The sequence below is a fragment of the Tachyglossus aculeatus genome, chromosome 8, assembly GCF_015852505.1.
Source record: "Tachyglossus aculeatus isolate mTacAcu1 chromosome 8, mTacAcu1.pri, whole genome shotgun sequence".
NCBI lineage: Eukaryota > Metazoa > Chordata > Mammalia > Monotremata > Tachyglossidae > Tachyglossus > Tachyglossus aculeatus.
Window position 1 is genome coordinate 10,301,309 of NC_052073.1, and position 113,964 is coordinate 10,415,272.

Here is a 113,964-nt window from a genome sequence, read left to right on the forward strand (position 1 = left end):
GGTATCGTAATATATAATGAGCATTTGTATATTTAAGATACAGTATGTTGTTATTTTTCCCCAGTTTTTTCTCCTTTTCTCACCCTTCTGCCACTCCCTGTCTCTCTCCCCCCCCCACCCACCAAATCTGGTAGACTGTTCTAAAGCATCACTTCCCCCATCTGTATTAAAAATGCATGTAAGGTTGTCTCGTCCTGATTAAATTCCCTGTGCTTGAAAGGTGAAAGAACTCTGTAGTTCCGCTTTAATACCGTGCCCACATGTAAAAGTCAAATGATATTTGCATGATCCGATCATTTAAGTAGCTGTGGTTCAAAAGGCTGTTGCTGAAAGCGTCTTCAATCAGCAATAGACTGATAGAGGTGTTTATCAGAAAACACATCCTTGCCCCGTATTTGGCATGACTTTCTATTGGATTTCTTCTCTGTATAAACCAGTTGTTTATCCTACTACACTTCAGCTGAGTGACAACTGTAGTGCAAACATTCCAAGAGTGTGGTAAGCTGTATTCACACCTCTCCCCCTGGGTGCTGGGAGCTCAGCCCCCGAGTTCAAGGAGGGGCCCCCACAGTCCCAACTCCAGACACTGTCCCGAGCGAGCCGTGCTTCCGAATATCAGGTGGGGGAAGGGGCAAAGCAATTTTCAAGCTCGCTCTCTTTTGCCATAGAATCCTGTTTGGAAACCAGCCCGTTTTTTGAAATCTCAGGCTGCCTTTCGATCAGGGTGCAGGATCCTTCCTGTTGGGAAGTGTACCTTCAAGACAGGGGAGGCGGGAGGGCCGGGGCGGGGGGACTTACTGTTTCAGAGAGGAGCCCACGGTCATCTGAATGTACTTGCAATTTTTCCTGCCAAGGCTCAGTTTATAAAAGAACTAATCAAAAGCAGCTCTGGGTTAAGTCCTGCATTTTGCCAGCAAATTCACTCTCTGCCTTTCACCTTTTGGAAGCCGAAAAGGATTTTTACCGTAGTGGGAGCAAGGAGTGGAATGGCCCCTCCGAAGCCACCGGGAGGTGTGGATAAGGCTTATGATGCCAAATTGTAAGCATTTTCTGTTTTTGTTTTTTGAAGTCCTGTATATGTATGTAGTAGATTGGGTGTGTATATACAGTAGAGTTTCAAAGTGGGTGTATTGGTTAACTTCCTATCCTTGGAAAATGGATGAATTTTCCATCTTGTTAAACGTACGTTAGAAAGTTAGTGAGCTGCTATGCTATATGCCTTAAGCAAATATATATGCATCAGGTCTTTCTTTTTTTTTTTTTTTTTTTTTTTTTTTTTACAAATGGCCATAGAATAAACCTTTTTTTAAAAAAAATAAATAAAAATAAAAAACTCAATGTTTTGGTATAATACCTTTTCAGGTATCTTTTTGCGTGTGTGGGTGTGCGTTCACGTGTGTGCGCACACGAGCTGTTCATTGACCTCCCAGGTTTAAGATTGTACAGTTCTCCAAACTCCCAAACCGATGAGTTCTCATAATAAATTTTTTTTAACAGAACATTCCTCCAGGCTCTTTCACATTTTTGTTCCACTGACCTTGATTGCCATGAGATGAAAACAGATTCTCTTGACTGTTACCATGGGTAAAGAAACATGGCAGTTCAGAGCAGCAACCCCTCCTGACACTTAATGATGTCTTCTGTAAGTAGAAAAAAGTTTCCCCCACCTTCTCCTTGATGCTTTCCTAGGCCTCCCAGGGTCACCCTTGGTACTTGCCTGGCCCTTTTAGTGATGCTGAGGGAATCAGTGACTCCTTTAGTCAGACACATCTAGGCTAAGAACACCCGTTTATTCCTTTAAATCGAAACGGACCACCGCAGTAGTGCAGATGGAGGGCTACACCTCGGGGTTTGGGAACCGAAGTAAGGGGTGAATTGCGAATGTTTGCCCAGGAGATCCATCTTGTGTGAAACGGAGAGCTGGGCATTGTGGCTGTAAGTGTCGGATCCTGTCAGGAAATTTCACTACTCACAATGTTTCTTAAGGGGCGGGATTCTGAAATTGATACGGTAAAAGCCTTGTTATTCTGTATATGCCACCCGAGAGACTGTAGCAGCTGCTTCTTTGGAGAGCCCCCTTATGTGAGCTAATGATGGGGTTGTTTGGAGAATCAGTCTTCCCGCAGGGGACTGTGCAGCTCCCTTGAGCCTTCTGCATCGAGTAGCAGCACCAATCTCCCAGCCCCCAGGTTCACCCTCTTGCAGGTTTTCTGGAAACTCCTGGAAGAATTTGCCATAGTCCTTCAAAGGGACTAAGGAAAGGCCCGTCACTGGATATCGCCAACTCCTAAGGGAATTGACATTTCTCCCCTGCTCCTCCCATTTTTCAAAGCTGCCAGATAGTTTGGCTGGTGCGTGGCTGTTGTCTATGGGGTTCGAGAGTCAGAGAGAAATAGCGCTCTGATTTCCACCCTTGTAAAATTTTCAAAACAAAATTGACTTTAGAGGAACCATGGGTGATTTTCAATTTTTTTTAATTTTAGAAAACCAAATGTGTAAAATTCAATAAAATAAATATCACATGGAAAAACTAGAGCACAAAATATGTACAGTTAAGATTTAAATGAGGCATGTAATGTGTAAATTATGGACTTTTCCAAATGTCATCGATATACAGTAGATATAGAAAAACTAGATATAAAAATTTATTGGGGCTTCTAAAGTAAACTGATTTTTCATCCATAATTTTCCAGCAACTTTGAAATTTCCTAATGTAAACTTCAAACAGGAAGACATTTAATTAGCTCAACCAAGGTTAAGTTGGCTTCAATCGCTTTTGCGAGGTTCTCCCCACCCAATCCCGCACTAGCATTTGAGCTGCTACTGAGTGCAGAGCGCTATACTAAGCACTTGGAAGAGTATAATAGAGTTAGTATAAACATGATGCCTACCCTCTGAGTGTACAATCTACTCAGGGAGAGGCAGGTAATAGCTTAGATCTGTGCTCTGCACATAGTAAACGCTCAAATGCCATTGATTTTACAGAGCTGTAGTGCTCAGGAAGGATTTTCCAGATTGTTCGCTGTATCCTCTACTCAGAATTGTGCTACACAGAGGATTTTAATTCTACATACCTCAATTCTTCTTTGCTCATAGGAACAAAGATCACCTTAACACCAGTCTTTCTCCCTGAATTACTAAAATGAAGGAGAAAAGCCTTATTCTGTTTCTCCTTGAACTCAACTCTCCCTCCCTCTATTTGGCCTTCACAGCTTGCGTCTGATCACTATCTTGCTCACTTACCAAACTTTTTTTCCTTCTAGGGATTCTTTGAAAGATCTGTACGGTAGAGACATAACACTGAATGAACTATCCTTCGCTTTGCTTGGAAAGTTTTTGTTTTTATCATACTAAGTACTGGGATATAGGCAAGATACTCAGAGTGGCCCTAATCCCTGTCCCAGACGAGGCTCTCAATTTTAAGGTAAGGGAGAGCGGGTATCCCTGTTGTACAGATGAGGAACCTGAGGCTACAGAGAGGTTAAGTGACTGGGCCAAGGTCATACAGCAGAAGCAAGTGGCAGAGCAGGGGCTCAAACCCAGATCTCTTGACTCACTAACCTGAGCTCTTTCCCCCAAGACGTGCTTCTAATTCAGTGGCTCTGATCGGAGGCTGCTTTGCCGAGGCACGTGAGCAGTTTACCAAACCATACATTTTTGAGTGGCACCAACCTGCAGAAAGGAGTCCCTAGCCTTAGGCTAGACAGTGACCAGCAGGCATCCCTCTCTCTCATTCTTACATGCGTGCAGGCAGAACCCAGCGGGAACTGATGTAGAACCAAGCATGTAATAGCTGGTTGGCTAAAATATCGTGATTTCAATATCTGCTTCCTGGCATAGAGTCTCTCTCATTTCACAGCAAATTCGGTCCATCTTCTCGAAGGCTGAACGTCCTTTTTCACCTGTAGATACATCACAGAAAGGGTCAACGCAATGCAGGGTTGATGCTCCCAGGAGCCCTGGGTTTTCGCACTGAGCATGCCATGGCATTTGAGCGTGGAGTTGTAGAATGCCCTGAATAGGTCGGGGAGAACCTGGTTGCTAAGGGCTCTGTTGCCCTCAAATCATGGTTCTGCCTGAGAGAAGGCCAGATCTGGTCTAGGCCGCCTCCGGGCCACCCCTGGATCCACGCTCTACCTGACTGAGCAATGGGAGGGACAGCTGCAGGAAACCGAGCCAGTTAGGGGGCCCTGGGTGGACACAAATTACCGCACGTCCAGACTCCCTTGGCAGCTCCTGACTGTCAGCCACGCAGGCTCACAAAACAGAGGAAGTAGCCTGTGATCACTACCTCCACAGGACCATCAGCCCGCTATTCTGCCGCAAATGAGGAAACCCTGAGTTTGAATCCAAATTCCGGTTTAGTTAGGGATGTTATTTACGGCAAACGAGCTCCCCTTACCCGGCTCTGTTACAAAGGTAAGTGTAGTTTAAAAGCTTGATTATCCTCTCTGCTTGGGGAATGGGAAGGGCCAGTTATATATGTTTTTTGAAAGCTCCAAGAAGGTGGGGTGGAAGGAATAGTAATAATTGAGCCACCCACTTGGTGAGGTATGCTGTATTAGGCACCTGGGGAGTATAAAATAATAAAGTGACACAGTTGTTGCCCACAAGGAACTTAAACTGTGATGGGGAAGACACACAAAAATATAGTGTAAGGGGTTAAAATAAGTACATGCACACAGACATACATATATATCTGTATGTATCTATATACATATGTATATCTAGATATGTAGATGTATATCTAGATATGCATATCTATATACATATATACAGATATATATCTATTTCTATAGATGTGTATATATAGCTATCTATAGATGTATAGATATATACAGATATATATGTACATGGCTTAACACATGTGAGGGTGTGTATATAACTACACACACACATCTTCATTAGCACTCTATGTATATGCTAAGGAAGGTGTAAATACATTCTTATGGTGAAAATTGACTGAAGGGGGGCTGTGTTTCAGGGTGCTTGGAAATTAGGTAGAGCTTGTGGAAAGTTAGGGTGAGCTTGTTAGAGTAGGAGAGGTTTGTACAATGGGGAGACCTGTGGTCTAATTTACCGTGGGAAAGGAAACAACAGGAGTGAAGATGGAGGGAAAAAAAGCAAAGAAAGCCTGGAAAGCTAGCTTGGATGAAATAAAGACGAGTAGAGAGGTAAAGTGTCTATTTACCAATCAGATTTGCCCTCCTTTCCTCTTCTCCCACTCCCTTCTACGTCATCCTGACTTGCTGTCTTTATTCATCCTCCCTCCCAGCCCCACATCAACTTAGGTACAGATCTGTAATTCTACTTATTTATATTAACATCTGTCTCCCCCTCTAGACTGTAAGCTCACTGTGGGAAGGGAATTTGTATGTTATATTGCACTCTCCCAAACACTCAGTACAGCTCCCTGCACACATTAAGTGCTCTAAATATGATTTACTGACTCGGGGGAAAGTTCTGTTCTGTTAATGAGGTTCAGAATCTCAAAGCAGAGCACTGAGAGGAACCAAACAATCATGGTTAGCGATAGCTTGGTAAGTTGCTAGATCCTTTTTTTTCCCTCCTCACACACCACTACCTTTAGGCTGTATTCTATGAGTCGTTTCAATGGATTAAAGCCAATTTTTCAGAAACAAAAACTAAGGTGAGCCTGGAGGCCGCCAGGCGTCCCCTCGTGAAATCGAAGACTCCAACAAGTAAATGTGTTTTAAAAGCCAACGTTTACCAAATGACAGTGTAGTCTCTCGGGCTGCAGTCCTCACGTCCTCCAAGTCGGACTGACACAGACTAGCAATCTGATCAATGCTTTCTATTCCCTGTTTTAGGAGGAAAAAGGGAACAGTTGAGGGGAAACAGCAAACACCCCGATAATTAACCCTGTAGTGCTCCCCTACTTCCAAGAAGTGCCTTCTTGCTCCCTCTGCTTCTTAGCTTTGCTTCAGCAGGAGCGCCCAGTGGCCATCTACAAGCTGAATTTGACCTCAACCTCATAGTTTCATCATCAACTTAAACAGCGTTGTAGTCTGCCACAAGAGCGGATTCTTGGTTAAAAAAAAAAATACATAGGAAAATGGAGCACTGTTTGAGTACAACAAAACGGTATAGGAATGAAACTTTTTTATGGTATTAAGCACTTACTATGTCCCAGGCACTATGTGAAGTGCTGGGGTAGATAGAAGCTAATCAGATTGGAGGTAGTCCACGTCCCACATGGGGCTCACGGTAGGAGGGAGTAGGATTGAATCCCCATTTAAAGCTGAGGGAACTGAGGCACAGTGAAGTGACTTGCCCAAGGTCACACAAGCAGCAAGTGGCGGAGCTGGGATTAGAACCCAGGCCTGTGCTCAATCCACTAGGCCATGCTGCTTCTCTTGTTCTTCCAACAATTCTGTGGGATGCCATCAAGAGAAATGGTATGCCCATACATGCCTTTTATAGCGTAAATGTTTCATAATGCTAGGGGGCCTGGAAGGGCAGTCCTGCATTACAGGAGAATTGAGCATACTAACAATTTATTCAACCCGGCAGCCCACTTACTGAAAAGTTAGATCACCAGGACAAAAGCTTGAGTCTAAATGCTCCTAGATCCACATAGAGTTCCTTTACCTGCTTTCCTGCTGCACGACTTTGGTCAAGTCATTTAGAAACTGCCTTCCCTCCCCCTCGTGCCTCAGTTTCTTCGTCTGTAAACTGGGGATAAAATGCTTTTCTCTTTCCCTCACAAACTGAGTTGGAGAAGGTGGGGAGTATGCCTTAGTACAATGCTTGGCATAAAGGAAGCACTTAATAACTATCGTTAAGCTTGCCGTCCCCCAAGAGAGCAATTTAATAATAATAATCATGATGATGATGGCATCATCATGGAGAAGCAGTGTGGCTCAGTGGAAAGAGCCCGGGCTTTGGAGTCAGAGGTCACGGGTTCAAATCCTGGCTCTGCCAGTTGTCAGCTGTGTGAGTTTGGGCACAAGTCACTTAACTTCTCTGTGCCTCAGTTATCTGTAAAATGGGGATTAAGACTGTGAGCACACCCCCGCCCCCCCCGGGACAACTTGGTCACCTTGTAACTGCCCCAGCACTTAGAACAGTGCTTTGCACATAGTAAGCGCTTAATAAAATCAATCGTATTTATTGAGCGCTTACTGTGTGCAGAGCACTGTACTAAGCGCTTGGGAAGTACAAGTTGGCAATATATACAGTCTCTACCCAACAGTTGTGCCATCATTATTATTACTATTATTTGTTAAGTGCTTACTATGTGCAAAGCACTTTTCTAAGTGCTGGGGGGGATACAAGGTGATCAGGTTGCCCCAGGTGGGGCTCACATTCTTAATCCCCATTTTACAGATAACTTAGGCCCAGAGCAGTGAAGTGACTTGCCCAAAGTCACACAGCTGACAAGTGGCGAAGCCAGGATTGGAACCCATGACCTCTGGCTCTGTCACTCAGGTTAAAACATAGACCCATGGAGTGTCCTACATCAAATCCCCAATCAGAAAAATCTAATCGTACTTACTCTGAGATGTTTAAGGGCAATACATGCGGCTTGCTGAAGTTTTCCATCTCTGTCTGTCAAGGCATCGGTGTAAAAAAGGACAGCCTAGAAAACAAGTTGGCTATCAACACTGGAAATGATTTTTTAAATGGCTTGGTTATAAAATACCCAGTTTCAAGCATTCCTTGTGCTCAGGCGGTTCCTTCTGAAAAACTGTAAAGAGTTTCTTTGAAAAAGTCATGAGGCCGCACGAAGCCTGGCAGTGATGGATGTCAGTTTGGATTTTCTGAGATTTTCCTTGGCTGTCCTGTGGTGATGACTCCAAATCTAAACAAGCTCATTCATTCATTCAATCCTATTTATTCATTCATTCAATCATTTATTGAGCGCTTACTGCACTGTACTAAGCGCTTGGGAAGTACAAGCTGACAACATATAGAGACGGTCCCTACCCAACAGTGGGCTCACAGTCTAGAAGGGGGAGACAGAGAACAAAACAAAACATATTAACAAAATAAAATAGAATAAATGTGTATTAAGCACTGGGGGGATACAAGGCGATGAGGTTGTCCCACATGGGGCTCACAGTCATCATCCCCATTTTACAGTATTTTACTTGTAAAATAAATTGAGCGCTTACTGTGTGCAAAGCACTGTACTAAGCACTTGGGAGAGTACATTATAACATTGATCACACTTTTACATCACTTAGAACAGTGTTTGACCCACAGTAAGTGTTCACCTACCATTGTAAACAAACGAAAAGGTGAAAACTGACTAAAAATCCTTGTGCCACCGAAAACCAGATTATCGGAAAGAGAGCGTTTTAATACGGTTCCCGTATTTAAGACTTCAAACTGGAAAAGCTACAGCCGGTCTCATTGGTAGGTTCTGAGATGCGCTAAAAGGGCAATGGAGGAACAGACTCCAGCCTTAATCAATCAATCAATCAGTCATATTGAGCGCTTACTGTGTGCAGAGCACTGTACTAAGCACTTGTGAAGTACAAGTTGGCAGCATATAGAGACAGCCCCTGGTCAACAGTGGGCTCACAGTCTAGAAGGGGGAGACAGAGAACCAAACATATTAACAAAATAAAATAAATTGAATAGATATGTACAAGTAAAATAAATAAATAGATGCCATCATTATTATTATTATTAACAGTAACCGCTAATAAATGCCATCATTATGAGCCCACTGTTGGGTAGGGACTGTCTCTATATGTTGCCAACTTGTACTTCCCACGCGCTTAGTACAGTACTGAGCACACAGTAAGCACTTAATAAATATGATTGATTATTATTGTTAACATAGCGCTTAATAAATGCCATCATTATTATTGTTATTGTTATTAACATAGTAAGTGCTTAATAAATGCCATCATTATTAACATAGTAAGCGCTTAATAAATGCCATCATTATAATAATAATTATTATTATTATTAACATAGTAAGCACTTAATAAATGTCATTATTATTATTATTGTTATTATTTCGTTCATTCAGTCGTGGTCGCTTGATGAAAAGCGTCAACTGATCGTACGGGGACTCTTGAGGAAGTTGCCCGTAGGGGTGAGGGCGGCCGGAAGGGTCGGCGCAGATCCGCCCGCCCACCCCCCTGTAACGAGAAGGAAAGGAGGGGTTCCCAGGGAAGACCCTCATTGAGCACCTCCTTTAGACCAAGCATGTGGGGGCTGATCACGATCCCTGCCCTCAAGGAGCTTACAAGGGGGGAACCCAGGCTCCTTGTGCGGATCCTGAGCTGGGCTCTCTACCCTGGCAGGCTGGTGACCAAAGATGATGGTGGCCACAAGATGGAGCCAACCCTCTACGCCTCCCCTTTCTAGTCCTCAATCAATCAATCGTATTTTTTGAGCGCCTACGGTGTGCAGAGCACTGTACTAAGCGCTTGGGAGAGTCCACTATAACAGAGTTGGCAGACACATTCCCTGCCCACAGCGAGCTTACAGTCTAGAGCCCTGTCACCAGTTGCCTCCCGCGTGCCGACCGGGAGAGTAAGGCCCTACTGAGAGCTCACCTCCTCCAGGAGGCCTTCCCAGACTGAGCCCCTTCCTTCCTCTCCCCCTCGTCCCCCTCTCCATCCCCCCATCTTACCTCCTTCCCTTCCCCACAGCACCTGTATATGTTTGTACGTATTTATTACTCTATTTTACTTGTACATATCTATTCTATTAGTATGTTTGGTTTTGTTCTCCGTCTCCCCCTTTTAGACTGTGAGCCCACTGTTGGGTAGGGACTGTCTCTATATGTTGCCAACTTGTACTTCCCAAGCACTTAGTACAGTGCTCTGCACACAGTAAGCGCTCAATAAATATGATTGATTGATTGATTGAGAGGAGGAATCGCTCTCTTTCTCATTTGTAACGAGAGCGAAACAAGGCTGTGATCAGAATAAGCAGCTCGATAAGGGTGGGTAGTGTGTCTGTTACATTGTCGTTGCACTCTCCCAAGGGGTTAGGATGGTGCTCTGCACTCAGCAAGCACTCAAATACTGGGATTAACGAGTCCAATGGGGTCACCAGCTCATTGGGGGCCCAGATGGGCCCTGCGTCTTGCTAACGCGAAGCGATTAAGGACATGGAATTGAACGTTTGCACCCCCCAGCCTCTGATTAAATAAATTCCAAGGGGCAGCACTTTGTGCTGGGATCTGGACTCCGTTCAAAGTCCTGTCACAGGCCTTGTCCTGTCACAGGCCTTGGCCACTGAGCAAACAAAGGAGGGTACCGTCTATTTGCACTTTCAGGGGTCATAACGAGGGCTTGCCTCTCTCGAGGTGGTTGGTTTTTTTGATGCCGAGTTGGCTGGGCTGCGGTGGTGCTCATGCCCCCTCATTTTGGGTGGAACCCACAAAGCCCTCATACTCAATGAGGCAATCATATTTAATAATAATAATAATAATAATGGCACTTATTAAGCGCTTACTATGTGCAAAGCACTGTTTTAAGCGCTGGGGAGTTTACAAGGTGATCAGGTTGTCCCATGTGGAGCTCACAGTCTTAATTCCCATTTTACAGATGAGGCAACCGAGGCACAGAGAAGTTAAGTGACTTGCCCAAAGTCACACAGCTGACAATTGGCGGAGCCGGGATTTGAACCCATGACCTCTGACTCCAAAGCCTGTGCTCTTTCCACTGAGCCACGCTGCTTCGTTTAATGAGCGCTTGGAAGAGTTCAGCGCTTAGAACAGTGCTTGGCACATAGTAAGCGCTTAACAAATACCATGATGATACAGTACAACAATAAACCGACACAGTCCCTGCCCTTGATGAGCTTACAGTCTGGAGGGGTGAGGGTGTGGGCATCGTTGGGTCACAAGGCCCAGCAGTCCCCATCCTGACAGAAAAGCGGTGTCCAGTACAGCTTTGGGGGGCACCCTCAGCCTTCAAATGGGCAGCTTATGGGACGCCCCCAAACCCATGGGCATAGCCGGCCTCCTGCCCATTGGACTACTCTTGTTTCTACCCCAGCGCTTGGCCCAAAGGAAGACCTTAATACACACCACTTATTACTGTAGTTTTTATTCCCCATCACTCCCTCTCTTCCACCATCCCTGTGCAGGGAAGTCAGTGGGCAAGAGGCAGTAGTGGAAAGATCGTGGAACTGGGAATCGGGAGACCCGGGGCCTAATTCCAGCCCTGCCACTGGCCTGCCGTGGGACCTCGGGCAAGCTCCTTACTCTCTCTGGGCCTCAGTTTCTTCACCTATAAAATGGGGCTGAGACAGATTGTGAGCCGCGTATGGGACGGTGACTACGTCCAATCTGATAACCTTGTATCTAGCCTGGGACCGAGCTGTCAGTCAATCAATCATATTTATTGAGCATTTACTGGGTGCACAGCACTGTACTCAGTGCTTGGGGGAGTACAAAGTAACGATATAACAGACACATTCTCTGTCCACAACGAGCTCACAGTCTAGAGGAGGAAACCCACATTAATGTAAATAAATAAAATTACTGATATATACAGAAGTACAGTGGGGCTGGAAGGGAGGATGAGTAAAGAGAGGCTACAAGAGAAGCAGTGTGGCTCAGTGGAAAGAGCCCGGCTTTGGAGTCAGAGGTCGTGGGTTCAAATCCCAGCTCTGCCAATTGTCAGCTGTGTGACTTTGGACAAGTCACTTCACTTCTCTGGGCCTCAGTTACCTCATCTGTAAAGTGGGGCTTATGACTATGAGCCCCCGTGGGACAACCTGATCACCTTGTAACCTCCCCAGCGCTTAGAACAGTGCTTTGCACCTAGTAAGCGCTTAATAAATGCCAGCATTATTATTATCATTATAATTATTAAAGGGAGAAAGTCAGGATGATGCAGAAGGGAGTGGGAGAGGAGAACTTAGGGAAGGCTTCTTGGAGGAGGAGTTGTGCCTTCAATAAGTCTTGGAATAATAATAATTGTGGTATCTGTTAAGCCTTTATTGTGTGTCAGGCACCATACTAAGCACTGAGTGGATACAAGGTAATCAATCAATCAATCGTATTTATTGAGTGCTTACTGTGTGCAGAGCACTGTACTAAGCGCTTGTTGGACACAGTCTCAATTCCCATTTTACAGATGCGGCAACTGAGGCAGGGAGAAGTGAAGTGACTTCCCCAAGGTCCCACAGCAGACAAGCGGTGGAGCCGGGATTAGAAGCCATGACCCTCAGGCCCATGCCCTATTCATTACACTTTGTACTTAGAACAGAGCTTTGCACATGGTAAGCACTTAATAAATGCCATTATTATTATTATTATTACACTCTCCCCCTTCTAGACTGTGAGCCCGTCGTTGGGTAGGGACCGTCTCTATATGTCGCCAACTTGTACTTCCCAAGCGGTTAGCACAGTGCTCTGCACACGGTAAGCACTCAGTAAATACGATTGAATGAATGATGGAGAGACTCACTGTCAGGTGTGAAGAGGGAGCACACAGTAGCCACTTAAATTCCATTATTACTCCTACTGATAAGGACAGACCCCCTCGTGACCGTTGCCCAGTGGACCTCGACGTCCCTCCCGCCAATTCCGTACCTTTTCCCGGAATCTCTTGTTCTTGGCAGCGCCGGCGAGGCAGGAAGTGGCCGCTTTGCCCACTCGCTGGTTCTCCTCCAACTGTAGCAGGGCAAGGGTCCTTAGCGTGTGGGGCAGGGGCTGCAGTTGGCTCAGCCGCTTCCCCTTCAGTCTCTTGATCCTTTTCAGCCGCCCAGGACACTGCACCTCTTCGACGAGCGTCACTATGATGGGGCAAGAGGGACCCACAAATCAGCCGGCCAATCGTACTTAATTGAGCGCTTGCTGCGTGCAGAGCACCGTACTAAATGCTGGGGAGAGTACAATGTAACACGCATTCCCAGCCCACGGCGAGCTTACAGTCTAGATGGGGAGACCGACCATATAAATAAATTACAGATACGGACCAAAGTGCTGTAGGGCTGGGCCGGGGGATGAATAAAGGGAGCAATCCAGGCATAGTCAGTTTTCTCCCCGGAGATTGGGTGGGCCGACGGATAATAATTATGATGGCGTTTATTAAGTGCTTACTATGTGCAAACCACTGTTCTAAGCACTGGGGAGGTTACAAGGTGATCGGGTCGTCCCAAGGGGGGCTCACAGTCTTAATCCCCATTTTACAGATGAGGTAACTGAGGCACAGAGAAGTTAAACGACTTGCCCAAAGTCACACAGCTGACAATTGGCAGAGCTGGCATTCGAACCCATGACCCCTGACTCCAAAGCCCGGGCTCTTTCCACCGAGCCACGCTGCTTCTCTGTAAATAAATTACAGATATGGACCAAAGTGCTGTGGGATGAATGAAGGGAGCAATCCAGACATAGTCAGTTTTCTCCCCGGAGATTGGGTGGGCCGAAGGATCTACTGGGTGTTTGGGAGATGATCTTCCGAAGCTCCGAAACCGAGCAACTTTCAGCGGTTAAGATGTTTGCTTGGCGCTGCAGGGGACTGACAGCAAGAAGTTGCGTAGGGACCGTCTCTATATGTTGCCAATTTGTACTTCCCAAGCGCTTAGTACAGTGCTCTGCACACAGTAAGCACTCAATAAATACGATTGAATGAAAAGGCCCAGGCCTATCCAAAAACAGATCATGTTAGACTGGGAGTCTCATGAAGGAAAGCAACCGTATCCAGTCTGATAATCCTGTAACTTCCCCGGCGCTTAATACAGTGCTTTGCACATAGCGCACGCTTAGAAAACGCCACGATTAAATTAAAAGCACTCAAGAGAAGCAGCGTGGCTCAGTGGAAAGAGCCCGGGCTTTGGAGTCATGGGTCATGGGTTCGAATCCCAGCTCCACCACATGTCTGCTGTGTGACCTTGAGCAAGTCACTTCACTTCTCTGTGCCTCAGTTCCCTCAATCTGTAAAATGGGAATTAAGACTGTGAGCCCCCGTGGGACAACCTGATCACCTTGTAACCTCCCCAGCACTTAGAACAGTGCTTTGCACATAGTAAGCGCTTAATAAATGCCATTAAAAAAAAACCCGCCAAAATTTCATCCTGGGAGCTTCTGCAGAACGGTGGGATGAGACCAGGCTCCGCAACCGATCCCGTTCCCAGTTTTTGCATTCCTCACCCACACCTGAAGCTAACCGTGACCCCCAGGCTTGGGTTTGAAACCACACTTAACGTGGCCGCCCGAAGCAGGCCCGGCCAAAGGGAGAAGGGAAAGCGGCGTTGACATGTAACAGGAAGACGCTTTCAATAAGCGAGCGGAGACCGTCGAAATCAAAGAGGTTAAAAAACAGTTGGTCTCCATGGGAGTTAATCCGTTTCTCTAGCCGCCGAGACCACACAGACGGTGCCACGTACCTTCTTTTGTGAGTCTCGCGAAGTGTTTCTCCAGATTGTTGACATTCTGCTTTTGCAAGTAGCCGTGGAACTGGAACCACGTGACCAGGCCTTCGGAGAGGCCGGAGGAGGCGAGCAGCCCCCCGCGTGTGACCATCTGCTCCAGCATCCTGACACAGACTAGGCCGGGGGCCACCGGAAAGAGACAGTGAGGCTCGTGAAAGTTGCTAACAATAATAATAATAATAATAATAATGATACTTGGTAAGTGCTTACTATGTGCCAAGCACAGTTAATCAAGTTGGACACAGTCCCTGGTCCCACAAGGGGCTCACACTTCCAATCCCCATTTTACAAGATGAGCTCAATCAATCAATCAATCGTATTTATTGAGCGCGTACTGTGTGCAGAGCACTGTACTAAGCGCTTGGGAAGTACAAGTTGGCAACATAGAGAGACAGTCCCTACCCAACAGTGGGCTCACGGTCTAAAAGGGGGAGACAGAGAATAAAACCAAACATACTAACAAAATAAAATAGAATAGATATGTACAAGTAAAATAAATAAATAGATTAATAAATATGTACAAACATATATACATATATCCAGGTGCTGTGGGGAAGGGAAGGAGGTAAGATGGGGGGGATGGAGTGGGGGATGAGGGGGAGAGGAAGGAAGGGGCTCAGTCTGGGAAGGCCTCCTGGAGGAGGTGAGCTCTCAGTAGGACCTTGAAGGGGGGAAGAGAGCTAGCTTGGCCCAAAGAAATGAAGTGACTCGCCCAAGGTCACACAGCATTCATTCATTCAGTCGTATTTATTGAGCGCTTACAGTGAACAGAACACTGTCCTAAGCAATTGGGAAGTACAAGTTGGCAACATAGAGAGACAGTCCCTACCCAACAGTGGGCTCACAGTCTAAAAGGGGGAGACAGAGAATAAAACCAAACATACTAACAAAATAAAATAGAATAGATATGTACAAGTAAAATAAATAAATAGATTAATAAATATGTACAAACATATATACATATATCCAGGTGCTGTGGGGAAGGGAAGGAGGTAAGATGGGGGGGATGGAGTGGGGGATGAGGGGGAGAGGAAGGAAGGGGCTCAGTCTGGGAAGGCCTCCTGGAGGAGGTGAGCTCTCAGTAGGACCTTGAAGGGAGGAAGAGAGCTAGCTTGGCCCAAAGAAATGAAGTGACTCGCCCAAGGTCACACAGCATTCATTCATTCAGTCGTATTTATTGAGCGCTTACAGTGAACAGAACACTGTCCTAAGCAATTGGAAAGTACAATTCAGCAACAAATAGAGACAATCCCTACCCAACAATGGGCTCATAGTCTACAAGCGGGGAGACAGACAAGAAAACCAAATAAGTGGAAAGACATCAATACCATCAGTGGAAAGAGCATGGGCTTTGGAGTCAGAGGTCATGGGTTCAAATCCCTGCTCCGCCAATTGTCAGCTGTGTGACTTTGGGCAAGTCACTTCACTTCTCTGGGCCTCAGTTCCCTCATCTGGAAAATGGGGATTAAGACCGTGAGCCCCCCGTGGGACAACCTGATCATCTTGTCACCTCCCCAGCGCTTAGAACAGTGCTTTGCACATAGTAAGTGCTTAATAAATGCCATCATTATTAGTATTACCATCAATATAAATAAATAGAATCATAGATATATACATATCATTAGTAAAATAAATAGAATACTAAATATGTACATATATACACAAGTGCTGTGGGGCAGGGAGGGGGAGTAGAGGAAAAGGGGGCTCAGACATGCGGCACAGCTGGGATTAGAACCCAGGTCCTTCTGATTCCCAAGCCCGTATTCTGTCCACTATCAATCGTATTTATTGAGCGCTTACTGTATGCAGAGCACTGTACTAAGCGCTTGGGAAGTACAAGTTGGCAACATATAGAGACGGTCCCTACCCAACAGTGGGCTCACGGCCACACTAAGTCCACTAAGCCACACTGTTTCTCCTGAAACCGGACAGCTAAGAAAAGTGCCAAAGTTGTGTGGGACTCACAGTCCAAGTACGAGAGAGAACAGGGCTTGAATCCCTATTTTATGGAAGGGGAGACTAAGGCACAGGAAAGTTAAGTGGCTTGCCCAGGGCTATACAACAGGCAAGGGGCAGATCAGGATTGGAACCTCATCGCCTGGCACTCAGTTCCATGCTCTTTCCACGAGGCCATTTTGCCTGGAACTCTCTCCCCCTCCACATTTGGCAGACCACAGCTCTCTCCATCTTCAAAGCCCTTCGGAATTATTATCAATTATGGTAGTATTTGTTAAGCACTTACTCTGTGCCAAGCACTGTTCTGAGTGCTGGGGTAGATACAAGGTAATCAAGTTGTCCCACATGGGGCTCATAGTCTTAATCATGGCTTAGTGGAAAGAGCCCGGGCTTGGGAGTCAAAGGACGTGGGTTCTAATCCCGCCTCTGCCACTTGTCAGCTGTGTGACCTTGGGCAAGCCACTTAACTTCCCTGTGCCTCAGTTCCCTCATCTGTAAAATGGGGATGAAGCCTGTGAGCTCTACATGGGTCAATCTGATTACCTTGTATCTACCCCAGGCTTAGAACAGTGCCTGGCACATAGAAAGCACTTAACAAATACTGTCATTATTATTAATCCCCATTTTACAGATGAGGCAACTGAGATCACACCTCCTCCTGGAAGCCTTTCCCCTTAGAACAGTGCTTTGCACATAGTAAGTGCTTAACAAATGCCATTATTATTATCATTATTATTAATCTTCTCCTCCCTCCATCCTCATGCCCTCAACACATAGCAGAGCACTACCCAACTACAGTCAAACCCACTGCTATTTAAGCACGATTCAGCCTTATTTCCATCTTTCCATTCTTTTTCCTCCTCTCTAGACTTATTTTGTTTCCACCTCCCTTGCTCGATTGTAAGCCCCCAGAAGGCAGGGATCGTAGGTTCTAACTTTGTTGAACTCTTCCCCGCATAGCACAGGGCTCAGTTCCCAGTAGGTGCTCAGTAAATACTACTGACTGTTAGCTCACTGTGGGCAGGGAATGTGTCTGTTTATTGTTGTACTGTACTCAATCAATCAATCAATTGTATTTATTGAGCGCTTACTGTGTGCAGAGCACTGTACTAAGCACTTGGGAAGTACAAGTTGGCAACATATAGAGACAGTCCCTACCCAACAGTGGGCTCACTCGAGCACTTAGTGCCGTGCTCCGCACACAGTAAGCACTCAATAAATACAACAATGAATGAACGAATCAAGCCTGTCCCTTCAGTACTTCCCAAGCGCTTAGTACAGTGCTCTGCACACAGTAAGCGCTCAATAAATACGATTGATTGATTGATTCAGAGCTCTGAAGCCGACCTCCACGTTGGAGAGTAAGGTAAGTGAAGAGGAAGCTCTGATGTTTGTGTTTACAGAATGAGTCCGGCAACAGGTGCAGGGAGTGTGCTTTTCTTGAGCACTTAACACAGATTACGTACTAACTGGGGAGCACACTGTAGCTCAGAACAAGTTCATTCATTCAATCGTATTTATTGAGCGCTTACTGTGTGCAGAGCACTGTACGAAGCGCTTGGGAAGTACAGGTCGGCAATATCTAGAGACAGTCCCTACCCAACAACGGGCTCACAGTCTAGAAGGGGGAGACAGACAACAAAACAAAACACATGGACAGGTGTCAAATCATCAGAATAGATAGAAATAAAGCTAGATGCACATCATTAACAAAATAAATAAAATAGTAAATATGTACAAGTGAAAAAGAGAGTAATAAATCTGGACAAACATATATACAGGTGCTGTGGGGAGGGGAAGTTCCAAGTAAAACACGGTGTAGCTCAGGACAGGTTCTAAGTCCTTCTAAAGAATGCAAAGAAAAAGACTAGACTCTAAGCTCCTTGAGACCTGGGATCGAATCCTGCCGACTCTAGCTTATTGTCGTCTTCCAAACATCCTGCCAACTCTAGCTTATTGTCCTCTCCCAAACACTTTGTCCAGTGTCCTGCATAGAGTAAGTGCTCTCTAAATGTCACTGATTGAAAAATGGGCACTTCAGTCTCCCCAAAGACTGAGTTTCCTGGTCTCAGAAAGCACTCTCCACCCATTCATTCCTTCAATCGTAAAATGGGCACTTCAGTCTCCCCACAGACTGAGTTTCCTGGTCTCAGAAAGCGCTCTCCACCCATTCATTCATTCAATCGTATTTATTGAGCGCTTACTGTGTGCGGAGCAGTGTACTAAGCACTTGAATGAGAACAAAACGAAGGTTAAATCGGAGCTGGTTTTTGGAATTATTCCAAGATGGGTTCGGTACCTTAATACCGAACTGTGGTATTTGTTAAGCGCTCCCTCTGTGCTAGGCATTGTACTAAGCGCTGGGGTGGATACAAGCAAATCAGGTTGGACCCGATCCCTGTCCCAAACGGGGCTCACAGTCTCAATCCCCCGATAAGACAACTGAGGCCCAGAGAAGTGAAATGTTTTGCCCAAGGTCACACAGCAGACAAATGGTAGAGCTGGAATTAGAACCCATGACCTTCTATCTCTCAGGCCCGTTATCTATCCCCTACACCATAAATAATAATAATGATAGCATTTATTAAGCGCTTACTATGTGCAAAGCACTGTTCTAAGTGCTGGGGAGGTTGCAAGCTGAATGCTACTTCATCCCCTCCCCCGGCCTCTGGTACCTGTCTCCAGTTGTCCCGGGTATTTGGCTTTGATTTTGTGCAGTAACGTTTTCTTTAGTTGATTTTGAAGTCGCGCGGCTGAGCAGACCAAGACCCTTCCCGGCTCCGTGCTCCCTCTCCACAGCTTCAGGCACCGTTTCCTCTTGATTGCCTGGGGGAGAACTGAAAAGCCACATTTGGAAATGTTCACTGATGGCTCCAAAGCCGCTTCACAGAGAGGGTTCATCGGGAAGAATCGAAAAAGGGAGTGAACGGGCTCTGTATTTAGAGCCACACAAAAAAGGCTGAGGGAGCTTGGCGCTGGGGAAAGGAAATCAATAAAAGTATTTAATGCAGTGACCACGCTGAAGAGTTACATTTTTTTCAAATACGATATTTGTTAAGCGCATCATCATCATCATCATCATCAATCGTATTTATTGAGCGCTTACTATGTGCAGAGCACTGTACTAAGCACTTGGGAAGTACAAATTGGCAACATATAGAGACAGTCCCTACCCAACAGTGGGCTCACAGTCTCTATGCTCTATGTCAGGCACTGCACTAAGCGCTGGGGTAGATAAATAATAATAATGATGGTATTTGTTAAGCGCTTACTACACGCCAAGCACTGTTCTAAGCGCTAGGGTATGTTGCCAACTTATACTTCCAAAGCACTTGGTACAGTGCTCTGCACATAGTAAGCGCTCAATAAATACGATTGATTGATAGGGTAGATACAGGGTAATCAGGTCGTCCCACGTGAGGCTCACACTTTTAGTCCCCATTTTACAGATGAGGTAACTGAGGCACAGATAAGTTCAGTGACTTGCCCAAGGTCACACAGCAGAAAAGTGGCAGAGGCGGGATTAGAACCCACATCCTCTGACTCCCAAGCCCACGCTCTTTCCACTAAGCCACGCTGCTTCTCTATATTGAAGCCTAATCAGGTTGGACACAGTCTCTATCCACCATGGGCTTGCATTTTTAATCCCCATTTTACAGATGAGGCAACTGGGGTAGAGAGAAGTGAAGTGGCTTGCCCAAGGTCACAAGGCAGGCAAGTGGTGGAGGCAGAATTAGAACCCAGGTCCTGGCCCCCAGATCCAGGCTGTAGTCACTAGGGCACACTTCTCACTTTCAGTCAACTTCTAGACTGTGAGCCCACTGTTGAGTAGGGACCGTCTCTTATGTGCTGCCAACATGTACTTCCCAAGTGCTTAGTACAGTGGTCTGCACACAGTAAGCGCTCAATAAATACAATTGATTGATTGATTGTTCATTGAGAATGCTAAAATGCAGGACCTTGGGTCCCCCTGCATTTATTTAGAATCCACCTGGAGTCTATACTCTGTGGCTAAAATTCCCTGTAATATAATAATCAAGGTATTTGTTAAGCATCATTATGTGCTCAGCACTGGGGTATGTCCAAGACCATCAGATCAGACACAGTCCCTGTCCCGCTTGTGGCTTGCAGTTCAAGTAGCGAGGACAGGTCTTAAAAGCCCATTTCACAGACGAGGAAACTGAGGCCCAGAGAAGTTAAGTTCACACGGCAGGCAGGTGGTGGAGCAGAATTGGAACCCAAGTCCCTTGACTCACAGGCCCTTTCTACTAAGGCCACGCTGCTTCCCCCTCTATCCTAGCTCCCGGTTCAACTGCATTTTTCTAAACCAGAGCTAGTAGAATCAATTCTCTCCCCTGCGTGGCTCACCCCCTGCTCTATCCTGCAATACCTAAGCCGAGCCCTCTGTAGCCTCTTCTTGTTTTTTTCTTTCTCTTCAGCTCATAATAATTAATAGCAGTATTTGTTAATCACCTGCTCTGCAACGAGCACTGTGCCAAGCGTGGGGGATAAATACAGGATAATCAAATCAGGCACAGTCCCTATCCCACACAGGGCTCATGGACTGAGAGAGAATCAATCAATCAATCAATCGTATTTATTGAGTGCTTACTGTGTGCAGAACACTGTACTAAGCGCTTGGGAAGTACAAGTTGGCAACATATAGAGACAGTCCCTACCCAACAGTGGGCTCACAGTCTAAAAGGGGGAGACAGAGAACAAAACCAAACATACTAACAGAATAAAATAAATAGAATAGATAGGTACAAGTAAAATAAATAGAGTAATAAATATGTACAAACATATATACAGGTGGGGAAGGGAAGGAGGTAAGATGGGGGGGATGGAGTGGGGGACGAGGGGGAGAGGAAGGAAGGGGCTCAGTCTGGGAACCTCCACTTCACAGTTGCACCAACTGAGACCCAGAAACATTAAGGGACTTTTCCAAGGTTGCACGGCAGGAAAGTGGCAGAGCCAGAATGAAAATCAATCGTCAGTTGTATTTATTTAGCACTTAACTTGTACAGAGCACTGTACTAAGCACTTGGGAGGGTACAGTATAGCAGAGTGGATAGACACGTAAAACCCGGGTGTCCAGTTCTGTGGTCCTTTCCCTAGGGGCACAACTATTCCCAATAGCCCTCCATCGGACAACGATGGCTCCTTTAAAGCTGTTGTTTTAGGAAAATCAATCCATCATATTTACTGAGCACTTACTGTGTGCAGAGCACTGTACTAAGTGCTTGGGAGAGTGCAGTACAACAGAGCTGGTAGACGCGTTCCCTGTTCGCAGTGACCTTATAGTCTAGATGGGGAAATAAAATGAGATTGCTGGAAAGAAACATGGGGCCACTGCTGTTGCCAACCTGTACTTCCCAAGTGCTTAGTACAGTGCTCTGCACACAGTAAGTGCTCAATAAATACGATTGATTGATTGATTGATTGATTGTTTGGAAAGAAATAGGTTGCTATATCCAAACTATCGTCTCCAACATGTCCTCCAGGCACATCTGGAAGTTAATGATTCTCAGATCACTCCTTGGGCTCTGACGTCCTGTCTAGTACGTAGCTATTTCTATCTCTCCAAAATCTTGTGAGCTACATCTTCAGCTTCTTAAATTCCTTTTCCTCATTCCCTGTAAGGGAACTAACTCTCCCCTGAGCTACATAATAATAACAATGATGATGATGATGGTATCTGTTAAGCACTTACTATGTGCCAAGCACTGTTCTAAGTGGTGGGTTAGATAGAGGGTCATCAGGTTGTCCCAATGTGGGGCTCACGGCCTTAATCCCCATTTTACAGATGAGGTAACTGAGGCACAGGGAAGTTAAGTGACTTGCCCAGGGTCACACAGCTGACAAGTGGTGGAGCCGGTATTCGAACCCACGATCTCTGACTCCCAAGCCTGTGCTCTTTCCACTAAGCCACGCTGCTTCTCATCCTTCTGATGGTTCCCTTTAGGAGGAGTGTTGCCTAGTGGGAAGAGCCTGGGCCTGGGGGTCAGAAGGACCTGAGTTCTAATTCCGGCTCTGCAACTTGTCTGTTGTGTGACCCTGGGCAAGTCATTTCACTTCTCTGTGCCTCAGATGTTACCTCATTGGAGAAGCAGCATGGCTCAGTGGAAAGAGCACAGGCTTTGGAGTCAGAGCTCATGGGTTCTAATCCCGGCTCTGCCCATTGGTCAGCTGTGTGACTTTGGATAATAATAATAACAATAATAATAATAATAATAATAATAATAATGTTGGTATTTGTTAAGCGCTTACAATGGGCAAAGCACTGTTCTAAGCTCTGGGGCAAGGTAATCAGGTTGTCTCACGAGGGGCTCACACTCTTCATCCCCATTTTACAGACGAGGGAACTGAGGCCCAGAGAAGTGAAGTGACTTGCCCAAAGTCACACAGCTGACAAGTGGCGGAGCCGTAATTTGAACCCACAACCTCTGACTCCAAAGCCCAGGCTCTTTCCACTGAGCCACGCTGCTTCCCACTTCTCTGGGCCTCAGTTACCTCATCTGTAAAATGGGGATGAAGACTGTGAGCCCCACGTGGGACAACCTGATCACCTTGTATCCCCCCAGTGCTTAGAACAGTGTTTTGCACATAGTAAGCTCTTAACAAATGCCATTATTATTATTATCTGTAAAATGGGGATTAAGACTGCGAGCCCCACGTGGGATAAGGACTGTGTCCAACCTGATTGGCTAGGATCTACCCCAGCAGTTAGTACGGTGCCTAGCACATAGTGAGTGCTTAAATACCATTTTTTTAAAAATGGGGAGTTTTAAGTAGCTTTTTAGAAGCTTGTTTCGGCTGGCCAGAACAGAGGGGAGCTTTTATCACTGACCAGCCTTGAATTCTGCCCTGCACGTGCTAAGGACCGGCAGGCAATACTGCCCCCAGAAAACTTACTGTCTTCAACAGAGGCAGCGTTCCTGACCACCTGCAGATCCAGTGAAGACAGCGTCTCCAGAACTTCTCTCTGCTCAAACAGCTCCTCCAGCAGGCTCTCCTGGACCAGGCTCGCCAAGTTTGGGGAGATCAGTTTCTGAAACAGAACCCGCCACCGACACCCAAAGCCCGGCAATTAAAGTCTTTTTAATTCAACCAAGTACTTCCCCAGCGCTTAGTACAGTGCTCTGCACACAGTAAGCGCTCAATAAATACGATTGAATGAATGAATCAAGGCCCCGGCCACGTGCTGAAAGGGTCCCGGGGCTGTTCAACCAGGCCCCGGGCTAGCAAGATCCAACAACAATCAATCAATCAATCGTATTTATTGAGCGCTTACTGTGTGCAGAGCACTGTACTAAGCGCTTGGGAAGTACAAGTTGGCAACATATAGAGACAGTCCCTACCCAACGGTGGGCTCACAGTCTAAAAGGGGGAGACAGAGAACAAAACCAAACATACTAACAAAATAAAATAAATAGAATAGATATGTACAGGTAAAATAGAGTAATAAATATGTACAAACATATATACATATATACAGGTGCTGTGGGGAAGGGAAGGAGGTAAGATGGGGGGATGGAGAGGGGGACGAGGGGGAGAGGAAGGAAGGGGCTCAGTCTGGGAGGGCCTCCTGGAGGAGGTGAGCTCTCAGTAGGGCCTTGAAGGGAGGAAGAGGCCCTTCGACAACAACGATGGCATTTGTTAAGCGCTTACTATGTGTGAAGCACTGTTCTAAGCGCTGGGAGGGATACAAGGTGATCAGGTTGTCCCACATGGGGCTCACAGTCTTCATCCCCATTTTACAGATGAGGAAACTGAGGCCCAGAGAAGTTAAGTGACTTGCCCAAAGTCACACAGCTGACAAGGGGCGGAGCCAGGATTCAAACCCATGACCTCTGACTCCAAAGCCCGGGATCTTTCCACTGAGCCACAGCTGCTTCTCCGTTCAGAAAGAGCCTATATTACGGGTCCATAGCCGCATGCACACACATGCTGGCCAGGAATCAAACAGGTCATTTTACATCCCTTTCCTTTTGACAAAGACATTTTCCTTCCGAATTTCTTCAGCCCACAACACTTATGTACATCACCATAATTTGTTTTCACATCTGTCTCTCCCTCTAAACTGTAAGCTCCTTGTGGAATGGGAACATGTCTATCGACTCTTTATTGTCATCATCATCATCATCATCAATCGTATTTATTGAGCGCTTACTATGTGCAGAGCACTGTACTAAGCGCTTGGGAAGTACAAATTGGCAACATATAGAGATAGTCCCTACCCAACAGTGGGCTCAGCACTTAGTACTCTCCAAACATTCAATGCTCAACAAATACCAGTCAGTGATGCAGGGTGCAGCCCAACACTGCTATTTAGTAATAATAATAATGATGATGGCATTTATTAAGTGCTTACCATGTGCAAAGCACTGTTTAAAGCCCAAAGTTTCTCCCCCGGCTTCTGCTTTGTAATAGCGGGGGTTTCTCTTGTTTCAGACACTAATTCATTAATTCAATCGTATTTATTGAGCTCTTACTGTGTGCAGAGCACTGTACTAAGCATTTGGAAAGTACAGTTCAGCAACAGATGGAGACTCACACCAGGCGATGCATTTTCCCGCTTCCAGTCAGCTCCTACCTGTAAGAGGGCACTGCACACTTGAAGATGAACGATCAGAACCACATCCAGCTCATCAGTTCCTGCCGTCAGCTCTTTGGTCGACGCTTTCAGAGATTGCAACATCCCATCGTTGCTGAAGTGGATACAGGAAAATAAACTAGTTACTGCCTGGATGAATTTAGGACCCTCTGGAATTGGGAGAGGACTCCATTAAACTGGGGTCCCAGAAAGATACAGATAAACAGAAAGGAGACCAGTGGGAGTGGAAAATAGAGAATGGATGCAGGAATGTCTGGAAGGCTTTTGGGATGTGGAGTGGGAAGAGGGAGGATCGGAACCGATATCTGGCTGTGTCAATCAATCCATGGTACTTTTTTGTGGTATTTGTTAATCACTTACTATGTGTCAGGCCCTGGGGTAGATACAAACTAATCAGATGGAACACAGTCCATATCCCAGAGGGGACTCCTGGTCTTAATCCCCATTTTACAGATGGGGGAACTGAGGCACAGAGACCTGCAGTGACTGGGCCCAAGGTCACACAGCAGACAAACGAAGGGCCAGACTCCTATCCCTGTGCTCTTTTCACTAGGCCACGCTGCTCCGTGAATGCTTACTTTGTGCAGAGCACTGTACTAAACGCTTGGGAGAGGACAATACATAGAGTGGGTAGATTCCATAGTTACTTATTTTATTTGTACATATTTATTCTATTTATTTTATTTTGTTAATATGTTTTGTTTTGTTCTCTGTCTCCCCCTTCTAGACTGTGAGCCCACTGTTGAGTAGGGACCGTTTCTATATGTTGCCATCTTGTACTTCCCAAGTGCTTAATACAGTGCTCTGCACACAGTAAGCGCTCAATAAATACGATTGAATGAATGAATGAATCCATGCCCATAAGGAGCTTCCCATCTAGTGGGGAAGAATATATTCTTCCATTCATTCATTCATTCAATCATATTTGTTGATTGCTTACCGTGAGCGGAGCACTGTACTTTGCGCTCGGGAGGTACAATACCACAGTAAACAGACACATTCCCTGCCCACAGAATATGCTCTTACGATGTTCACCCAGTTGGCCGTGCATTTCTATCACTTCCTCATCCACAATTGGGGTGGCTTCTTCATTAGATTGCAAGCTCCTTGAAGACAAAGTTCTGTCTTACTACATCTGTTTGTTCACGGAGCACTTAGCACTGAGTTCTCTGCCTGTGGAAGGCCCTGAAATGCAGCTCTCTCACTTCTGTGTCACCTAAGCACTTGGATCTATGCCCTGTAAGCACTTGATATATTATTAATAATAATAATGATGACATTTATTAAGCGCTTACTATGTGCCAAGCACTGTTCTAAGCACTGGGGAGGTCGCAAGGTGATCAGGTTGTCCCACTGGGGGCTCACAGTCTTCATCCCCATTTTCCAGATGAGGTAACTGAGGCACAGAGAAGTGAAGTGACTTGCCCGAAGTCACACAGCTGACAATTGGCGGAGCTGGGATTTGAACCCATGACCTCTGATTCCGAAGTCCGAGCTCTTTCCACTGAGCCACGCTGCTTCTCAATATCCACCCCACTCCCACCCCGAGAGCACTTATATACATATCTCTAATTTATATTAACATCTGTCTCCCCGCTGTGAACTGTAGACTTCTTGTGGACAGGAACTTCGCCTACCAACTCTGTTGTATTGTACTGTCCCAAGCGCTTAGTACAGAGCTCGGCCCACAGTAGGCGTTCAGTAAATACCATTGATTGACTGGGGGTAGGCAGGGCAGAATGATCCTACGAAAAAGTCCCAGAAACAAAGCCAGTTAACATCCTGGCTAACTCTGAACAATCGGGAGGAATAAAACAGCCGCAGGATTTTATTCTCATTTTGTCCACTCTCCTCCTTGCAGCCGGAAGCGGCTAACTCTCTCGTGAGGGATTGTTATTCAGAGGCATCCCGAACCCCAAGAGGAAGGCCATCTTTAGGGAAGGAAGGGAACGTGAGGATCCCAAAGGGAAAGAAATGCCCCGAACCGGTCCCGGAGCAGAAGGCTCTGGTGCTGTGCTGGGCTTCCCTCACCTGACACTGGAGTTCTTGACGCTGCCGAACAGGGAGAGGTCATCCGCGTGAAAATCGGCATTTAAAAAGTCAAAACTTTCCAACACCGTCTCCATCAAACTCTCCATTGACGAGCGCTCCCGGTAAGAGCCTCGGGCCTGGAGGCCAAAAGAAAGGAATTCACTGAAAAAGATGATCCGCTTGACATCTTGTGGGCAGAGAATGTGTGGACTAGTTCTGTTATGTTGCGGTCTCCCAATCACCTAGTGCAGTGCTCTGCACACAATAAGCACTCAGTAGAAATGATGGCTAGATTAATGCTGAGATTTAAAGTCCCATTTGTCCACTCCGTGGTTCCCAAAGTGTTTTTTTTCTGTTTGTGTGTGTTTTTAATGGTATTGTCAGACACTGTACTGAGCCCTGGGTAGATACAAGCTGATCAGGTTGGACATAGTCCATGTCCCTCATGGGGCTAACAGTCTTAATCCCCATTCTATAGATGAAGTAACTGAGGCCTAGAGAAGTGAAGTGCCTTGCCCAACGTCATACAGCAGACAAGTGACGGAGCCGGGATTAGAACCCAGGTTCTCGCTCTATCCATTAATAATGATAATAATAATAATGGCATTTATTAAGTCCTTACTATGTGCAAAGCACTGTTCTAAGTGCTGGGGAGGTTACAAGGTGATCAGGCTGTCCCATGGGGGGCTCACAGTCTTAATCCCCATTTTACAGATGAGGGAATTGAGGCACAGAGAAGTTAAGTGACTTGCCCAAAGTCACACAACTAACAATTGGCAGAGCCGGGATTTGAACCCATGACCTCTGACTCCAAAGCCCGGGCTCTTTCCACTGAGCCACACTGCCTCTCATTAGGCCATGATTGCTTCAGTGTTGACTGAAAAAGAGCTCATGTGGCTTTTGAGAGAAGAATCCTTTGTCACTCAAAATGCCAGTCACGAAGAAGAACTTTCTTTTGAAAGAATAGGTGACCTGAGGTAGAGTGAGAGATCCATTTCACTGGAGCGCTATAAGGATCAGACTGGCTATAGATTATAAGCTCCTGAGGGGCAGGAATCATGTCTGTTATTTCTGTTTCACCCTCCCAGAGAGAAGAGAGCGGCTTCAAAGAGGCAATATGCCAGACAGCCACCATTTTGGATCTTCTCATTCGTTCGGGACCTGGGATGAGCAAGAAGAGGAGGCCAAATGGCCAAATTGCCCATATGGGCTGGGCAACTAAGGCCCCCAAGCACTTGGTACCCTGCCCACACAATAGGTGCTCAGTAAATAGTAGGGATTGATCGACAGGGGATTGCTCGACAGGGTCCTTGACGTGAGTTAGATATCGGAGGCACAAGAATGGATTAAGGGATTCTTGGGAGCCCCTCTCCGTCTTGGGATCCTACTATCCTATGATGTTTGGGTTCTTGCAGAGCTAATTAATCAATAGTATTTAAGTGCTTATTGTGTGCATAACACCATACTAAGCACTTGGGAGAGTACAATCCAATAGAGTTGGTAGACATCTTTTTGATTGGAAGTCCCACACGGGACAGTGACTATGTGTATATTCTTACAACTTTCTGTAGGCGCACAATAAATACTGTCACCGCCCCTGAAGAGCTGTCTGAACTGCTCTCCCAGCTGCATTTGTTTCTTCAAAGTGGGAACCTGACTGAGGTCCACACAAAAGAAGATTTGGGAGAGAGTGGGGACCAGGGAGGATGGGAACGAAGGCCAGCCGAACGGCAGTCCTCCACAAGAGCCAGGAAGCCGATCGTACCTTTAGCCGGTCCTTGAAACACAGGACTTGGTACTCTAATTCCCGGAGCTGGGTCGATCCTGGTTGCAGCATCTTGAGTAAATCTAAAACCTCTTGCAGGTATTTCTCAATGGATAGACAGGTTCCTTCGGCCTGTCCCTCTCTCCCAACCTTTTCCGCCTGTTTCCGCCCTTCGAAGATCGTCTCTCGGAGACCGGAGGTCCGGAGTTGCTTCTGGTCGGCTGGGTCACCTTGGCCTCCGTCCCCCAAGTCCAGCGTCATAGGCCGAACCCCGGCCCTGCGGGGCGTCTCCAGGGCGAGAGCTGGAAGCCGGGGGCTTGGGGGCCGCAGGTGGTCTTCCCATCGCTCCTCCTCCTCGATGGAGCTGTGGGGCCAGGGGGTCGGAGAGGGGAGCCCCAAATCCAAGGCAGAAGCGCCGCTTTCTGCCTCTCGGGGGTCGTCCGAACTGAAAGAATCCACTTCGTTCCCCTCGGGCTGTTTGAGTCGACATCCCCTCAGGGGCTCGTCCAGATCGCCGTCAGACAGGTACCTCAGGAGAGCGGGGCCCCCGCAGCCGCCCCTTGTCCCCTGCTGCTGCAAAATAGACTGGGGGTCGGGGGGGAGAGGTGAAGTCAGGCCCAAATCTGTCCCATTCCAACCCCAGTGCTTAGCTCAGTGTTCCGTCCCCAGCAAGCCCTTCATAAGTACTATTACTACTACTCGTGGTGAGGAGCAATGCCTGAAGACTTCCAACCCACACCCCCATTTTGCCTTTCTGGTCAGTGCAATTAATAGTAATAATAATAATAATAATAATAATAATGTTGGTATTTGTTAAGCGCTTACTATGTGCAAAGCACTGTTCTAAGCGCTGGGGTAGACACAAGGTAATCAGGTTGTCCCATGAGGGGCTCACAGTCTTCATCCCCATTTTACAGATGAGGGAACTGAGGCCCAGAGAAGTGAAGTGACTTGCCCAAAGTCACACAGCTGACAATTGGCGGAGCCAGGATTCGAACCCACGACCTCTGACTCCAAAACCCGTGCTCTTTCCACTGAGCCACGCTACTTCCCCTATTAGCTGGCTTTCTGCTTGTCGAAGGCAAATAGGCAAGGGTTTTGCCCCCACAAATGTCCCACACCCATCTCTTCCGTGTGAAACAATGAAAAGCAGCATATTCTAGTGAAAAGAGCATGGGTCTAGGCCTCAGAAGGAGGACCTACGTTCTAATGTCGGTTCCAACACTTTTCTGCTGGGTGACCTTGGGCATATCACTTAACTTCTCTGGGCTTTGGTTCCCTCATCTGCAAAATAGGGATTTGTTTTGGGCTTTTTTTATGGCATTTTTTAAGGCACAGTAATAACCACTGGGGTAGATATAAGGTGGTCATATTGGACACAGTCCCTGTCCTGCATGGGGCTCACAGTCTTAATCCCCATTTTACAGACGAGGTAACTGAGGCATAATAACTGAGGCACAACTAAGTACTTAAAGCAGAGAAAACTGTAGAGCAGGAGAGGGTGGGGGTGGGTAGGGTGTGGGAAAGAGAGGCAAGTTTTCTGTCTCTGTGACACTCTTTTTCATTCATTCAATCGTATTTATTGAGCGCTTACTGCATACAGAACACTGTACTAAGCGCTTCACTGCCCATCTAGTGAACCTCCTTGCTCCACATCACTCCACAGGCTTGGGGGCAATCAGATCTATTATTTATTTATATTAACATCTGTCTCCCTCTAGACTGCAAACTCGGGGGCAGGGAACGTTTCTACCAACTCTATTGTATTGTCCTCTCCCAAGCACTTAGTTCAGTGCTCTGCCCACAGTAAGCACTCAATAAAAATCATCAATGATGATGATATAATACAATCACCACCAGCACGAAGTTGACAGAAGCTTTTCCTCTAGACTGTAAGTTCCTGGTGGGCAGGGGACGTGTCTACTGCACACTGGGTGTCCCTGGATACTCACGAGGTAATATTTTTCCCTGAAGCTGGGAGTATTCGGTGGTGTCCAGTTGTACAACGATCCCTTTCTGCTGCCCACAGAAAACCTGGTTGCCGCTCCAGGGGACCGAAAGAAACTCTCGGTGTCAAAGGGGCTGTTGAGGAGATCAAAAAGCAGAGTTCGGACTGTGAACGGAGGCTCGGCTGTGTGTTTAGTTGCAACAGCTGGAATGACGATTGAACTGCATGACCCATTAAATACCCAGTAGTACTTTAATAAGTAGGTAAACAATTGAATATCTAGAAATAACAGCAGCTGCTATAATCATCAGGACTTAATAGCATGAGGTTTATTGGAGTTATTAACATTTTGAGTGCCCAGAAGGTATGTTGTGTGTTTCCTTGTTCATTCTCACAACCAGTGCTGGCTAAAATCTTCTCCCCATTTTACAGCTGGGGCCCAGAGAGGTTCAGTGACTTGTCCAAGATGTCCTGCTCCCCCCACTTCCCCATCACCCCAACTTGCTCCCTTTGCTCTACCCCCCTCCTCACCCCGCAGCACTTGTGTGTATATGTACATATTTATAATCACAATTCTATTTATTTTTATTAATGATGTGTATATATCTATAATTCTGTTTATTGATAATGAAGCTACTGATGCCTGTTTACTTGTTTTGATGTCTCTCTCCCCCACCTTCTAGACTGTGAGCCTGTTGTGGGCAGGAATTGTCTCTGTTGCTGAATGGTACTTCCCAAGCGCTTAGTACAGTGCTCTACACACAGTAAGCACACAGTAAGCCTTCCCAGACTGAGCCCCCTCCTTCCTCTCCCCGTCCTCATCCCCCCGGCCTTACCTCCTTCCCCTCCCCACAGCACCTGTATATATATATATATATATATGTTTGTACATATTTATTATTCTATTTTACTTGTACATATTTATTCTATTTATTTTATTTTGTTAATATGTTTTGTTTTGTTTTCTGGCTCCCCCTTCTAGACTGTGAGCCCGCTGTTGGGTAGGGACCGTCTCTATATGTTGCCAACTTGTACTGCCCAAGCGCTTAGTACAGTGCTCTGCACACAGTAATCGCTCAATAAATACGATTGAATGAATACAATTGAAAGAATGAATGAATGCATGCCAAATTAACTAGGTCCCTGACAGGGTGTGATTTCCCCCCACCACACCCCATGTGCTTAAAACAGTGCCTTGCACATAGTAAGCGCTTAATAAATGCCATCATCACTCAGGTTTCCTAAGGAAGAGCATTCTGGAGAAGGGAGCTGGTGGAAAATTTACAACTCTCATGCCTCTCCTGAGAACACGAAATTGGGATATTCAGCTTGATGTTTTGGGGGATGAGGGAGAGGGGGCTGATTCCCAACCCCAATCCTGGACATCGGCAACATCCAACAAACAGAAATTCCAAGATCAAGCTCCGGAAGGCTGAGGACCAGAGGAGAATTGGATTCCAGAGGGGAAAAACAAAGTTTGAATAGAACTTGAGGCTATTAAAAAGCAAAACTCACACCTTGGGAGTTGGTTAGGTCAGTTCCCCAATGCAATGGGAAACTTTCCAGGGCCCCAATTCTCTCTCAGCCCCCCATTCTGCCCCTCTTCCACCAGGATGGCCTCCAACACCTCCCCCCTTGAGTGGGAGAAGATGGAGGTTCACTTAGGAAGATTCCCTCACTGCCGGCTATGACCTTGGGTAAGTCACTTAACTTCTCTGTGCCTTTGTTCCCTCGTCTGTAAAATGGGGATTAAGACTGTGAGTCTCATGTAAAACATATGCTGTAACCAACCTGATTAGCTTGTATCTTGCCTGGTGCATAGTAAATGCTTAAATATCATATTTTTAAATTAGAAATAAAGACAGTCCACCTTCAAATTAATCAGGCCACAACTCTCCCCATCTTCAACCCCTTCCTAAATATCCCACAGCCTCCAGGAAGCTTTTCCTAAGTCTCACCTCCCCAAGTTTGCGATGTTCCAAAAACCAACTTCAGCACTTAGGTAGAGAAAGACATATATAAACAGGTCTGCGAGTTAGAAGACCTGGGTTCTAATCTAAACACTTCCAGGTGCCTGTGTGACCTTAGTCAAGTCACTTCACTTCCCTGCCCTTCAGTTTCCTTATCTTTAAAATGGGGATTAAAAACCTGTTCTTCTTCCCACTTAGTCTGTGAACCCCATGTGGGACAGGGACTGTCTGACCTAATGATCCTGTATGTACCATGGCTTGTAGTATAGTGACTGGCACTTAGTAAGCACTTAAATTCCACAATTATCATTAATATATGTACACTACTTATTTACTCACCTATTTATCACCCTGTCCTATATGTCTGCCTGCCTACCTTATTTGATTGTAAGCTTTCCCGTCTTCTCATTTTATTGTACTCTCCCCAACACTTACTACAATGCTCTGCACACAGTAGGTGCTCAAATACCATCGATGAATCAATCATAGATTCTTTAGCTCCCAAGACAGATCTTCCCCTGACTACTGAACTCCCTCGTTTCTTGGACTATTTTCCACTTAGCATTATTTGCTCCTTAGAGAACCTAATAAAGTAACAAATCAGGTGGGTCTCCTCCCACCCACAAAACCCCTTTTCACAAGAGAGCCACTTTTCATCTCCCCCTCCCTACTGTATCTCTCTTTCTCCCTTTGCTGTCCCCCAACCCAGCCCCACAGCACTTACGTATATATGTGCAATTTTATTTATTTGTATAAATGTCTGTTTTCCCCATCTAGACTGTGAGATCATTGTGGGAAGGGATGTCACTGTTTCTTGTCATATTATACTTCCCCAAGCATTTAGTATAGTGCTGTGCACACAGTAAGCACTTAATACGACTGCATGAATGATTGAATGAATGAATGAATGAACGAGAGAGAAGATAGAAGTAAACCAAGGAGACTGGGCTCGTATTTATTTACATTAATGTCTGTCTTTCAAAGCTTGTTGTGGCCAGGGAATGTGTCTGTTTATTGTTGTATTGGACTCTCCCAAGCACTTAAGACAGGGCTCTTGCACACACTAAGCACTCCATTAATACACCTGAATGATTTTGTGCCATCACGGCTGCCTCTGCTTCATCCCAGAAACCTCTCCCTCAGTTGTTAAAACTCAGCTCAGACTCCAGTTCTATGACAAGGATAAAGTCCCCGTAGCACATCCTAAGTTCCTCTGGAGGCCAAAGACAAGTCTGTGCTGCTGCCTAGAATTTTTGCTGTGGGGGCCTAAGCAGGGCATTAGTAGTATGGTATCCTGTCACCCCTGCCTGGTTTCTTCTCTGGTCAAAGCTTTCTTCCCTCCCACTCAGCACTCCCCTCTCTTCACCTCCCAGCCTGTACTGGTCTACCACTGGCCCTACAGGACTTCCAGGGGGGTGGACATTGGTCCAGTGGGCCATCCCTGGCAGAGCAGTGGAAAAGTTGTGAGGACGGGCAGGGGAAGCAGTGCTTTTTTTTTTTTTTTTGTCTCCCTGCCAGCCGATTAGTCATGTAGCCCCAGGCCAGGCTTGGAGGCTGCGGGTCCCAGAAAAGCCCAGTCCACCTGGAGCCTGGAACCAAGCTGTACGCTTCTTCCTTCCTCTCTCCCAAAAGTGCTAACTGCTATGCCCAATGCTTCCAGATCCAGATGGACTTGCTTCCTTCAGGCCACTGAGGAGTAAGCGAGGTCCACTGATGCCCCTAGTTTTCCTTCAACCAGCAGGACCAAATTTTCCTCAGCCTCCAACCAGGCTTGCCGCTGGGGAAGATGGCCAGCCCCGGGAGAAGATGGCAGTCACCTGTGCCTGCACCAGCCTGGCACCCTCCCTCCCTCCTTCAAACTCAAGCCCACCACTTCCCCTCTCCAAAGCCCAAGTAATATCATTCTCCTCCTCCAGGAAGCCTTCCCTACCCAACCTCTCCCCTTCTCACCCTCTTAGAGAGGCAGCATGACTTAATGGTAAGAGCACAGGCTTGGGAATCAGAGGGCATGGGTTCTAATCTTGCCTCCACCCCTTGTCTGTTGTGTGGCATTGGGCAAGTCACACTTCTCTGTGCCTCAGTTACCTCATCTGTAAAATGGAGATTACCACTGTGAGCCCATATGGGACAACTTGATTACCTTGCCTCTACCCCAGCACTTAGAACAGTGCTTGGTACATAGTAAGAACTCAACAAATATCATAATTATCTTTCCCCTCTCTGCTGTGTTACTGCTGCACTGGAGTCGCTGCCCCCAAAGCACCAAGGTACTCACCCTGCATGCATAGGACTTTCATACATCTCCTCCTACTCTACTACTTCCCCTATCTGTAATTTGTTTTAATGTCAGACTCCCCCACTAGATTGAAAGCTCCTTGAGGGCAGGTGTGTCGACCACCTCTGTTGTACTGTCTTCTCTCTGTTGGACTTCCCCTCCACAGCAGCCCCCAAGTCCCATGGCGAAAGGCCCTACCTGCCCACCTCTGCTGCTGGGTGGGGGAGAGCAGAAGAGACAGGGCAGCCCTGGGGGAGGAGAGGGGTGGGTGGGAAGCTTGCCCCTCCGGGAGGATTCCCCACTCAACGACGAGGAAGCCCAGGCCTCCCCTGCCGTTTTATTTAGCAAAGGCAGCCCACTCCTCAGCTGAGACTGTAGCCTTCAGCATAAGCCCAAGCTGCTACAGAAGCACACGATGAGAACAGAAAGAGAGGGAAGGCCCCAGGCCCTCTGTCCTGCCCCAGGCAATGGAAGCAGCTGGCCCAAAGCACAGTGGAAGGGAGCCCAACCACAAGCCTAGAGAACCAGTGAGAATGTGGCTCAAGTCAGGGAGTGGTGGCCAGAGAATCTGGCTGAGTATCTCTTCAGAAAGGCCCTGGCTCATCAGCCACCACCCAGGCGAAAATCCGGGTGGAGTGCAGAACCCCAATGAGGACATTGTCGAGTTACATCTCCTTCATTTTCAAACCACACAGCCCCAACGCCCAACTAGAAAGTCTGCAGGTTGGCAGAAAGTGGCGGTGGAAAGTAGGGTGCTGGGAGCCCCCACACATCCCTCACCCTCGCTCCTGGCTGGGCCAAATCCACCCAGGAAGCCAGCCAGTCGTGGAGCACTAAATCCATACATTCTCCACAGTGGGGCCGCAGAGGAGATGACTCCTGCCGCTTCCTCTCTCTACACTGGGCCCGGGCTGTGGAGAGAGACAGAGGGCTTGAGTATGAGCCCCCCACCTTCATCCCCAACTCCCTCCATTCCACAGACCGGCCGTGGCTCAGTGGAAAGAGCACGAGCTTTGGAGTCAGAGGTTCAAATCCCAGCTATGTCACTTAGCTGTGTGACTTTGGGCAAGTCACTTAACTTCTCTGTGTCTCAGTTACCTCATCTGTAAAATGGGGATTAAGACTGTGAGCCCCCCATGGGACAAACTGATCACCTTGTAACCTCCCCAGCGCTTAGAACAGGGCTTTGCACATAGTAAGCGCTTAATAAATGCCATCATTATTATCCCAAGGGCTCTTCCCCAACTGAAGCAGTGTAGACTAATGGAAAGAGCTCCACCACTTGCTTGCTGAGTGATTTTTTTTTTTAAGTGGTGTTTGTTAAGCACTTGTGGAATAAATACAAGCTAATTGTCCCACATGGAGCTCACAGTCTTAGTCCCCATTTTGCAGATGAGGTAACAGGCACAGAGAAGTGAAACGACTCCCCCGAGGTCATATAGCAGAGAAGTGGCAGAGCTGGGACCAGAAGTCCTTCTGACTCCCACGCTCTTGTTCTATCCACTAAGCCACACTTTGACCAGTCATTACACAGTGCTTCAGTTTCCTAATCTGTAAAATGGTGATTCAATACCTGTTCCCTCTCCCCTGAGCCTGATCCGATTGTATCATATCTGTCCCAGCCTTTAGCACGATGCTCGGCCTATGGGACAGGTATGATACAATACGTAAGTAAGTTGTATTGTACGTATTGTAAGTACGTAACAAATGCCACAATTATGATGTAGGTGGAAAAGTGGTACTGACTTCCAGGTGACCTCCAGCTGCAGCTTAATGGTGCCCAGTTCCGTGATGTCCACAACAATGGCCTGGGGCCTGGTGTTGAAGAAGTCCGTGACGTCACACATGACCATACCCACCAGGAGGGAAGTCAGGCCCCGCAGCTCCGTCACCTGACGACAACAATGTCCCGTTACTCCACTTCCTGGCCCAACCCAGGGGGTGTCCGTACCACCCCCTCCCTTCTTCCCCACAAGGATAACTGGGTGCCGAAGACTTCTGGGCCACCCCAAGAGTGGAAGTCAGGGGTAATCAATCAACAGTACTTATTGAGCACTTACTACGTGGCAGAGCACTGTACTAAAAACACTTGGGAGAGTACGATTCAACAGAGTTGATAGATGAGCTCCCTACCCACAACAAGCTGACAGTTTAGAGGGGGAGACAGACATTAATAATAATTTTGGTATTTGTTAAGCACTTACTATGTGCCAAGCACTGTTCTAAGTGCTGGGGGGAGATACAAGGTAATCAGATTGTCCCACATGGGGCTCACAGTCTTCATCCCCATTTTCCAGATGAGGTAACAGGCACAGAGAAGTTAAGTGACTTCCCCAAAGTCACAGAGCTGATAAGTGGCGGAGCCAGGATTAGAATCCATGACCTCTGACTCCCAAGCCTGCTCTCTTTCCACTGAGCCATGCTGCTTCTCTTAATACAAATGAGTAAATGAAAGCTCCATATGTAAAGTGCTATGGGACTGAAGGTGAGGTGAATATCAAGTGCCCAAAAGTTACATATCTAAAGATACTGACGGTCTCGCCCTGGCGCTAACCAGAGGGGGAAGCCATCCCCGTTTTCTGTCCCTCCTGAACCCATTTTAGGTCCAGCAGCAGGGCAGGTGCTTGGGTTATAGTATTTGTTAAGCACTTATTATGTGTCAGGCACTGTACTGGATAGATACAGGTTGGACACCATCCTTGTCCCCCATGGAGCTCAGTCCTAATAATAATGATGGTATTTGTTAAGCACTTACTTTGTGCAAAGCACTGTTCTAAGCGCTGGGGAGGTTACAAGGTGATCAGGTTGTCCCATGGGGGGCTCACAGTTTTAATCCCCATTTGACAGATGAGGTAACTGAGGCACAGAGAAGTTAAATGACTTGCCCAAAGTCACACAGTTGACAGCTGGCCGAGCTGGATTTGAACCCATGACCTCTGACTCCAAAGCCCGTGCTCTTTCCACAGCCACACTGCTTCTCTAATATCCATTTTACAGTTGCGGTAACAGGCACAGAGAAATGAAGTGACTTGACTTGCCCAAGTTCACAAAGCAGACAAGTGGTAGAATCAGGATTAGAACCCAGGTCTTGATTCCCAGGCCCATGTTCTAGCCACCAAACCACACTGCCCACTATCTACACCAAATGGGCAGAGATGAAAATACTGGTCCCTCCTTGAGGGCAGGAATCAGTCTAACTCTATTATGCTCTGCGCAGAGTAAGTGCTCACTAAATGCTATTGAGTAAGTGGTCCCACCAATTCAGGGGGTCCCTGGAGGCAGGGTATATCATTCCATCAGATTTATACCCTATGGGGACTGGGCAGAACCAGATGACCTCACCCCTCTAGATTACACTTGGCAGGGGCTCACCCCAGCAGGAAGTTGGCACCCCTTGGCGGGGCAGGCCCAGGGCCTTCGGCTGGCCCTCCCTGCCCAGCAAGCCCCGAGAAGCCGCGGACCAGGGACAGAGCTTTGTCTCTCTCAAGAGGTTGGGCTTGGGAGCCAGGCTGGGCCCTTGGTCTTGGAACCCATCGCCCCAGTCCAGTGACCGAGCAATTTAGCACAGAAGCCCCCATCATCCTGCTTCCACACAGGGTTGGGCTCCAGAGGGCTCTGGGAGTGTCACCAGGGCAAACCCAGCTCTCACACCTCTCTGAGAACATGGGGCACAGCCCGGGGGGCTGGGAAGTGGGGGGGAAAAAAGAGTAGAAGCCCCCTGCATGCAGTAAAAAGGCAGCTGTCTGGCCCTGCCAACCGCCCCTCCTCCACCTCCGGTCCCAGCCCCCCTAGTCACCACACCTTAATCTCGAAGGCGGCACAAAGGGTGGGGATGAACACCTTCTCCTCCTCGTCCCAGATCTGGCTGTCGTCGGCCTCGATCTTGCCCTTCAGCCTCCACCTCTGGCGCCCCAGGCGAATGAGCACCTACAAGTCACCCGACAGAGACAGTCCTGCGGCTGATTCCTGGCTCTCAGCCCCGGGAATCTCGCCGGACCCTCACCCCAAGTCCCCACTACCCTGGCACTGCCTCGAGGAGGGAAGCACCAGAGGTCCGGGAGATACCCTTTCTGCTCACCCATTCCACCCCCCACCCCCAACACAAAGTCACAGTCTCTTAGAGCTCTCCCAGTCCAAGAAGCTCTGGGGGAGAGGATTGTGTCACATACACAAACACACACACAGCAGCATAGGGCTCTCCCAATCCACGGAGCTCTGAAGGAGAGGATTGTGTGTGTCTCACACCCACAAACACACACCCAGGCATCATGGGGCCCTCCCAATCCAAAAAACTCCGAGGAGGAGGATTCTCTAACACACAACAGGGCTCTCCCTGTCCAAGAAGCTCAGGGGGAGAGGATTTTTTTTCTCTCCCTCTCCTTCATAGAGCTCTCCCAATCCAAGGAGCTCTGAAGGAGAGGATTGTGTATGTGTCTGTCTCACACACCTCAGGCATCATGGGGCCCTGCCAATCCGAGAAGCTCCAAGGAGGAGGATTCTCTAACACACAACAGGGCTCTCCCAGTCTAAGAAGCTCTGAGGGGGAGGATTGTGTAACACCCCCCCTAAAGAATCAGGGAGCTGTAGCATTGAGGCTAGCACCTTCTCCAGCAAAGATCACTGCCCTGTACCTACCTTGAGGGCCCTCACTCATTCCCTTACCTCGTAATGGTCTCCGGGGCACAGCCGGGCAAAACCCACCAACCCTGGAACAACAAACAAACACAACACACCTTCCTTTTAACCCCCCACCCCCACTCACCATTTGCACCCTCATAACCCAGGGACACTCCAGCCATCAGAACTGCCAGGGCAAAGGCCAACCTGGAAGGTGTCCCTACGTCCTCTGTGGGGAAAAAGCTGGGAGCGGAGATGGAGGAAGATCTTCCTTGACATGAGGTGGCCTCTTGCCCTAAACCCTTGGTCCTAAATGCCTATCCTGCCACCCTCACCTTCTCACCCCATCCTCAATCAACCCCCATCACCCTCTGGGGTCCCATTCTTCCCGGCCTGAGCATCATGGGGAGTGAATGAAGCAGCGGCAACACTGACCCCTCAAACATTAGCACAATGCGTTAGCAGGCCAGGTTTGTGAGGCTTCTTTTGGGTTTGTGCTGTTATGCCGTTTTACTTTTCTGTAGTCAATCTCTGTTCACGTGACCATCCATCTCCCAGACGGCCCATTTCTTTCAGACCGTGAGCCCTCAGAGCCAGGGATTGAGTCTAATTTGTCCTTTATTGTATTCTCCCCTATCATATTTATTGAGCGCTTACTGTGTGCAGAACACTGTATTCAGTGCTTGGGAGAGTACACAACAATAAAGTTGGTAGACTGGGCTGCCCCCTCCCCACAGTCTAGAGTGAGAGACAGACATTTATATTAATCACAGATATGTTCATAGGTGCTGTGGGGCTGAGGGAGGGGTGAATAAAGAGTGCAGATCCAAGTGTGACACAGAAGGGAATGGGAGACAGACATTTATATTAATCGCAGATATGTTCATAGGTGCTGGGGGGCTGAGGGAGGGGTGAATAAAGAGTGCAAAGCCAAGTGTGACACAGAAGGGAATGGGAGACAGATGTTTATATTAATCACAGATATGTTCATAGGTGCTGTGGGGCTGAGGGAGGGGTGAATAAAGAGTGCAAATCCAAGTGTGACAGAAGGGAATGGGAGAGGAGGAAATGAGGGTTTAGTCAGGGAAGATCCAACAGACGATCCCTCCGTCAATGCTTTATTGAAAGCACGTCACCTCCAAGAGGGGCCGCTCTGGTTCTCAGCCCATGAGCCCATTTGGGGACTTGGTTCCACCCAGCGCTTAGTACAGTGACTGGCACTTAGCGCTTAACAAATACCATAATCATTATTACCTTTCATCTTCACATGGAATTCACCCAAGTGCACTTCCAAGGCTCCTTCAATCAGGCACATGTCCTGCAAGGTACCCGACAGAGCTCAGTCACTGCAGAGGACAGGACCAATTTCCAGTTCCCTGCTCTTCCCTTCTGGAGACTAACCATTGGCGCTATGGCCCCAACAAGCATCTCCTAGCACTTAGTACTGTGCTCTGCATACAGTCATATATCTACCAAAAAAAACCACAAAAAAATCCCACAAAAAGCAGTGTGGTCTAGTGAAAAGAGCACCAACTTGGAAGACAGAGAACCAGAGTTTGCTCCTTGCCTGCTGGATGACCTTAGGCAAGTCACTTTTATGTGCCTCAGTTTTCTGACTTGTAAAATTGGGGATTCAGTAACTGTTTGGTTTGTTTTTGTAAATGTACTTATTAAGTGCATACTATCGCCAAGCTCTGGACTAAGCACTGGGGTAGATATAAGTAAATCAGGTTGGATGCAGCCCCTGTCCCATATGGGGCTCAGACTCTAGAGGAGAGGAAGAACAGATATTGAATCCTCATTTTACAGATGAGGAAACCGAGGCCCAGAGAAGCTGTGACTTGCCCAAGATCACACAGCAGGCAAGTAGTAGAACCAGAATTAGAACCCAGCTCCTCCGACTCCAAGGCTTGTACTCTTTTCACTAGGTCATACCACTTCCCTCAAACCATGAGCCCCCCGTGGGACAGGGACCGTGTCCGTTCTGCTTATATTTTAATCTATCCTAATTCTTGGCACATAGTGCTTAATACCACAATTATTATTAATTGATTCTCATCTATTACATCTCAGCTGAATCGTTTCTCAGCCTTTTGGCTAAGATAAAGTGTAGTATCTGTTCTTATCAGTTTAATATCTGATGTCTTCGATGTAAGATGCTGTGTATATGTTGCCATCTTGTACTTCCCAAGTGCTTAGTACAGTGCTCTGCACACAGTAAGCGCTCAATACGATTGAATGAATGAACCAGCCCCTCCCACTTGCAATAGGGGTATGGTAAGACATTCCCCCTCTAGACAGTAAACTCGTTGTGGTGTCTGTTACACTGTACCCTCCCAAGTGCTTAGTATAGTGCTCTGCACACAGTTAGCGCTCAATACAATTAACTGACGAGGAAGAGCTCAGAGCCTCGTTCCAAAAGAAGGAGGAAAGGGCTTTGCCAGGAAAAGGTTGGGGAAATGGGGAGAAGTGGAGATGGAGGGCCAAAGGAGAAATCTCTACCTGGGTTCTAATCCCACCTCTGCCACTTGTCTGCTGTGTGACCTTGGGCAAGTCACTTTACTTCCGAGCCTCGTTTCCCTCATCTGTAAAATGGGGATTCAATACCTGCTCTCCCTTCTACTGAGACTGTGAGCCCCATGTGGGACAGGGACTGCATCTGACCTAGTATCTACCCAATGCTTAGAACAGTGTCTGACACATAGTGTCAAACAAATACCATCAATGAATGACTGGCTTTAAAGTGCTCTCAGGCCAACATTGCCCGGGACATTGGGGCTTCCAAAGGTGTTCCCACTCTGTGGGTCTTGTCTTCGGGAGCTGTGCCCGGTGATGCTAGGAAGCTACTTGGGTGGGCCAATAGGTGGTAGGAGCAGCGTGTATTGAGCACCTCTTATGGGTGGGCCACTGTCCCGGGCATTTGGGCAATGAGGATAATGAATAAGGAATAATAGTGCTCCCCTACCTCGGAGCACTCCTGGAGATTTTTGCAGAGTTCCACCAGGCTCTCACGGGACGCCTTCGTGGAAGGGGAGAGGGCGAAAGCGTGCTGCATGTTGGAAGCCCCATCTCGCAGTCGGCACTGGATGCAATAGCCTTCGTATAGCTCTTCCACCTGTGGGGCAGACACACACACAAACACACACACACACTCACAAAAGGGCCAAACACAAGCCTACACCTTGAGGTCTTTGAAGAGGGAGGGGAAAATCATTTAAGTGCTTACTATACTAAGCGCTGGGGTAGATATGAGATTATCAGACAGGACACAGTCCCCCGCCCTGCAAGTGGTTCATAATCAATGGGGGAAGAAAGAACAGGTATCACATCCCCATTTTACAGATAAGGAAACTGAGGCCCAAAGAAGTCATGTGGCTGGCCTGAAGTCATGCAGTGGAGCTGGGATTAGAACCCAGGCCCTCTGCTGCATTCCTGCCCCTCCAATGGCAGCCCTTCTCAATCAATCGTATTTATTGAGAGCTTACTGTGTGCAGAGCACTGTACTAAGCGCTTGGGAAGTACAAGTTGGCAACATATAGAGATAGTCCCTACCCAACAGTGGGCTCACAGTCTAAAAGGCTTTCTCCTTTGGAAAGCCAAAGGGCCTCTTGGCTCTGGGTCGTGGCACCATCTCAAGCAACAGAGGAAGGTTTCCGATCCAGGTCTCTAACACTTAAAGATCTTTCCCAGCCACTTGGCTCTCCTCACCTTCAGCTCCCCGGCCCAGGGGCTTGGAAGCCAGGACTCTGATCTCTCCTCCAGAGTTTTCTCTGCTCCAGCGAACTGGGAGGATTGGGAAGGAGGCAGATCTAGCTCCAATTCTCCCCCACTCCCCAAACAAGCCCACGCTGGTCCTCCAGCTCACCAGAGAGGACACCAAGGCCAAGTGACCTTAGCAAACATGGTGCCTGTTTGATGCCCTAAAACCCGTGTAGTTTTAATCCGCTTCCACCAAAGTCCCTCTTTGAGAGGGTTGGGGAAGGGCAGGGGGAAGAGACCGAGGTTCCTGAGGAAAGAGAGAGAGAGCTTCTTCTGTGATAGTGCTTCTCGGGGGGGTTGGGGGACAGGGAGCTGAGGAGAAAGAACTCCTGTGGGGGTGTCCTCTGTCCTCATAGTTGCTACCCCAGGCCCGGGGGGTTGGTGGGGGGCGGCGGGGTTTCCCCTCTCTCCTCCTGCAAACTGGGCCCAGGCGCCGAATAACCCCTCACCTCGTTGTAGGTGTGGGAAGGGCTCCCAGAGAAGAAGCTGCCCTGTGACGCACACTCTGGCCAGCCGGCTCAGACTTGCTGCTCCAGCCTGGCTGACACCTGTGGTCCCCAGACGCTGAGGAGCTAAAGCCAGATCACAGAGCCATCCAACAAACCCTGATTTGCAAAGTTAACTGACCACTTTCTAGGGCTCCAAGGCACCGAGCTAACAGTTGAGGGGAGTTTTTTTCCCCTCAGGGAGCTCCAGCTGCAGAATTTCAGATCAGAAGCAGTGTGGTCTAGTGGAAAGAGCACCGGCCTTAGAATCAGAGGGCTTGGGTTATATTTCCAGTTCCACCTCTTGACTGCTGTGTGACCTTCAGCGTGGCTCAGTGGAAAGAGCACAGGCTTGGGAGTCAGAGGTCATGGGTTCTAATCCCGGCTCCTCCACTTGTCAGCTGTGTGACTTTGGGCAAGTCACAACTTCTCTGTGCTTAAGTTACCTCATCTGTAAAATGGGGATTAAGACTGTGAGCCCAAAGTGGGACAACCTGATTACCTTGTATCCTCCCCAATGCTTAGAACAGTGCTTGGCACATAGTAAGAGCTTAACAAATGCCATCATTATTATTGAACAAGTAACTTCATTTTTCTGGGCCTGTTTCATCTGTAAAAATGGGGCTGCAATAACTATTCATCTTCCTCAAACCATGAGTCTTGTATAGGACCGGGGTTGTGTCCAACCAGATTATCTTGTATGTACCCTAACTTTTAGTACAGTACATGGTATATAGTGCTTAACTCCATCATTATTAAGCTCCTTAGGGGCAAGGACCCTATCATCTTACTCTCCCAAGTACTTAGCCCAGTGTTCTGCACAGAGTTGCTGCTCAAATAATACAGGCTTACCCAGATTTTCACATATTTTGGCCCTGTGTTTTAATGGATCATTTTTGTCTTCCCTATTTGACTGTAATCTCAAAAGCAAAGATTCAGACTTTCTCCAGTTCCCCAGGGCACCTAGGAGCAGGCAATCAAATGCTGCTGTCTGTAACCAAAGCTTTCCCCCGGGATCTCTACTCACCTTGCTGATGTGAAATTCCATTTTCCGGATATGCCTTTCCACTGAGCGAGTTTGCTTAAAAACAAGAAGGAAGAAGGAAGAGAGATCGCGTTATTAAGTCTGGTGAATCAGTCAGCAGTATATACTGTGTTCAGGACCCCCTATTAATCACTTGGGGGGAGCATAATAAAATTATTAGACGTGATACCTGCCCTCAAGGACCTTGCAATCAATCGTTTGAGCACCTACTAGCTGCAGGGCACTTAAGTGAGTGTCCAGTAGAATTTGTAGACATGATATCTGCTCTCAAGGAGTTTACAGCCTATCAAATTGTATAACTGAGGGCCAGTTGTGCACTCAAGCAACGTAGCCTCGTTGATAAAGCACTGGTCTGGGGGTCAGAAGGACCTGAGTTTTAATCACCCTCCTCTACTTGTATGCTGTGTAACCTTGGGCAAATCATTTCACTTCTCTGGGCCTCAGTTACCTCACCTGTAAAATGGGGATTAAAACTGAGAGCTCTATGTGGGACAGGGACTGCATCCAATCTTATTAACTTGTACCTACCCCAATGCATAGTAATAATAGTAATAATGGCATTTGTTAAGCACTATGTGCAAAGCACTGTTCTAAGTGCTGAGGGGGATACAAGGTGATCAGTTTGTGAGCCCCAGGTGGGACAATCTTAATCCCCATTTTACAGACGAGGTAACAGAGGCTCAGAGAAGTTAAGTGACTTGCCCAAGGTCACACAGCAGACATGTGGCAGAGCTGGGATTTGAACCCATGAGCTCTGACTCCCAAGCCCGGGCTCTTTCCACTGAGCCATGCTGCTTCTCCAAGTAGAGTGCATATATACTATAGAGTACAATAGAGTGCATGCCACATAGTACTCACTTATACCATAAATAAAAATTGTGCCAAACACTACACTAAACACTTGAGAGAGACAAGAGTTAGTAGACCAGGCCTCAAGGAGTTTACAATCTATCAGGGGAGGCAGACACCACATTAAATTACAGATAAAAAGACAAAGGAAATGTGTACAAGACAGTGTGTTAAGCAACAGGATGAGAGATCAGTCGTATTTGAGTGCTTACTATGTGCAGAGCATTGCACTAAGTGCTTGGGAGAGAGTATAACAGATTTAGCAGACACATTGCCTGCCCATAACAAGCTTACAGTCTAGAGGGGGAGTAGACATTAGTTATATAATTTAAGGATCTATACACAAGTGCTGTGGAGTTGGAGGGAATATCAAAGGTCCAAAGGTCACAGACCTGGAGGATGCAGGAGGGAGTGTGAGCCAGGGAAAGAGGGCTCAGTCAAGGAAGGCATCTTGGAGGAGATGTGACCTTAGTAATGCTTTGAAGGTGGAGAGAGTGGTGGGCTGAGAGATGAGAAGAAAGAGGTGCTGCGATGCTGTGGGAGAGGTGGTGAGCACACCAATATGTATCCAAGGTGTAGGGGAGCAGAAGTGCCCAAGTGGCATTTGGCGGAGGAAGAGCAGCATAGCTCAGTGGAAAGAGCCCGGGCTTGGGAGTCAGAGGTCATGGGTTCTAACCCCGGTTCCGCCACTTGTCAGCTGTGTGACTTTGGGTAAGTCATTTAACTTCTCTGTGCCTCAGTTACCTCATCTGTAAAATGGGGATTAAGACTGTGAGCCCCACGTGAGACAACCTGATTAACTCGTAACCGCCGCCACCCCCCCCAGCACTTAGGACAGTGCTTGGCACATAGTAAGCGCTTAACAAATACCACTATTATTGTTGCTGGAAATGATCTGCGAACTCCACCCTCTTTCAAGCCCATCCCTCTATCCCCTTACCTCAGCCAAGCAGCACTGGTATTTCACTCACCTTATCGAGGTCATAATAGAAAGCCTGTAAAGGGGGAAGAAAAATGTAAGGGCTTAGTCACCACACACACACACACACACCCCTTTCCTTTGCCTCAGGTGGGGAGGGGAGAAGAGGGGGAAGAAGAGAGAGAGAGATCTGGCTAAAGACATTGGGAATGAAGGAGTGGAGTTGGAGGGGGCCTGTTTTCCCTCTCTTCCAATTCTGCCACCATGGACCACAGCCCAGGTCGTAGAAGTGGAGGGGTGGAATGTTAGAGGAAAACTGTAGAGGAATCAAAACTGTTCAGAGAAGGTTCAGCAGAGGAGGGGTTGGTCTTCCATGTGTCTACACTGCTCCAGACTCCTTCTGGAGAGGGAGAATCCTTTACCAGCCTGGAGTTCCTCCTCATGTCACTGTGTCTCCCGAACAAATAATCCAGTTCAGCCTGCTGGGCCCCGAGGTATTCCCTGAGAAGGACCAATACAAGTGGTCAGTAGAGCAGGTGTTAACAAAACAAAACAAACAAAAAGAGTCATGACAGGATGGCCTCCTCTTCCTTGCCTGGTCGACAAATTCAGGACTCTGTAGCTCAAGCGTTAGAGGACTGACCTTCTTAACTTCAGATTGTGAGTTCATTTCTCCCGTTGGCCTGTTTTCCCCAAAATCAATGGTATTTATTGAGCACTTATTTTGTGCGGAGCACTATACTAAGCACTTGGGTGAGTACACTACAGTTGATAGACATGATCCCTACCCTTGGTGAGATTATAGTCATCCAGCTAGATTGTACATTTTTTGAGGGCAGGGATCATGTGTGCACACAGGAAGGGTACAATTGATTGATTGTAAACTCCGTGAGAGTAGGAATCGTACTAACCTAGTAGAAGGCGTATGGGCCTGTGAGTTAGAAAACCTCAGTTCTGGTGCCCGCTGTGCCACTTGCCTTGCTCTGTGACCTTGGGTAAGTCACTTAACTTCTCTATGCCTCAGTTTCCTCAACTGTAAAATGGGGATTTGATACTACCTGTTTTCCCACCAACTTAGAATATGAGCCCTATGTGGGACAGGGACTGTGTCCTACCTGTTTAACGTGTATCTACCCCAGTGCTTGACACACAGTAAATACTTAAATATCATTAAACAAAAATCTGGTATGAATAGTTGATTACTACATGGGTAGTTTGGGGCTTTGTTGTTAGAGTCAACACTATGTCCTCTAGCACCAGCGTGATCATGAGTTGTCTAACTAAAAAATAGTCAAACTACCTAAAAAGTAAAATCCTTGACTCCAGCATAGAAAGCAAACCAGCAAAGGGGTCAGTGGTTGTGGTAACTGGAAGGCCTGCACACTGTATTATTTTCCTTTTTAGATCTCCATCCACCCCTTGTCTTAGGTTATTTAAATGTGATGTTTACATATATTTTAGATTGTAATGGGACTACTGATCCCTATAGACTGTAAACTCATTGTGGGCAGGGAATGCATCTACCAACTCTGTTGTACTCTACTCTCAAGCGCTTAATACAGTGCTCTGCACCCAGTAAGCACCTAATATGATTGATTGACCCATCCTGGAGGGGTCAGTTGAAGAAGGAAGTCAGAAGATAAAGTTCAGAACTATTTAGGTGGGAGATGAGGGAGAAGGGGCAGAGCGAATGAGAGGTCATCTACCAGGGTTGTTTAAGGCAATGGTCTTCAAACTGAATAATGAAAATAATAATACTGGTATTTGTTAAGTGCTTACTCTGTGCCAAGCCCCGTACTAGACACTGGGATAGATACAAGATATTGAAATTGGACACAGTCCCTGTCTCCAGTGTGACACTCAGTTTAAGTAGGAGGGAGAATAGGTATTTAATCCCCATTTTACAGATAAGAGAACTGAGGCACAGAAAAAGTTGTGTGACATTGGGCAAGTCACTCCGTAGGCAAGTGGCAGAGATAAGATTAGAATCCAGGTCTCCCGACTCCCAAACCTGTGCTCTTACCACTAGGCTATAACTGTTTCTCAAACTACGGATCCCGCCCTAAGGCAACGACCTTTAAAGCAACAGAATCCTCCCAGATCCCCCTTGAGTCAATCATGTTTATTTAGTGCTTACGGTGTGCAGAGCACTGTACTAAACACCTGGGAGAGTAGAACAACATGACGTAAAATAATGTCTCTGTTGCCGAACTGTACTTTCCAAGCACTTAGTACAGTGCTCTGCACATAGTAAGCGCTCAATAAATATGATTGAATGAATGAATGAACAGACACATTCCCCACCCATGTGATTACAGCCTAGAGTTCCTCTGAGAGGAACTGATTCGATGTTTCACCTGGAGCCTTCCTCATTTTGGCTGTGCCACTAATTGTACCCCCTTAACACCTCTGGACTTAGTCTCCCCCCTTTCTGAAATAGGGCTAACAGCTCTTTGCCCAACCCCTAGGAATATCGAGAGAGATTAAAAAACCCTCCCATTCAGAAAAGGCCTGCAGACTCTCCAGGGACAGAGGCTTTAGCAGACCTCAGCTACAGACCCAGAAGCAGCACTGCCTAGTGGTTAGAGCACAGCCCTGGGAGTCACAGTGACCTAGGTTCTAATCCTGGCTCCATCCCTTGTGAAGTGACTCGCCCAAGGTCACAAAGTAGACTTCTCTGGGCCTCCATTCCCTCATCTGGAAAATGGGGCTAAAGACTGAGTCCCATGTCGGACAGGGGCTGGGTCCAACCTGACTAGGTTGTATCTACCCCAGCGCTTAGTCAGTGGTATTTTTTGAGTGCTTACTTTGTGCATAGCACTATACTAATCGCTTGGTAGAGTACACTATAACAGACATTCCCTGCCCACAGTGAGCTTACAGTCTTAGTAGAGTGCCTGGCACATAGTAAGCTTTTAATAATAATAATAATGGCATTTATTAAGCACTTACTATGTGCCAAGCACTGTTCTAAGCGCTGGGGAGGTTACAAGGTAATCAGGTTGTCCCATGTGAGGCTCACAGCCTTAATCCCCGTTCTCCAGATGAGGTAACTGAGGCCCAGAGAAGTTAAGTGACTTGCCCAAAATCACACTGCGGACAATTGGTGGAGTCGAAATTTGAACCCACGACCTCTGACTCTAAAGCCTGTGTTCTTTCCACTGAGCCACGCTGCTTCTCATTAAAACATATGCTTTTACCATAAAAACAAAAGCAACAGGGGTCAGGGACTCTGAAGCTGCTACAATGGCTCCTCTGACAACTCCAGCCAGTTCCCAGCGTGCCCCCATCCTGGCTACAAGGGAAAGTGGGAGCACAGTGACATCCTTACTGGGCTTCCTGGGCAAGGACAGAGGTCTGACCTCTCCCCTGAATCCAGGGGCAAGAAACGTAGTCAGGTGGCAAGAAATGACCTTGCCTAGACACCTCTAGGCCCTTTCCAGTGCCAAGGGATAGAATAGACTGACATTGGCTGCTCACCCTACACCAAAATGCTTTGGGAGCAAAGTCAGTGCCTTCCCAAGCTGGCACTCCTAGTACCAGCTGGATCCGAACGCCCATGGATGCCAGAAGCTCAGGTTCCTCAGGATTCCTTTGCAATCTTTCATTCATATTTATTAAGCACTTACTGTGTGCAGAGCACTGTACTAAGTGCTTGGGAAGTACAAGTTGGCAACATGCCTGAACACAGCCCTGGCAACTCCCAAGAGGCAGTCACTTCAATACATGCCATGATACACCTAATCCGCCCACCAGGCTGAAGTTGCCTCCATCTCTGCAGGACCAGGAACTGATCATTGAGTAGCCCCGAATGCATTGCATCTTGCCCTTCCCCTCACCCCATCTCCTTCGCAGCCTTGTTGGTGGGCCCGGGCCCTGGAGGGATTGGCAGGCACGCTGGGGAGAGGTAGATTGGCATCTGCCCTGCCATCTGAGCTTTGTCAATACATGGAGTCTGTTTGAGCCCCCCTCCGAAGGGAGTTTCTCTAAATCCCAGGAGCCATTATCAAAACCAGATTGGATGCAGGCACTCTTCTGTAGCTATAGGGTTGGAACAGAAGGGGAATCTGAGCATAAGGGTGTTAGAGAGACCCACAGCCTTAGCAACTGAAGCAGCGTGGCTCAGTGGAAAGAGCATGGGCTTTGGAGTCAGAGGTCATGGGTTCAAATCCCAACTCTGCCAGTTGTCAGCTGTGTGACTTTGGGCAAGTCACCTAACTTCTGTGCCTCAGTTACCTCATCTGTAAAATGGGGATGAAGACTGAGCCCCCCCCATGGGACAACCTGATTACCTTGTAACCACCCCAGTGCTTAGAACAGTGCTTTGCACATAGTAAGTGCTTAGTAAATGCCATTATTATTAGCAAAAAAATGAGAGGTGAAAAGAAGGGACTTGAAAAAGACAGCATGGCCTAATGGATAGAGCATGGATCTGGAAATCAGAAAGACCTGGGTTCTAATTCTGGCTCCGCCACTTGCCTGCTTTGGGACCTTGGGCAAGTCACTTCACTTCTCTGGACCTCAGTTACCTCTACTGTAAAATGAGGATTAAAACCGTGAGCCCCATGTGGGACATGGACTGTGTCTAACCTGATTAACTTTTACGTATACTAGAGCTTAGTACAGTGTCTACTAGTGCATAGTAAACGTCTATATGCCATTAAAAACAAACAAACAAAAAAACAAACCAGGGGCCAAGCTGTACCACAGGTTTCATGGAGATGGAGTTCAGCTGATCATATTGACTGATCACTGTACTAAGTACTTGGGCAAGGACAATAGGGTGAAAGACACAGTCCCTGTGGTTTAATCAATGGTATTTATTGCACACAGTGCACAGCACTGTAACTAAATGCTTGGGAAGGTACAGAGTAGGTAGATAGATTTCTTCCCTTAACAAGCTTATAGTCTAGGGGGTAATAATAATTGTTATGCTCAGTAAGCGCTTACTACATGCCTAGCACTGTACTAAATGCTGGGGTAGATACAGGATAATCGGGTCCCACGTGAGGCTTACAAAGTAGGAGGGAAAACGGATGTTGAGTCTCCATTTCGCAGATGAGGGAACTGAGGCACAGAGAAGTGAAGTAACTTGCCCAAGGTCACGCAGCAGATAAGTGGAGGAGCCAGGTTAGGAACCCAGGTTCTCCGACTCCCAAGTCCATGCTCTTTCCACTAGGCCATGCTGCTTACAGTCTAATGGGGACACAAGTCCTTTACAACTCACAGGAGGAAGATGATGCAGAGAGGTACAACTGCACCAGCAAGTGGAAAAGAAAGATGGAGTCATCATCATCAATCGTATTTATTGAGCGCTTACTATGTGCAGAGCACTGTACTAAGCGCTTGGGAAGTACAAATTGGCAACATATAGAGACAGTCCCTACCCAACAGTGGGCTCACAGTCCAAGAAGATTGCTCAAACCTAGCTTTTCCAGGAAAGGAAAAGGGGAGAAGCAGGTGTGTTTTGATATTAATTTGACAAAGAGCATCTTTAGGAATAGAACTACAGCACTGGATCCGCATATTTGTGCGCTGGGCACAGATTCCTAGCTGAAAGATACAAATTTGCCAGCCGACAGAGCTATTTCCCAGCCTGACCCCTGCCCAGAGTCCTCTGCTAGTCCCAAGACAGTCACTGTGCTTCCCTCTGGCTCATCCAAGTCCCACTGAAGCCAAGGGCAGCTTCAGCGTTCATCTAAGATTTGGGGTTTCATCCTGTGCCTTTCTGGGCTCCCGGCTATTCACCCAGAATCTGACAACCACTCCTGCCACAGGGGGAAAGGAGCAGGAGAGGGTCCCTTCACTTCTAAGAAATACAAATCCCTCACTCCCACAACTCATCCCCTCATCCCTCTACCACCCCCCGGTCTCTTTTAGGTTTCTATCCCTCTGACTTCCTCCAGGGCCTCCCCAACCACCCACGTTTTCTTCTAAACTTGTCTGGCCACTGCCACCCCTGCCCCTCCCAATCCATTCCTCCTGGAGTCCCCGAGGGGTGGGGTGACCCGGGTAGGTCCAGAGAGGAGTCATCATCACCACCTCCCCACCCCACTCTGCCCCCACAAAGCTTGGGGGAGGAGGTTATTACAAACAATAGATCTGGAGGGAATCAGGGGGTTGGGAATGAGCATTTTAAGATAAGGTGGGGGGTTCAGAGAAGAGGGAGTTGCAGAGACACAAGTTTGAGATGGAAAAAATAAGAGTTTAATCTGGATGACAGTTGACATCCTGCCCCCCTCCTCCTCTTCCTTGATTACTCTGTATCTATCCCAGCGCTTGGCACATAGTAAACGCTGAACAAATACCATTATTATTATTATTACTAGGCTTGCCAGCAGCTGCAAGCTGCAGTCACCATGCTTCCAGGAAACCTGTAACTAGGCTCATCCTCGCTGAGGCATGAAGTATAAACCGTCCTGCAGCTGAATTTATCCCTCCATACTTGGTTCCTTTCCATCCACCCTGCTGAATACCAGAGCCAAAGGGGAGAGAAGAGCTATCACATAAGCACTAACTCAATTATAAGCTCCTTGTGGATAGGGAACATGTCTATCAGCTATATTGTAGTCTCCCAATCAAATTCATTGAGCACTTTCTGCATGCAGAGCACTGGACTAAGCACTTGGGAGACTGCAATATAACAAAGTTGGTAGAAACATTCCCTTCCCACAACAAGTTTACAACCTAGAGTCTCTCCCTAGTGGTAACAACCCAGAGCCGCCAGTGTTCTGTACACAATAATCACACATTTATTAAATACCACTTTAGCCCCTATATTATTAATAATAATAATGGTATTTGTTTCTGCCTATCTGTAAATTACTTCAGTGCCTACCAAAGTGTTCTAGACTGTAAGCCCATTGTGGGCAGGGAATGTGACTGTTTATTGTTGTATTGTACTCTCCCAAGTGCTTAGTACAGTGCTCTATACACAGTAAGCACTCAATACAATTGAATGAATACTACAGATCACAAGCATATTTAGTGTCTTGTTTCAAGAGATTGTAAACTCTGGAGGGCAGGACTCTACTATTGCCCTCTCCTAAGTGCTTAGTACAGTGGTCTGCACACATTAAACACTCAGTACATGCTGTTGAATGGGAAAGAAAGCATCCTATTCAATTGCCTGACCCTACTTTTAGATTTAGCCACAAACAGCCACCTTGTTCCTATAAGCATTTATGCCAGGAGAACATAAATCATTTATGCTATTGACTATTTATCTGTATCTAATCTTCAGGGGAGTTGGGGGCAGGGAGGGAGGGGAAAGAAGGGAGCACTTTAAGACTCGTCTTTTGAGTGGAAGTCCCTTGTGGGCAGGGAATCACATCTTACCAATTCTATTGTATCAATCAATGAATCTATGGTGTTAGCTCGATATGGGCAGGGGACATATCTGCTAGTTCTGTTCTCTCCCAAACACTTACTACAGTGTTCTGCACACAGTAAGTGTCCAAAAAATACCATCGATTGGAACTTGAGCATTTACAGTTCAAAGTTGGTAGACATTTCCAGCCACCAAGGAGCTTAGTCTTCAGGGTACTTTCTCAAGGAGTTAGTACAGTGCTCTGTAAACACTAAGCGCTCAATAAACGATTGATAGATAACTTGACAAAGCTGCCTTCATGACTAGATAGATGCAGCAGAGATCTCTTCTCTTGTCAGTCGCCTTCTCCTAAAACAAACCCCCTGCTCAGCTACTTTTTCCTCTGCTTCCAAAGGAACCCATCACTCAAAAGACAAAGGAATAGCTGGCTCGTGAGTTTTGAAAGAATTCTTACTTAAGGCCTTTCTTCAAAGCTTCAAATATTCTCTTCACCTGCTGAGGCTTGGGATCCAGGCAGATGGCATACTTGGAGGATTTCACAGACATCTTCGATTTCATGGAGTTTCTGCTGAGGGACTTTCTACAAGACGACAACAAAACTCAAGGTCATCACAGGCACAGTAGTTCATAAACCCATGTGCCAACTCTCCCCTGACATTCATGCATTCAATCATATTTATTGAGCGCTTACTGTGCGCAGAGAACTGTACTAAGCGCTTGAATAATAATGGCATTTATTAAGCGCTTACTATGTGCAAAGCACTGTTCTTAGCACTGGGGAGGTTACAAGGTGATCAGGTTGTCCCACGGGGGGGGGGGGCCTCACAGTCTTAATCCCCATTTTACAGATGAGGTAACTGAGGCACAGAGAAGTTAAGTGACTTGCCCAAAGACACACAGCTGACAACTGGCAGAGTCGGATGTGAACCCATGACCGCTGACTCCAAAGCCCGGGCTCTTTCCACTGAGCCATGCTGACATACACACACCTCCACCTGGAGTCAAGCAGCTGCCAGATGCAGGAATTTCATCAGACCAGCCAGAAATGGGTTAAAAAGGCAGCTTGGAATTGCTCTATTACCAACACTCTTGCACTGTGTTCTCCCAAGTGCTTAGTACAGTGTTCTGCACACAGCAAGTACTCAAATACCATTGATTGATTTATTAAGTGCTAAGCACTGAGGTACTTAAATTTGCACCCTTTCTCACCCCTCCCTCAGCCCCACTACACTTAAGTAGCCATAATTTATTTATATTAACATCTCCCTCCCCCTCTAGACTGGAAGTTCGTTGTGGGCAGGGAATGCACCTGTTTATTTTGTACACTCCCAAGCACTTAGCACAGTGCTCTGCATACAGTAAGCACTCAATAAATACAATTGATTGATTGAGGCAGACCCAAGGTTATTAGCCTGAACAGAGTCCCTTTTCCACAAAGGGCTCACAATCTATTTTAGCCCCACTTTACAGAAAGGTTAAGGAACTTGCCCAAGGACATACAGCAGGACAGTGAAAGATTTGGGGCTAGAACCCAGGTCTCCTGGCTCCCAGTCCGGTACTAATTTCAGGGTACTGAGGCCAGGAGAGGAACGTGAAGGGAAAGCCAGATTAAGTACTGAGTTACTTTAAGGGACTATTTAAGGAATTATATACCAATTCTTCACACATCATATCTTCCTTTCATTGGCAGAATCCAGAAACACACAGACATAGCTGAGTGTTCCTCAAAAGGCCTTCAGAGCTATTGAATTTAGCAGGAAGACAACCACTGCATTTGACTAATTCGAAACACAAGAGTGTTTAAAAATGTACTTCATGGCTGAAATAGTTTCAATTGTCCCTGAAGAGACCACCTAGCCTCCTCCTGTAAATATGTACCTAAAATGTTTAGAAGTCAAAATAGCTGGACTGTTCACATTTCCAGATTAGTCAGATAGCAGGCATACCACAGGCATAAATTTGCTATTTGCTCAGTAGACTGGAACCGATCTAATCTACAGGAAAACTCGTCAGACACAGTCCAGGTAGTTTGAGACAGGACACACACAAAAAAATAGTTCTTTAGAAAGGTATTGATCCTATCAGCCACCTTGAAAGCACTCGAGCTGTTTGTGGGGAGCAGCAAAGATTCAGCACCCCTTCACCCCAAATACACACAACCCTGAGAAAGTGTTCACTTCCTCTCCCTGTGTATGTGGATTCTATTGGATTAGGGCCCACTCATCCTAACAGAAAGGAAGAGAGAAAATGCCAGGCTTTAAAACAAACAAAAAATTAAAACAGCACAAACCTCTTAGAACGAGACTTCCATGAAGGAGCCATGTCTAGCAAACAAGAAGCAACCACAGGAGCTTAGATGCTGATCACAAGGAAGGGTAACCACCTCTCTTCAAGGGTGTTTCTTTTAGCCAAAGCTCCCTCTCTCACGAGGGCACATACCTCTCCAGCTATGAAGGCTGCCTGTTGACTGATTAGGGTGGCTATTAAACATGCATCTGGGTGCTTCTGCTGATTTACCTGTTAACACATCATCTCGTTCAGCTGGCTCCCCATGCCCTGGCCTGAGACGAGAATGCTTGGGAATCCAATTCTCCCAGAGAAATCCACCCTAACAACCAAGCTCTTCCACTGAGCTCACCTGAAGAGAATTCTCCTGCTTTCAGTCCCACGATGTTCCCCAAAGAATTAGTTTGTTGTTTGTTTTTTAATAGTATTTAAGTGCTTACTATGTGCCAGACATTGTACTAAGCTCTGGGGTAGAAACAAACTAATCAGGTTGGACACAGTCCTGTCTCATATAGGGGTCACAGTCTTAATCCCCATTATTAAAGATGAGGTAAGTGAGACCCAGAAAAGTGAAGTGACTTGCCCAATATCATATAGCAGACAAGAGTTGGAACCAGGATTAGAACTCAAGTCCTCTGACTCCTAGGGCCAGGCTCTTCAAGATGACCCCACTTACCAGAGACAGATGGAATACAAATAACAATAAAATGGTGCTATTTAAGTGCTGCTTCCTATGTACCAAGCAATGTACTAAACGCTGGGTTAGATAGAGGATAATCAGATTGGACACAGTCCCCTATCCCACAGGGAGCTCACTGTCTAAGGAGGAGGGTGAACAGGTGTTCAATGCTCATTTTACAGATGAGGAAACATGAGGATCAGAGAAGTCAAATGACTTGACCAAGCTTCCACAGCAGGTATGTAGCAGAGCCAGGATTAGAACACAGGTGTCCTGTGCTTTTTCCACTAAGCCATGCTGCTTCCCAATGTAATATTGTACACATCTGTGTGATACTTGTGTACCGTATGGCTGCATGCCACTTTAGACCGTAAGCTCCCCTAGTGATGGTGTGTTAATTTTTCACAGTGTCTAAGTATAAAACCAAGATGGTTCATAAATACCCCGAAGCAGTGAGCACAGGTTGAAATGATATAAATTAGTTTGGGGTGGGGGGGGGGGGTTGTCATTAGCATTCAGTTCCACACCATGGGTTAATATTTCATTTTGCAGCTGACAGCTGCACAGCCCCAACAACAACAGAAAAACACAAATGAGTCTCTTTGTCTTGGGCTAACCTGTATTAAACAACCTCAGGCGCTTGACCAGAGAGTGGGGATGGAGGAAGCAAGCCGGCCAGGTACGGGGGGACGATTGACAAGCACAGCAGAGCACCCCAACTCCTCCCCACCCCCTGACAAAGGAGGATATAGGGGTGATGTTGACAGCACAATTAACCCCACAAGCCCCTCCGCCTGAGCCTGCCTCTTCATGTTCCCCCGGCCTAAGACAAATGCTGGCAGGGGTAGGGCAGGCTGGGCTGCTGCCGTGAATGGGTTAAGAACGGCCTGCTCAGTAGAAAGCATGTGGTTCACCAGAAGCTTGGAAAGGTGGAATGATGGTTAGCCTCCCAGCGCTTCCATAGCAACGGAGCCTCTGGGCTATGGAATCCAGTTCAGCCAGATTAAGTTACCATGGGAAAGGTGAGGGCTGAAACAGAAACTAGGGTCACCCCCCGGCCCTGGCCAGTGGGGCCACGGAGAGGGCCAGAGCCCTTAAAAACAGCAGTGGGATTCTCCATTCCTTATTTCCTGATTCTTGGCTCTTAAGGTCCCTCGCTCCGGGGAACAGGCTGCTCCCCTCCCTGCTGCCTTTACAGTTAATAATAATTATGGTATTCATTAAGCACCTATGAGGTGTCAAGCACCGCTCTAAATGCTGGGGTAGATACAAGCTAATCAGGTTGGACACAGTCTCTGTCTCAAATGGGGTCACAGTTTTAAGCCCCATTTTACAGATGAGGTAACCGAGGTACGGAGAAATGAAGTGACTTGCCCAAGATCCCTCAGCAGACAAGTGGAGGAGTCAGGATTAGAATCCAGGTCCTTCTGCTCCCCAGGCCCGTGCTCTATCCACTGGGCCATGCTGCTTCTTTAGCCCTGTTGCTTCTACACCATGCTGCTTCTCAACCTGCAGTTGCTCTTCAGGGTGCAAATCCGGGGAAGGGGGAAATGATCAGCTCCTGGTTTCCCTAGTGTCCTACCCAGCGGGATTTTCCCAGAAGCCACATTCGGAGGGGTCACCTGTGGACTTGCACATACTACTAATAATAACAATAATACTATTTAATAAGTGCTTACTATGTGAGAGGAACTGTACTAAGTGCTGGGGTGGATACAAGCAAATCGCATTGGACACAGTCCCTGTCCCACATTAGGCTCTCAGTGTTAATCCTCATTTTTCAGATGAGGTAACTGAGGCACAGAGAAATTAAATGACTTACCCAAGGTCAAACAGCAGACAGTGGAGGAGCTGGGATTAGAACCCAGACCCATGCTCTATCCATTAGTGTGCATAGAGGCCTCAATAGGAGGGAGGGTTGCCTAATGGAAAGAGCAGGGGGCTGGGAGTCAGGAGACCTGGGTTCTAGTTTCTGCTCTGCTGCTCATCTGCTGGCTGCCCCTAGACAAATCACTTAACCTCTCTGGGCCTCAGTTTCCTCATCTGTAAAATGGGGAGAAAAACACCTATTCTTCCTCCCTCACAGACTGTGAGTTTCACGTTAAGACAAAGAGTCTGTTCCCATCCAGTTATTTTATACCTACCCCAGGCTGGGCATGGTGCCTGGCATAGAGAAAAGCATTTAACAAATACTTAATTTTTATTGTCAGTTAGTTTTTGCCCTTGGTCAACTTTCAAGTCAGAAATGCCGTTCATGCTTTCCTGAAGGTCACCGTTTTCTCAGTTCTCTAATTCTTCCTTTCCATTCTCGATGACCCAAATCCTCTACACCCGGAAACCTTTGGGAGGAAGGGAAGCCCCAGAACGGGGAGGCGATGGAAGGCAGCCAGAACCCTCTGCTGGGATGCCCATGAGACTGGAGGGCAGAGGCCAGAGTTGCAGAGGAAACCAGTCCATTAGCAGACGGTCCGACTGCCTGCAGACCAACTCGATCCCAAGAACGGAGACAGTAAGAGGGGTCTTCCCCATGGGAAACTGGGAACGAGGAGGGATCTGGAATCCCCGGTACAGTACAGACGTCTCCCAAGACAGTGGGACACACTGGAGCTCAGCAGTAGCAGCTGCTGAAGTAGACTGCCAGTCTCATGTGGGACAGGAACTCTGTTTGATCTGGTTACCTTGTAACTACCCCAGTGCTTAGTACAGCACTTAGCACAGAATAAGCACTTAGCATCATCATCATCATTATTATAATAATTATTATTATCATCATAATTCTCCCAGTCCCTTCACGTCACCCTGACTTGCTCCCTTTATTCAGACTGCCACCCCCCTCCAGCCCCACGGCACTTATGTCCATCTCCATCATTTATTTATTAATATTAATGTCTGTCTCCCTGTCTAGGCTGTAAGCTTGTGGTGGGCAGGGAAAGTGTCTGTTTATTATTACATTGTTCTCTCCCAAGTGCTTAATACAACGATCTGCACTCAATAAACATGATTGAATGAAGGAATGAATAGTTATTATTATTATTCCGTCATCCCAGCTGTGTTCCTTGCAATCTAGGTAGCCTCCTCCCTTCTATTTCCCCACACCATTGCAGGGCTGCTCTCAAGCTTGGAAGATTGCCCACACGGGTCCAAGTCAAACAGGTTGCTGCCCTGAGTCCGATTTTTCCCATCACTTGGCGTGAGTAATTGGTGAACACCACCTCTAAAAGCCACCTCCTCCAGGAGGCATTCCCTGATTAATCATACCAGCATCTTATTCCTGCCTGTCCCCCAGCCACTTACCTCAGCATTTTACCTGTTTATTGATTGATCGATTGGCTTTGCTTCTGATATTTGCCCTTTTCTCTTGTCGCTACCGTATATTTCCATCAATAGTAGTCATCGAGCATTTCCTCTGGGCCAAGGACTGAACCGAGCGCTTGGCATCATACTTTTTAAGCGCTTACTATGTGCCAGGCACTGTACTAAATGCTGGGGTAGATCCAAGCTGATCAGGTAGGATGCAGTTCGTGTCCTTCATGGGACTCACAGTCGCAATCCCCATTTTACAGATGAGGTAACTGAGGAATAGGGAAGTGACTTACCCAAGGTCACACAGTGGTGGAGCCAAGACTAGTACCCAAGTCCTCTCACTCCCAGGCCCTGACTCTTCCCACTAGACCATGCTGCTTCTGTGACAAAGTACAATAAATAGACATAATTCCTGTCCTTGAGGAGTTTACAATCTAGCAGGGATTGGGAAAGACACTAAAATAAATTACAGGTAGGAGAACCAAACAGAGTTTAGATATAATTATAATAATAATAATAATAATGACAGTATTTGTTAAGCACTTCCTATGTGCCAAGCACTGTTCTAATATGTACATGCATGCTTCAGGCATAAATGGGGTAAATAGGTGATGCTGAAATGACAAGAGATGGGAAAATAGTGGGGAGATGAGAGATGAATTAGGAAAGGCTTCCTGAAGGAGATGGGATTTCAAAAGGATCTTGAAGATGAGGAGAGCAGTGGTCTGCCAGATGTGAGAGGGAGTGAATTCCAAGTAGGAGGGAGGGCGTGAGCAGAAGATCGACCGCAAGAGACAAGGATGAGGCATACTGAATAGCTTGGCAATGTGTATGAGCTTAGTAATAATGATAATAATAATAATATTTGCTAAGCTATTACATTGTGTCATGCGCTGTTCTAAGCGCTGGGTAGGTACAAGGAGAAGCAGCGTGGCTCAGTGGAAAGAGCCCGGGCTTTGGAGTCAGAGGTCATCGGTTCAAATCCCAGCTCCACCAATTGTCAGCTGTGTGACTTTGGGCAAGTCACTTAACTTCTCTGTGCCTCAGTTACCTCATCTGGAAACTGGGGATTAAGCCTGTGAGGCCCTCCATGGGACAACCTGATCACCTTGTAACCTTCCCAGCGCTTAGAACAGTGCTTTGCACATAGTAAGCACTTAATAAATGCCATTATTATTATTATTACAAGATAACCATGTTTGGTGCAGTTTCTTCCCATATGGGGCTCACAATCTGACAGGGAGAAAAGCTATTAAAATCCCCATTTTACAGTTGAGGAAATTAAGGCATAGAGAAGTTAAATGACTTGCCCAAGATCACACATCAGGCAAGCACGGGGAGTGGGATTAAAATCCAGGTCCTCTGATTCCCAAGATCAAACTCTATCCACTAGGCCATTCTGCTTCTATTGCATTCCTCATTAGATTGTCAGTTTCTCTAGCAAGGAGGTCCAGTCTTTCCTAACTTCTGTTTGTTATACTGTTTGTTGTCCCAGTGCTCAGCTCAGTTTTCTGCATACGGTAATAATGATCATTGTGGTGTTTGTCAGTTCTTACTATGTGCCAAATGCTGGGGTAGATAGAAAATAATCAGGTCAGATATAGTTCCTGCCTCACTAAGCGGGAGGCAGAGCAGGTATTGAATCCATATTTTACAGATGAGGAAACAGAGGAGCGGGGAAGTGATTTGACAACGGTCACACAGCAGGCAAGTGTCAGAGCTGGGATTAGAATCAGTAGATGCTCAATGAGTATGGCTGAGACTGTTTCGCATTCCTGAAAATCTCATGTTGAAAATCTGAAAATGCTGAAAATCACCTGTATATATGTTTTTACGTATTTAATACTCTATTTATTTTACTTGTACATATTCTATTTATTTTATTTTGTTAATATGTTTTGTTTTGTTCTCTGTCTCCCCCTTCTAGACTGTGAGCCCACTGTTGGGTAGGGACCGTCTTTATGTGTTGCCAACTTGTACTTCCGAAGCGCTTAGTACAGTGCTCTGCACACAGTAAGCGCTCAATAAATACGATTGAATGAATGAATGAATGAATGAAAGTTGAAAGTAGTCCCTTCTGTGGCTCTTTTCTCCCTGCCTCCCTGCCCACCCTTCTGGAAGAGGAGGAAATCATACCAACTGTATAATCTCCACTCTGCTCATGTGAAGGCCAAGGCCCTCTGGAGTTCAAAAAATGACAAAGTAAGGCCCTGGTGACATCATTTGAAGATTTGTAAGTAGGGTGGGGGGTTCAGTACACACACTCACACAGACACACATTCACATGCACACTCACACATCCACAGTCACCCTTGACCTTTTAGCTCCTGCATGAGCAGTGCCCTCTCCTCACTCACTCACTCATTCTTCCTGTGTGGCCTACTGGCTACAGAACGGGCCTGGGAGCCAGGAAGGTCTGGGTTCTAATCCCCTTTCCGCCACTTGCTGCTGGGTGACCTTGAATAAGTCACTTCACTTCCCTGTGCTTCAGTTACATCATCATAATAATAATAATGATTGCATTTGTTAAGTGCTTACTATGTGCCAAGCACTGTTCTAAGTACTGGGGGGGCGGTTACAAGGTAATCATGTTGTCCCACTTGGGGCTCACAGTCTTCATCCCCATTTTACAGATGAGGGAACTGAGGCACAGAGAAGTTAAGTGACTTGCCCAAAGTCACACAGCTGACAAGTGGAGGTGCTGGGATGAGAACCCTTGACCTCTGACTCCCAAGCCTGTGCTCTTTCCACTGAGCCACACTACTTTGGGGATTTAGACTGTAAACCCCATGAGGGACACGGATTGGGTCCAAATTGATTATCTTGTATCCACCCCCGCACTTAAAACAGGGTCCAGCACATAGTAAGTGCTTTGCAAATACTATAAAAAAATTAAAATATATATATTTTTATAATTATATAAAAATAATAACCCCACCCCTATAGCCGCAGCCATCCATGACAACTACCTCAGTTCCACGCCTTTGTCCAGGTTGGGTCCTACATGCTGTGTTGGGTAGGATGGTCAAGCTTTGTAGAGATCTGTCCGTTCCTCCAGGAGGGCCCAGCCCCATGGTTGGAGGGGACACATCAGTCACAGTGGCATGGAGACGGCACGGCAGAGGGGAAAAGAAGGGGAGACTTGGTTGCCCACCTCCTCCTCTTCCTCCCGATCTCTTAGGACGGACCCCAACGTGGACTGATTATTTATTTTACTTGTACATATCTATTCTATTTATTTTATTTTGTTAATATGTTTTGTTTTGTTCTCTGTCTCCCCCTTCTAGACTGTAAGCCCATTGTTGGGTAGGGGCTGTCTCTATATGTTGCCAACTTGTACTTCCCAAGCGCTTAGTACAGTGCTCTGCACACAGTAAGCACTCAATAAATACGATTGATTGATTGCTGAGATGGTGACCGTGTTTGCGTGGGCTATAGGTGCGGCCAAATGAGAGGAAGAAGAGGCCCCAGGAATTCCCAAAAGGCCAGTCCTGGTCGGGGTAGGTGGCCAATGTGGCCACCACTGCCATCTGACTCCTAGTTTTGCCCTGGGAAAAGCCAGAGGTCCCGGGGCCGGCTAGTGGAGTGGGCAGCGGAGATCGGGGATGGTTTTAGTGGCAGTGTTGGGGGGGGGGGGGGTGGAGGGAGGTGTTTGTGGCAGGGGCGGAGGTGGCGGTTGGTGGCGGTAGCCTGCCTGCCTCCATCTTGAGAAGCATCTTGAGAAGCAGAGTGGCTCAGTGGAAAGAGCCCACGCTTGGAAGCCAGAGGTCATAGGTTCTAATCCCAGCTCCACCACTTGTCAGCTGTGTGACTTTGGACAAGTCACTTAACTGCTCTTGGGCCTCAGTTCCCTCATCTGTAAAATGGGGCTTAAGACTGTGAGCCCCACGTGGGACAACCTGATCACCTTATATCCCCCCCAGCGCTTAGAACAGTGCTTTGCACATAGTAAGCGCTTAACAAATGCCATTATTATTATTATCTTCCCCCCTCCTTCCCTCCTTCTCCCCCTCTTCCTCTTCACCCTCTTCCTCCTTCACATCACCCTCTTCCTCTTTTCCCCCTTCCTCCCTCCCCTCTCTCTCTACTCCTCCATCTTTGTTTCTACCTTTTTTGCTCCCCCCTCCTCTTCTCCCCCTCCCTCTCTTTCCTCTCTCTCCATCCCCCCATCTTTGATCTTACCTTTTCTGCTCCCCACCTCATCCCATTGTGAGCCCCTTCTCCCCTGGTCACTTTGGTCTGTTGCCACCATTTTCTCCCCACATAAACACCTCCACACATCAATGACCATATTTCCCTCTCAATTCTCCCTCACCCTTTCATCCTACCTACCTACCTACCCCCTCCCTACTAGGCCAGTGGTTTTCCTTTAATTTTATTTATTTATTTATTTTTGGTAAAAGAGAGAAAAGGTTAAAGTTGGTGGGGCTCAGACCCTGCCACCTTCAGCAGCACAGCTGGGCAGAGAGACCAGGTGTGCATTTGGCAGGCCATGGCTCTCTTCCTACTGGTGTTTAGCCCAAACATTGGCCTCCAGACTGCCAAGAACTGGGAAGAGAAAGAACCAAGCTCTCCAGCCTGGAAAGCCCCTCTCCCTCAGCAGGTTGGGATGTATTTATTTGCCCTCTCCGGCCACCCCATTCCATGCAACTGAAGCCAAATGAGTAGGTCCTATAGAACTCCAGCGTGGCCTGAGAGTCAGAAGGACCTAGGTTTTTCTAATTGCGACTCTGCCACCTGTCTGCTGTGTGACCTTGGGCAAATCACTTAATTTCCCTGGGCCTCAGGGATTAAGACTGTGAGCCCCATGTGGGACAGGGACTGTGTTCAATCTGAGTAGCTTGTAGCTACCCCAGGGCTTAGTTCGGTGCCTCGCTCGTAGTAAGAGCTGAACAAATACTATATTCATTTATTCATTCAATTGTATTTATTAAGGGCTTACTGTGTGCAGAACACTACTTGGGAAAGTATAATACAGCAATAAACAGTGACAATTCCTGTCCACAGTGAGCTCACAGTCTAGAGTGGGGGAAAACAGACATCAATACAGATAAATGAAATTACAGATATATACATAAGTGCTGTACGGCTGGGGGTCCTGGGGGAGAGAGCAAGAGGAGCATGTCAGGGCAACACAGAAGGGAGTGGGAGATGAGGAAAAGTGGGGCTTAGTCTGGGAAGGCCTCTTGGAGGAGATGTGTCTTCAATAAGGCTTTGAAGGAGGGGGAGAATAATTGTCTGTCGATTTTAAGGAGGGAGGGCGTTCCAGGCCAGAGGCAGGACGTGGGCCAAGGGTTGCTGGCGAAACATATATATACATTTATACATACATATAAAAACCCCACCACTTCACAGCACTTGAGATTTTGCAAACGGGGAAAGTACAGAAAGATCCGAGAGAGCTGAGAAAAGGGGGAAATCCAGAAGGGAAACCAGTTCTCAATGGTTTGGGGGATTTGCTCGCACCTCAGGGAGGCAACTGAAAGAGCAGCTGGTGAACTCACTCCCCACCCCACGGGACTTTCAGAAGTGCGCACTGTGAGCAGCGGTAGATCTGGCTGGGGGCTCCCCCTGAGAGCCTTGGGGCTCCTCTCCAGGAAGGCAGTGTGGTTCAGTGGTAGGGACTGCGGGCCTGAGAGCTCTCATCTTGCTCCCTGCCACTTTCCTGTAGCAACATCACTTGTCTGCTGTGTGGCATTGGGCATGTCGCTTCACTTCTCTGTACCTCAGTTACCTCATCTGTACAACTGGGATTGAGACTGTGAGCCCCATGTGGGATATGGACTGTGTCCAACCTGATTAGCTTGTATCTTCCCCAGCACTCAATACAGTGCCTGGCACATAGTAAGTGCTCAACCAATACCATTGTAAAAATAAAAATAAAAACTCAGATGCAGCTCCTTGGGGGCAAGGAACAGGTCTGCCTATTCTAATATATTGTACTCTCCCACTCCCAAGTGCTTGGCACAGTACTCTGCATACAGTAAGTGCTCAATAAATACCATTGATTGAGACTACTAGACTGGCAGCTCTAATCTTGCTCCCTACCACCTTCCTGTGGAACTCAGGTATGCCTCCTTGTTAATAATAATAGTATTTGTTAAGCATTTATTATATGCCAGGCACGATACTAAGCTCCCCTCTCAAGGTCACACCTGGGGAGTTTCCAGTACTCTACCAATCTCAGCTATGGGAGGGAGAGTCAAGCAGAGGCCTACTCATTCCATTCCTAGCTTGGGCAGTGGCTAGCAAGTAGAAGGCGATCTGCTACAAGTCAAAACTCACCAATGCTGGGCAGCAGCAGCATGGGAGAGAGTCAAGAATGGAGACTGGAGTTTACTGAGCGGAAGGCAGCAAGGGTAAACCACTTCTGTATTTTTACCAAGAAAACTCTATGGATACACTACCAGAACGACTGCAGATGGAGAGCGGGGCGTTCTGGGAGAGATGTGTCCATGGTGTTGCAATGGGTCGGAAACGACTCGACGGCATAAGACAAGACGGTACTAAGCGCTGGGGTTGGTAAAAGCAAATTGGGTTGGACACAGCCCCTGTCCCACATGGGTCTCAGTCTTAATCCCCATTTTACAGATGAGGTAACTGAGGGACCCACAGTCTTAATCCCCATTTTCAGATGCAGTAACTGAGGCACAGGGAAGTTACGTGACTTGCCCACAGTCCCACAGCAGACAAGTGGCAGAACCGGAATTCAGACCCATGACACAGTATTTGGCAAATATTGGCTTTGTCTGCATACTCTGTATGCAGAGTACTGTGCTATCCATTACGCCATGCTACTTCCCTAAGAGCACAGACCTGGGAGTTGAAGGACCTGGGTTCTAATCCCAACTCCACCGTTTACCTGCTGTGTTACCTTGGGCAAGTCACTTCACTTCTCTGTGCCTCAGCTCCCTCATCTGCAAAATGGGGATTCAATAATTCACTCCTACTTTGCCTATGACCCCCATGTGGAATCTGATTATCTCGTATCTGTCTTAGTACTTAGTACGGTGCACATAATAAGCACTTGACAAATACTACAATTATTGTAAGCTGCTCACTTTCAACCTGTCACTCGACTTATGTTTCTTTTGAACACTTTGGGGCGGGTGTTCTTGATTTTCCTTCCCCAAGAACACTGGCCCTCAGAGAGGCTCTGCGGGGAGATGCCTGGGGTAAAGACTTAGAACAGTGCTCAGTGTTTAGAACAGTGTTTTCCACATAGTAAGCGCTTAATAAATGCCATTATAAAATGATAGGAGAGGGAGGAAACAAGAGGCCCCCCAGCCACAGACAGCCCCACCCTGCCCAGACCAACCGGCCCAGAGCACTCGGAAGCGCTGCTCTTGAGGGAAACACCGGAACAGAAGAGTGAGAACCCCACTTACGCGATCTTCCTCTCCTGCCCGGTGCTGAACCCGGCGAAGGAGGAGCTTCTGCCCACAGCTCCCACATCCCCAGGAGAGAGGTACTTGACTTTCACAGACATGTCCACCGGCAGAAGGAGCTGCCACCTGGGGAGAGGAACAGACAAAGCCAAGTTTGAGAGCTGGTCCGGGGCACAGCAAGGCCGAATCCCAGGAGGAGTGAGCAAATGCAAGCCCCACAGAGGCCGGTCCTGTCTCTGGGTGGGATCCTCCATCTGGAATCACACCACAGGAAAAATGGACCTGGACTCCGGCCACCAACTGGCCACAGCCATTTGGGCAGCAGAAATCCGTGCCAGCCAATACATTCCTTTCCTGCCCTTCCCATTGATCCCAGGCATGCTCCAGCCTCCTCCTATTCTTGCAGGGCCTCTGTCTTCCTCTCTTCTCCCTCCAAACCATTTTCCTTCCATTCAGAGCTCCTGCCCAAGCTGGGAGTCGTGCTTCCCTGACAGCTCGGTGGGCTTCATAAAGCCAACTGGGAGAGAACCTCAAGGCCTCTACTAAACTGTCCTCCCTCACAGTTACCACCCAGAAAAAGGACTTCGCTCCCCTCTTCCAATTCCAGAAATCACACTCTTCATCCCCATTTTGCAGATAAGGAAACTGAAGCAGAAAGAAGTTAAGTGACTCTCCCAGGATCAGCAGCAGACAAGGTCCTCTGACGACAAGGTCCGTGCTCTTTCCACTAGAACATACTGCTCTCTATTACTTGATTGATGGCTCTTTTCGGTCAATCATTCAACCAAACAATCAATCAATGGAATTTATAGAGTGCTTACTTTTTTTTAATGACATTCGTTAAGTGCTTCTTATGTGCCAGGAATTGTACTAAGCTCTGGGGTAGATACAAGCTAATCAGGTTGGACACAGTCCCTGTCGCACAGGGGGCTCACACTCTAAAATCCCATTTCATAGATGAAGTATCTGAGGCACAGAGAAGTGAGTTAACTTCCTCAAGGTCACACAGCTGACAAATGGTGGAGCTAGGATTAGAACCCATGACCTCTGATTCCCAGGCCTATGCTCTTTCCTCTGAGCAGCTTGGTGTAGTGGATAGAGCATGGACTCGGGAGTCAGAGGTTATGGGTTCTATTCCTGGCTCCAACATTTATCTGCTGTGTGACCTTGGACAAGTCACTTCCCTTCTCTATGCCTCAGTAACCTCATCGTTAAAACAGGGATTAAGACTGTGAGCCCTACATGGGACAGGGACTGTGTCCAACCCAATTTGCTCGTATTCACCCCAGTGCTTAGTACAGTGCCTGGCACATAGTGAGTGCTTAGCAAATACCATAATTATTATTAGGCCACGCTGCTTACTCTGTGCAGAGCATTGTACTTGGTGACTGGGTGAGATATCCAACAGAGCTTCATTTTCTAGCAAGGGTTTCAAAAATAGCTGGTTCCACCACAGTGAAAGAAAATTGTAAGATCCATGACTCAATCAATCACATTTATTGCACGCTTGCTGTGTGCAGAGCACTGTACTAAGCGCTTGGGGAAGTACAAGTAAGATAGCAGAAGATACTGAGGAAGAAGCTACGGCACTTCCGGGTGGCTGACCTGTCGGAAAAATTCAGACCAGTGCGCGGTCTCTTTTCTCAGGGTCCTTGGGAATCCCCCCCCTTAATTGTGACTTGAAAGCATTTGCAGCTCCTAAACCCCCACTGACCAGGTTCAAATAATCAATCAATCAATGGTATTTATTGAGTGCTTAAGTGGATGCAGACTCTGGGAAAATACAATACAGAAGAGCTAGTACTCGAGGTCGGAGTTGGGGGAAGAGGCCAGCTCTGTAACCACAGCGAGTGTGATCGCTCCTCTGGCTTATCAAGAGTTTAATTCAGCTAGTACTCCAGTGATGACCTCCCTTTCCATCCCACTACCCCCAGCCCCCGCTCTGGTAGCTACTGCACAATCTCCACCCCCCTCGAAGCCTCCTCAGTTCTGGCGGCCTCCACCACAAGCTCAACTCGCCCAACTGCTGGCGGTTCTGGGAGTCAGAGGTCCCAGAGAAGCCCCAGAGAGCATGAAATTAGAGACAGACGCTAGTTAGCGTGATCCTGGGGAATGTGTGAATTCCCTGAAATCTGGGGCTGAAGGGAGGAAGGAGTGGGAGGAGGATGGAGCCAGGAGCGAGGAAAGGAAACTCTTCCAACAATGCGGCAGTCCGTTTTTTCTGGTTTCGTGGAACATTCAGGCCTCTGGAAGTTCTCCAGTTCCCTTAGAGAAGCAGCAAAGTCTGGAGAAAGAAGCACAGGAGCGGGCGTCGGGAGACCTGGGTTTTAATCCTGGCTCTGTCACTTGCCTGCTGTGTAAACCTTAGGCCAGTCACTTGACTTCTCTATACCTCAGTTTCCTCATTTGTAAAATGGGAGTTCGATACCTACCTCAGTTTCCTCATCTGTAAAATGGGAATTACCTTTTATCCCTCCCCTTTAGACTGTGAGCCCCATGTGGGACAGAGATTGTTTCTAATTGTATTGCATCTACCTAGGCACTTAGCACATAATAAATGCTTAACAAAATGCCATTATTATTATTTTTATGGCATTTGTTAAGAATTTACTAATAATACCAACTCTGTATTGGTGCCACACGGGGCTCACACTCTTAGTTCCCATTTTACAGTTGAGATAACTGAGGCCCAGAGAAGTGAAGTGACTTGCCCAAGGTCTCACAGCAGACAAATGGTGGAGCTGGGATTAGAATCCAGGTCCTTCTGACTCCCAAGCCCATGCTCTATCCACTAAGCCATGCTGCTTCATTATTATTATTATTGTTATTATTATAATTGTATTTTTATAATTACTTTTAGACTGTGAGCCCACTGTTGGGTAGGGACTGTATATGCTGCCGACTTGCACTTCCCAAGCGCTTAGTACAGTGCTCTGCACACAGTAAGCGCTCTATAAATATGATTGATTGATTGATTGATTGATTACTTTCCTGGTGCTGGCCCTTAGAGACAGCAGGTAATGCAGGGATTGAAATATAAACTCCCTGAAAGCCGGATTGTTAAAACCCTGCTTTGTTGGACTATCTGTTAGTTTTCAGAGTGACCTCACACTCAGGGGGAGAAAGAAGTGAGTCTTTTCCAAAAGATCTTTGGTCTCTCCCACCAAAAAAAAAAAAGAAGAATCACAACACTGCCTAAACTCACTCCTTATCTACATCCTCAATGGGTTTGTGTGAGAAAAGTGTGACTCTTTGGAAATATCAGCAAGTGAAGTTACTGAAATTAGTTTTGAATGGCCTTATGATTACTCCAAGGAAGTTTACTTACACTTTCCCTCCTAAGAATTACATCCAAGATGTCTGTTCGGAAGAAGAAGCAGAAGGAGCGGAGACTCTGAGGAAGGCTGCTGTCTGACCTCAGGAGTAATTTAGCCACCAAGTCAGGTCCAGCCTCTCAGATGGTGACTGCTTAGACAGGCCAGGTCTGGCATGCCAATCATGGGTGTCAGAAGGACCTGGGTTCTAATCCAGCTCCGCCACAGGTTTGCTGGGTGACCTCTGGAAAGTCATTTCATGTCTCTGGGTCTCCGTTATCTAATCTCTAAAATGGGATTAAAGCTGTGAGCCTCATGTGGGACATGGACTGTATCCAACCTGATTACCTTGTGTCTACCCCAGCACAGTACAATGCCTGACACATAGTAAGCGCTTAGTAAATGCCATCTGAAAAAGAAATAAAGAAAGAAATTAGGTCTTGGCCTTCCCAAACCTGGAATTATCACTGGGGAAAATGGGTTTGAGGAGTTTTGCTAATGTAGGGCAGGAGAGGGGTAAAATTATGCCAGATTCTCAGTCCCACTGCTGAACAATTAGTGATATTTATTGAGTGCTTAATGTTTCCTTATCTTTAAAATGGGCATTTAATACTCATTCTCCCTCCCCCCCTTAGAATGTGAGCCCCATGTGGGACAGGGACTATGTCTGACATGCTTCTACAAGTTAATCAGCCCAGACACAGTCTCTGTCCCACATGGGGCTCCCACGCTAAGGGGAAGGGAGAACAGATATCTACCCCACTGCTCAGTACAGTGGCCCATAGTTTTGAGGGGTTTTTATGGTATTTGTTAAGTGCTTATTATGTCAAACACTCTTCTAAATGCTGGTACAAGCTAAGTAGGCTGGGCACAGTCCCTGTCCCACATGGAGCTCAGTCTAAGTAATAGGTAGAACAAGTACATAATCCCCATTTTACAGTTAGGAAACTGAGAGAAGTGAAGTGACATGCTTAAGGTCACACAGCAGGAGCCAGGAGTGGAACTCGGGTCCTTCTGATTCCCAGGCCCAAGCTCTATCCACTAGGCCATGCTGCCACAATTCAAAGAGATGGATTAATTATCCCCTCCCACTTCCACACACCTCAACCCCACTATGTCTGTCTGGGAAGACCCCCTGCACCCTTTCCCCCCAGCCTGCTGTTTACTGAGAGGGAAGCTGAAGAAAGTGCAGGGTGAGAAAGCTTCAACTCTGTACTCCACAGAACAAGACGCTGCCCTCCTCGATGGGAGTCATCCCAAGAAGGGGAGCCCCTTTCACGTCCTGAAAGACCACCACTTCTAATTCTCTTTCTACTGGGGTCCTGCTCCATGCTCCCTGCTCCAGTCCACTGAGAAACCACCAGCAGAATGCAGACTTGGTTTGAGTTATTTTCTTGGCCCCAACCACACAGTTCCCCTTCAACTGCTCCCTGTGGAGTAATGTCAGTGAAGCCCCACTGACGCAGGGAGAGGCCTTTTATGAGAGCCACGTGCAGTTGCTAAACTCACACCTCTCCCCGCCAGCCAGCCGGGACTGAGCCGAGCCCAGGGTGAGCCGGGTCACTGTGAGACTGTGAGCCCACTGTTGGGTAGGGACTGTCTCTATATGTTGCCAACTTGTACTTTCCAAGTGCTTAGTACAGTGCTCTGCACACAGTAAACGCTCAATAAATACGATTGATTGATTGATTGATTGATTGATTGTAAGGAAATCTGGGGACCGGCAGATTTCTTGGGGCCTTCCAGAAGCACCCCAGGCTCTCAGAGGAACCCACGGCTCCCAGCATCAGCCATGGCTCCCAGAAGCACTAAGGCCTCCCAGCAAAACCCACCGCTTTCGGAAGCAGCCAGGGTTCGTTGTGACACTGAGGGCTCCCAGCGGCACCCGGAGTCTGTCTGGAAAAATATTCCAGCCTGCAAAATTAAGTTCCTGGACTTGGAGGGCTGGTTCCACTCTCATGTGCGGACAATGGCGCCATGTTGCCTGGAGTTCTGAATCCCCGCCCCAACCCAACCCTACAGCCTGGGCAGGGAGTGAAAGGTCTTCTATGTTTGGTTTTGTTCTCTGTCTCCCCCTTTTAGACTGTGAGCCCACTGTTGGGTAGGGACTGTCTCTATATGTTGCCAACTTGTACTTCCCAAGCGCTTAGTACAGTGCTCTGCACACAGTAAGCGCTCAATAAATACGATTGATTGATTGATTGATTCTGACCCTGCCATTTCCTCCTACCTTTCCGCAGCCATCCCAGCTCAGATGCTGCCCAGGGGGCTCCCTCTTTCATTCATTCATTCAATCGTATTTATTGAGCGCTTACTGTGTGCGCTTGGGAAGTACAAGTTGGCAACACATAGAGACGGTCCCTACCCAACAGTGGGCTCACAGTCTAGAAGGGGGAGACAGAGAACAAAACAAAGCATATTAACAAAATAAAATAAATAGAATAAATAGGTACAAATAGAGTAATAAATACATACAAACACTTGGACCTAGCCCCCCTTCAGCTTCGCCAAGGAGTTTAACTCTCCTCCAATCAATTAATCAATCGTATTCATTGATTGTTTACCATGTGCAGACCACTGAACTAAGCACTTGGGAGGGTACAGTACAACAAAATTAGCAGACATTTTCCCTGCCCATTACGAGCTTACATTAGTATGACACACATTAATATGAATACATCCATAATTTATGTACATCATGTAAAGAAATATTCATAATGATGGTATTCATTAAGTGCTTACTATGTGCCAAACGCTGTACTAAGTGCTGGGGTGGATAGAAGCAAATTGGGTTGGACACAATCCCTGTCCCACGTGGGGCTCACTGTTTCAATCCCCATTTTACAGATGAGGGAACTGAGGGAAGCGAAGTGACTTGTCCAGGGTCACTCGGCAAATAAGTGTACATAAGTGCTCCGGGTTTGGGGGTGGGGTGAATATCAAGTGTCCAAAGGTGATTGAAGTGTATAGATGATGAGAAGCAGCGTGGCTCAGTGAGAAGCAGCGTGGCTCAGTGGAAAAGAGCCCGGGCTTTGGAGTCAGAGGTCATGGGTTCAAATCCCTGCTCTGCCACTTGTCAGCTGTGTGACTTTGGGCAAGTCACTTCACTTCTCTGTGCCTCAGTTCCCTCATCTGTAAAATGGGGATGAAGACTGTGAGCCCCAAGTGGGACAACCTGATCACCTTGTAACCTACCCCAGCACTTAGAACAGTGTTTTGCACATAGTAAGCGCTTAATAAATGCCATCATTATTATTATTACAGATGAGGAAACTGAGGCACGTGGTCATGCAGCAGGGAAGTGACCTAGCTGGAACGAGAACCTAGGACTCCTGGCTCCCAGCCCCACAGGCCATCCACTAGACAACACTACCTCCTGTGCTGGGGGAGGATACCACCGAGTCCACCCTGCTGGGCTACGTGAAACGGGAAGGACACAGATCCCGGACCTGGTCCTAACGCTCAGCTGGGATAAAGGGTATCCAAACTGCTGCTCCCAAGAATATGGGTGTGTGTGTGTGTGTACACTCTCTCTCTCTCTCTCTCTCTCTCTCAATCGTATTTATTGAGCGCTTACTGTGTGCAGAGCACTGTACTAAGCACTTGGGAAGTACAAGTTGGCAACATATAGAGACAGTCCCTACCCAACAGTGGGCTCACAGTCTAAAACTCCTCTCATTGCTGGAGGAGTGAGATGAGCTTGGAAGAATACTACAGATAAGAATAATTGTGATGTTTGTAGCGCTGACTATAAGATAGACACTGATCGATCAAACACAGTCCCCAGCCCACAAGAGAGGTGGAACAGGTATTTAATCCCCATTTTACAGTTAAGAAAACCGAGGCCCAGAGAGGTTAAGGGATTTGCCCGAAGACATACAGACAGGTGGCGGGAGCCAGGATTAGAAGCAGCGTGACTCAGTGGAAAGAGCCCGGGTTTTGGAGTCAGAGGTCACGGGTTCAAATCCCCGCCCCGCCAATTGTCAGCTGTGTGACTTTGGGCAAGTCACTTAACTTCTCTGTGCCTCAGTTACCTCATCTGTAAAATGGGGATTAAGACTGTGAGCCCCACGTGGGACAACCTGATCACTTTGTAACCTCCCTAGTGCTTAGAACAGTGCTTTGCACATAGTAAGCGCTTAATAAATGCCATTTAAAAAAACAACCCTAGGTCCTCTGACTCCCAGACACATGCTCCGTGGCTCAGTGGAAAAAGCCCGGGCTTAGAAGTCAGAGGTCGTGGGTTCTAATCCTGGCTCCGCCACTTGTCAGCTGTGTGATTTTGGGCAAGTCACTTCACTTCTCAGTGCCTCAGTTGCCTCATCTGTAAAATGGGGATTAAGACTATGAACCCCATGTGGGACAACCTGATTACCCTGTACCTACCCCAGCGCATAGAACAGTGCTCAGCACATAGTAAGCGCTTAACAAATACCAACATCATTATGCTCTTTCCACGAGGCCACGCTGCTTGGGCTGATTCCCAAACCAGCTCCCTCTGCTCCGTCCTCTGCTTTTAATTTTGCATTTGGCGCCCACCTTCCCTCTTTTAGTCACAGGCTGCGGAATGCGGCCCATCCCGGGGCTTCTTCACTGCCACAGAGACCCAGAGCGCAACGAGCCACTTCCTGTTTGCTCACAGAGGCTATTAATGAGGGGGGAAAAATGTGAGAACCCTCCAAGAGATAAACCAGCTGGGCCTCCCAGCATAAACTATTTACAAATGATACATCGACCTGGCTCGCCCTATCCATTTCTCTTTCCGTGTAGAGTGGTGGGACTGTCACATTCCCCGTTGTTTCCTAAGAACACAAGAAACGTCATAACTGGGTCAAGTCAGTGGAACACCCAGCCCAGTTTTATTATTAATAATAACAATAATAAAGATAGCAGTATTTATTAAGTGCTTACTATATGATGATGATGACATTTATTAAGCGCTTACTATGTGCAAAGCACTGTTCTAAGCGCTGGGGAGGTTACAAGGTGATATGTCAGGCACTGTATTAAGTGCTGGGGTGGATACAAGCAAATCGGCTTGGAGACAGTCCCTATCCCATGCTCACAGTCTCAATCCCCATCTTATTCATTCATTCAGTTGTATTTATTGAGCGCTTACTGAGTGCAGAGCACTGTAGTAAGCGCTTGGGAAGTACAAGTTGGCAACATCTAGAGACGGTCCCTACCCAACAGTGGGCTCACAGTCTAGAAGGGGGAGACAGAGAACAAAACCAAACATATTAACAAAATAAAATAAATAGAATAAATATGTACAAATAAAATGAGGTAACCGAGGCACAGAAAGGTAAAGTGACTTGCCCAAGGTCACACAGCAGACAAGTGGCATAGCCCAGATTAGGACCCACGAGTGGCAACGGGATGCTTGCGGGAACTGTGGATTGGTTACCTTCTTGACATACACCTTAATGACTCCTGAAGCCACGAAAATCATCATCATAATAATTGTGATCTTTGTTAAGTGCTATGTGACGAGCACTGTACTGAACTCTGGATTAGATACAATCAGATCAGACCCAGCTACTACTGTCCCACTTGGGTCTCTCAGTCCAAGGGGGAGGACGAGCAGGTATTTCACCCCCATTTAACAGATGAGGAAACTGAGGCACCAAAAGTTAAGTGACTTACCCAAGATCATGCAGGAGGAAAGTGGCAGAGTTAGGATTACAACTCAGGTCTCCTGCCTCCTAGTTCTGTGTTCTTTCTACCATCCCTAATTTTTCCCTGTATATCCCTAACTTTCCCTCTATTACCCCATCATTGTGAACCTCCTATCCACTGGTTTATCCAAACCCTTCAAAAACCAATGACTATTAGGACCTGGGAAATTTCCTGAGCTAACACATTTTATGTGAAATGTTTCCTTATTCAATTCCATTAGATTGTAAGATCCTCAATGGCAAGAAACAAGGCTTTCTTTTTTTTATTAAGGGTATTTGTTTTGTGCTTACAATGTGTCCAACACTGTTCTAAATGCTGGAGTAGATACAAGCTAATAATAATAATAATAATGGCATTTGTTAAGCGCTTACTATGTGCAGTGCACTGTTCTAAGTGCTGGGGAGGATACTAGGTGATCAGATTGCCCCACGTGGGGCTTACAGTCATCATCCCCATTTTACAGATGCGATAACTAAGGCACAGAGAAGTTAAGTGACTTGCCCAAAGTCACAAGCTGACAATTGGTAGAGCCAGGATTTGAACCCATGACCTCTGACTCCAAAGCCCGTGCTCTTTCCATTGAGCCACGCTGCATGTCCCACATGAGGCTCATGGTCTTAATCCCTAGTTTACAGAGGAGGTACCTGAGGCACAGAGTAGTTAGTGACTTACCCAAGGTCACACAGCAGACAAGTGCCAGGGCTGGTATTAGAACGGCTTTCATTTCTAGCGTAACCTCCCAAGTGTCTAGTGCAGTGCTCTGCACACAATAAGCACTCAATAAATCCAACTAAATAAGTGAATTCACTGTTCACCTACCATTTTCAAGCTTCAGTGACTGCAACAAAGCTGCAGCACTATGGCCTAGTGGGTAGAGCACGGGCTTAGGAGTCGGAAGGTCATGGGTTCTAATCCTTGCTCCTCCACTCATCTGTTGTGTGACCTTGGGCAAGTCACTGTGAGCCCACTCTTTTAGACTGTGAGCCCACTGTTGGCTAGGGACCGTCTCTATATGTTGCCAAATTGCACTTCCCAAGCGCTTAGTACAGTGCTCTGCACACAGTAAGCGGTCAATAAATACGATTGATGATGATGATGATGATGATTTAACTTCTCTGTGCCTCTGTTGCCTCATCTATAAAATGGAAATTAAGACTGTCAGCCCCAAGTGGGACATGGGCTTCGTCCATCCAGATTAGCTTCTACCTACCCTGCGTTTAGGACAGTTGCCTGGCACAGAGTAAGTGCTTAACAAATACCATTTAAAAAAAAGAAAGACTGAGTTTGTCCCAAAGACTTCCTCCTTGATTTTGTCAATTTCAGTACTGTCTCTGGGTCTCAGCCTTGAACTCACCAAACTGAAGAACCCTAACTTCCACTTCACGGCAGAAGGAAGCTTCTCCATCCTCCTGACCATCTCGATTGTCCTTCTCCATTGCTGTTGATGGATTTTTAAAACGCTAAGAAGTCTCCGGGTCCATGGGTCTCCCCAGTTGCCAGGGATCCTGATTGATTTCTCCCATCCAATTGGAAAGAGATACTAGAAAATGTGGCTCTTGAACCATTTTCCAACATGGGGAGCGCTTGGTCTCTGTCTTCATTAGAGTACTCTCTTGGAGTTAATCTCATGTCAAAGAGGGACCTTAATTTAACTACCAAAAGACTCACAGGCCCTTCCCTTTTTGGAGTCTGGCACTATGGCCTACTGGGAATCAGTGGACCTGGGTTCTAATTCTGGCTCCACCACATACCTGCTGTGGACCTCAGACAACTCACTTTATGCCTCAATTCCCTCCCCTACAAAATGGGAATTCCGTTGCTGTTCTCCCTCCCACTTAGACTGTGAGCCCCATATGGGACAGGGACTGGGTTCAACCTGATTTTCTCGTATCTAACGCAGCGCTTAGTACTGTGCTTGGCACAAAGTAAGCGCTAAACAAATACCACAATTATCATTATTATTATTACTATGATTATCAATGAGGTGCCCCCCCATTTTTTTCCAACACACAAATGCAACCAAAAAAGCTCATGTTTCCAACCCTCACCCATTCCCTGAATCACACTCACATGCATGCACACTCACCCACCAGGAACCTCACATATGTGTCCTAATGAGCACGGACATGACACACGGAACCGATGAGCAGTTTCCGATCTCTTTCTCTGGCCAGCGGTGTTTTGCTGCTCTTGTGAGTCACTCCCCGTTGATATTCTACATGCCCAGCCTGCCTCTATGCAGCCTCACTTGCTGTTTTGGTTCCCCTCTCCAGTGTTTTCGCTTTTCCTTTTAATGAGGTGAATTTTTGCACAGCCCAGTGGCAACTCCTAAAAACTGCTGCGTTGCGATGACCCAATCTGGAGCCTTTGCAGGAAACCAGTCCCTGGAGGCCACTCCTGTTAAGAAACAGATGTCTTGCCCCATTTTGACTGCCATAACGAGGGCATTAGCCACGCGGTCGTGGCCTGGGTTCAGCGAAATCCCAGGCTGGAGCCCGATACGTGGAAAGGCACGTGAGCCACAGTGCACGAAGCTCGCTCGGAAATGAGCCAAGCTCTCCACCCCCACACCGCTTAAAAGAGAAGATTCCTGATCCATTATCCCCGTCACTGCACCCTGGGAGGGCGGAGCTGACTCATGGAAGTCTGCCTGGAAGGACTAATCAATCACCAATCAACAGCGCTCTGCATGCAGAAAGCGCTAAATAATTACGATTGAATGAATGAATGGAATTATTGAGCGCTTACCTCATGCAGAGCACTATACTAAGCACTTGAGAGAGTACAATATAACAGAGTTGGTAAACATGTTCCTTGCCCACAAGGAGCTTACAGTTTAGAGGGGGTAAGCACTTAAGTTCCACAATTATTATCTAAATACCTCTATCGTTGGGTGTTCATTAGAACCAAGCCCCCTACTGCAGTAATAATACTAATAATGGTATTTGTTAAGTGCTTACTATTTGCAAAGCACTGTTCTAAGCACTGGGGAGGTTACAAAGTGCTCAGGTTGTCTCACGGGGGGCTTACAGTCTTAATCCCATTTTACAGATGAGGTCACTGTGGCACAGAGAAGTGAAGTGACTTGCCCAAAGTCACACAGCTGACAAGTGGCAGAGTCAGGATTAGAACCCATGACCTCTGACTCCAAAGCCCGGGCTCTTTCCACTGAGTCACGCTGCTTCTCAGTAACCTTTCCAGCCTTTCTCTGAGGGAGGTCAGGTACGTGGTTGCCATTTTGCAGCACGGGGTTGAGAAAAAACACTGAAGTGATTCTGACATGACCTTACAACCCAACTCTTGGCTTCTAGATTCTAGCAAAATCTGGGACTCATCAGGCCAATGGCCAGGGCTTTGCTAAGTCCCAGCGAATCCTCTTCCCAGCTGGGAAATCAGGTCTGGAACAAAAATTACCGTTCTCCCAGAATCTAGTTTGAAAAGAAAACTTTTTTGGGTTGTGGAAAAAGGGATTCCAAGATTTCAGGAAGAATCCACACCGGAGTGAAACCTTTTTTATCCCCTATCAATTGCTTGCTTCTGAGGAATGGGATAAATCAGCCCGGCTCCAAAGAGCATTTAAGTCGTTAAATGTCCTTAAATACATCAGCATGGGTAAAGTAATAGCCACTCTCTGGGTCTGGAAAGAATCGGAGGATTATTGCATGGCTGGTTTGGTCTACTCACAGCAAAATATTTATTTCACTGAGCGATGCTGCTTGGAAAGTCACTTTTCTGACAGTTTGAATAGTTCTTAAGTGGTTTTCTGGCAGTTACATGTTTTCTTCATAGAGGGAAACTTGTACACCCAGCAAATCTAACGCCTAGAACATGCTAGGTACCGAACCATGATTAAGCAGTCTAGGGAGAAGATACTGGCCCAGCTCCTTGGCTTGTTTTCTAACATGAGGACTGGCCAAATTTTGGACTGTTAAAGAAAGAACTGTCTTTTAACGTTCCCCATTGATTGCCAACATTATCTCCACATTCCTCAAATCAAGGAGCAAGTCTGGACAACAACAAAGGAGAAGATCCTTGATGGAAAATCCTTATTGCAGGTATTCAGATAATCAGGGAGATCACACAAAGAATCAGGTGTTGTTATTATTATTATTATCATATTATTATATTTGTTAAGCACTTACTTGGTGTCAAGCAGCGGTCTAAACGCTCCTTCCCATCACGCAAAACCTTAGAGAAGCAGTGTGGCCTAATGGAAAGCACACAAGAGAAGGAGCCAGGAGCCCTGGGCTCTAATCCTGGTTCTGCCACTTGCCTGTTGGGAGACCTTGAGCAAGTCACTTAATTTCTCTGTGCCTCAGTTTCCTCAAATTTGTTGAATGGGGATTAAATACCAGTTCTCCCACCCCCTTCAACTGTGAGACCTTGACTGATAATGATTCTGTTTCATCTCGCCCAGTGCTTAGCAAGTGGCTTGACTCATAATAAGTGCTTAACATGGGCCACAATTATTATCACTATTTTTATACCTGGCCAGAACCAAATAGATTCCGGAACCTTATGTTTCTAATCTGATTCTCCCTGCCTTTCATGTGGGTTCTAAATTGAGGAAAACCGGTTCTCCCAGGCCAATTTATAATGGGACTGCTTTGTTTGATTAGGGACCCTTCTTCCTGGTATGAAAATATTGAAATAATGCAGGGCTTGTTAAAAATGAATACACTGTTGTTAAGTAGTAAACTTTCCAGAGATCTGCTGATGGGTTACCTGGAGCAGAATTTAATCACCATCATTGAGTTTCACAGTGCATGGCTCACATATTTTTTCCACCTGAGACTCCCTAAGAGTTCCCATGACCTCCCATATCCCGCCACTCCTCTCCAACAACCTTGTACTTCCCAAGCACTTAGTACAGTGCTCTGCACACAGTAAGCGCTCAATAAATATGATTGAATGAATGAACCACATGCCAAAATAATAATAATGTGCAGTTTTTCTTCTTGGGATGAAATGCAGGGAGAAGGGCTGTTAAGAATCCCGTTCTCTTCATTCACAGAGATTGCAGTTAACGTGTGGGCTCCCCATTAGACTTCCCTTCTAGACTGTAAGCTCCTTGTGGACAGGGAAGCCGTCTACAAACTCCACTTTATTGTACTCGCCCAAATACTGCTCTGTGCACAGTAAGTGTTCAGTAAATACTATAGAGAAATACAGTTTTAGAGCCATTACTTTAGCTCATTCCTGCCTCTGGTCTCCTCTGGTCTCTCTGGTCCCCTCTAGATTGTCAGCTCTTTCTACACTGTAAATGTCTTATAATAATAATAATAATAATAATGGCATTTATTAAGCACTTACTATGTGCAAAGCACTGTTCTATAAGCGCTGGGGTTAATACAAGGTGATCAGGTTGTCCCACAGGGGGGCTCACAGTCTTAATCCCCATTTTCCAGATGAGGTAACTGAGGCATAGAGAAGTTAGGTGATTTGCCCAAAGTCACACAGCTGACAATTGGCAGAGCCGGGATTTGAAACCATGACCTCTGACTCCAAAGCCCGGTCTCTTTCCATTGAGCCATGCTGCGTCTTATGCGCAGGGATCGTTTCTACCAGCTCTGTTGTATAGCAGTCCCCCAAGCTCTTAGTTCAGTGCTGTGCACACAGTTAACACTCAATAAATACCGTCGATTAGTTGATTGATCGATTCCTAGGAAAATGTCAGAAGCAGCGTGGTGGTGGATAGAGCACAGGACTGGGAGTCAGAAGGACCTGGCTTTTAATCCCAGCTCCACCACGGTCAGCTGTGTGATCTTGGGCAAGTCACTTCCCTTTTCTGGACCTCAGTTACTTCATCTGTAAAATGGGGAGTAAGACTGTGAGCCCCAGGTGGGTCAGGGACAGTGTCCAACCTGATTAGCTTGAATCTACCCCAGCACTTTGAACAGTCTGGCACTATGCTTAACAAATACCATAAAAAAGGAAAAAGAAAGGACAGGAAAGTGGAAGGGGTGGGGAGGGGGAAGGGAGACAGGAGAGAAGGGACGACAGAGGGGAGAAGAAGGGAAAGGGGGTGAGGGAGAGGAGGGGAGGTGAGAGGAAGGAAGGGAACAAAAGAGAAGTGAGGGGAAGGGAGAAGGGCCAAAGGGGAAAGGAAGGGAGGAAAATTCCAGAAGAAAACCTGCAACATAAAGTCCAAGTTTTGCCCCGGGGTAGCGGGGAGCTGGACTCTACATCTGTGAGCCCTGGGAAGCCTGCCGGAAGCCAGCTGGCCGGTGAGAATGCACTACAGGTAGACCAACTCAGAGAGGAATCTTCCAGGACTCCTCAGGGCATCCGCTCAAGGATCTGGGTTTGCATAGGCAGGCTCTTTCTCCCAAGCCAGCCCGAACCCAGGCATTTAAAAAGTGAAATCCTAGGGGCTCAGCATTCCCCTGACCTCCTGCTGGGCTCTGGCTGTCATGTCCTCCTGGATTAGGTTTCTGGTGGGACCGCTGTGAGCCGAAAGCTGGGTTGTTTTGGCACTGCAAAGACAAACAAACTGATAGCCACATCATCCGAGAGCCAGAGCAACTGACCCCGTGACAGAATACCAGAGCCAGGGCTCAGCAGCCAGAGGCCCTGCCGAGGGACCCAGGCAGCACAGCCCTGGAGCCTGGCCAGCGAGTGTCCAGAACTCAGCTGACCCTGGAGAAGGGAACCAGGACACGCTCTGTACCTGGGCACACATCCGAGAACAGCGGCAGCCTCCCTCCTTGCCCCCCGGCCACCTACGTACCTCCCCCTCACCATCTTTGGGCTTGAAGGGGCCACGTGGCTTTCCGCTTGGGAAATTGTCCTACCTCGTGTACGATCCACAACTTTTATTACAAAAGAAATGAAGTTCTATTACATCCTGAAGCCAGCCAAGCCATGGCAATATGAAATGGAAAACTTGTGTGGATGATCGCATGCGCGTGTGAGTGTGTGTCACCGGCATACATAATCTAAAAAATGAGTGAATGAACTCAGGTCCAACATTCCAAAACCGCTTTGCCGCCAGGGAGGAAGCAAAGGACTAAAACGCCACCCCAAGACAAACTCTTCTACTCACCCAGTTAAGAACAATGGTGACTGGGGATTTTAAAGGGAGGGCCTTCTTTGCTCTGCGTCTCCATGAGCAGAAAGGAGGAGTCAAGGTCTACTTGTGGTTATTTTTCACGGGAGAACCTTCCTTCTCTCTCCCCATCATGTAAACAGGCATTATTACATAAAGTCCTCCATTCCCCGGTTTTACTTTGTGGTTCGATTTTCTGACCCTGAGGATTCAACTTCCTCTGCTCCATGCGTTTCCTACATGTCACCAATCATTCAATCAGTGGTGTGCACTGAAAGCTTATGGTATGAGGAACGCTATAAAAATGATGATGATGGTATTTGTTAAGCACTTATTATGTTCCATGAGCAGTTCTAAGCACTGGGATAGATACAAGGTAATCAGGTTGTCCCAGGTGGAGCTCACAGTCTTAATCTCCACTTTACAGATGAGGAAACTGAGGTACAGAGAAGTTAAGTGGTTTGCCCAAGTTCACACAACTGACAAGAGATGGAGCCAGAATTAGAAGCTCTTCATTCTGTTCCCCTGAGGAGTCTTCTGTACCCCTCTCCTGCTCAGCTAAGGCAAGTTTAGTAATCAATTTCCATTCGCTTGTCAGCTGTGTGAGTTTGGGCAAGTCATTTAACTTCTCTGTGCCTCAGTTCCCTTATATGTAAAATGGGGATTAAGACTGTGAGCCCCACGTGGGACAACCTGATCACCTTGTATCCCCCCACCCCCCAGCGCTTAGAACAGTGATTCATATATAGTAAGCACTTAACAAATGCCATCATTATTATCACTATTATTCACAGGATGATCACTGACAGGGATTGAATTCAGCAGCTGCTCAGGCATTTAAGATGCCTATTTCAAAACACCATTTCCAAGTGTTATTATTATTATTGCTATTATCATTATCATCATCGTTGTATTTGTTAAGCCGTTCCTATGGGTCCTGCACTGTTCTAAGCACTGGGATAGATTCAAGTCAATCAGGCCGGACACAGACCCTGTCAAACAGAGGGCTCCTAGTCTAAGTAGGCTGAACAGGCATTGAATCCCCATTTTACAGCTGATGTAACTGAGGGATAGAGAAGTTAAGTGACTTGCCCAAGTCAACACAGCAGGCCACTGGCAGAGTGAGGATTAGAACCCAGATCCTCTGATTCCCAGGTCCATGCTCTTTCCACTAAACCACATTGCCATTGGGTAGGGACCATCTCTATATGTTGCCGACTTGTATTTTCCAAGTGCTTAGTCCAGTGCTCTGCGCACAGTAAGCGCTCAATAAATATAATTGAATGAATGAATGAATAAAATGTATCTGGGCAAGGCACTGCACTGAGTTTGCTACAAAGCAATTCTATCTACCGGCCCCTGCCCTCTAGACTGTAAGCTCATTACGGGGCAGGGAATGTGTCTACCAACTCTATTATATTATGCTCTCCCAAGCTCTTAGTACAGTGCTCCACACACAGCAAGCACTCAATAAATATGACCGATTGACTGACTGCCCTTTAGAGGCTCTCAAACTAATACGATTTAAATGTTTTAAATTTGGAGGTAGCAGCCCTGAATGGAGACCACTCCTCTCTGCTCACTGCTCTGCACACAGTAAGCACTCAGTAAATTAAATTGAATGAATATGATCTTCTGGTTCCAGGAGAGACCCAGGTCTTGGTGAGAAATCATAATGTTCTTACAATAATAATAATAACAGTGGTATTTGTTAAACACTTACTATGTGCCAGGCACTGAACTAAGTGTTGGGGTAGATACAAGCAAATCTGGTTGGACACAGTCCTTGTCCCACATGGGGCTCACAGTCTTAATCCCCATCTTAGAGATGAGGTAACTGATGCACAGAGAAGTGAGGTGACTTACCCAAGGTCACACAGCAGACAAATGGTGGAGTCGGGATTAGAACCCATCTTCCTGATTCCCAAATCTGTGCTCTATCCACTAGGCCATGGTGCTTCATACAGGCTTTTGGTGATTCCCATTGTAAGACTCCCCAAAGTGCTAAGCAAGCTATTTCCTCACCTGTGCTATGCTAGAATTAAAATATAATTCTCTGTACCTTCCCTGGAGTTTGCCTGTATTTGTTAGTGTCAAGTTTCGTGTAACTTCATAAAGTCACAAATATGTTTATTTCTTTCTCTTTTTTTCAACTTTCCAAGAAGCAACTTCATATGAAATGGTTTCCCCAATTAAGGATTTTCTGACCCAGCCAAGTGAGTCACTTTTCCAGAGGGAAAAAGTGTTTTTCTGAGATTTAATGACAGTGTCTCCGTGGAAAGTAAATCATGTTTTAATGGAGCCCTGTACTCTGGGCGGTCCCTAAAAAGAGAAATCCCAAAATGCTACCAGATGGAGAGCCTGAAAATGTACCCAGTTGTGCAAATGCTCGCACACGCCTGCCATCTAGGCTCACGGGGACGTGTGCAAGGAGCACGAGTCAGCTGTGAAAATATAAACGCAATTTCCAATTAGCCACTGTAAAGATCCTGACTTTTCTAATTCTCCAATATTCGACTGTCCCTGGGGCAAAATGTCCAGTGGTGGATCTGAGGAAAATAACGGGGACCAGCCTATATAACCGTGGCTGCAAAGAGCAGCCAACCCTGATTACTGAGGGGTTGATTTTTACATTTTCTAACTGCAGATCCCATTCTCACCTCCCTTCCCAGCATGGCCTAATGGATAGAGCACAGCCCGAGGAGTCGGAAGACCTGGGTTCTAATCCTGGCTCGGCTAGTTCGCTGCCATGGGCAAATCATTTAACGTTCCTGAGCCTCAGCTTCTTCATCTGTAAAATGGGGATTCAAAACCTGCACTCCCTTTCCCATTAGGACTGGGACTGTGTCTGATCTGATTCTCCCGCAGATTGTAAATTCCTTGTGGGTAAGGATCCCGTCCACTGCTTGGTTGTGCGGTACTTTCGCAAGCACTTAGTACAGAGCTCTGCAGACAGTAAACATTCAATAAATACCATTGATTGATTGTCCTGTATCTACCCCAAAACTTACTACAGTGCTTAGCTCAAAGTAAGCGCTTAATAAATACCACAGTTCTTGCCACTTTTCTTCCATGATGCTGCCTGATGGCAAAATTTCCAGAGTGTGGGCTTGAGAAAGGAAAGGAGCGAATATGCAAACTGCCCTTGCCTTTAGGGAAAGGTTTGCAGGGTGAGGTTGTAAAAGTATCAGCAGAACAGACACACGGGGTCCCTAATTCCTGGAACCCTCCCTGCTCCAATTTTTCCCTCACTTCATAATTTTTCATACTAAATTGAAATTTCATCCTAAATGACTTTTTCTTCACAATTTGCAACAAACTGTCCATTTAAAGATGTTTTAGCACCTATTGTGCAGCCCTGCTTTGAAAAGAAGCAGAGTCCATGATAATGGTGGATTGACAGAACGTGAAATGTAAAAACACTTTAGATTGCTTTTTGAATATCATCCCGACTGGGCTCTGATTTTCCTGGCACCGGACCCCTAAGGCTCCAATTCGGATTTGGCCCGCACTCTGGCTTAAAATCGGGTTTCTGGTTGGTCTGTGGACCTCCGTTACCCAGGATATCGTTGAGTCACGCTGGCATGGAAAATGGGCAAGTTGCTGAGCAGCTAGACATTGCCAAAACTGCTTAGTCCCTCAGACAATCCTGTCCTCTGTGAGGCACACTTCCATGCCCTCCATAAGCTCCTCAACAGCACGGGTATCTCTTGTCTTCCTGATTAACCCCTTCAGCACCTAGCACATGGTTTTGCACAGAGTGGTGTTCAATCTTCTTGACTGGCCTGTCAACGGGTGGCTGTGTATGACAAGAGGCCCTCGCTAGATACGGAACCACTGCCCAGTATGACCACCGCAGCCATGGACGGAGGGAGCCGGGGGAGCCTGCAGCAGTGACCCGGCCCCGGGTAGATCACTTCTGCTAAGGTTGCCCTCTCCACTACCCGGACGAAAACCATATTGGCCCCAGAGTGGCCCTGCGAAGACCAAACCAATCTGGGACAGGGGGAGGGAGTTGGCAAAAATGACTCAGGTTGGGAAATAGTAACCTCCCCGCCAGCCCAGGGGAAAGAACACCAAATTGGGAGTCAGGACACCTGGGTTCTTGTTCCAGCTCTGTCACTGGCCTGCTGGGTGACCTTGGGCAAGTCACTTACCCTCTCTGGGCCTCAGTTTCCTCATCTTAAAATCAAGACAAAATACCTGCTCTTCCTGCCTCTTAGATTGTGAGTCCCATGTGGGACAGGGACTGTGTCCCTGCTTCATAGCTAATAACTCTCCCCTCCTTTAAAACCTTATTATCCTCCAGGAGGCCTTCCCCAACTAAGCCCTCATTTCCTCCTCTCCCACGTGGCTCAGTGGAAAGAGCACTGGCTTGGGAGTCAGAGGTCATGGGTTCTAATCCCAACTCCGCCACATGTCTGCTGTGTGACCTTGGGCAAGTCACTTAACTTCTCTAAGCCTCAGTTACCTCATCTTTAAATGGGGATTAAGTCTGTGAGCCCCACGTGGGACAACCCGATCACCTTGTATCCCCACCAGTGCTTCGCACATAGTAAGTGCTTAACAAATGCCATCGTTATTATTATTATCCTTCTGCATCACCCTTGCCTTGGATTTGCCCCTTTTATTCACCCCACCCTCAGCCCCACAGCACTAACCTACATATCCATAATTTACTTATATTATTGTCTGTCTCCCCCTCTAGATTAAAAGCTCCTTGTGGACAGGGAAAGTGTCTACCAACTCTGTTACACTGTACTCTCCCAAGCACTCAGTACGGTATTCTGCACTGCATTGATTGATTTTGTCTGATCTGATCATCTTGAATCTACCCAGAATCTAGTACACAGTAACCAATAAACACCACAATAATAATTAGTATTCATTCTTTCGTTCACTCATTCAATCATATTTATTGAGCTCTTACTGTGTGCAAGGCTCCAGGTTGGATCAGCTCAGCTGCAGGGGTAGTGAGGGTAGCAATGCCAGTTAGGGCAACTGCCAAAAAGGAGGAAGAGGGGAAGGAGGAGAAGGAGGAAGATCAGAAGCTAAAGAGGGGAACTGTCAAAGCAGCTAAGTGGTCTCCTCCCATCACCCCATCATCCCATCTGAAAGCTGACCTCAGTGGATCCAATTTATTTCAGAGCCTCACTGCTTCCTGCCTCACCAACGCAAGATGGAAGTCTACCTTCAGACCCATTTCAACGCGAGAGGGGCTGCCACAAGTTGTCCACTAAGAATGATGAACGAACCCCGACCCTGAGACCGAAAACCTGTGAGGAGAAATTGATTGTAGAGCTGATGTGGTATAGTGGATACAGCATAGGCCAGGGTGTCAGAACGACACGGATTCTAATCCCAACTCCGTCACTTGTCTGCTGTGTGACCTTGGGTGAGTGACTTCACTTCTCAGTCCCTCAGTTACTTCATAGGTAAAATGGGAATTGAGAGTGTGGGCCCCACATGGAACAGGGACTGTGTCCAACCCAATTTGCTTGCATCCAACTCAGCACTTGGTACAAGTACCTTGCTTAGGAAGAGCTTAACAAGTACTACAATTATTATTAGTAGGAGTAGTATAGTAATTAACTGCCCTGGGTCTTTCAAGTGAAGTGATGGAACCCACAAATAGGTGACTCTCTCTCCTAGAGCAAGATGTCTGATCACTGTAATTATGAGCAGCCAAGAAATGGAGGCTAGTGAATCGAAGAAGAGCAAGAAAGGTGAAAACAATCAGGAAAGAAGCTGGTTCATGGCTTTTTGGGATTTTCGAAATACCTGTACCAAATGGATGGTACTCTCCAGAGCCCTTAGTACAGCAGACTGCCACAGAGACTGCTCAATAAATATTATTGATGAATTTGGCTAATTAAATGGAGGAACCCTGAGAGCCCATCTTTCTTTTCCTCCTAGCCTCTCCAATCAGCATTCACCCAGTTTGGTACTTCCAGATGACAAAGAGCATTGTGGACACCAATGAACACCCTGTCACCCACCCTTTCGCCATGTGAATGGGTTATGTTTAGTCTCTCAGGGTCACAAGGGGCAGTGATTTATCCCTGGGTAGCCAGGAACTCTGGGGTGGAGTGATAATTTGAATTTTAGGTTCCTGGCACCTAATCCTGAGCACTGGCTCCGGACCCAGCTGACTCTATTTTGCCTGCTTGGGGTTGCTGGCTCCCTGCCTGGAATGTAGTGTGGCTCAGTGGAAAAGAGCACGGGCTTTGGTGTCAGAGGTCATGGGTTCAAACCCCGGCTCCGCCAATTGTCAGCTGTGTGACTTTGGGCAAGTCACTTAACTTCTCTGTGCCTCAGTTACCTCATCTGTAAAATGGAGATTAAGACTGTGAGCCCCACGTGGGACAACCTGATCACCTTGTAACCTCCCCAGCGCTTAGAACAGTGCTTTGCACATAGTAAGTGCTTAATAAAATGCCATTATTATTATTATGTAGGGCCCAGGAGAGGGCTACCTCTTCTCCCACTCCCTTCCACAATGCCCTGACTTGCTCCCTTTACTCGTTCCCCATCCCAACCCCACAGCACTTATGTACAATCTGTAATTTATTTACTTATATTAATGTCTGTCTCCCCCGCTAGACTGTAAGCTTGCTGTGGGGCAGGAAATGAGTCTGTTTATTATTTTGGATTCTCCCAATCACTTAGAACAGTGCTTTGCACACAGTAAGTGCTCAGTAAATACAATTGAATGAATGACTGAATGAATCCTACTGTATTTACCTAACCCACCTGCCTCACGTCTTCCTGTTCTGGTGGGGGATAGCTGGCCAAAGTCAGATGTGGCACAGCTTGAAGGCACATCTCCTCCAAGAGGCCTTCCTTGACTAAGCCCTCTTCTCCAACTCCCTTTTACATCACTCTGACTCACTCCCTTTACTCATCCCTCCTCCCAGCCTCACAGGACTTACTTATGTATCTGTAATTTCTTTATTTATATTCATGTCTGTCTCCCCCTCTAGACTGTAAGCTCTTGTGGGCAGGGAATGTGTCTGTTTGTTATACTATTGTTCTGTCTCAAGTCCTTAAAACAGTGCTCTGAGCACAGTGAAAGCTCAATAAATATGACTGACTGACTGACACGTCAGGTGAGCTCCATTCTGGGTAACCGTGGCCCTGCCGATGAGGTCCTTCACCGGCTGATGTCTGAGGCTTGTTCACTTGTGGGGGAAAGAGGTAATTGTAATTATAGCATGTGCCAAGCACTGTACTAAGCACTGGGGTTGATAGAAGATAATCAGGTCCCACAAGGGGCTCACAGTCGAAGTATATGGAACTTCGAAGGTTTATGGAAGTTTATGGGATTCGAAGGTTATGGAATCCCCATTTTGCAGATGAGGGAACTGAGGACCAGAGAAGTGAAATGACTTGAGAGTGGTTAAGTGAATTCCCAAAGTCACACAGCAGCCTGGTGGTAGAGCTGGGAAGAGAACCTCGGTCTCCTGGCTCTCAGCCAAGGCTCTTTCCAAGAGGCCATGTTGCCGCTGAAAGATTTTTCATTATAATATCAATTTGATGCACCCCCAAAATTACGAAGGAGATGGGACATATTTGCTTACCTCCAAATCGAACTATTAAAAGTGCAGAAAGCACTGACTTACTCTGCATTGACTGTTAAGTTCCCCTCTCCCAGAACCCTTTCTAGCCAAGCCTGGTCAAAAGAATAGTTGCAGTGGAAAAAGAAAGAGTGGGAAAAAAAAAGGTTAAAGACATTCCTCTGCTTTAGCCCAGGCCTTTGGAGTAGGAAGAAAACACAGAGTCAATCCTTTAGCTCTTTCTTGCTCCTTCTGCTCTGGGCAGGTGGAATTAGAAGCCACTTACCTGCTGCTCCTCTGATGCCAATTTACTCACTGTACCTCCATCTCATCTATTCATCTGAGGATCTCCTCATCTTCTCATCTGATAATCTCCTAATAATGATGATCATGTTGATAATTATGATAATCTCCTCATCTAAGGAGCAGTGTGGCTTACTGGAAAGAGCATGAGCTTGGGAGTCAGAGGTCATGGGTTCTAATCCCATGACCCGGCTCTAATCCCGGCTCTGCCTCTTGTCAACTGTGTGACTTTGAGCAAGTCACTTCACCTCTCTGTGCCTCTGTAAAATGGGGATTAAGACTTTGAGCCCCACTGGGGACAACTTGATTACCTTGTATCTACCCCAGAATTTAGAACAGTGCCTGGCACATAGTAAATGCTTAACAAATATCATCATTATTATTATTATTACCTCTTTGCCAACCTCTTGCCCACATCCTGCCTCTGGCCTGGAACACCCTCTTTTCATACAATAATAATAATAATAATGGTATTTGTTAAGCAACACACTGGGGCATCTAAGTGCTGGGGGATACAAGGTGATCAGGTTGGCCCACATGGGGCTCACAGTCTTAATCCCCATTTTATAGATGAAGTAACTGAGGCACAGAGAAGTTAAGTTCACAAACCTGACAAGTGGTGGAGTCAGGATTTGAACCCATGACCTCTGACTCCCAAGCCCGGGCTCTTTCCATTCTCATATCTGTCAGACAGTTACTCTCCCCACCTTCAAAGCCTTATTGAAGACACGTCTCCTCAAGAGGCCTCCCCTAAGTCCTCCTTTCCCCTTCTCCCACTCCCTTCTGCATCACCCTGACTTACTCCCTTTATTCATCCCCTCTTCCAGCCCCACAGCACTTATGTTCAGATCTGTAATTTATTTATTTATATTAATGTCTGTCTTCCCCTCTAGACTGTAAACTCATTGTGGGCAGGGATTATGTCTGTTATATAATTGCACTGAACTCTCCCAAGCACTTAGTATAATGCCCTGCAAACAGCAAGCACTCAATAAAGACAGTTGACTGATTCACTTACCTGCTGCTTTAGTTCTCTGAATCCGATCTCGTTAAGTAAGCCTGCAAAAGATCCTGTAGATCTCTGCTGTCATTTACAGTAATCAGGGTCTGTGGATTATTTTTATAGCATTTCCTAGAACAGGGACAAGGAAAACTAAACAACTCCCAAGAAATTTTGAGAATCACCAGCCTGCTCTATGATGCAGAGAAGAGAGGCAAAAATCCCCTTTTTTTCCCAAAGAATAATCAGTAACATGCACAGCTTCACACTGATGCCGAAAAAACTGCACTCATGCAGAACTAATTGACAACAGGAATGGAATTCTTTTCTCAAAAGCATAAATATTGTTTATTCCAAGGAATAAATAACTGTCCTCTAGAATAGGTGTTCCAGACGCATTTGTGTTGAGGGGGTGCTCTCCTGGAGAAGACAAGGAAGAGTTTCCTGACCTCTCCAGCCAAAATCACCACACATTTTGCAATCAGCCAGCTGCTGGGTCCAACCCCCTGAGGCTTAAACTTCCCCCGAACTGGTATTGGAACCTGATGTTCTCATTTTCTACCCTAAATGGGTCTGTGCTCTTATTATGCAATTGTTCAACAGTCATTCAGTTCCACCCCAGAAGCAGCTGCATCTCCGTGATAGCAAACTTCCTGAGGTTGTGGTTTTTTAAATGCTTTGGAACCCATGGAACCTGAAAAGGAGACTCTTCCTATGACCTCAAGTCAAGTCTCCTCGAGTTCAAATAGCTCCTCTTCTCAATACATTTGATCTCCTTGTGCTTTGCACATAGTAAACACTTAACAAATACCATCATTATTATTGTTATTATGATTATCTCCATACCTGCCCCTCAACTCACTGTGGTGCTGGTCTATTTATTTGAAGGTTTATATCGAATTTATGCTTCTCTATCCTAACAATAATAATAATTGGTATTTGTTAAGCTTTTACTATGTGCCAGGCACTGTACTATACAAGCTGATCAGGTTGGACACAGTCCTCGTCACACATAGAGCTCACAGTCTTAATCCCCATTTCACAAATGAGGTAACTGAGGCCCAGAGGAGTGAAGTGACTTGGCCAAGGTCACACAGCAGACAAGTGGCGGAGCCAGGATTGGAAACCAAGTCCTCTAACTCTCAGGTCCGCGCACTTTCCTCTATGCCATATTGCTTCTCCCTTCACAGGTCACTTCTGGAGCAAGGGTCAGGGTGGGTTCTGTACCTCAATGGGCCTCGTTCTCTCCTGTCCCACCGTCAACCCCCGGCCCACGTCCTCCCCCTGGCCTGGAATGCCCTCCCTCCACACATCCGCCAAGCTAGCTCTCTTCCTCCCTTCAAAGCCCTACTGAGAGCTCACCTCCTCCAAGAGGCCTTCCCAGATTGAGCCCCCTTTTTCCTCTCCTCCTCCCCATCCCCCCGCCCTACCTCCTTCCCCTCCCCACAACTTCTGTATATATGTTTTTACAGATTTATTACTCTATTTATTTTACTTGTACATATTTACTATGTATGCACATGATGTGCATTTTGCTTTAATTCTATTTGTTCTGACGACTTGACACCTGTCCACATGTTTTGTTTTGTTGTCTGTCTCCCCCTTCTAGACTGTGAGCCCGTTGTTGGGTAGGGACCGTCTCTATATGTTGACAACTTGTACGTCCCAAGCGCTTAGTACAATGCTCTGCACACAGTAAGCGCTCAACAAATACGATTGAATGAATGAATGAATGAATGGTGTCAGGAGGATGCCCATGTCCTGGAGGTGAGGGATGAGGAAGCTGGCTGAGTAGAGCCAGGGGGCTTCGGGAAGTCCACGGATCCCTTAGGAATTCTTCCCCTCACTGATTGCCAGAGAAGGATTTGCTCCCTTCACCAGAACATGTTACCTGCTCATTCCTTGGAATCTTCTGGCCTCATGCCCTTCCCCTAAAAGGAGATGAAGAATTCCAGCAATCAAGGGAAACAGCATGATCCAGCGGTTAAACCCTAGGCCTGGAAGCCAGAGGACCTGAGTTCTAATCCCAGCTCTGCCACTTATCTGCTGTGTGACCTTGGGCAAGTCACTTCACTTCTCTAGAGAAGCAGTGTGGCTTAGCGTGGAAAGAGCCCGGGCTTTGGAGTCAGAGGTCATGGGTTCAAATCCTGACTCCACCACTTGTCAGCTGTGTGACTTTGGGCAAGTCACTTCACTTCTCTGTGCCTCAGTTGCCTCCTCTGTAAATTGGAGATTAAGACTGTGAGCCCCCCCGTGGGACAGCCTGATCACCTTTTAACCTTCCCAGTACTTAGAACAGTGCTTTGTGCATTCTAAGCGTTTAATAAATGCCATTATTATTATTTTTATTCTCTGGGCCTCATTTACCTCATCTGTAAAATGGGGATTCAATCCCGGTCCTCCCTCCTGCTTAGACTCTGAACCCCATGAGGAACAGGGACTGTGTCCGACCTGATTAACTTGTCTCTACCCCAGCCTTCAGAACAGCACTTGACACACAGTAAGCGCTTGGCAAATACCACTGAAAAAAAAAAAGAAAGGCTCCCTGCCTAGCTAGCTCAGCCTCTTCCGGAAGAAGGGACCCACCGAAAGGCCGTTAACATTCCAATTAGCTGCAAAGAACTCACTGACCTTGAACATGAGGCCGGTTTTCAGGCTGTCAAGTCTCTGGATTTTGATTTATGAGAAGGCTACTGCCTGTGTGGGACTCCCTCCCAGCTAGCCTGTTACTGTCTGGCCTGCGCCTCTACAGCTCTCAGTCAATCATTCATTCAATCGTATTTATTGAGCGCTTACTGTGTGCAGAGCACTGTAGTAAGCGCTTGGGAAGTACAAGTTGGTCATCACCACCTAGCTGCCTTTATGGGAGCAAGAAAACAAACTCCCAGACACCCAGAGGGGTGGGAATACTGACTGAAAGGGATTGGTCTTCCACTCAGTCCTATTTATTGAGCACTTATTGTGTGCAGAGCACTATGCTAAGCGCTTTGGAGAGTACAATATTACAATAAATGGACACATTCCCTGCCCACAGTGAATTTACAGTCTAGAAGGGGAGACACTATGTTGTGGTAAAAATCAGTTGTTCAATCAATCAGTGGTATTTATTGAGAAGCAGTGTGGCTTAGTGGAAGGAGCCCGGGCTTGGGAGTCAGAGGTCATGGGTTCAAATCCCGGCTCTGCCAATTGTCAGCTGTGTGACTTTAGGCAAATCACTTAACTTCTCTGGGCCTCAGTTACCTCATCTGTAAAATGGGGATTAAGACTGAGCCCCACGTGGGACAACCTGATTACCTTGTATCCCCCCAGTGCTTAGAACAGTGCTTCGCACATAGTAAGCGCTTAACAAATGCCATCATTAATTGTCCGCTGTGTGATTTTGGGCAAGTCACTCAACTTCTCTGTGCTTCAGTTCCCTCATCTGTAAAGTGGGGATTAAAACTGTGAGCCCCACGTGGGACAACCTGATCACCTTGTACCCTCCCCAGCGCTTAGAACAGTGCTTTGCACATAGTAAGCGCTTAACAGATGCCATCATTATTATTATTATTGAGCACCTGCTGTGTGCAGGGCACTGATCTAAGCACTCAGAAAGTCAATCCGTCAATGGTATTTGTTGAACATTTACTGTGTGCAGAACACTGTACTAAGCATTTGAGGGAATACAATATAACTGCGTTGATAGACAGGCTCTCTGCCCACGAGCCTAGTGGAGGAGACACTATCCCTGCCCACAAGGAGTGTACACAGTCTAAAGATAAAAAGAAATAACTTAGCCTTAGTCCATCAATCAATAGAATCATTTGAGCTCCTGTGCTGAGCACTGAACTAAGTTCTAGGGAGAGCACAATAGTATTAGACGATACAATCCCCATCCTCACAGTGCTGACAAATCATGATACAGTCCCCATCCTCACCGTGCTGACAAATCACGATACAGTCGCCATCCTCACGGTGCTGACAAATCCAACGAGGGAGAAAGAAAATGATGACAGATAGGAGGGAAAAAGAGAATGGAAAGACAGACGTGGGAAGAGAGTAAATGCTTCAGTAGTTCGGTATGTAAGTTGATAGGTACGTATTTATTACTCTATTTTACTTGTACATATTCTATTTATTTTATTTTGTTAATATGTTTAGTTTTGTTCTCTGTCTCCCCCTTCTAGACTGTGAGCCCACTGTTGGGTAGGGACCGTCTCTAAATGTTGCCAACCTGTACTTCCCAAGTGCTCAGTACAGTGCTCTGCACACAGTAAGCACTCAATAAATACGATTGAATGAGAAGTGCTACAGTTGTTGGTTGGGGCAGAAGTGCCAAGGTGGGAGTCTGGGGGATTTGGGACCTGGGAGAGGAGAAAAAAATTGGGGAAGACCTCCTGGAGGATGTGGGATTTCAGAAGGGATTTGAAGGGGAGAGAGAGTTCCAGGAAGGAAGAAGGGGTAGGAGGCAACAGACTTGAGAGATGAGAATTAGACAATGAATAGGTGAGCTGGAGAGGAGAGAAGAGTGTGAGCTGGGGTGTGGTGGGAGAGCAGCGAGGATCAGTAGTGGGGAGAGAAAGTCAACTGAAGGCCTTAAAGCCAATAGTCAGAAGTTTCTGCTTGATGCGGAAAGTAATGGGAAACTGGAGGGAGAGTTTGTGGAGTGGGGTGGTGTGCACAAAAAGACAAGGACACCCAATGGGACCTCCAAAAATACTATCTCTACTACTACAGTACTACTACTACTTCTACAAGTGCAAGTACTCAACCCCATCAGATGTAAACTACTCTTGACTCAAGAAAGATTTGGATAAATTCATACAGAAGCAGGATAGCCTAATGGATAGAGACCGGGCGTGGGAGTCAGAAGGACCTGGGTTCTAAACCCAGCTCTGCCACTTGTCTGCTGTGTGATCCTAGGCAAGTCACTTGGCTGCTCTGTGCCTCAGTTTCCTCAACTGCAAAAATGAGGATTAAGACTGTGAACCCCATGTGGGACATGGACTGTACCCAACCTGATTGGTTTGAAGCTAGCCCAGTGCTTAGTATAGTGCCTGACACATAATAAGTGCTTAACAAATACCATTAAAAAAATTCAGGGAAGAACAGCCTAGAGAAACCATAAGGAAATTTGGGGGCATCAGTTCATCTGTAACTGTTTAGCTGGATGACAAGGAGTTTCTGTAAGCAGCCAGTTGACACCCTCAGAGGCAGAATACTACTGCTCTGGATGGACAAAATGTTCTGGCCTTTTTGAGATCTTAAGTTTGTTCCCATGACATAACATGTTCTTCCTCTGGGACTCCCCCTAGAGCCTTGTACAGTCCTCTAAATTGAATCTCTTATACCAAAATGATGAAGAAAAAGTGAAATGAAAAATCAAATACCGTGTGTGTTCCAACACTTCCTGGATGTAGTGTGGCCTAAAGGAAAGAACAGAGGCCTGGGAATCAGGAGACCGGGGTTCTAATCCCAGTTCCATCACTTACCTGTTGTGGGACCTTGGACAATCGCTAAACTTTTCTGAGCCTTAGTTTCCTCTTCTGTAAAATGGGGATTAAATAACTGGTCTTCCTCCTCCTTAGACTGCGAGCCCATATGGGACAGGGACTGTGTCTGACTTAATTATCTGGTATGTACCCCAGTGTTCAGTGTAGTGTTCGGGATATAATAATAATTGTGGTATATGATAAGGGCTTGCTATGTGTCAAACATTGTACTAAACACTGGGATAGTACAATGGAGCTCACAGTCTAAGTAACAGGGAGAATCCCCATCTGGCAGATGAAGGAATTGAGGCCCAGAGAAGTTAAGTGACTTGCCCAAGATCACACAGCAGCAAGTGCCCAGGCCCTCTGACTCCCAAACCTGTGCTTTTTTCATGAGCCCATGATGCTTCTTATAGTAAATGCCTAACAAATACAATTATTTCTCATTATTATTTATAATAACAACAATAATAATAATCAACCTTAAAACCTAATGGAGCTTGAGCCAGTGAGTCAGAGTTTCAGAAACCTTCTGTTTCTTAGATTGTAGCTCATGGAACTTTTCATCCTTTGATGCTGTGGCAAAATAAAGACCAGGAGTGTAAGACAGAAACCAGTGGGCTTTCTGTTTCACTGTTCTAGCAGCCAGCCACCGCTGACCCCTAGAATACAGAAGACAAGATAAAAGTCACCTCTTCCTCCAACTATTGACTGGCCCCTGCCGCTGTTTGCCATGTGTAAAATGGCAAAGCTGCTCCCTTTATAGCTCACAGGGAAATTGTGAAGGCAAATGAGGAATTTGGGATTTGGGGGATGAAAGATGTTATTTGGCACTTATATGACCCATTATATTGCATTATATAATAATAAGGAGATAAAACATATGTAGGAAAGATGAACTCCACAGAACACTGGGCTAATTACAGAATTGGGGAAATGAGAGCCAGTGGAACTTTTCACCAACATCTTCAAGTAAACCTCATGACCAACTCCATCATCTTCCCAGCCCCAACTCAGGCTATAACCTCCCACATCTGAGCAGAGACCACCCCTTAACCCTCCCAACTCTTGCCCCCTTCCCTTTTCCTCTCCCCTCTCCTCCCCTCCCCTCACTCCTTCTCTCTCTCTCTCCCTCATTTCCTCCACTTTCCAACCCTCTCCCCAAGCAGTTTTCCCAGCAAACCAAAGGCATAATCTAGTAACCCTTGCCAGCACTCTGGGATGTGACCATGCTTTTCTGAACATATGCCCCCTCCCCCTGTGATAATTAATCATTGTGATTGTTAGGCACTTATTATGTGCAAAGTACTACTAATAATAATTGTGGAATTTGTTAAGTGCTTACTATGTGCCAAGCACTCTATTAAGCGCTGGAGGAAATACAAGATAATCAGATCCTGTCTAACTGGGAGGGAGAACAGGTTTTGAAACCCTATTTCATTTATGAGGAAACTGAGGCCCAGAGAAGTGAAGTAACTTGCCCAAGGTCACACAACAGACAAGTGGCGGAGCTGGGATTAGAACCCGGGTCCTCTGACTCCCAGCCCCATGCTCTATTCACTAGGCCTCGCTGCTTCTCCCTGAGGAGGTTTGCTCTGGGATGGCTAGAAGAGCATGCAACAGATTCTGGAAGTCTGTGTCATCTCCTGGAACCAAGCATCTTTTCCTGGTCATTTCCCAGCTCCGTCTCCAGAGCAGGCCCCTTCTGGATAAAATCAGCTGACTGCTTCCAGAGCAAGGTGCAGCCTGAGACACTATAAGCTGTCTTATCTAAGCTAACCTTGGCCCTCCCGGGTTTAAGAGCCCTGGTATAAACAGTCTTCCATAATGATATTATTAATAACCTGCGGGAGCTGGGCCGGAATGGCCCCTGTATGTTTTACAACTCCTCTCTGTCCGGAGAAGGAGTTGGGGCCAGGCTGATTGGAAACAGATTTTATGAAAAACTGAACTGGATTGGAAGGAGACCCAGTCGAAAACTCTGTGCCACTCCTTCAACTGGCCAACAAATGAAACACTCTTCATTCAATCCAGAAGAGTTGGAATGACATTCCAGTCCAGTCCAGTCTCCCTCCTGCCTCTCCCCAAGCTCCATTCCCCCCCACATCATCGCAAAGGCGGTGGGGGGTAGGGGGTCTGGCCTGCCCTTTCCATTTGTCCTGCTCGAGACCACCACTCACATTCTGAGGCTGAGCCTGCCACCCCCGTCCACCCATCCGGACCTCCCGTGGCATAATCTCTGCCTCTATAAAACTCTTCCAAGGAGGAACAGGCCTAATCCCAACATAGGCTGCAATGTAAACCCAGTTCATTTCCAGCGCCAAACCGAACGCTCACGTGAGCGCAAAAAAGAAACAAATCCATATTCACCATTGAGCAAACCCGAGTGGCCACTGACACTTTCTCCTGCTGCTGTGCCTTCTCCTTCTCCTCCCTCTTCTTCTTCTTGTCCTTCTGCTTCTGTTCCAAATAGGTGTCAGATTTCACCCCCCATGACAGCTCCGGGGATGGATGGATCAGTTTTTAGGACAGAAAAGGCAAACCAACTGTCCATTCAGGTTGGTGTCGGGCAGGGGATGGGGGGAATAGGTGGGGAGAAACTGAGTCTCTCCCCGCCACCAGGAATCGCCGCGAACGATAGCCCACCTCCCTCAACCCACCTTAGGTCTGGTCTCCAGTCCAGAAGCAGCAACAGCAGCGGCAGCAGCAGCAGCGAGGAGTCCTGTAGGGTTCCGATAACTGTGGCCAGCTGTCTTATCGCTGTCCTTGTCACAGCGCAGCCGGAGGCCGAGATAGGGTTCCAGGAAGCCCAGCTCAGGGGGTCCCAGCGGGTCCCTCTCTCTCGGATGCAGTCTGTGGCTCTGGCTGTCACTGATTGCCCCGTCACTGTCCCACCAGCCCTGGTCAGGGAGAATTCCATACTGCTGGACTGCAGGCGGGTCCCTCGCCCCCCTTGCTTTCCATCCTCCACCCCCAGACCCCACCCCTCACTCTCATTCTGGCAAGAGGACTGGGAAAATTCAGCTAATTTAAAGTACACGCAGAGTTTGTGGTCATGTCCTGAACCCTCCACTATTAATCACAGAGCATCTGATTTCTGCTTTGCCTCAGAGGGGAGCTTGTAAGTTTCTGTTTACTTGATTCTGCATCGCGCGGCCTGCTAATCACAAACAGACGTGGGCTCGGCCTTCTCCTCCTTTCCCTGCTCCCTTCCTCCCTCTCTCCAATGCCTCTTCCCTCTCTCGCTCTTCCTCATCCAAATGGCCCTCACCTTCCCCCTCACCTTGCCATTTTCAGCAGCTGCCTGCTGGCTCCTTTGACCTCCCCTGCCTCTATTTTTGTTTTCTTCCCTCTTTTCACCTTTCTTGTTTCTTCTCTCTCTCTCTCTCTCCTCTCTGGACTCCCTCACCCAACCTTCAGCCCCCTCCCAACCCTGTACCAACTTCTCTTGTCCATCGTTTCCCTCGGCACATCCCACAGATACTAAAATGCCCTTCATTTGCCATCTTCCACTCGTGCCCCATTATAGAATGGCTGAGATTGTTCCTCCGCTTATTTACAACCTCATTATTCCACTTCCTTGCCCGAGCCTCATTCTTAGAGCTGTTCTGCTAAACCCCTACATGTTTCTGAATCAGTAACTCTGACCGGACATTTTTTCACGCTTAAAGGCCGCCTTGTCCTCTGGCCCCTGCATCTCGGCTTTTTGACCATGCTCAGAGATGAAGTCTGGAAACAAAAGTCTCATTTAACTCCAGAGGAATCGGGGCTTGTTGGCTTAACAGTACTGTGTACCTAAGGCTGAAGGCTTCTCTCCACTGTGCTAGAGCACTGAGCTAAGTGCCTTTGGATGCTTCAGAAGCAAACCTGTGCTCAAGCCAGCCTTGCCAGAACCCCTCAGACCTTAGACTGTCCTACACCCACACATGGCTATTTAGAACCAACTCTGCATGAAACTCCTTCTAAATAAGGGAAGTAAGTTGTCATTACCTGAGCTTTGGAGAAAAACAACCTCCTTTCCCAACCTATAATATCCCAAACAGCCCATAATGCAGCAAACCTGGTATTCATTTATTCCAACTTTCTCTCTGGTCTCCGCATGTTTATGCCCATTTATAGTCTACAGGTCTGGCTGAATATGGTCTGCTTGTCCTAGCAAGTTCCTGGAAGGTGGGAATGTGTATGCTTAATTGTTTAGAAGAGTGCTCCATGGACACGAGACTGTTTAACAGATTTCGGAGTGGGATGAGGAGGAGGAAGTAGAAACTAAGTTAAGGTGAACCCCAGGCAGGTTCATGGAAAGATATCGTAATTACTCGGATTTGAGAGCACAACCATTTGAAAAATGGCTTTTCCTGTTGAAACTTTAAAAGTTGGAGTGCAGACGATAGGACATAGAGAAGAGAAGCAGAGAAGCAGCATCGCTAAGTGGAAAGAGCATGGGCTTTGGAGTCAGTGGTCATAGGTTCAAATTCTGGCTCCTCCAGTTGTCAGCTGTGTGACTTTGGGCAAGTTACCTAACTTCTCTGTGCCTCAGTTCCCTCATCTGTAAAATGGGGATTGACTGTGAGCCCCCCGTGGGACAACCTGCTCACCTTGTAACCTCCCCAGCGCTTAGAACAGTGCTTTGCACATAGTAAGCACTTAATAAATGCCATTATTATTATTATAGGCTGTGGAGTTGTTCCAGTCTTCAGTGGTATTTGTTAAACGCTTACTGCACATCAAGCACTGTTCTAAGCACTGGGATAGGAACCATTTTATCAAGTTGAACACAGTCCCTATGCCTCATGGGGCTCACAGTCTAAGTAGACTGTAATCTCATTGTGGGTAGGGAATGCGTCTGTTTATTGTTATAATAATAATGGCATTTGTTAATCAATCAATCAATCAATCAATCGTATTTATTGAGTGCTTACTATGTGCAGAGCACTGTACTAAGCGCTTGGGAAGTACAAATTGGCATCACATAGAGACAGTCCCTACCCAACAGTGGGCTCACAGTCTAAAAAGTGGGCTTATGTGCAAAGCACTGCTCTAAGCACTAGTGTACTCTCCTAAGCGTTTAGTATGGTGTTTTGTACACCATAAACACTCAATAAATACAACTAAGAGGGAGAACGGGTGAGGAATCCTTATTTTACAGATAACAAAACTGAGGCACAGAAAAGTTGAGTCCTCTGACTCTCAGGCCGATCCATGCTGCTTTAAAAGAATGCCACACACGTACTTAGTAGTAAAAGCAATAGTATATATTATTTATTTAGTCTTTGTTATTTAGTATTTATTAAGTGTTACTGTGTGCAGAGCACTGTACTAAGCACAGGAGGAATTAAACATGGTCTCTGTCCCTTGGGGGGCTCACAATCTAGGAGTTTAAGTGAGGAGAAGGGTTTGGAGACAGACACATCAGAAATGATGAAGCATTAAAACACAACACAAATACAGAATTTTCCCAACACCTGTTTGAGGAGCCTAACCAGGGTTCCTCCGGGGTCACTATTTTCCAGCAGAAATCACATGGTTTCTCCAAGGTCACAAAATTGAATCAGTGGACACTGTACACCTGGATCCAGCCTCACAGGCCTTGGCAGGTCAATATGGGGCAACGGAATCTTGTTTTAGCAACTCAACTCACATTGATGTGAGGGAAAGTGGGAGGGGGGTCAGGAGAGAGAAGGAAGGAGAAAAAGGGAGGGAAGGCACATCTCCTTCAAGAGACTTTCCCTAAGCCCTCATTTCCTTTTCTTCCACTCCCTTAGGCTTCACCCTGATTTGTTCCCTTTATTCACCTTCTCCCCCACCACTGACTCAGCCCCACAACACTTATGTACATTATCCACAATTTATTTATCTCTATTAATGTCTGTCTCCCCCTCTAGATTGTAAGCTCGTTGTGGGCAGGGAATGTGTCCACTAACTCTGTTATATTATACTCTCCAAAGTGCTTAGTACAGTGCTCTGCCCAGCAGAAGCGTTCAATAAATATGATTGATTGACCGATTGATTGATTGAGAGGAAGGTGAGGGAGGGAGGAAAGAAGAAGAAGGACGAAGGAGGGAAGGAAGGAAGCAAGCTGGTGTGAAGAGAGAAACTTTAAACAGCGTAGTCTTGTGATGATGATATTTTTATAGCATTTATTAAGCGCTTACTATGTGCAAAGCACTGTTCTAAGCGCTGGGAAGATTACAAGGTGATCAGGTTGTCCCACGGGAAGGCTCACAGTCTTAATCCCCATTTTACAGATGAGGTAATTGAGGAACGGAGAAGTTAAGTGACTTGCCCAAAGTTTCACAGCTGACAGTTGGCAGAGTCAGGATTTGAACCCATGACCTCTGACTCCAAAGCCCGTGATGATGATTATGGTACTTGTTAATAATAATAATAATAATAATAATGGCATTTATTAAGCGCTTACTATGTACCAAGCACTGTTCTAAGCACTGGGGTAGATACAAGGTAATCAGATTGGACACAGACCCTGTCCCACGTGGGGCTCACACTTGTGGAAAAGATTTTAATACTGGGAGTTAGGAGACCTGGGTTCTAATCCCAGCTCTGTCGCTTAACTATCAATCCGTCAGTCACAATATTTGTTGAGCACTTACTGTGTGCAATCAAGGTGCTTATTAAGTATTTATTGTGTGCTTAGTGCTTGGGCCCCATGTAAACTTGGGCAAACCACATCGCCTGTGTCCCAACTTCCTCATCTGTAAAATGGGAATTAAATACCAGTTCCCTCTCCCTCCATTTTAGACTGCGAGCCCCACGTGGGATGGAGACAGTGGCCATTTGATCTTATGGTCTCTATCCCAGGGTCCGGCACAGAGTAAAGGCATCGGAGTCAAAAGGTCATGGGTTCTAATCCAGGCTCTGCTGCTTGTCCGTTGTGTGACCTTGGGCAAATCACTTCACTTCTCTTTGCCTCAGTTACCTCTTCTGGAAAATGGGGATTGACACTGTGAGCCCAACTTGGGATAGGAACTGTGTCCAACCAGATTTGCTTGCATCTACTCCAGCACTTAGTACAGTGCCTGGCACATAGTAAGTGCTTAACAAATGCCATTATTATTTTTACAATTGCTATTATTGTAGAAGCAGCTTGGCTTAGTGGGAAGAGCACAGGCTTTGGAGTCAGAGGTCATGGGTTCAAATCCCGGCTCCGCCAACTGTCAGCTGTGTGACTTTGGGCAAGTCACTTAACTTCTCTGTGCCTCAGTTACCTCAGCTGTAAAATGGGGATTAAAACTGTGAGCCGCCCCAGTGGGACAACCAGATCACCTTGTTAGCTCCCCAGTGCTTAGAACAGTGCTTTGCACATAGTAAGCGCTTAACAAATACCATCATTATTATTATCATTGTGGCCTCCAGAGGCACATTTTAAGTGAAACTTTACATCCTCTGAAAACTCTTGCCTTAGAGAATTATGAGAGTTCAGAAGGGAAATGGGCTCACTGTAGTAGGAATAATATTTATGAAGCACTTATTGTGTGCGGAGCACTGTACTAAGCACTGCACTTAGTACAGTGCTCTGCACACAGTAAGCGCTCAATAAATATGATTGAATGAATGAATGGGACAGAATACACATCTGGGAATTAGATATGGCTCCCGTCCCTTGAGGGGGATCACAATCTAAGAGGTTCAGAGCCACCCAATATAGCTCAGGGTAAGAGGCAGAGTTAAATGGAGACAGAGCCTGTTAAAATGCTGGCAGCCCTATCTTCGAAGCTGATTTTATTTATCATGACTGGTTCTTGGAGTTAGTTTTATTCGGCAAGAATGCACTGGATGTCTCTGTGAGACTCGGTTGTTAATTTGGATATCTTTCCCTAACGTCGAGGAATCCAGGGTTCATTGGTTCCACCAAAGGACAGGAGTGTGGATTCCAACCGCTAAGATTCTTAAATCAATATCACCTGGGCCCATGTCGCTTCTCTGCTGGGATGTCCCGTAAATCTTTTGAGGAGGGCAGGGCCCTAAGGAATGGGCATCACATCCATTTTGTTCAAGTCAGGAAGCTTGAGTTTTGACAAGACCCCTGCTCTCCCCATAAATCTTTGCTCAAAGGAGGAAGAGGCTGTCCTGAAGTTGAGGAGAATTATCGTGTTCGGGGATTAGCCGGAGGCCAAATGGGGTCGTGGAAGAAGCTCTTGGACACCCACAAAGCTCCTGTAGGGGTCAAACAGTGCCAGAACCTTTCTAGAAAAAAACCCCATCGTCTTAAATCAATAGCCGTGGACATGTGAGCATTCCCACATGGGTCTGTCTCCTTGTGGCCCCTAGAATCTCGGTCCAGCGACAGTCGCTTCCTCACAAACAAAATACCAAGGCGGTTTGCATTACACCCCTGGGTTTTCATTTCGACTTTGGACCTTGAGGAATTTTGTTTTTGTTTCTTGTTATGATGCCGGCATTCATTGTTTGTGTTTTCATTAGGTTACCTTTTAACTTGATTCTGCACAATTTGATAGGCCTTTTGTTCCCCCCCTGAACTCCCCACTCTCCCCGGCCGTGAATTTTGAGTAAAATATTCAGATACATGCTTTCTAAATTGAACACTGATGTTGGAAGCACTAATGGGATATTTTGTTCAAAGCAAGTTCTATAATGCAGCAGTTTACGTTCTGCTGAAAACAATGGACATAAGTGTACAATTTATTTTAGTTGGCTGAGTTTGCATTGGTTGGATTCTGCTCCAGGGGGTAGAAAAATCCCTACATATGTTTAAGATTTATAATTTATACTAAAATCACCAAATACCTCTAAATTGATACTAGAATGACATTGAGGGAAAAATGCGGTGAATTGCTGACTGGTTTTTGCATGCGTTTTTTAATAGAGCATGAAATCTGTGCTGGCTTTTTTCATAGGAATGTTGATGGCTGGGTCCATATAGCTTCATTAAACCCATCTATACTAGCACTATGATGTGGCTTCCGTGTGACAAGATCTAGTGAAGGAGCATGGTCAATACTCAACTAAATGATTTAATCTGTGTCTAATTCTCATCTGCGTATTTTTTCCTCAGCTCTTGGTTCAGTGCTTTGCACACAGTAGGCCCTTTATTATTATTTTTGTTGTTATTGAGATAATTTTTGAGAAGCAGCTTGGCCTAGAGGAAAGAGCGTAGGTTGGGAGTCAGGGGACCTGGGTTCTAAGTCTGGGTCCCCCCACTTGCCTGCTGTTTGACTTTGGGCAAGTCACTTCATTTCTCTGTGCCTCAGTTTGCCCATCTGTCAAATGGGGATTCAATACCTGTTGTCCCTCCTTTTTAGACTGTGAGCCCAGTGAGAGATGGGAACTGTATCTGACTTGATTAACTTGTACCTATTCCAGTGCTTAACACAATGTTGGGCACATAGGTTCTTAACAGATACCACAATCACATAATATTATTATTTATTATTATTGCGCAAATCCAAAAAGCTGATCTTAAGGACTCTTTAAAATTTGGGAGACTCAAGCCTTCTTTCTAAGAAATTCTATGATTTTGTTACCTCAATGCACCAACTCTGGCTTCTGAAGACTGTAAGTTCTTTGTGGACAGGGATCAGGTCCACCAGCTCTGTTGTATTATACTTTCCCAAGTGCTTAATACAGTGCTCTGCGCACAGTAAATGCTCAATAAATACCACTGATCGATCGATTTGCTTTGGATATTTTATAAGTGGCTACAATGTAGGGGCTGTAGATTACAATATATAATAATAATAATAATAATAATGGTATCTGTTAAGTGCTTACTATGTGCCAAGCACTGTTCTAAGCACTGTGTTGTGGGGGGATACAAGGTAATCAGGTTATCCCGCATGGGGGGCTCACAGTCTTAATCCCCATTTTACAGATGAGGTAACTGAGGCACAGAGCAGTTAAGTGACTTGCCCAAAGTCACACAGCTGACAAGTGGCGGAGTTCGGTTTAGAACCCATGACCTCTGACTCCCAGGACCGTGTCTTTCCACTAAGCCACATCTGCTCCATGAACCCCATGAGGGGCAGGGAGTGCTTCTATCATGATTACCTTGTGTCCTCCCCAGTGTTTAGTACAGTGCTTGGCACATAGTAAGCGCTGCAAAAGTACCACAATTATTATAACGCTTTCTAATCATTCATATCTTCACATCTCTAGACTGTAAGCTTGGTGTGGGCAGGGAATGCGTCTGCCAACTCTCTGGTGTTATACTCTCCCAAATGTTTAGTACAGTTCTCTGCAGAGTAGGCACTCAGTAAATACCATAAATTGACTGATCACAGGCTGCCTGAGGGAGAAATTCTACTCCTTGTTTGGTGAATTTAATCCACCCTAGCAGGCTAAGGGACTCCTCAAATTCCATCAGGCTGGGGGCGTATATCAAGGGTGCTAATGAAATAGTAACTAGTTAATATTAAGTCTGAGAAGCAGCGTGGCTCAGTGGAAAAGAGCACGGGCTTTGGAGTCAGAGGTCATGGGTTCAAATCCCAGCTCCACCAATTGTCAGCTGTGTGACTTTGGGCAAGTCACTTAACTTCTCTGTGCCTCAGTTCCTTCATCTGTAAAATGGGGATGAAGACTGTGAGCCCCCTGTGGGACAACCTGATCACCTTGTAACCTCCCTAGCGCTTACAACAGTACTTCGCACATAGTAAGCGCTTAATAAATGTCATTATTATTATTATTATTCAGTACGATAAAAGCCTGATGATGTTAAATATAGTGCTTCTGGCCACTTGAATTTTCTATCTTTGCTCTGAGCTACAGGTATTCCACACAAAGACATATTTGTTGCATTGAATTTCATTCTAACTTCCAAATGTCAAGATAGAATCAGTGTTCTAAGGTAACGCATTTTTTAAATTTACTTGAATTCTTACCTTATGGTTTTAATAGCCATGGAAAAGTCGTCAATGAGAAAAGCATTCAACTGTTGAAACTGTTCAACTACCAGGAGGGACAGTCTAAGCCCTTGGAATCCTCTTGGAGAATGAAGAGTGTTGTATTACGCTTAGTACAGAGGTAGGACATGGTCGAGAGATCAGCGGCGAAATAGGGGAGATCGAGGTACATAGGTTGGCATTATTCATTCAATCAATCGTATTTATTCATTCATTCATTCAATCGTATTTATTGAGCGCTTACTGTGTGCAGAGCACTGTACTAAGCGCTTGGGAAGTCCAAGTTGGCAACATATAGAGACGGTCCCTACCCAACAGTGGGCTCACAGTCTAGAAGGGGGAGACAGAGAACAAAACCAAACAGATTAACAAAATAAAATAAATAGAATAAATATGTACAAATAAAACAAATAAATAGAGTAATAAATACGTACAAACATATATACAGGTGCTGTGGGGAGGGGAAGGAGGTAAGGCCGGGGGGGGATGGGATGGGGTAAGTGCTTATTGAGCGTTTACTGTGTGCAGAGCACTGTACTAAGTGCTTGGGAAGTACAAATTGGCAACGTACAGAGACGGTCCCTACCCAGCAACGGGCTCATGGTCTACAAATCAACCTGATCACCTTGTATCCCCAGCGCTTAGAACAGTGCTTTGCACATAGTAAGCGCTTAACAAATGCCATCATTATTAGAAGGGGGAAGTGTGCGGGCTGGGTTGTGGTTGTGGGTTGTGACATGAGGTAGGAAGGGGCAAGGTGACTGAGGGCTTTAAAGCTGATGGTGAAGAGTTTTTGTTGGATGCAGAGGTGGATAGGCATTATATACTGATGGACAGGGAATGTGTGTCCCAACTGTGTTATACAGTACTCTCCCAAGGCGCTTAGTACCGCGCTCTGCACAGAGTAAGCACTCAGTAAATATGACTGATGGCTTTATAGCCTCCTGGAGCACTAAAGTACTTGTTCACCTACAAATCAACTTTCCCTGTCTGTCCCACGTGCAAATTATCTCAATGTGTGTTTCCCCTGTAAGCTGCTTTGAGGGATCTTGAAATAATAATAATAATAATAATGGCATTTATTAAGCGCTTACTATGTGCAAAGCACTGTTCTAAGCGCTGGGGGGGGGGTTTACAAGGTGATCAGGTTGTCCCACGGGGGGCTCACAGTCTTAAACCTCAGTTGTCTACTAACTCTCTTGTATTTCCCCAAGTACTCAGGACAATGCTCTGTGCACAGCAGGCACTAACTAATAATAATAACTGTGGCCGTTGTTAAGTGCTTACTATGTGCAAAGCTGTACTAAGCGCTGCGGTCGACTCAGGATGACCAGATAGTACACAGTCTCTGTTCCATAAGGGGTTCACAGTTTAAATGGGAGGGAGAACACGTATTTAATCCCCATGGAAACTGAGTCACAGAGAATCAAGTGACTTACCTAAGGTCACCCAACAGGCTGTACCCGAGAAGCAGCGTGGCTCAGTGGAAAGAGCACGGGCTTTGGAATTAGAGGTCATGGGTTCAAATCCCGGCTCTGCCACTTGTCAGTTGTGTGACTCCGGGCAAGTCACTTCACTTCTCTGTGCCTCAGTTACCACATCTGTAAAATGGGGAATAAGACTGTGAGTCACCCGTGGGACAACCTGATCACCTTGTAACCTCCCCAGCGCTTAGAACAGTGCTTTGCACATAGTAAGTGCTTAATAAATGCCATCATTATTATACCTTAGAACTCAGATCCCCCCAACTCCCAGGCCCATGCTCTGATAATTGATTTCATTCATTCATTCATTCAATCGTATTTATTGATCACTTAGTGTGTGCAGAGCACTGTACTAAGTGCTTGGGAAGTCCAAGTTGGCAACATATAGAGATGGTCCGTACCCAACAGCAGGCTCACAGTCTAGAAGGGGGCGACAGACAACAAAACAAAGCATAATAACAAAATAAAATAAATAGAATAGTAAATATGTACAAGTAAAATAGAGTAATAAATATATACAAACATATACAGGTGCTGTGGGGAGGGGAAGGAGGTACGGCGGGGGGGATTCATTCATTCATTCAATGGTATTTATTGAGCACTTTCTGTGTGCAGAGCACTGTACTAAGCGCTTGGGAAGTACAATTTGGCAACATATGGGGAGGGGGAGAGGGAGACAGCAGGCCTGGAGATGACCTAGAATTAACTGGGGCCTCTCTAGAAATAGCAGGATACTTCCTGCACTCGGAATATCAGAGGAGTGAGGGCCAGGACTGGCAAGAGGCCAAAATATGCATTCTTTTCATATTGGACTTTGGTGGAATTGCAGCAATGACCTGTGGTGCTCATTCTGTCACCAGTCGAAACTCCTCTCCTCAAGCAAGTCTGTTAGGCGACTCAAATTCTTTCCCTGAACCTTGTGACCTTCCCAGCGCTTGAAACAGTGCTTTGCACATAGTAAGCACTTAATAAAAGCCATCATTATTCTATTCCCGGCTCTACCACCTATCCACTGGGTGACCTTGGCTTGTCCCTTCACCTCCCCATGCCTCGGTTTCCTCATTTGTAAAATTGAGGATATCTCTTCTGCCCTTCCTCTTTAGACTGGGTACACCATGTGGGCCAGAAACTGTCCAATCAGCTTCTACTCTATCATCCTCGGAGCTTCGCACAATACTGTCAGTCAGTCGTATTTATTGAGCACTTACGTTGTGCAGAGAACTGTATTAAGTGCTTGGGAGAGTACAATATAACAATACACAGAAACATTCCCAGCCCACAATGAGCTTACAATCTAGGGAGGGGGGCGAAGATAGTAATGCTTAACAAATGCAACAATTGCTATTATTGTTTTATTATTAAGTGAGAGTAAAGGGAGGCAAGGATTTTAGTAGAGGCAGAGGGGTGACTAACCTGTATATATGTTTGTACATATTTATTTCTCTATTTATTTACTTTACCTGTACATATTTATTCTATTTATTTTATTTGGTTTACATGTTTTGTTGTCTAGCCCACTGTTGGGTAGGGACTGTCTCTATATGTTGCCAACTTGTACTTCCCAAGTGCTTAGTACAGTGCTCTGCACACAGTAAGCGCTCAATACATGCGACTGATTGATTGATTGATTGTCTGTCTCCCCCTTCTAGACTGTGAGCCCGCTGTTGGGTAGGGACCGTCTCTATACGTTGCCAACTTGTACTTCCCAAGCGCTTAGCGCAGTGCTCTGCACACAGTAAGCGCTCAATAAATACGATTGAATGAATGAATGAAGGAATGAATGAATTTCCCTCAACAATTTCCCTCTTGAATAACCATTTCGATAGGGTCAATGCGGTATGTACAGCGAACTCACAGTGGTTCGCATGGAAATACTGCAGCTGCACATGTAGCGCCCTCTGTTGCGTGCATCGCCTCCGGCCTGCGTGTCTTCCAAAGCTGCTCAAGAAATAATCTTGAAGAAAAGAAGAAGGTCAGAAGAATAATAATAATAATTTGGGCATTTGTTCATTCATTCATTCAATCGTACTTATTGAGCGCTTGCTGTGTGCAGAGCACTGGACTAGTCTTGTTTTGTTGTAATATGTTCTGTTTGGTTGTCTTCTAGACTGTGAGCCCGCTGGTGGGTAGGGACCATCTCTATATGTCCCCAACTTGGACCTCCCGAGCGCTTACTACAGTGCTCTGCAAACAGTAAGCACTCAATAAATATGATTGAATGAATAAATGAACAAATCCCGCCGTCGACCCCTGGCCCGCATCATCCCCCTGGCCTGGAATGCCCTCCCTCCCCATATCCACCAAGCTAGCTCCCTTCCTCCCTTCAAGGCCCTACTGAGAGCTCACCTCCTCCAGGAGGCCTTCCCACACTGAGCCCCCTCCTTCGTCTCTCCCTCCTCCCGCCTTACCTCCTTCCCTTCCCCACAGCACCTGTATGTATGTATATATGTTTGTACGTATTTATTACTCTATTTATTTTACTTGTACATATTTATTCTATTTTATTCTGTTAGTATGTTTTGTTTTGTTCTCTGTCTCCCCCTTCTAGACTGTGAGCCCACTGTTAGGTAGGGACCCTCTCTATATGTTGCCAAATTGTACTTCCCAAGCGCTTAGTACAGTGCTCTGCACACAGTAAGCACTCAATAAATATGATTGAATGAATGAATCCACCAAGCTAGCTCACTTCTTCCCTTCAAGGCCCTACTAAGAGCTCACCTCCTCCAGGAGGCCTTCCCACACTGAGCGCCCTCCTTCCTTTCCCCCTCCTCCCCCTCTCCTTCCCCCCTTACCTCCTTCCCTTCCACCCAGCACCTGTATATATGTATATATGTTTGCATGTATTTATTACTCTATTTATTTATTTGACTTGTACATATCTATTCTATTTATTTTATATTTTGTTAATATGTTTGGTTTTGTTCTCTGTCTCCTCCCTCTAGACTGTGAGCCCGCTGTTGGGTAGGGACCGTCTCTAGATGTTGCCAACTTGGACTTCCCAAGCGCTTAGTACAGTGCTCTGCACACAGTAAGTGCTCAATAAATACGACTGAATGAATGAATGAATGAATAAATACGATTGAATGAATGAATGAATGAATGAAAGTGGTGGAGCAGGGATGTCGTCAATTTGTACTTCCCAAGTGCTTACTACAGTGCTCTGCACACAGTAAGCGCTCAATAAATACGATTGAATGAATGAATGAATGTTGGGTAGGGACCGTCTCTATATTCATTCATTCATTCAATCGTATTTATTGAGCGTTTACTGTGTGCACAGCACTGTACTAAGCGCTTGGGAAGTCCAAGTTGGCAACATATAGAGACAGTCCCTACCCAACAGCGGGCTCACAGTCTAGAAGGGGGAGACAGACAACAAAACAAATTAACAAAATAAAATAAATAGAATAAGTATGTACAAATAAAATAGAGTAATAAATACGTTGCTAACTTGTACTTCCCAAGCGATTAGTACAGTGCCCTGCACACAGTAGGCGCTCAATAAATATGATTGAATGAATTGAATGAATGAAAGAATGACTAAGCACTTGGGAAGTACAAGTCATCAACATCTAGGGACGGTCCCTACCCAACAACTGGCTCCCAGTCTAGAAGGGGGAGACAGACAACAAAACAA

At 46.6% G+C, this 113,964-nt stretch overlaps 1 protein-coding gene and 1 pseudogene across 1 annotated transcript; one reads left to right on the forward strand and one right to left on the reverse strand.

Annotated features, from left to right (window-relative positions):
* Positions 1–2,552: 2,552 nt before the first annotated feature.
* Positions 2,553–100,579, reverse strand: RIPOR3 (RIPOR family member 3). The gene is made up of 22 exons (XM_038750748.1): positions 100,340–100,579; positions 67,599–67,724; positions 54,397–54,522; positions 47,035–47,113; positions 46,665–46,688; positions 44,827–44,880; positions 42,521–42,670; positions 40,810–40,873; positions 39,601–39,644; positions 38,740–38,865; positions 36,685–36,830; positions 30,698–30,827; positions 28,746–29,330; positions 26,981–27,117; positions 24,929–25,043; positions 23,248–23,383; positions 19,008–19,169; positions 14,332–14,490; positions 12,536–12,738; positions 7,520–7,603; positions 5,732–5,822; positions 2,553–3,902 (listed from the first exon to the last, which is right to left on the reverse strand). Exons 2-22 carry the CDS (start codon positions 67,697–67,699, stop codon positions 3,802–3,804), a joined length of 2,817 nt encoding a protein of 938 aa, XP_038606676.1. The 5' UTR covers positions 67,700–67,724; positions 100,340–100,579; the 3' UTR covers positions 2,553–3,801.
* Positions 41,633–41,799, forward strand: LOC119931857 (annotated as a pseudogene).
* Positions 100,580–113,964: the final 13,385 nt, after the last annotated feature.

What these genes read in the sequence shown, in the direction of transcription:
- RIPOR3 (XM_038750748.1), bottom strand. Translation starts at nt 67,699, where the DNA reads ATGTCTGTGAAAGTCAAGTACCTCTCTCCTGGGGATGTGGGAGCTGTG. An exon ending in CGCTGCCTCTGTTGAAGACA is followed by an intron (nt 19,170 to 23,247) that starts GTAAGTTTTCTG and finishes GTGGCTTTTCAG; the next exon opens with TTCTCCCCCAGGCAATCAAG. An exon ending in CCCGGGACAACTGGAGACAG is followed by an intron (nt 14,491 to 19,007) that starts GTACCAGAGGCC and finishes CCCCCGGCCTAG; the next exon opens with TCTGTGTCAGGATGCTGGAG.